Source organism: Copadichromis virginalis, linkage group LG22 (genome assembly GCF_057382275.1).
Source record: "Copadichromis virginalis isolate Kocher_CV1m ecotype Utaka linkage group LG22, C_Virginalis_male_GT1.1, whole genome shotgun sequence".
In the NCBI taxonomy this organism is placed as follows: domain Eukaryota; kingdom Metazoa; phylum Chordata; class Actinopteri; order Cichliformes; family Cichlidae; genus Copadichromis; species Copadichromis virginalis.
In genome coordinates this window covers 17,629,534-17,770,590 of record NC_140638.1, presented here as the reverse complement: position 1 = coordinate 17,770,590, position 141,057 = coordinate 17,629,534, and the positions used below count along the sequence as shown (strand labels likewise).

General features: G+C 41.9%; 12 protein-coding genes across 17 annotated transcripts in view; 5 read left to right on the top strand and 7 right to left on the bottom strand.

Moving 5' to 3' along the window:
• Positions 1-1,016, bottom strand: part of ptdss1b (phosphatidylserine synthase 1b) — a 10,267-nt gene extending 9,251 nt beyond the window's left edge. Inside the window, exons 1-2 of the mRNA XM_085445795.1 lie at positions 729-1,016; positions 546-637 (exon numbers count right to left, since the gene is read on the bottom strand). Of these exons, the coding sequence (XP_085301921.1) occupies positions 546-637; positions 729-907 (271 nt within the window). The 5' untranslated portion in view covers positions 908-1,016. The remainder of the gene's footprint in view (positions 1-545; positions 638-728) is intronic.
• A 200-nt stretch (positions 1,017-1,216) lies between these two features.
• Positions 1,217-6,130, top strand: mterf3 (mitochondrial transcription termination factor 3). The gene is made up of 8 exons (XM_085445796.1): positions 1,217-1,334; positions 2,176-2,549; positions 2,645-2,797; positions 2,901-3,090; positions 4,398-4,545; positions 4,647-4,718; positions 4,804-4,965; positions 5,072-6,130. Exons 2-8 carry the CDS (start codon positions 2,183-2,185, stop codon positions 5,264-5,266), a joined length of 1,287 nt encoding a protein of 428 aa, XP_085301922.1. The 5' UTR covers positions 1,217-1,334; positions 2,176-2,182; the 3' UTR covers positions 5,267-6,130.
• A 715-nt stretch (positions 6,131-6,845) lies between these two features.
• Positions 6,846-9,324, top strand: uqcrb (ubiquinol-cytochrome c reductase binding protein). Its single transcript, XM_085446275.1, has 4 exons — positions 6,846-6,929; positions 7,912-7,980; positions 8,099-8,265; positions 9,117-9,324. Exons 1-4 carry the CDS (start codon positions 6,911-6,913, stop codon positions 9,192-9,194), a joined length of 333 nt encoding a protein of 110 aa, XP_085302401.1. The 5' UTR covers positions 6,846-6,910; the 3' UTR covers positions 9,195-9,324.
• lrrc14b (leucine rich repeat containing 14B) lies at positions 9,313-12,102 on the bottom strand. The gene is made up of 3 exons (XM_085446273.1): positions 11,827-12,102; positions 11,075-11,703; positions 9,313-10,378 (listed from the first exon to the last, which is right to left on the bottom strand). Exons 1-3 carry the CDS (start codon positions 12,100-12,102, stop codon positions 9,700-9,702), a joined length of 1,584 nt encoding a protein of 527 aa, XP_085302399.1. The 3' UTR covers positions 9,313-9,699.
• Positions 12,103-12,150: 48 nt separating this feature from the next.
• Positions 12,151-19,608, bottom strand: LOC146683139 (protein naked cuticle homolog 2). Its single transcript, XM_085446274.1, has 10 exons — positions 19,379-19,608; positions 19,245-19,271; positions 19,041-19,111; positions 15,219-15,273; positions 14,869-14,975; positions 13,776-13,871; positions 13,554-13,689; positions 13,289-13,432; positions 12,728-13,178; positions 12,151-12,213 (listed from the first exon to the last, which is right to left on the bottom strand). Exons 1-9 carry the CDS (start codon positions 19,401-19,403, stop codon positions 12,757-12,759), a joined length of 1,083 nt encoding a protein of 360 aa, XP_085302400.1. The 5' UTR covers positions 19,404-19,608; the 3' UTR covers positions 12,151-12,213; positions 12,728-12,756.
• Positions 19,609-19,965: 357 nt separating this feature from the next.
• gatad1 (GATA zinc finger domain containing 1) lies at positions 19,966-22,757 on the bottom strand. The gene is made up of 5 exons (XM_085446336.1): positions 22,306-22,757; positions 21,330-21,452; positions 21,188-21,247; positions 20,882-21,065; positions 19,966-20,795 (listed from the first exon to the last, which is right to left on the bottom strand). The coding sequence occupies exons 1-5, from the start codon at positions 22,483-22,485 to the stop codon at positions 20,605-20,607; spliced, it is 738 nt and encodes a 245-aa protein (XP_085302462.1). The 5' UTR covers positions 22,486-22,757; the 3' UTR covers positions 19,966-20,604.
• A 672-nt stretch (positions 22,758-23,429) lies between these two features.
• Positions 23,430-27,175, top strand: chrac1 (chromatin accessibility complex subunit 1). Its single transcript, XM_085446337.1, has 3 exons — positions 23,430-23,713; positions 23,834-23,960; positions 26,242-27,175. The coding sequence occupies exons 1-3, from the start codon at positions 23,555-23,557 to the stop codon at positions 26,322-26,324; spliced, it is 369 nt and encodes a 122-aa protein (XP_085302463.1). The 5' UTR covers positions 23,430-23,554; the 3' UTR covers positions 26,325-27,175.
• A 1,164-nt stretch (positions 27,176-28,339) lies between these two features.
• On the bottom strand, positions 28,340-31,253 carry LOC146683136 (uncharacterized). 2 transcript variants are annotated; one of them, XM_085446005.1, is made up of 3 exons: positions 31,190-31,253; positions 30,118-30,676; positions 28,340-28,791 (listed from the first exon to the last, which is right to left on the bottom strand). In XM_085446005.1, exons 2-3 carry the CDS (start codon positions 30,663-30,665, stop codon positions 28,650-28,652), a joined length of 690 nt encoding a protein of 229 aa, XP_085302131.1. In that variant the 5' UTR covers positions 30,666-30,676; positions 31,190-31,253; the 3' UTR covers positions 28,340-28,649. The 2 variants fall into 2 exon arrangements, with proteins under 2 accessions (XP_085302131.1, XP_085302132.1); XM_085446006.1 differs by having other exon boundaries at positions 30,118-30,672; positions 31,190-31,247.
• A 2,291-nt stretch (positions 31,254-33,544) lies between these two features.
• On the top strand, positions 33,545-50,703 carry pip4p2 (phosphatidylinositol-4,5-bisphosphate 4-phosphatase 2). Of its 3 annotated transcripts, none has more exons than XM_085445701.1 (8): positions 33,545-33,816; positions 38,707-38,831; positions 39,824-39,930; positions 40,517-40,640; positions 41,260-41,334; positions 41,909-41,961; positions 46,878-46,968; positions 49,801-50,703. In XM_085445701.1, the coding sequence occupies exons 1-8, from the start codon at positions 33,711-33,713 to the stop codon at positions 49,942-49,944; spliced, it is 825 nt and encodes a 274-aa protein (XP_085301827.1). In that variant the 5' UTR covers positions 33,545-33,710; the 3' UTR covers positions 49,945-50,703. The 3 variants fall into 3 exon arrangements, with proteins under 3 accessions (XP_085301827.1, XP_085301825.1, XP_085301828.1); XM_085445699.1 differs by having other exon boundaries at positions 33,546-33,816; positions 38,683-38,831; XM_085445702.1 differs by lacking the exon at positions 41,260-41,334 and having other exon boundaries at positions 33,548-33,816; positions 38,683-38,831.
• An 8,291-nt stretch (positions 50,704-58,994) lies between these two features.
• Positions 58,995-62,292, bottom strand: LOC146683134 (uncharacterized). Its single transcript, XM_085446988.1, has 2 exons — positions 59,979-62,292; positions 58,995-59,575 (listed from the first exon to the last, which is right to left on the bottom strand). The coding sequence occupies exon 1, from the start codon at positions 62,290-62,292 to the stop codon at positions 60,196-60,198; it is 2,097 nt and encodes a 698-aa protein (XP_085303114.1). The 3' UTR covers positions 58,995-59,575; positions 59,979-60,195.
• A 2,819-nt stretch (positions 62,293-65,111) lies between these two features.
• Positions 65,112-120,722, bottom strand: necab1 (N-terminal EF-hand calcium binding protein 1). Of its 2 annotated transcripts, XM_085445770.1 has the most exons (14): positions 120,431-120,722; positions 117,375-117,399; positions 114,364-114,472; positions 109,686-109,711; positions 109,386-109,483; positions 100,452-100,588; positions 90,496-90,617; positions 89,171-89,247; positions 79,032-79,079; positions 75,917-75,934; positions 70,294-70,406; positions 68,326-68,403; positions 66,359-66,450; positions 65,112-65,867 (listed from the first exon to the last, which is right to left on the bottom strand). In XM_085445770.1, exons 1-14 carry the CDS (start codon positions 120,518-120,520, stop codon positions 65,839-65,841), a joined length of 1,062 nt encoding a protein of 353 aa, XP_085301896.1. In that variant the 5' UTR covers positions 120,521-120,722; the 3' UTR covers positions 65,112-65,838. The 2 variants fall into 2 exon arrangements, with proteins under 2 accessions (XP_085301896.1, XP_085301897.1); XM_085445771.1 differs by lacking the exon at positions 75,917-75,934 and having other exon boundaries at positions 120,431-120,719.
• A 2,461-nt stretch (positions 120,723-123,183) lies between these two features.
• Positions 123,184-138,980, top strand: tmem64 (transmembrane protein 64). 2 transcript variants are annotated; one of them, XM_085447062.1, is made up of 3 exons: positions 123,184-124,832; positions 133,028-133,183; positions 135,711-138,980. In XM_085447062.1, exons 1-3 carry the CDS (start codon positions 124,122-124,124, stop codon positions 135,900-135,902), a joined length of 1,059 nt encoding a protein of 352 aa, XP_085303188.1. In that variant the 5' UTR covers positions 123,184-124,121; the 3' UTR covers positions 135,903-138,980. The 2 variants fall into 2 exon arrangements, with proteins under 2 accessions (XP_085303188.1, XP_085303189.1); XM_085447063.1 differs by lacking the exon at positions 135,711-138,980 and adding an exon at positions 134,461-135,702.
• Positions 138,981-141,057: the final 2,077 nt, after the last annotated feature.

Here is a 141,057-nt window from a genome sequence, read left to right as displayed (position 1 = left end):
ATGCATACAACAATACAGGTATGACGATCTGATTAAACAGCTAACTGAGTTTTAACAGGTAATCCTGAGTCTCTAGCTTTAGTTAACAAACTATAAAGAGCTTACTACATTTATTTTAAAGCTACACTTTAATGGTAGTTTATAACATAAAGTATACATATACTAATAAATTAAGACATTCTTACAGTCATTAATCATATTTAGTTATTTCGTGGGTAAAATCTATTTTTTAATCAAGTCTATTCTGGTCTGGCTAAGATGACATATTTGACAGATTTGAATACAGGCAGATCGAGCCATATTTTTAAAATGACAAAAACTGACAGATTTGATTTCATATTTTCCAGTCACCTAATTCAATCAACCAAAAGTCAAAAACTGAAAATACTTGTAGCCAGAAAAGTAGTAACTCCGTAAAAGCGATTAAACTAGTAATTAATCATCAAAGCAGTACTAATGAATCCACTGTTTCAGATCCACACGGTGACTTTATCACACTCGACCATCCACTAAAGGAATGTTATTATGAGTAGTTATTAACTCACCATTAGGAAAGGCCAGGACACTGATGACCAAGAAGAAGAAGACGACTACCAACAAACCGACACGGAGGTTGTTATCTGTGTGCTCATCATCCCTGTCACGGCACAAATTCGGGTGTGAACTAAAACATGAAGCTTTTTAAAACAATTGTAAACAGCAACGTACAATTTCAGCTTGTTATCTACCTGGTGAAGGCAAAGTACATCAGGCTGAGCACAGTGACTGTCAGCAGAGTGATGGTGTGCGGCTTATAGAAGAAGTCAATGGAGATATCCTCCACTTGTTGCTCGTTTATCATTCGGAAATGTAAGTTATAGTTCGCATCGTCCTTCCTCGGTATTCGGGGTCCAATCGTAGCTGCCATGTCGCTGAGACAAATGCCTCCTCCTGAACTTTACCGATGCAAATTTATCCGTGAACACTAAAGTTGTGAAATTATGAGGGGTGATGTAAAAACAGACCAACAATCAGGAACCTTGAAGACGGACTGAACCAAGCCTGATCGTAGGGGCGTGGTATGCCAAAGAGTTTTGTAATACTCCCCAGAGCAAAAGTTATAAACTACAGCAGTGCATTTTTTTTAACTGTAGTAATGTTATGTTATGTTTTTAATTTTGTATGTATGACACTTTTTATCTGCTAAATATAAAAAAAGACATCAGGTATGCGTAAAAACACGGCGTTGTGGCACGTCCCATAAAGTGACGTTTACGTGAAGCACTTCCGTTAGCGCGCACGTGAAAATACTTGACATTGCAAGACGGTGAAGAAAATGCTTTGATTCATAAACAGTGAGTAATACAACACTCTATGAACTGACGCTGGATTTAAAGAATTATTATTCTGCTAGCATACAACGATGTAACCGTGTCCAGCTAGCCTCTCGTAGGCTAGCAAATCATTAACCGAGCTATCTGCATAGCTAGCTAATCCGGGGAAAGTATATATTAGTGACTTAAGGTTTTTGTAAATATGAATGACACGAGCATTTCATCTTTGTCTTTTTGAAAAACACACCATCGCGATGAGCAAGGCTGACCGTGACAGTGGTGAACTCCACTGTTGATCCTTTCCCAGTTCTGGCCCACTTGTCAACCAATCAACATTTAACCGATGCACAGTGCCAGTTGAGATTTTAGAGGACTGCACCCAAGCACTTTTGCAATTGGCAATTTTTTAGTGACACGACAGCTCCTTAAGGACCGTCACTTCTTCTTTTGTCCCCCACTTGTCCAGTTTCCTCAGATTTTTTTGTGAGGGCATACTGCAAACTATGCTGAGACATACCTAAAATGTGTAGACACAACACTGGTTCCCTTGAGTCTGCCTTTTTATGGTGGAAGGATTCGTTTGTCCGTGTTAAAATGAGGGAAATAAAAACATTTCTCTGAAGGCCAGATAAAAACAACTTGGCTTAAAATTGGTGAAAAAGCAGCCAATGTCCAAAGAAAACAAAGTGAAAGACCTTCAGAAAGCCTGGAGAACTGTTGCTCAAGACCACTTTAAAAATTACAAGAAAGTCTGGCTACTTGAAAGTAAAATATAAAGGAATGACAATTGACTGAAGACCTTTTCCCACTACTGTATGTTGCATGGTATGCCTCTAAAATATGTCATGTTCATTTCTTACAGAATAACCATGGCCTCTACTTGTGCACAGCTGTGTCTAAGAGGCACAGGTCCTCTTTACTCTAAGACGGTGAGCAGTACCTGGCAGTATTACACTCGGGTTCAGCAGCAGATTAAGGTGACAAGAGTACCAACAAAAGTTATTAGTGGATTATCGATCAGGGGGAATCACACAACAGCAACAACGCTGACAAGACTGAGGTGGAAACAACAGATTTGCTTCTACAGTGACTCAGCAGCTAAATATCTGACAAACGAGGCAAAGGAAGGCACGAATACACAAGAGCTGTCAAGAACTAAAGTTGGAGCACACAAGACCTCACTGTTACCAACCAGAGATGCTGCACTAACTACTGAAAATAGTCATATATCATTAGGTAGGTAGTAGTTTGCTGCTGTGATTGTTCATTAATTTAAAGGGTTTTTTGTATCACGTTGGAATCTTCTCATCTGTAATTTCTTTATCAAGCAGATTTGGATCCTGTGGCTCAGCCTTCAGCTTTAGAAGAGATCAGTGATGAAGAGGCCATCAGTATATCTGTTCCCTCTGCCATCCCTCCAGCCTCCACCACTCTTAGAGATTATGTCGATAAGTCTGAGACGCTTAGCAAGTTGGTACAACTAGGTAATCAAAATAACCACTTTGGAATCACAGTAAAACCTCATCTTCAAAATCTGAACTCAAATGTTATTATTTCTAATCATTCACCCACCCCTTCTCATTGCAGGGGTGAACTTGTGGAAGCTGGAAAAAAGGCCTAATGTAGGCTCCATGCTGCTGAGGCTCAACTTCAACACAGATGTGACCCCGCGGTTACTGTTTCTCAAAGACATCGGCGTGGAGGACTCTCGCTTCGGCTATATTATCTCACACAACCCCTTCATTCTCACTGAGAGTTTGGAAAACCTACAAGCCAGGTAGCTCAAAGGCATCTTAATGAAAAGCTTTACATGTCGAGGATCTTTATTGTAACATAAATGTGTCTGATGTGATTAAGTAAACCCATGAAATTTAAAAAATCTTATCTGATTTTGATTTTGCCTGATCTCCCTCTAAAAGTCATCTTCTCTTGTACATCTGGACCACTTTAAGGGCACTGGAGATGTTTTGTTGTTGTTGTTTTGGGTTTTTTTGCTCATGTAATGTCCCATTTTGAGCACCTGTTTTTTTTTTTTTTTTAACAATTTAACCTCAGACTTGAACAAAGAGCAGACAACAACCTCTGTGTCATACTGACCCATAATGAGGCTCATCACTTGTAATGAGACCTTGTCTGCATAGTATGAAAGCCCGAAGGTCAGGAGCATGATGATGAGGATGCTCGTTGTTGTTTTTAATGTTCAGGACATTGTCCACATGAATTTGTAAACCAGAAACAGGCTGTCAGTGTGAGGTTTAGCTGTGTTGTCTTAAGGTGGCTGATGGAGGACGTTCAGTGGAAACAGCTGGAACTATGGAGTTTTTTGGCCACACTAAAATTATTGGCCCTCACCATCTGCCTATTTGTTAGATTTGCCTCCCTGGAGCTTACTCAAAGTGAAATCCAAGATAATGTTTTGCCATTTTTACATAATGGAGGTGATACAGTGAGCTTTGGCAGTGCAGATTCAAGGGGTCAGAATAGGATGGAACCCGTGAAAGAGAATAGCAGGACCCCCCGGAGCCTAAATGCTGGTGATGGAGAGGAAGGTGGCTTGAATGGAGCTTGAATGATGACAGCTGGAGATGAGGAAGAGGTGGGTTGTGTTATGACATCTGGGAAGAAGAAAAACGGATGGGCAGTGAGGTTTAAACCAAGCAGCGTAAATGCTGATTGGCCTGGAGAAGGCCGGAAGAAGGTGATTGGACTAGACCAGTGATGACAGAAATGGCTCAACAGTGTGGGGAAAGTGGAAGTGATAAAGTTTAGATTTATCCGGCAGCACCTGGAAGTGGACAGATGTGAGGCCATAGATCTTCATTATTGAACTTACTCATATACTTTAGGACCTTCTTGGTCGGGGTTCCAAGCGATGTGAAGTGAAACGATATGTGATGTCAATGGCCTTTCAGCTGTGTCGCTGTAATGACCCCACGCACATTAGGTGGTACTTGATTGTAATAGAAAACTTCTGAAATTGAGTTGAGTTGAGTAGGTACTGCTGGAAAAGAGCTATTTGTGTTCATGTGTTGTGTTACTGTTATGACACTATGAGTGTTCTCTCTCTCTCTCTCATTTGTGAAGGGTGAACTACCTCAAGTCAAAGAACTTCAGTTCAGAGACGGTTGCGTCCATGGTGTCCAGAGCTCCTTATCTGCTCAACTTCAGCGTGAACAGGCTGGACAACAGATTGGGTTTTTATCAGCAGCAACTTAGCCTCAGTGCTAACAATGTATGCAGCTATGATTGGAGATATAATATATGAGCCGTGCTATTATGCTTTTGTTATAGTGTGTTATTACAGCTTATAGGTTGTTTTGCATTTCTCCCCAGACACGGAATATTGTAGCTCGTCTTCCCAGGTTACTGTGTGGCAGTTTGGAGCCCGTTAAAGAAAACTTAAAGGTACAGGAAAAACAGGAGACATTATTAGAAGTTGTCAGTTTTCAGATGTGTTGTTCTCAGTAGATTTTGTTGATTTACTCTACAGGTGTGTGAAATAGAGCTTGGCTTTAAGAGAAACGAGATCCAGCACATAGTTCTCGCTGTGCCCAAACTTCTGACTGCCAATAAAAGGAAGCTGACAGAGATATTTGACTTCATCCACAACACCATGAAAGTACCCCACCACCTTATCACCAAGTTCCCACAGGTAGGCCTCTCTTGCGCTCATATTTTCAAGTTTTAAAGTACTATGAACTGATTTTCTTTGGCTGTTTTGAGGAATTCTAACTCCAGTATCTGACATCTTTTTCCAGGTCCTCAATTCCAAGTATTTGCGCCTCAGAGAGCGCCACCTTTTCCTCGAGTATCTCGGAAAAGCTCAGTATGATCCAACCCTGCCCAGCTACATCTCTCTGGACCGCTTGGTGTCTTTGCCAGATGAGACGTTTTGCACTGAGTTGGCTTTGGCCACACTGGAAGATTTTTATTTATTCCAAAAGACACTTTGATTTTTCACCAACAGCCACATCAGTTATGTGCCAACATTAAAATATAAACATGGAGCATCAAAAGAGCTTGAAATGAACTGTTTTGTAAATATAATGATATATTAAATAGTAATGTTTAAAGTAAATGGACTGATTCTTACATAGTGCTTTTCTACTCTATTTGAGCACTCACAACACAACTTGCCTCATTCACCCATTCACACCCATTCATGCAAGCAGTTTTTGCTCTTTCAGCCGCAGCAATTGCATAATACAATCATGCAGCTATTTAAATTATCTAAGTTGCATCCAATATTTTTCTGGTCGGGTACCGAAAACCAACATGGGAAATCTGCAATTACCTAAATGGGTTTTCCTTTTCTCATTTGAAAAGCTTGATTGTGAAAGATTCAAATTGCTGATGTCCGCAGTTTTAACTTTGGATGAAATAATAAACTATTTCACACATGCTTTAGAATGAGCAACCATTACTGAATGAAACTTTGAAATTATAAGGACATTTTTAATCTAAATAGGTATTTTTGTCATCCATTCATTTATAAAATCATAATAGTTATTTGGGTTGTGTGTGTGTGTTGTTTTTTTGTTTTGTTTTTAAATGTTGGATAAGTACAACTATTCCTTAATTGACCTCTGTGGATTTGAGCACCTGGCAAACATCATGCAAACTTCCTTTTAATTTTAAAATTTTAATTTTTGGTTCTGATCAGCTCCATTTATTAATATTTTTAATTCCTCAGGAATACTCATAAACACTGAGGTCCTGGTATATGCAAACTTCTGTCTGGATCCTTACAAAACAAAGATGTGGAGCAATGTTAATAATTTTTGGGAACACTTTAAAAAAAAAAAAAATTACCAGTTTCCGATACCATTGTTGTAAACAGTATTCTCTTAAAAATAACAATACGTTAACAACACTTACTGGACTTGTGGAGTTATTTTAAAATCCTAAGAGACTTGTAAACATCTGAAGAAAAATATTCTTTAATCATAGATGCAGACTCATGCAGAAATATTGAAATTTATTTTAAATTTCATTTTGTAGAGTGAGAACAGACAGATGGGATTCTCAAAGTCAGTCAGTTTCTCTGGGTCTGACACAGAAACAGCACACAGTTTTGGGAAGAAGCCATTTTCTTTCTTCTTCGTAATTTTAAGGTCCTCGGACTTTTATGTATTATTGTAAACAGATACAGCTGGCTCAGACATTAATGGAGTTTCAGATGGAGGTTCCTCACAGGGAACATCAGGCATTATTTATACAGTAGTTACACTGATTTACGCTTTATCTTCCTGAGACCCAGCCTGTTCATTATGTCCTCTGTAGTGGACAAAAAACTGTAAGATACTTTTTTTTCCTTGTTTCCCAGGAGGATATTTATACTGCATTGATAACTATTTATACTGTATTATATTGTTTTATATTATGTATACTGTATTATCCCGATTTATAATTTATTTATACTATATTTTTACTGTATTTATTCAGTGTTTACGCTGATTTAAAATGTATTTACACATTTTTAAACAAAATTTCCGCTGTCCGTGAACGTCGGACCTTACGACAGCGTGACGTCTGATAAAGTTACTTTTGAACGCATCTTTACCCACAACCCACCGCGTTCCTTCTCAGCGAGAAACATGGCGACGAGGGCACCAGGTAAATTAACCCCTATCCTTTTTCATATTTCCAGGTTATGCTCGTTAATCCTCTCGTTTTTAACCTGTGGTCAGATCTGTTTTATTCTCTTGCTCACAGCAGGTCGTTATGTTTACTTTGTCAGTATAATTAGGCCTTCCGGTGCCTTTGACTAGTCTGTGTCCTCTAGTGTCCCCGTGCTAGCTGATGCTAACGGGTGCTGGTCAGCTAGCGTTAGCGCTCTCCAGTGCTGGTAAAATAAGATAAATGGTATTAAACAAAGACCTCCATCCTGTTGCGCAATAATAAAAACTGTGTTTTACTAAATGACTGATGTAGAGCTCAGCCGTCGTTTGGAGTTAAATGTAAGAAATCAACCAAACTGCTGTTAGCTCATTGCTTATGGAGGTTAAAGTTTGTTTTCTTCAGTGAATAGTTACGTGTGTCTCACAATGACATCTGAGTGGTCGTAGTTGAATGGTTGTCTGATATTCATACACCACATTTGACTAATTGCCTCTTATAAGATGACATATACTTTATGTTGGGAAATCACTGTTACAGCAGCTCATACTAAAATAGCTCAGTAAGATAAATAAAATATGACAAGATAGATTTCTCCCTGTATTTGTTAACTAAGACATCCATGTTTAACTACTAGGTCTCTGATCAGGTGATCAGTGATTGTTGGTGGTACTTTGGTCCAGGTTAGAGAAAGGAGACTGCTTTTGAGATTGAGGTTCCCTAGATCTGTGACACTACTGATACCATTAAAAAGAAGATTAAGGGCCACCTGTACAGGCTTAATTTTATTTAAACCTATCTATTTATACAGTTATAATTTTCTTATTTTGTATTGTAATGTGCTTCATAACTAAAGTTGACTGACTTAAATATGTATACTAAGTGGCTAGAACACTGTTCTCCTTCTTTCCTTCCATCCTCACTGATCCTGTCTGTTTCTGTCTCTTTCTCATGATTTTTTTTTTCTATTTCTTTACAGCTGCAACAGGAAGGCTCCTGGTTGGCTTCCGTAAATGGTATTACAACATGTGTGGCTTCAACAAACTTGGTAAGGCCAGAATATAATAATTTAAGATGATCAGAGTTCATTAGCTAAAAATGTTGCCAGTTTCGAAGCTTGCTAATGAAAACAGGATTGTCTTGAGCTTGTGGGTTTTCTGTTGCAGGTTTAATGCGTGATGACACGATCCATGAGGACCTGGATGTGAAAGAGGCCCTCAGGAGGCTTCCAGAGAATGTGTACAACGACAGGATGTTCAGGATCAAGAGGGCCCTGGATCTCTCTATGAAGCAGCAGATTCTTCCTAAAAACCAGTGGACAAAATTCGATGAGGTGCTTTCACACAAACAGACTAAATTAGCATTTTCAGTGCAGTGTAAAATGTAGTGTTAATGTTAACATGGATAGATGTAGTATTTTTCTGTTGGTCATTTCATTGGATGTGATTATTTGTTAAGTTTTCCACTGAGGCTTGAGTCATGCAGTCCTAAAGATTTGTCAGCACAGGTCTGGCAGCCACTGTTTGTTTGGGGAAAGTCTGATCCCCTGATTGGTTGTGAGTGGTCTTGGCACTTGGTTTGAAACTGGTAGCCACTGGTTGCTAGGGGCAAGTATGTATTCTGTAACTGGTTGGCGACTGGTTTCTGGAGGGTGTTGGGAGTCCATAGCCTGAAGGTGGTTGCAAAGTGGTGTGCAGTGCTGCTTTGTTGCTAGTAGTTTGCACTTAGGATGCTAACTTGTCTGCAAACTTATAACTAGATAAAAGTTGTGCAACCAATACATTTCAAAAGCCACAGCCTTCATTCTCCTTTCCTGGTATGTATCACACTTTCCTCACTACCAATTGAATAGTTTGCAAATGTTCACAGACAAGTTGTCTTCCCTGCAAACTACTGGCACCAGTTTGCTAGTGACTACTGTAATCATAAGGATGTTGTTGGTGCAGAACCCTCTCTATGATTGATTTCACCTCTTATCAGTCAGCTGGAATATAGCTGCTGATGAGTCCTAAGTGAATTCTCAGTGTAAGATATGAAATTTTAGTCAAAGTGTGGAAAAGAAAGATAAGTAAACAGAACTATCACAGAGGTTTTTGGAAAAAAAAATTATCTTAGTTTAGTGTGGGATTTTTAGCCTTTGCTGATTACTGATGTCATGTATTGTGCCTTGTGTTTTTCCTGCAGGATGTCCACTATCTGACTCCATACCTGGAGGAGGTGATCCGTGAGAGGAAAGAAAAAGAGGAATGGATGAAGAAATAGACCATTCCAGTTCGCAGCTGTTAATCTTAGTCTTCGGTTGGTTCGTGGTCGTCCCCTGGTGTAATATTTAACATGAAATGTAATCTACATATATAACACAGTGCTCATTAAAGAAATGTACATTTTGAAACATGTCTGTCATTTATTTGATATATTGATATGACAAATTACAGTTTCAGAATTACTATAGAAGGATCTGTCACATGTTTCAGTGTTGGGCTGCTTATAAATATAGTTACAGCATTTAAACAAGAATATATAAATTAAAACAACATGCACTGTATATATAGCTAATAAAACATCTTAGCAATAACCACTATAGTTGCTATCTGCATTGCACATCTGTTTAGTTTTATATAATTAAGTCCTGGAAGAAAACAGTTAGCATTTGTTGACACTAACATAATCCCTGTCTTAACTATAGTTAAATCTGGTTTACTGGATCCATTTTCACAGGTTTGAATGAAGCAGCAGACTTTGAGCTCAGGACTAGTCACAGTAAAAATCAATCGTCTTTCCAAGTCTGGGATCTCCTGTTGTTCACATCGGTTATCGTACCTATAAAAGTGCCGATGACGGCGTTAAAAGATTTCAACATGGACACCCCTAGCTCATTACTAGTTTCATTGATGTCTGGATCGTAGGCCCCCATGATGGGGGTGCACACTTCCACCCCATCTCTATCTGCTCTTTCCAGGATGGCCATCAGCTGGATCCTGATCTCCTGAAACAGCTCCGTGTTGTAACGCAGCAAGACCGAATCGTCCAGAGGATACGTGACATCATCTGCGTAACATTCACGGGGCACAGGTGCCTCTATGTACCTTAACTTGGGAAACCCTACAGATAGAGTGGAGAATAACCTAAGCAGGGCAACAGATGTCAGAGGGTTTCCCATAAGTCTGAGCTCCTCCAGTTGCTGACAGCAAGCCAGAGCATTAGTGAAAGCGTCCATGTGCTCGTCCTTTATGTTGCACTCCTCGAGAGCCAATCTCGCCAGAGTTCCCGAACTCCTGCTAAGCAATTTGTGTACAGGGGTGGAGAAAGAGTCAAAGAGGTTGTGTCCACTGATGTCAAGGTGAACCAGGGTCTCACTGTGGAGACTGTTGGCCAGGTAGGTCATGTCTACACGGTTCAGGCAGCAGTTGGCCAACTCCAAGCATAGTAGAGGTGTGTTGAGAGGACTGTGAGAAGGAAACAAGGGAGAATAAAAATGACTCTGGTATGAAATGCTAATAGAGGTAGACATTTGTAGTCAAACAGGAGCGGTACAGGAAATGCTTAAAAAGGTACAGCTAACAGGTGACAAAGGATAAAAGAGAACACTCATGGCTCTTATACACTACAGGCTGGCACGTTTTCCTTAGACGGAAGTGTTACGTTAAATCAGTGAAGGACGTAGAGATCCACTTCATCAGTATGAAAATGTTTTTCATTATGTTGGTTGGTCACCCATCTGTACATCTTTGTAAACGCAAATTCAATCTTTTGTCAAAGTCTTTTGCTCACTTATTTGTTAATTTTATGAACAATGTGCTGCAAGCTTTTGCTCATCTACACCTTGTTTATTGAGCATCAAAACATTTTACATTACAAAATCTATACTGTGCATACTCGCTCCTGTTCTATTTCCATTTGAAGGTGAAGAATACCCAGCGGGTCTTTGTCCTGCAGCCACCTGTCCTCGCACTGGCACCACATCAGCAATTTTAACAACAGAATACCTTCCACTGTTGACAAAGGTTAAAGGTGGGTATTTTGAGCTGTGTTAAAGCTCTTGGTGTTGTTGCTGATCAGGTCTACAATCAGCATGCATTACATGAATAGACAAACTTAGGGCACCTTGTTGTCTGTCTCTTTATTGCTGTGCTTGTACTCACTTTAGCAGTCTCCGCAGGTGTCCAGTGAGAGTAGAAAAACCAACATAGAGCTCAGTGAGGCTGCTCAGTCGTGCCAGCAGGTTGCCAATGGTGGCCAGCAGATCCTCGTCGTCAGAGCCGAGCCTCCTGACATCCAGGGCGCTGGCTGGCAGGGTCAGAGACTGTAATTTGGGGAATTCCACCCTGGACAGCAGCACCTCCAGGTGTGAGGCCTCTAGAGGAATATTGTGCACCACCTCCAGCTTTGTGATGGACTCTGGCTCTGCTAGGCGAAGAACATAGAACAGCTGCTTGAGAGTGAGAGAATCCGCCCTAAAACTAACAAAGCGAAGCTTCAGGGGACAGTAACGGAGGAGCAGGAAGGCCTGAGCTACCAGCTCGTAGTTGCGGCCTGTGACGAAGCCGTTCAGACGGACATCAACAGATGTTTCAAAGGCAGATTGGGACACGTCCGTATCTTGCATGGCCACCATGGTCTCGTAGCACAGTTTTGTCAGGAGCTGGGTTCTTGCCCATCGACCCAGGGTGGATTTACAAGGGCAGGCCTGATGCTCAGTGTCCTTAAGGGCAGTCAGGTCCACCGTGTGAAGGCTCTTGGCATATGTTCTCGGGGGAGACAGCACATAATCCTTAGAAAACAAGAGAATATTACATTAAAGGTGACTATTCATGAGTGTTTTAAGGCAATGACAACAGAAATGCAACTGAAATGAAAATGATTAGGGGTACATTCAAGGTGGGTGGTTTGGTACCTTTAGGCCGTTGAGAATTGCTTCCAGACAAAGCCGGCAGGTGCGAGATGTGAGGTCTAACTGACAGTCGGCTGTCTTTCCCAGAAGTCTTTGTAGGTTGAGTTCAGGAAGAGGCCACATCTGGACCAAAGCATGCAGCACCTCAGCCTGCTCGTGGAGGTAGCAGGCCTTGAAGAGAAGTGGGTAGAGGTTAAAAGACACACAGGTGAGGTTTTCCAGAGTTCTCGCACCAGCCTGAATGAAGCCCTCAGCAGCAAGGAATCGCAGGGACTTCATGTCTTTAGTTTTTTTTGTGTGTGTTGGTATGTATTTGATTCAGCGTCTTGTCTCTTTTGTAGCTGCTGCTCCGTTGGTATCTTCTGTTGCTGTCTCTCTGGGTGTTTTGCTCTGGTGAGGCAGGAGAGAGGCACAGAGGGTAAGTAAGAGGGTTGAGGTTATAAATAGCAACAGCTGTCTCACGTCCTTCGCTGGACGTGGTTTCTATTTGCAACTTTTGCCAGACAGATTAGCAGGAACAACATCTGAATCCTCACGAGAAGCTTCACTTTCCTCCTCACAGCACACCAAATGTTTGGCGTTTAAACACAGGTTTAACTATTTTGCCATCATGTACTTCATTTTATGTATCTGCTATTCTTTTCCAACCAAACTACTTTGTACAACATAGAGGTGCATGCTTGCAGGGCATTGTTGTGCAACTGAGGATTTTTGTCAGGGGAGATACTGTGGTCACTGCCCCTGTACTAACAGAGCCATCCTCATATAAATAATAACAGTCTAAACAACTTTATTGCATGTGTCTCACATTTGACATTATAATATCTGTATTGGGGCACTGATGAGAAAAGAAAATCCAGAATAAGGTGAAGACTAAGCTAAAATATTACTAAGCTGCTCTTACCTGTCTTATATGATGTGTATTACATGAGGTTATGATGGGTGGTAGTGGTGATGATGGTGATGATGCTCATGGAAGTGATGGTGCTCATGTCTCTGGGCCAGCGGGACACCAAAGGAAGGCTGAAGGCTGTAAAACGTCTCCCTGTCTTGTCCTGGCTGTGCCTGGAAGCCAGCGTGTGTATGGGGCGAGGCAGAATATTGTACCGTGGAATGAAGCTTCCTGCTGTGGGAGCGACGCGGGAGGCTCTGGGAGGCTCGAAGGAGAGTCTGGGTAGGATGGCACCACGAAGCAGGATGCCGGCCATGCAACCTGCAGGACTTTCTCTCAGCTCTGGTCCTATCACACATGGATCTGCTTCTCATGGAGTAAACAACACGGAGGTCTTGAGGTGACTCAGAATGCACAGTGTTCTCACAGTGCACCACTAGATGGTGCTGAAGAGGAGGTGAGTCTAAAAAAAAAAAAAAACAGAAGAAAAAAACCCTTAAGTGTATTTTCCAGAAGACGGACGGACGGACGGACGGACACACACACACAGAATTAATGGAGCTTTTATGATACCTGCATTGTCAAACTTGGAGGCATAATTTTCAATGCCAGCTAGATCCTGGTAGTGCTTTCTGCGCTCTTTGTTTTCATCCACACAGAAGAGCCTTCTCATTGGACGTCCAGCTTCCTGAGATCCACTCTGCTCCTGCTCTGCATCTGTTTTCAGTGAGTGCAGGATGTTGGCATTGCTGACAGTTTAGAAGCTTATTAAAATCTTGACGGTCATGAACTGTTTAGTTTTGGGTCCTTAAATCCTAAAAATCACAATAACACGTACCTGTGTTTGAGCTCTTGTTTGGATAATGTGAGGAAGTTACAGCTAGCTTGATCCTGAGGGGCCTTGTACCACTGCAAGGTTGCTTCACCGATGTCTCTAAAACCTCAAACACGGAGTGCATCAGGCTGGACATGTCCTGCAGAACACAGATATACACACTGCATACAGAGACATTTTACATCTGAAATATGTCAGCAGCAAAAACAAAAACCCCTCTCTTACCTCTTTCTTGACCTCATCTGTGTTGTCAAAATTGTACAATGTGAAGGTCCATTCCTGCTGAGAGTCGTCTCCAGGCTGCACGTTACCCTCCATGCCCTGTGTTCACATGCGAACATGCTGTCAGAATAATACTGATGCCATAGTTTGTCATTTACAGTAATATGTGTATTTGCTTATTATATGTATATGTACTGTAACTTTACACTCATGAGACATTTTATTATTATTATTAGTATTATTATTATTATTAGGTACACCTTACTATTACACTCCCTTTTGCTTTCAGAGATGCTTTAATTCTTCATGGCACAGATTCAACAAGTGCTGAAAACATTCTTCAGAGGTTTTGGCCATATTGACAAAATATCCCCACACTATTACACCACAAGCAGCCTGAACTACTGACAAAAGGCAGGATGGAGCTACGCTTTCACAGTTTCCTGTTCTCAGCTGATAGGAGTGGCACCCGGTGTGGTCTTCTGCTGCTGTGGCCCTTCACAGTTCAGAGATGCTCAGAGATGCTCTTCTGCATATGACTGGTTATTTGAACTACTGTTGCCTTCCTATCAGCTCAAAGCAAACTGGCCATTCTCCTCTGACCCCAAAATCAAAAACTTCTACAAGGCCTAGAGATGAGCATGTGGGAAAATCCCAGCAGATCAGCAGTTTCTGAAATACCCATCTCTCTCTAACAATCACATGAGTTGCTCCCATGTGATTGTCTCAATAAATATAAGCACTTAAATGGCTAAAAAAAACAAATTGGCCACTGAGAACATTACAGCCCCTTTATAATAGCAAAATCCTCCATAACAGCCTGCAACCAACCTGATAAGATAACATGTTTTATCAGGTTTGTTTAGTCCATTTCAAGAATACATATTTAAAAATGGGTGTTTATGCAGCTTTTTCTGCGAGACTTCTTCACAGTCAGGAGTCGTCGTCTCATCATGTTTTACTAGAAAACTCCACGAAGTCCCGGCACCCAACCCCACCAGTCTTGGAAAAACCAAAATCTGAGTACACACCAGTTGCTACAATTATACTATATTATAACGTTATTTGAATATCAAATAACGAGGTTACCAGTTACCTCACTCACAGCAGCACGGCTGCTGCTCCTCTTTGTTTCCTTCTTGCACTTGAAGTGAAAATTGGTCCCTTTATCGGACGTCTTCTCTTCTTCTGGTGGCTGAACCACTAAACAGCACAAAAATGCATCATAATTCTCTTTTTTAACAGACTCACAGTTTATGGGTACTTAAAATTATTGCGGTCTATCTTGTATCTTTCTGATTACTCATGTAAGGCTCTTATCTTAGTCTTATATGAACTATTTCCATTGTTTCGTTTAAGTGGATAAAACCCGATGACATTCACTAAACAATTAAACCTTTAAAGACCTTAGACGGGAAACAGGATGACGTGTGATCGCCCACTCACCCTTCATGTCGCAGTTATGATCAGAAGTGCTTTTCCTCAATTCCACATACAAGTTCTGTGAAAAGAGTCAAGAGTGTAAATTATCAGAGGACACATTTAAGAGCGGGAGGAAGCAATTAAGTGATTTTCTTGTCCCGTGAGTGTGAAGATGGATCTCCAGATGTGAGCAATGTTGAATAATCTGTGCATTTTTCCTTTTTATGAACCCCAAAACACAAAGCAGTGGTATGAATACTTTTGGCTTACTTTGCACACGTTTAAACACACAAACATACGGCACTGCAAAGAAGAAGAAAGCCGGTTTACCCGCATGTTTTTGAATGGTTGACATCTTTTCGCATGCTTTCTTGCATAAATACACGAAGATGAAAACGCTCACTTAAATCCTGAGTCTTGGCTGGACCTCTTTGCACTTCAGGTTTAGCTTTAGACACACTGTATATGTGTTGACTGTTATAAGTCAGCTTACTTTAAATCCTCTAAATCCATTATATACTTATATGCATTTACACATATTTTCAAATCCTACAGCAGACAGGGTTGATGAAAGGACTTGGATCAATTTCTGTTACTTGAAAAATATCGAATAAATAATACTTCAAGAAAATTAATCTTTTTCTGCTTTAGTCTTCCAGTGCAAAACAAAAGAAGACAGGAACAAAAAGCCTCTTATCTGCCAACATGTCCCTCACCCGTGTCACACTGATGCTTCAGCAGATGCAGTTGAGCAACACAGGGAGTGATAATTTGTGGGCATGTCTGCACACCCGCATTCGTGTTCAGATGCAGGCAACACACCCAGCGTATCCTGCCACGCTCTGCCTGCAGTGAAGCTTTGATGAGAGAAGGCGGCATCACCCATCAGTCCATGGACCCATCCTGATTTCAGTGAGCAGCTTGAGTTCATTTCACTAATGTGTAGCTGATGCACATCTATGCAACTAGGTCCACACCTAATAGCCTGTAGAACCACTTCAGTGGTCTCTCACATTGTTATGGAGGAATTTTGGCCAACTCTTCTTTACAGCATTGCTTCAGTTCATTGAGGGTCCTATGCATGACCTCGATTTTTTTTTTTTCAGCCTTTCTGTTTGCTGATGTTTTGGGGATCGTTGTAGTTTTGGCCAAGCTTTACCTCTCAGACATGTGGCCACACATTTGAATCTAGAATACTTTGGTATTCAGAGGAATTCAGGGTTAACTCGATGACTGCAAAGTGGTGAGTCCTGTGGCTGCAAAACAAGCCCAAACCATCCCCCCTCCACCACCGTGCTTGAAAGTTGGTGTGAGGTGTTTGTGCTGATATGCTGAGTTTGGTTTTCTCCAAATGTGATGCTGTGCTTTATGGTCAAACATTTCCACTTTGGTCTCATCCGTCCAAAGGACATTTTTCCAGAAGTCTTGCAGTTTTTTGAGGTCCAACTTTGCAAACCTAAGTTGTGCAACCTTTTTACAAAGAAGAGCATTTCTCCTGGAAACACTTCCAGACAAGCCAGTCTTTTTCAGTCTTTTTCTAATTGTACTGTCATGAGCTGTAACATTTAACATGTTAACTAAGTTTTTGGGCTTTTCTCTGAGCACTGAACAGTCTGACTTTGGGGTGAATATGCTGAGGCATCCACTCCTGGGAAGATTGACAGCTAGCTTAAATGTTTTCCATTAGCTGTAGAATGATGAACTTAAACTGTTTGGAAATGGCCTTTTAACTCCTCCCAGATGGATGGACATCAACAATTAAGTTTCTTTAAGATCACTGATGACATTTTTCCTCCTTGGCATTGTGTTAAAACACACCTGAATGCTCCAGACCAGCAAACCGGCCAAACATCTGTTTTTAGAGGTGCTCAAACTCTCTTGATCAGTTAATCAAATGCATTTAATTGGCAGCTCCCGGCTGCTGCATAATTCCTACGGAAGCGGTAAGTGTGGACTTAGTTTTCCTGCACAACTGTGTAAACCCTCTTTATCACATGACTGTATACTAATGCATATTTACATGTTTACCGATAGTTCACATTGAGCTGCTTCTATCAATCTGGTATTTTGAACATTTAGCTAAGTAACTAAAACAACTTCACATTTGGTAGAATTCAATTTGAGGAATGTAAGTGAACAAACTCAGATTGTTTGGTCTATAATTGGCTTGCGGGATGGACTATAACCCAAATATAATCACAAAATCCACATTTTGAACACATTATTTTTGAAAAGAAGTTTGGATTCTCTGTCTAAACCAAAAACTAGACAGGATTGTTTTCTTTGAACTTCAAGTTAAACTCGCCACGCCTTTTCTGGTCAGTATGCCAACATTTACTTAAAACTGTAATTATTCAGCCTCTTTTCTGCACACATACTTGACGGAAGATCATAGGAAAGGAAACAGGTTTGTCCGTTCTTTAGACAGTCAACCTGTCAACACCTGAGCCTGCCTCAGTGGTACTTGACAGGTATGTAAACATTCACCTATGAGTCGGCGTGTTTAAAATTTTTACCCACGGCGCTCCCCTCCTCCCCCCTCACTGGATACATCGAACGTTGCACATAAAAGACTTCATTGTTTAGTTATCTCTACAAAATCTTTTTTAAACTGTTCCAGCTTCTAAAAACCGTCTTTAATCTGTCACCTCTGCGAAAACTGTGACAAGGAAATGTTTTAAATGCGATTTTAAGGGGAAGACTTTCTAACAAAGATGCAAAGAACGGAGTCATCTTTTGGAAAAAGAGATGTTTTTGACATTACCACTTCACAGCAGTGGTGTCATGGGGGATAAAACTACATTGGGTTGGAAAATGTAATCGCAGGAAGTGCTCCAAGCGCAGAACCTCCACCACAGCCCTTTAAACATCTTGGCAGAGTCAACATCTTTTTCCAAACTGCAGAACTTTCCAGAACTTTTTTTTTTCTTACAGCAGCCCTGTGCAAATATTGTCCTGAGCTTCAGACTTTATTGGCCTTAAAATAACAAGTTATGCCCAAAGATATTAAGAGATCAAACACTTGAAAAGCTGGATCAGTGAATTTTCTGTCCTTAAAGTGTGTAAGACAAATGCAATCAGTGTTTTTAATCAGGTGGTCTCAGAAGCAAACAAATTTAAAAAAAAAAAACATTATTACACTTGATGCCATTTATGAAATGAAACAAGCCACACTTCACCCACTCCAGCCCCAAACACCCCACCTCACACCCTCACCCGTCTGGCTGGGGCAGGAAAGCAGTCCCAGATGTGGATTTTTTTTTTCCTTTTTTCTCTTTTTCCCCCTCAGTGAAGTTGGGCATAAAGACCTCGCTGTCTGGAGGGGGGTGGGTGTGCTGAACTTCACAGACTTGGAAGTCTCTTTATAGAGATGGAGGAGGAAGGGTGGAGAAATAAATAAACGACCACCTTCCAAACATCTTTTATGTCTCCTGGATAGATGTGAGCAGTTTGTCCCCAAGCTGGCACGACTGAAATGAAGCCCTGGATGCTGTGTTAAAGGCGTTTAAAGAGCCAGTGCGGTTTTTTCTGCACTATAAGAACACGTGTACTTGGCTTTAATGTTGCCTCATGTGCATTTATTTATTTGTTGAAAGAAGCTTACACAAAATATGATTTTGCTTTTTGGGCCCTTAGATCCTACATTATTACCGAAATCACTAGTAAAACCTGGCTGGTTTCCGGAGCTGAATAGTACCCGGGCAGTACTGCACCAGTTTCAGGTCTAACCTCTTTTCTGTCAGCACCAGATCAGCGCAGTGATACGGGAAACGTAGGTGAGCGAGTTATAGGTTTAGCTTCTCTCGAATTAGTTATTAATATAAGAACAAAGATAAAACTCATTACCTCTGTCAGCTTTCTTCTGCATATGTGGCTACTCTGCGACTCTCTCAGCACACTGGAAGCCAAACTTCGTCCTGCAGAGGATAAAAACAACCACATATTTAAAAAAAAAAAAAAAAAAAAAAAAAAAAAAAAAAAAGAAAGAAAAAAAATATTATAAATTCATGTACAAATTAGCTATGACAGCATGTGTCTTTTCTGTCTTACCTTCTGGACTCTGCCGGGGCTTCGAAGCTGCCCAAATAATGAGATGACAGTGAGCGGCAGTGATAAGACATTTCAAGTATTTCATTTCTAATAATAATAATAAAAAAAGAAGCTAACTAGATGTAACTTCTCACCGTGTTTGGACTGGAATTTGCCCATACTGTGATCAAGAAATGTTCACCATGTCCAGCTCAGAGAAAAAAAAATAACTCAAGACATGAGGAAGTTTTCGCGGACTGGGAATTTCACCGACGACTCCAAAGTTTCACCGAGACGTTTATCCAGGAGTGCACAGGCAGAGAGCGATGACTACCGCGCACTTCCTGCTTCGGTTAAACTCTGTTTGATTGGTTAGAGATCGGTGATGCACGTGACCCAACCTTACGTCTGTAAATCAAAGTAACAGTGTGTTTATTGTTTATTAAACGACTCTGAACAGCATCCGACTGAGAAACGGACACAAACCACCGACTTAAAGACTTTACAATGAGACGTTCACGGTCAAGAGCTTAACTGACACAAGTGGCTTCATTCCAGTCTTTAGACACCACCAGTCTAACATTTTGACATAAATCAAACGTGACATTTGTTCAATCAGGATGCTGGAACAAAAACCAATCAGATCTCTGTTTGTTTGTTTTTTTTTAAACATTTATTTATATCAGTTTAAAAAAAAAAAAAAAAAAAAAAGGAACAAAAGAAAAATCACAGGCAACAGTAGTGATGGAAAAGAGCTTTTTGTTTATTATCAAATACAAAAGTAACATTTTTTATGGAAACTTGTTTCTACCACTGGAAAAGAAAAAAAAAATGGTGTAAACAAGCTTCCATGTTTCAGCATCACAGCTTGTGAATAACACAAAGCAATAAGACACATCATTAACTTCAACTTACAACTCGCCTTCAAATGTGAAGTAATGATCAGAAAACCCCAAAATCATTATCTCCTTAATAAATGAAGGAATCTCTGTATGCATTGGTCATCTGTTCTCCTTCAAACTTGGCGGGTGTATGGACTGGAGGCAGTGCCAAGTTTGAAGTAATTCGGGGGGTGTCTCATTTGTGACGCTTCTTCCTGTTACTAGTCACTGAAAGACCCCGTCGCTCCTGTTGCTAGGCGTCACTAAAAACAAATGTCACATTTCAGACCGTCCTGCGTCCTCACAGATGACACAGTCCTCACAGATATCAGTATTTATTACATTTAAACCTTATTTACATTTAAACCTCCACTGACTGCAACATCTACCTCTGCAGATGCTCTGCTGATGTGCTGGCGACTGCTGACCCTGCACTAGCATCATGTGAATGTACATTTATTTCTTTAAGAACAGAGTCCATGTCTTTAATCACAGTCCCACTAACTGCTGGCACTGACAGACTCTTTGACAGTGTGGGCTGGTGTGGGTCCTATGTGGGTCCAAATATAGCCTTTTTCTGGTCGTATTGGGATAGTAGGGAACGGGGTGCTCCGAGACTTGAAGTACTCAGAGGGGGCGTGGCACACAAACTCCAAATACTCCATCTTTCTGGGCAGATCCTCCTCTGGACCTATTGCAAAACATTTTTGTTTGTTTTTTAAAGCTTAAATGAACAAATTCCACTAGAGCACTGCATGATCCAGAATAACTGCTCACCAACAATATAGGTGCCAGGATCGAACTGGTCCTTAGGGCTGGCTTGAGTGGGGATGAGCCATGTCAGTGCTGCACTTTTTTCACAGTACTGATCCTGTACAAAGCCTCGAATCTGAGCATAGTAAGGCTTCCCATCTTCTTCATCTGTTACCTTAATCACGTCTCCCATCTGGTAGTATACACCCTGTGATATATTGACAATGATAAAGGATTAAGGTTAATTGATATAATTAATGCTTTAAAAAGATCAGACCAGTTTCAAGTGAAAGTATTGTTTCTCATGCTTTGCAACAATAAACACCGTACCTTATAAAATATGGATTCTGACGTGATGATAGTCGCTACAGATTCTGGTGCTTTGATTGGCTAAAAGGTTGGCACACACAAGGGTCAAATGCATGAACTCAACAAGAAAGAAGAAAAATCAAATTTACATTATCAAACTTACATTTTTGAGTTTAAATATGTGTCGTCTTCCTTTTCCTTTGGTTGAGACTTTTTTCTCTGATGCAGGAGCTTTGTACTTGGTACTTCTCAGACGTGCAGACCTCCTGTGGATCTCCTGCTTGGACTATAGACAAACACAAGAAGGGATTGGACAATTGACTGCAGCTTGTCAGTTGAAGAAGATGATGAAAAATAAACAATGAGACAATACTAAGACCAGTACTAACAACTATCAGTTTGTTTGTTAACTGATTAATCACTTAATGTGAAAAATATCTCAGTAAAATGTGAAGCTATGTAATGTTTAAGGCATATAGGTTTACCCTTCAAGTTTGATCTCACTTGACAACAGACTGCTATATTACCAATTTTAATTAAAAATAAGGGTTTAAATGATCTTGGGGGTTTGTTGAGATGTTTCGCCTCTCATTTAAAGATTTAAATACTTTCACTTTGTACAACACAAATGACTTTCATTTGAAGCATCATTTTTTTTTATGTTCTGCCATCTGTATTTCGCACAGGCTGCTGCACAAGAGCCTGAAAGTTGTGCCCAGTGCTTTCTCAGGCAGTTATTATGATCAAATCTGCGACACCACATGTAAAAACTCCTGGAGTCACACCGGCTTGTTTCTGTTAAACTGTTTTACACATGAACAGTGAAGACTACAGTCTTGAAATGAGACCTGTGCTCTTCTAATAACTTCAAACAAAAACAAAAAACAAACAAACAAAAAAACCCCCCACAGTGATCGTCAGTATTTAAACTGAAATGGAAAACCTTCCTAATTCAGCCCAGCGTGGGCTCCGGGAGCGCTATTATATTTTCCCTGTAGGATTATCTGTGAATGATGCAGCTGCAATGTCTGCACACAGCCCCACCAGTCTAAAAAAAAGAGCCCGAAGACAAACTCGTGAGGCTTTACACCATCACAAACAGGCCTGGCTCTAATCTAGAAACACTGGGTTTCACTGACCTGTTTCCCTCCGCCATTGCTGGGCTGAGTGATGGAGGACAGGGAGGGTCCTGACGCCCCGCCGCTGGCGCTCTTTCCCGTGCAGCTGTTACATAGGATCTCTCCCTGGTTTCCTTTCTTCCACATCGAAGAAGAATTAGTCTTGCAAACGGCGCAACATGGTTTCAAACCCAGCGGCATCGTGGCCGCTTCTTAAAACGACGCCGGTGGGCGAAGAAACAACACAGAACTCAGTGATAGGATGAAGATGCTCCGTTTGTGTGGCTGTGACTCTGGTAGAGAGGCTGAAATCTTCCTTCTGGGGCAGTTCGACTTAAAACAAACAGGTATGGCTCTGAGTTACTTACGAGAACAGCCAAATTGATCAGAAACTTGGGTTGTTTATATCTGTAGCCCATTTATAGCCACTACTAGCGGCACAATTCTTCTTCTGCGCTGGCGCCTGCCATCAGTTCTTCTTCTTTGGTTTAGATTTAGGTACATGACTAAATTATGCGACGCCACTGGACTGGAGGACACAACGCTAATAGACGCAGGCGAGCTTGTGAGAGTGTGAAGATGTTGATTAATTTTAACCAATCGTGTTGTGGTAGTGATAAATTACGATTGGTTAAAACGACACAATGAGTAGGTAATATGTTTAGCTGTTTTTCTTAGATGTATAATGTATAAATTATTAATTAATTTGCCCGCTTGCACAAAATGAGTCTTACCTTTCCGCTTTTTACTAACGTAATTTTTCTTTTACTTTTTCCGCTTTTTTGAAATCATTGTTGTATATGTAAATTTTGATGTATAATGCCCTCACTATGCACCTGTGGCACTGCTGTTTATTTACTGTAAGTTGTACTATTTTTATTCATTATCCTGCTGTAACAAAGTAATTTCCATCCATCTATCCGTGTATAAAGATTCAAGATAAATGATCTATCTATCTATCTATCTATCTATCTATCTATCTATCTATCTATCTATCTATCTATCTATCTATCTATCTATCTATCTATCTATCTATCTATCTATCTATCTATCTATCTATCTATCTATCTATCTATCTATCTATCTATCTATCTATCTATCTAAAACCAGCTAAACCATTTTTAACCAAAGTGCCTCCTCTTCAGCAGGGGGAGATGTTACAGCGTCGAGTCCGCCAGACGGTTTTAATCTGGTCAGACGAAGAAGAAACAAACCGCGTCACAGTTCAAAACAATACTTGGAAGTTCCGCTTGTCTCGCGCCCTGTCCTTATGAAGATGTCTCATAACAGCTCAGCCAAAGACGACCAAGCGTCGGGCAGCAAAAAGCCGATCTCTCTACCGATATCCAGGGTGAGGCTGATCATGAAGAGCTCCCCTGATGTCTCCAGCATCAACCAGGACGCTCTTTTCCTCACCACCAAAGCTACAGTAAGCTAAACATCATCCGCAGCTCATTCATTTGCTAACACTTTTAGCACCGTTAGCTTGTCTAGGGCATGTGAGCTGAAGCAGCGCGTTTGTGTGTGTCTCCTGTTGTTACTGTTTTAGGAGCTGTTTGTACAACACCTGGCTCTATCCTCCTTCAACAACGGCTCAGGGAAGGAAACAAACACCCTGTCGTACAGCGACCTGGCCAACACCGCTCAGGAGGCGGAGACTTTCCACTTTCTCACAGGTGAGAGGCACCTGCAGGCACCTCGGCGGTCCTATGATGCACCAGCTGGTTACAGATTATATCTCAGACTGCACAGAGTCCAGATTGTTAGAAACAGTGAATTAATACCTCCCCCGTTGCTCTACGCACTGACTCACACAACGCCCGAATAAAAGTCAGCACAAAATCGATTAATTTCCTATTTCACACGATGTCTGAACCTACCTGCAGTGGCCTCACCCACAGTCTAAGAACTACTGTAATGATAACTGATCAGACTTTGGATTATTAAAGTGTTTAAGGTAGTTAAATAACCCAGCATCAGCAAGTGTAGATAAATGGGAAACTGTGGTTCCGTTGTGGTTGTGTGTTTCCAGTTTCACAGGATTTATGCTTCTGTTTCAAATCTACACCATAGAAACGCCACCCTGAACATGTAACAGCTGTTCCATCACGTTATTGTCTCCCCTAAATAATTGTATTTTGTGCACCTCTCAGGGCCATTGTAAGGGACAAATATGTATGTCTCCAAAAAGAAAAAGAAAAACAGAAAATAACTGACCGCAACAAAAAGGAAGAAAAATATTTCTGTCATAGATGGTACTGCATATAAAACACTGGGACATCACCCTCAAGTAATAAACACATAAAATACCACAAAAGCATCAAGACTGGTAACAGCGTCAGCCACTTAAGTACATTACCCTGTAGGCTCTACAAAAATTCATCACAGAAGTCTAAAGGGCAAACTGTGGTTGAGCTGAGGTAGTATATTTGCAGTCCACTGGCAGCTTCAAACTACCTGCCTACCTGCAGAGAGCATCTGCTGTCAGATGCATCAAAAACATGTCATGTAACTGTTCTGTGGGTCTTTCTTGTGCTGCTGATGGTCCGTCACCTGGCTGTGGAAAAGAGCAAAGTTATAACATACAAAAACCCAAAGAGAAACTGGGTGTTAAAAGCAATCAAAAGCGTCAATTTCAGACATTGTCTGTGCTTTTTATTCTGTATTTTTGATGTTTTTTTTCCCCCCTCATGCTTCTCCCGCTCCTGGCCGGCCTGTTAGCATGTGACCCTTGCAAAGCGAGCATTGGTTGACAGCCCTTGTCTGTAGGATCTCTATGGTCAAATACCACAACAAACGGACACAATTCCATAAATTAAGCACAAGCAGGAGGAGTACATCAGGAACGGCATCTGATAAAACATTTGTGCCAAATCAAACACGCAGATCAATCCACTATGGTTATCCCTTAGGAAATAAGGGAGCAGCTCACAGTACCTCCACCAGCTGAACACAAGAAGACCAGATTAATCGATGAATTTAAAAAAATAATTAAATTAACTGATTAAGAAAAGAATAAGTATTAGAAACACTGCTTGGTATAATGTAGTATAAACAAAAAGGCTCTAAAATCGCCATAAAACAAAAACTAATTTTAACAGTTTTAACAAAAATCTAAAGTTGTAACCTTCATGAAAGGATGAGTTAGTTTAGCCAGCTTTACTTTAAGGATTATTTGAAGTAGCACTGTTTTTAAGTCTCTCAGGCACTGCTTTAACCCTTAAACACCATCAATAAGACTTTTATCTCTCTCATAACTTCATTTTATCTCCTGTGGTGTTTTTGGGTCTGTATCCAAACAGCTCACACTCACTCCTTTGTTACTTTTGAACGTCGGGCTGTCTGAATCCAGCGATTCAGGGGGTTTAAGGTGGAAATGCTCGGGCATGTTGCTGCTCGTTTTGCCTGTGATATCTGCGGTACTTCTGGCTGCTCGATTGTTTTGGGAGAGGTCACCAGAGCGTGCATGTTTGGTTTGGCACAGAATTACACTGGCTGCCCTTCCTGATGGTTTCCTTCTAGCCATTTATCCAGGCTGGGGGCGGAGACTAGGTATACACCGGATTGTGTCCCATTCTGTCGAGGCTTTGTAAGGCGAACATGTTAACCACTACATCGTGGAGCCACTTGTGCTCAGCATGCGTCTTCTGGACATATGATTATGTCAAGGTTTTAAAAATGGCTTTTCTGTAAAAACATTTTGTAAACAGTTTGTTATAATCTATATAAAGTGAAATATCAGATGAATTTTAAATATACAGAAGCTTAAACGTTAATCTGAAAGTAGATTTTAGTGCAGCTGTGCAGTGTGTCAACTTTTTGACAGCCAAGTTTAAAACCATTTGAGTCTTCCTAATACTCTTGAGTTAATATCACTCACTGACCTGCAACAAAAAATGAGATCTTTTCCTTCAACTATGCATTTTTACAAATTTTTTGCTTTGTTTTCCTGGACAGATATTCTGCCTAAGAAGATCTTGGCTCAAGATTACCTCAACTCTTTGGAGCAAATGCAAGAAGAAGAAGGAGCTGATTACTGAAACAGGAGGATGGTCCACATTTCCCATCTGGACAGATGTTATCGCATCTACTCTTCCAGCCTGTCGCCGAAAGCAAAGTGACCGTCAGTAAAAGACACTTGAACTCTCGAGTTCATCTTCAGGGCTTTTGTAAAAAGTTAGAGGACGTGGAGCTAAACGCAAACTCACACGGGATCAATGTGAAATCAAGTGAAGACTCAAATTTCAAACTCCCCCCCCAACAGTAAATGAAGTTCAGCGACCCTTTTCTGCAAACTGACAGATATATTTTGTGTGAGCTAAAGTACTGTCATTACTAATATATGATGCAAACAGGAGTTCAGAACAAGTTTGCATTTAAGCTTGTGTACTTAGACTGTTTATGGAGGTTCCCGGGTAGCACTGACTTAATTGGGCTGCTTGATTTGCGTGCACCATTATCGGAAATGTTTCTGCATAACTGGCCAGTACGGACTTGTTCCACGTGAGCCAAGACATTGGAATCCAGCCCACGCAGCTGGAGCGCAGACGTCTTAGCTTCTGTGTTACTGTTGGCTTAAAAAAAAACAAGTGGGTGAAAACATTATTTTAAAGGTGCTGTGAAACATTGATCTCAAACTCAGATGTGCTGTTGCTACTGTTAACCATATATTCGTGTTGTGATTTGACTGTCAAGAACTTGAAATTTACTAGAAGTGGAAAAACTACAAAACAACTGAACATGCTCTGAAGTTCAAAATAAAATCTCAGACTCTAACAGATGTAAATATTTAAAGTGTTTCAGCTTAGTCGGCATATCGCCCTCTGTGTATTTACAAATGTGTGGTTTAGATTTGATATTAAAATAAAAATTCATGCTGTCTTGTTTTGCACTGAACGTTTTTATTTTTTTTAAAAATACCAGTTTATGAATTTGGTGTGTTAAACCACTCGCGTACTCTCCTCTGAGCTCCTCGTGTTTCCTGCAGTTTAGAGGTTTAATGTGACCATGAAATCTTCATACCTTTGCAAACAGGTAATATAGAGCCATGGTAAGATTTACGATTTTTATTTGACCTATTGTACTGTGTCATAATTTCTTTAACAAAAACTAAACCAGAATACATAAGCAGCATGTTTTAAAGAAAAAGAAGTCCATAAAACTAAAGTGCACCCCATGATTTAGCAGCTTGTCGAACCACCTTTAGCAGGAACTAATCGTTTTCTGTATGACTGTCAATCTCTCATATCGGTATGGAGGAATTATGACCCACTCTTCTTTATAACATTGCGTTAGTTCATTGATGTTTGCAAAGACTCATTTATGCACAGCTCTCACAGCATTTCACTAATGCTGAGGTCCAAACTTTGTGCCTCTGCAGCACCTTGATTCTTGATTCTACTCAACCCCCAAAGTGTTCCAGAGTCCAAATTCCCAAATAGCTCCACTTTGGTCTTGTCTGTCCAAAGATATCCTTTCAGACGTTATGCAAACCTAAGGCATGCTGCCATTTTCTTTTTAGAGAGAAAGGGTTTTTTCCTGGCAAACCTTCCAATAAACACCACACATGTTCAGACTTTGTCTAATTGTACTGTCGTGAACTTAAACATTTAACATGCTGAGTGAGGCCTGTAGAGTGTGAGATGAAGCTCTTGGGTTTTTTGCAGTTTCTCTGAGAACTGACTTTGGAGTGAATTCACTGGGACGTCCACGCCTGGAACGACTGGCAACTGTCTTGAACGTTTTCCATTTGTGAATAATCTTTCTTACTGAAGAGTGATGGTATTCAGATTTTTTGAAAATGACCTCATAACCCTTCCCAGAATAATTGGCAGCAGCAGTCGCTTCTGTTGCTGATGTATTACCTCCTTGGCATTGTGTAAACACGCACTTGAACACTTCAGACCACCATAAACGTCTTCTTTTATAGAGGTTCTCACACATGCTGTTACTATTCCTATTAATTCCTATGGAAGCAATAAGAGTGTCCTTAGTTATTTTTATGCAATGTTTTTGCAGTATAGGTTAATTTCTATTAAATAAACAGTAATGTGGTGTAATGTGTTTATTTTAAGAAATGCTACAATGTTCATTTTGTTCTGTTGTGTCAAACGTTGACTGTAAAACTAGACTTTACAACTCTGTTCATCAGAACTCCAAGAAAATGTGACATTTATTCATTTCTGCTGATTCTTGGTTACACGTTTTATTTTGGCAGGTGAGCTGGTGACATAATAAGGTGCAAATCAAGTGTGTTTTGTTCTCATTACAAACCACACTCATCCTGAGCATGCATGCATGGACTACATCGTTATGAGACATTCATATCATATAAATACAGTTCAAATAAGGGGTTTCCAGCATCATCAGTGATGGATGAGTTTTCTAAGTCGAAGCTGTACATTGAGAAGCGTCGCCTCCAAAGTGGAAAACTTCTCCTCCAGGTGGTTAGCCATGTGGTCTCTGCCTTCGAGAGCATCCCTCGTATTTGCGAGATGCTCCTTCATGCTGCATGGGATGAAAAATCACAAGCAAACACGACAAGAAGTCAAATTTGAACAATTCCCTCAAATGTTCACATCTAATAGAGCCGAATGTCCAAACTTTCAATTTATATTTGTGCCAGAGCCTCGTCTCAACCAGATGTCCAGACAGATGTGTGCAGGGAAATACTGGAAATGACTCAGATTGGCTGGAAGCTGTTTTCACTCAGCATGTTAAGCAGTTAAACACTGGTCCAGGGTTCCCCAGAACCTCACTAATAATAATTTAGGACAAACCCCCAACAACTGGCCTTGGATCACTTTTTGGATCCAAGCCCAGCTGGAAATGTAGCTGCTATACTTCTTTACTATGTGGCTCAAAGTTGCATCTAATCTGTAGTAAGTACAGTAGAGGAAGTCTGTCTATAAATATGCCAAAACCCTGATTAAAGCACCAGATTTTTGCATCATTAAAGAAGAAATCAGGGGATAAGCATTAATTTTCTCTGCATGAAACCAAGTACTGCACTGCATTTTAAAATGAGCAATGGAAGACATCATGGCGTGGTTTCACAAGAGCAAGAAAAAGGGGAAAAAAGAAAGAAAACTGCGGATAACAAAGACAGATGGATACCAATATTTGGACCAGACCGGACAGTCTCCCACAGAAGCTATGATTCTTTCCGGCAGATTTTTTTCTTAAGTATTTTTATTCATTTTTAGCCCTGATTGAGGTTGTCATAATTCATGCATGACACGGTTAAATAACAATAATTAATTAATAATTATTAATGGAGTGACACATCAGTGTCCGATGTAGTGGTTTATGCGCAAGTACTGACACAAATACAAGAAAACAGCCTTTGAATAGCTGTCCAATGTAGTGACCACCTTGCCTGAAAGGGTTAAAACTCTGTTTCTTGATGCCACTGTTTATTTTGTTTATTGATGCCATATTATTTCTATGTAGCATTAATATCACTTTGACTTTCAGATCAATCCATAGACCTTGAGGGAAAGGTCGGAGGCCAACTATGATGTGTTTTAAATCATTATACAGTACTTTCTATATATTGACAACACACTGCCCACTTAGAATCATAGCTTCTAAATTATAAGGCTTTTTGTCAGTTTTTGACCAATAAATCATTAAATTGACATTGAAGACCTCAGTAGATGTAAATTTTAATTCATGGGGTGTGACATGACCCCACTCTAAACCTACAGAGTATTCATTTAAAACTTTAATAACATATAATAATATATAGCCTATTTTATAGTATTCACCTCTCCACCCACCCGCTGATCTCAGGTTATTCCTCCTGAATTCTCCACTGTTATTGTTTCTTACCTTGTAAAGACACCCCGCTCCTTGCCCTCTTTCCTCTTCTCTGCCAGAGAGACAAACACGGTCTCCACGCTTTGTATAGTTTCGGTCACTTTCTGGTGGTCTGATCGGATCCCCTGGACCTCCTCTCTAGCTTGGTGGTCGTAGGACAGCCCTCCCTCTTCCACCCCGCTGGAGGTGGACACCGCCTGCAGGGCGGCCCTGTTCTGCAAAACAAGCAGACGAGACCTGGCAAACTCTTTGGGTCCTGCTATGTTTTCCCAGCAGATTGGAGATGATGGAGGGAGCCAGAAGCGCTGCGTGCAGTTGACTGGCTTTTCTGAGGACTCTGTTGTGAAGGGGCTGTCAGCAGGGAAGCTGTGGAGCAGGTGCAGAAGAGACGATCCAGAGCCCCACTCCCAGTCCTCGAAATCCGACTCCCCTGACCCTTGCTCAGGGGGGAAACTAGGAGGAGGACTTGCTGGTCCTCCATCCTCTGCTGGAGAACAGATCCCCAACAGGAGACAGAAGGACAGGAAGAGCCAAGCCCTGCTAACTGTCCCCTGGAGCATCTCCAAACTGGCTGCATCAACAAGAAAAAGACTTAGACACACAGGAATCACCAAAGAAAATCCATTCACCGTGTTTATTATCAAGTATTCTCATACTTAAGCTTCCTGTACAAGAGAAAACTACTGTGTGAAGGGCAAGAAATTTCTACTGATCAATAGAAACATGAAAAATAACACTTAGACCTCTTGATTGCATGCATTCAATGACATAACATTCAAAATAAAAGCATGACGTTTATTATGTTAAGTTCAATAACAAATAAGCTTAAATAAATTTCTTAATAAATTACACAAAATAAATCCAGTACAAAACCAGAGAACATACATTTGTGTTTTTTCTCCTGCAGTTTAACCGGAAATTTGCCTCAGTTTGGTAGCGTCATAGTTGGCAACAAATCAAAACTGCAAACGCATCACTGAAGGAAATCCTGAACTCCAGATCACCGCGATGTTTTTTTTTTGTTTTGTTTTACGGATGTGATGCGAATTTTCATTCTAAGATGACTTTTGTTCAGCGGTCTTACCTTACAGAGAGAGCACAGAGCAGTCTCTGTTTGTGCGTAGCGGCGCTCCTCTGGTGCCTGCAGCCGTCGGAAAAAATGAGTCGTTCACTGCAGACTGTTACATGCAATCTGAATCACTTTTACTGGCCCGGTAACAGGAGCTTGGATTTTCCCTCAGTGGAAGGGGATGGGATGGGAGATTGTAAAATGCATGTGAGGTGTGGGTTACAGTAAAAGCTCCCTGCTGGAGGGAGAGAGCGCCATTCTCTGGATCGTATCCCTGATTTGAAGTGTATTTATTTCTTTGTGAGCTTCATTTTCTGTGCTCATTTGTGCTTTTTTTTTGGTTTTTAGAAGTGAAGACTTTTTAATTTGAGTGGCAGGAGGAGAAGGAGGTGCGATGCTCTGGGTATTTATGAGCCATTTACAACATCCAAAACAGCTACAGCAAAACGCTCGAATTAAAACACCAAATCTGCTTCTTAAACTTGCTGGTCTGAAACCATCCCTGAGTTACATTTGAACACGATGGTGTCCTGCAGTTACTGGGGAGAAAAGAGTTTCAAAAAGTACCCAGACTGTCCATGAGCTCAAAACTCATGCAGAGCATCTGTAGTTATTTAGCGAGTTTTTTGAATGACCAGAGAGTGGATCCACACAGCCGGAGGCTTTCACCCTGACATAAGCTGCAAGGAATGGGACACATTTTGGCACAAACAAGCCAGGGTTTTGCAATTTAAGGGGAATGACGAGCAGTTTTCTGAAAACAAACACTAAATTTAAGGATGAATTGTAAAACATAAAAAGGGTGGGACTTAAAAACATTACACCACCACGAGATTCTGTTTATGCAATAAATCACTGGTTTGGCTTAAGTGTGCCTCCTGCCTCGCAAAGTAACGTTTTAAAGGTATTCACTGGTTATTTTAGAAAATAACATGACAATAATAAGAAGTCGAATAAAATTAAAATATGAATTCCAGTTTATTTACATGGTTCAATAACACTTCATTTATTTGATCTGTTTGTAAGAGTTGACTACTTTTATAGTAATTTTGTATCTTTATGCCGTTGTTGTCACCAGAAAGTGACCTAATGTGACTTTGACCTTATTTTAAAAAACAACACTAATATTCTCTTGATGCAGCAAAGCACACAGGTGTGGAAAGAGTTCACTTTATGAGCATGTGTGCTGGAAAATATTGTGATTCACTTTTAATTTTTCTTTTTAGTGAGAGAAAAGCTTAAATTTTACAACTGCAATTCTGAAAAAAATTGGGATGCTGGAAAACATGTCGTCAGATGTTTAAACTTAGAAAGTGTATCTTTTTCAGTCAAACTGAAAAAGGAGTGCTGTTTATAGTATGAACAATCGGCTCTATGAAGGCCATCTGTGTGGTTCACAGATTTGTATAATTGTGTCCAAATGTTGTAAATACAGTGAAAAGCGAAGTCCAAAACTGACTCTGAAATAAAGAGAAATCTGACTCACAATACTTTGAAAATCCTGGCAAAAGCCCTGATCACTTGTATGTTTACCCCCTATTTTGGGTGGTTGTTATATCTGAGGCTATTACATGCCCAGAGTTTTTTTCTTTTGTCATTCATACTACACTAAAGTAATAGATACACAAAAATACAGACATTTCTAAAAAAAAAAAAATTAATTATGATTTATTGGTTATGACTTACTCTCCTGTAGTTGCAATTGCAGGACAGTCTGAGCAGTGAGCTATCAGAACCTTTTCCTGCAGTTTTGTAGTTTTCTGTAATGATTTCTTTCATTGACTACAGCAGCATTCCTTTATCATGTACAATCCTGTACTGAGACTTACCATTATAACTGCACTTCTTATTCTTATATTAAATGGGATTAAAAGTGCAGTTAACCATATTTACACTGGGAGAAAACGGGAGGTATGCTTAACAGTTACTTAGTTTTGGTACTCGTGGTCCTCCATATTGTAAAATGAGTTTGCCACCCCTGGTCTACATAAAAAACACAACACAGCGGGACTTTGCTGAGTGAACCTGACACCACAGCCGTGTATAAATAGTAAAATATGGGGCGAGCGTGCTCTGACTGCACTGCCCCGGACCTCAGTAATCCCACAGTGACATCTAGTGGCAACAGCCGTGAGTTGCTGCTTTTTCTTGTCCCACCATTTAAATTCCCAAACTTTATCGTCGCGTTTGGATTTCAGTCATGTCGTTATTATTCTTAGGCTTAAATATGAATAAATATGTATTTGGGGTATTAAATGGAAAACGCTTTTTAAATCAATGCAGTTTATCAGGAAAAAATAAAAAAAATTCCTTCAGTGTGCACCAGCATGAACTCTGCCCATGCCCGGGGCCATATCTGAGAGGGGCGTGGACCACCGCGGAGCTCCTCCCCTCTCCAGGCTTCCGTCAGCGGGGCTGCTGCTGCTGCTGGACCGGAGCGAGTCGGCACCAACAACCAGCCGCTGGCTGCTCCTCCGTGCTGAGGGAAAACTCGGTGCAGCCAGGAGCCACCCCGTCATTTCTCACGGTCAACGACATGGCCTCCGACGGCATGGACGAGCGATCTCCGCTGCTGTCGGGCCCCAACTCCGAGAATGTGACCCCAACAGCTCCCCCGTACCTGCAGGATTCAAGTCCCCGAGGTAAACACGCCACACGCAGCACCCCGCCGCTTGCATGCTGAATCATTTTCAGGGCGTATCGAGTTTGTGTGAGTGCGTAAATAAAGCTGCAGCAAGGCGAGGCAAGGGCATCGCTGGGAAATCAGTCGGCAGCTGACTGAAAGGTGGAGCTTGCACTGTGAGAACTGGAGCAGTGGGTTATAGAGGAGAGGGGCCTGCGATAATACCAGCAGTACCATCAAACAGTGTTTTCAGTGCAGAGATTTCTACATCACGATTCACTGGGGCCTGCCGTGATTTTGTCCAGCAAAAAAAAGAAAAAAAAGAAAGAAAGAAGGTATGAGCTGAAGCTCTGCAAAGCCTCAGTAGATTTTGGGTTGAGTGTTGACGTGGGAGCACTGAGGCATTGCAGATGGAGGCAGGCGAAGCATCCTTTTGTCCAGCTGCAGATCAACAAAAGCACCCACAGGTGTGCCCTTTATGGGAGAAATAATGCAGCACGAGTTAAATGTCGTGTTCTCCTGTTTTTAATGATGGTGAGTTTTGCTCGTTTGCATGGTGAATGCACTGTAAGCGACGAGCTTGAGCCTTCTTGCATGATTTGCAGCTTTCATACAGCAGAAAACATAAACATGTAGGTTACAGCCCACAGTGCTTATTCTCAGGACTGGCAGCAGCTGTCTGCACTGACCTTTGCTCTGAATATAATCTCCTCAAATTCTCAATATATTCTTCTCCACAAGAAGAAAGACGAAGCAAAGTGCCTGTGGGAGCTGCAGAAATGCATGATCTCACATAGAGCCCTCCTTGTGTTTTGCTGGCATTAAATATTGATTCAGGCTGTACTTTGACTTCAGTTCACATTCTCTTGTTTGAGGATTAGATTTTGAGTGCTACTTTCAGTAGTATTTGACCTTTTTTCCTGTTTCTGCTTCTACGTTTTTGTCAGCAGCCTGACAGAAACAACGTTTCTTTGCTTTGCAGCAGCTCGGGATGGTCGGCAGCAAATGAATGGACTCATTGACCGTGTAAATCAGTTTAAGGAGCATTTCAGGCCAATTTCAAACAAACAGAGGAGAGAGAGAAGTGCTTGTTGTTCTCGAGAAGTCTAATCCCACAGAATTCATATTTCACCACGGGATTAAACTCTTAATGCTGGACTGTAATAATCTAAGAAGCAAGAGCCTGGCTGGATGCTAACACAGTGACACAGTTCCTCCCCCCTCCCTCTCTGCAGACTGGATTATTGGCTAATTCCAGTTTGGGTTTGTAAAATCAATTACTTTGATCCTAAAATGCCAAAACTGTGACATTTCCCAGAAACACAATGACTGTGATGCTGCTTTGACTAATGAGCAGCTGCATTAAGGCACTAAAGTGAGCTGTGGCTTGAATTTAAATTTTAGGATATCCATGTAATACTTGTTGTGTTCACTGGAATTATTCTGTAGTAGCAGGTAGAAATTCAGTGGTTCCTGCTTGTTGTTTTTGTTTTTTTTTGCCCTAAAATAATCAAAGAAAAACAAGCATGTCTGCCTCGTTTAAAATGAAGCTTTACCAGCTTCACATTATCAGGACTAATTAGTCTAAGGTGAAGTCATGAAACGTCAATATTTTAACAGGTTTCTTTATATGAAGAGATCCAGTTACCCTGCTATTACAATACCGAAATAGAAAGGTCTGATTCTTCTTGTTAGCAACTCATGGTCACTTTAACAGGTACACCTGTTCAACCGTTCATTAATGCAAATATCTAATCAGCCAGTTGCATGGCACTAACTCGGTGCATTGATGCATGAAGACGACTAACTGAGAATCAAACTGGAGAAGAAAGGTGCTTTAAGTGACTTTGAATGTGGCGTTGTTGTTGGAGTCAGACGAGCTGGTTTGAGTATTTCAGAAACTGCTCATCTACTGAGATTTTCCCCACACAACCGTCTATACAGTTTACAGAGATTTGTCAGAAAGTGAGAACAAATCCTGATCTGATAGAACGTCAATAGCAACTGAAAAAAGCAAACGACCAAGATATGGAGAACAGGATCTCTGAGTGCAGAACATTTTGAACCTTGAAGCAGATGAGCTACAGCAGCAGAAGATCACCCCAAGTGAGACTCCTGTCAGCTAATAACAGGAAACTGAGACTACAGTTCACACAAGCTCACCAAACCTGGACAACAGAAGACTGGAAGACTTGTGTGATGAGACTTGATGTTAGATGGTAAGGTTACTGACCACATCCATCGCTTTATGACCGCAGTGTACCCAGCCTCAGATTGTTGCTTCCAGCAGCCATAAACAGGTTTTTTTGAACATGACAGTGAGTTCACTGTGCAGGCGACAGATTTGCAGCAACTGTGTGATGCCATCATGTCAATATGGGCATTACACCATGGAGAAAGCACCTTGTTGAAGCCATGAAGAGTTAAGGAAGCTCTGAAGGCAAAAAAAAGGGGTCCCATAAAATCCCGGAAAGGTGTACCTAATAAAATGTCTGGCAAGTGTATATAAATTCAGTTACATTACTTTGAAAAATCAGTTAATTTACTTTCTCACTAAAAAAACATTGTTATCTTGTTTTGTTTTGTTAGTAGTAGAAACTTTCAGTGTTTTATTTATCATGAAAACACAAAGTTAAAAATATTAACTTGCTGACTCCACCATTAAAGAGCTGCCTCCAAAGAGAGAGCAGCTACCGTGTGGAAGCGGGTGGGTTACAAGAACATGTGACCAATGACGAGTCTTTATCACAGGTCAGTGGAAGAGAAAAGTAATTCAGTCTAGTTAAAATAAATCAGTTATCAGTCACGGATTTGCAAACAGAGCCGACCGAACCCAATGCCCTGTCTGACTGATTAACACTAATCAGACGAGTGGAGGAGCTTTATTGATATCTGGCTGAACTGTTCATAGGTGGAAGCTGAGATGACTGAGGCAAAGAACTGCCCAGCCTGGAAAGACTCCTCCATGAATAAAGAGATCAGCTGTCGAGACATGCTGTCCTTTAGTAAATGAACACAACAGGAGACACGGTACAATAACATTGATCTTAACATGATAAAAGCTGACTTATCATCTGAATCAGAGCAGCACTTTATTAGAAGACAACCCAAACCAGTGTGCTTATACACAACCAAGATGTTTAGATTAATAATGTATTGTAATAGTGTAAAACATAGATGTAATTAAGGCACATTGTTTGCAATTTTTATACTGTGTCTTACACACATGCACTAAATGTCTACTAACGTAGCTGCTTTGGGAGAGAACTAGATTTTCTTTCAAATTAACTCTCAAATTTGTGGCTAGATCTTAAAGACTTCAGATTAAATCTAAAATGTTGGCTGTAGTGAGGGATGGGCAGACGCATTGTTGTGTCGGTAAAAGGAAAACTGTAGTATTATTTTAAGATTAAAGAGATCATTTTTTTCTTGCCACACAGAAAGGTCTCCAGAGCTGCTGGTGTCTGAATACCAGATGTTCAGCTTGGCATTCTATCCCACAAACCACAAGTGAAGTCATCGAGTCAATACCCTTAAAGCAGGACTGTATGTTGTGGTGTTGGTGGTGGTTGCAGCAGAGTCTTCTCGTCTTTCCTCTGGCTCCTTGTGAAAACCTATAGCTGCTGTCTTCAGTGTCAGACGTGCATTAAAACACACAAAGCAGCAAGAGGAGGAGAAACAGACCTGAGACTAAGTCGGGGTGGATACTAACACGGCAGAAATTTAGATTTAATCCTAAGGTGTTGTGGAATAATAAAAAATATTCTCCATCTGGTCGCACTGTGTTACATTTTAGATTAACAAAGCGTAGTAGAGGAGGATTCACTTAGCTTTGTTGTGTAATAAGAGCCACTCTGCTGCCTGAAACTCAGTGGGAGTGTCCAGTCTTGGCATGCTCGCGTCGTAGTCGTAGCCAGGTTCGCCCAAATGTAGACGGGTGTCCCATCTGTCCCTGTGGTGTCAACCGGTTCAGAGTCTCTAAATGTCGGAGCCAAGCACGTTTACCCACCGACCCATGCCATTATCTCATTCAGGGCGAGATTAGATTCTAATAATTAGTCGATTGTTAGATTGGATGGCTTCTTCGTGTCACTGAGCCGTCAGTCGGGTAAATGAAGCCAAACAAAGAGACTGTATATTCTGATATAGCTGGTTAATATTTTTTTGGAAAGAAGCTTGTCATGAATCCAGAAAGCATGTTTGCGTCCTCACTTTTTCTCCGGTGCCTAAACATATTTAGCTTCCTGTCATGGAGGGGGAAGAGCAGCAGCTCTACATACCACATCTGGATTTAGGAAATGTATTTTGGCATTTTAGTTTAGAAAAATGTGAGACTGACATCTGAATGAGTATTTAAGTGTTGATCGATATAAATATGATTTCAGCTTGCCAGAGCTTAAGAATATAGATGGCGTAATTACTGTATACTCACATGTTATTTAAACCTCTGCTCCTGTTAATTAAAATTAAACTGATAGAGGTATTATGGTTAATTGTGTAACTACAGATTTTATTGGCTTTAGCTACGTTACAGACAAGCAGAATTTTAAATATGCCACAAAGCCATTGTAGTAAAGGCAGTGGCTGGTGCAAGCCTGTAGATTAAATGTTAAAACTCTGAAATACAGACTAAATACACGAGGTTAATGTGGGATTAAACAGTACAGAGGTCATTATGGTGGCCACTGTAGTCAGTTCACAGTAGGCCTTGCAGACATAAAGAGAAAATCTTGTCTGTAAATGGAATTATTCAGGTACTATAAATTATTCTGTTTCCAAAGTACAAACTGGACACACAAAGCCAATTTTTTGTTCATGAAGCTGCTTTTCTCCAGATGCATGCCATTAACATCTGGCTGTGTGCTTTGCCTTCCTCTTCTCAAAGCCGAACTACCTCCTCCTTACACAGCCATCGCCAGCCCCGATGCCGGCGGTGTGCCTGTCATCAACTGCCGCGTTTGCCAGTCGCTCATCAACCTGGACGGAAAGCTGCATCAGCACGTGGTCAAGTGCACTGTCTGCAATGAAGCTACAGTAAGTGGAGGCTACATCATCACAGGTGTCGACAAACTAAAACCGTAACAGTTCAACATTCGACTTTCCTCTGTATCTGTTACAGCCTAAATTCCCTGTTGAATTTTATTGTCAGGCACATTTTTGCATGAAAGAATGTTTGATTGACTTTCAGTGCTCACATTTGGACTGCTTTTTCCCCACCTTTGCTTCTTTGCCTGCCTTTATCGCTTAAACTGATGTTGACATTCGACCAAATTAATCAGGGCCTAAGGCTGCCAGTGTGACAAGGAGTGCAGGGAGAATGAATGACTGTCATCACCAGCGCTCGGGTGGGAAATGCCATTAGCACAGCTGATATTTTTGGTCGTTATGCATCCACACGGACATCTTATATTATGCTACTCTGCACCAAAACGATGCACGGTTTAGCATCTGGCCTCGAGCTGTTGTATCTTACTGTAAATATAAAGTTAGAGAGTCACATGACCAGAACTTGATTTTAACCAGGAGTTTCTCCAAGTTTTGTTTGATTTACACAGGCAGCGCAAAAAAAGTACACTTGAAATATTTGTTTTTAAGTGTGTTTGTAATGGTTTCATTCAGAGGATGGTGGTTTATGTTGGTAATTGACTGTTACAGTTGTTGACACCAGCTCCAATGTCGTTTTTAAGAGGGTTTAGTCTGCTGTGATGGCTGGATACAGAAAATCTGAAATAGAGGATAAATTCTCCCCCGAGCTCATTCTGCTCATTCTGTGTTGAAGTATAACGTGAACTGTGGATGAGCTAAATTTAAAGCAGTGCATTCTTTACTCTCAACTTTCAGATCATAGTGGTGTCAGTGGGCCCAATAACCCTAATGTGGTCACAGCTTTGTGGCTCCATGCAAACGTGCTCAACAGGTGCAACCAATCAGAAGAAACTTGCTTAAAGGAGTTGTACTTTACTACTGAAACCAAAACTTTTCTAAGCATAGCAGTTTTAACTCATAGTTTTTTATGTTTCTTTTAGCCCATTAAGAATCCCCCTACAGGGAAGAAGTATGTGCGGTGTCCCTGCAACTGCCTGCTCATCTGTAAAGACACATCCAGAAGGATAGGATGTCCTCGACCAAACTGGTACGGAACAAGAAGAAACATTCAGACAGTTTACCCCACTGATGCAATAAGCCACACAGTGCTTCAAAACTGAATCTGGGGCTGTGGCAACATGTTGGCTCTGTAACAAGTCAAACAGTCGCGTAAGGTAAGGTAAGGTAAAGACCAAGGAGCTTGGAAAGAAAAGCGTGTGGACTTCTCTAAGTTTCTTGAGGATGTAAGAAGCTTTTCGGATGAGAGGTGAAATATCTCTTTAAAAAAACCATTAGAACATTACATTAAAACATTAGAGGTTATCTAGGTCTTTATGCCTTTAAGAAATTCCTGCAGTTTAACTAGTTGGTGTGTGTCTTCTAGCTTCATACATGGATAAAGCTGCATATCATCTGCTAAGCACTGAAAATTTATGCTGTGCTTTCGAATGACAGTGTCCAAGGGAAGGATGTATAATGTAAAAAGAATTGATCCCAGCATGAAACTCTGTGGAACTCCATAATGAACCTTAGTATGTAAACAAGACTCGCTGATCACATGAACCAGTTGGAGTTTTAGTTTTATCTATATCAGTTATTATTAATCATAAATGTCTTCTTGGTTCCTCTGACAGCAGACGCATCATCAACCTGAGCCCAGTGATGGTGATCCCCGAGGAGCAACCCGCCCAGCCAGCGCTGCCCATCCAACCCGAGGGAATGAGAGTGGTCTGTGGCCACTGTGGCAACACCTTCCTAGTATGTAAACCTGCAAATACAACCATCCTCAGTCAGGCACAGGCTTGTTAATGCAGAATCTCATTGCTGTGCTGTTGTTGGTACGTGCATATATACGTAATTTTGAGAGCCTCGCCATATGTTCATGTTTACAGAAAACTACTGCAGTAAATAGATAAATTGCTGAAGGATTGTCTGCTAGCTAGTTGTACTTTATGTGGGGTCAGCTATTCATTAAAAGCACAGAATTACATCTGCGCGTGGCTGGCATGCATTTTCTGCATGTTTTCTTTCATTGCGTGTCTCACCAAACATCCTGAGTACCTCTTGACTGAGCATGGCCGCACCTTTCCACACAAGTTTCCCTCTCTAACATGCTCTCAACCTGCTTTTTGCAGAGTTTTCTAATCTCGGATAAAAATGGCTTCCTGCCACTCTTTGTTGATGTTACTATCAGTGCATTTGACATGTTTGGGTTGAGTGTAACATGTCACACATGCATTTAATATTTCACATAAGCAAGGTTATGTACACAACCTGAGCCATTGAGTCAGTGTGACACAGACTCGAATGTAAGAAAAATAAAGTCAGTGCTGTTTTCCTCTTAACATCTGCACATTGCTGCTTGCGGCATCTGCAGGGCAGTGAGGACGCCAGGACATCACAGCCTATGTCTGGTCTCCCCAGTGATGGCTCTCCACCAGCACAACAACAGGTTGAGAAAGCTGGTCTTACTGGTGGACTTATTAACAACAGCCTAACCCGCTCCAGCTCAATTTGTGGCCTTATTTACTCTGACTTTGTGAACATCTGGCTTTGAGCAGAGCTTTGATCAATTAAAAAAATAAAATGTAAATTTTTTTTAATGCATTAGGCTCTAGAAGTCTGCGCTAAATTGTTTCTTTTTTATTGCCGCTTGCTTACCTTTAGGTATTTAATTTATTGTTATTTCTAACCTGAAGCCAGATGTTGTCACATGTTTAACTTCACCGTGACCCTTGAATTAATATGATTTGGAGTGATTTAACACTAGATGAAATATCAACTAACGAATTATGACTCTGTGTGCTAACTTAGCAAGAGTGCAGGATAGATTTAGACGGTTCATTAAAACTGTTTCAGATCATTTCCAGTAAGCCTTTTGCTGATTTGTTGTTTCTAAAAAGAGTAAGATTGTAGTGTTTCGTTTCATTTCTGTGAGCCTGTGCATGCGTGTGTGTCTCCGTGCGTGTATACGTTTTCTTTGTGCCTTAAAATGAAAATGCTGATTTCTTTTTATTCCCTCACAGTGGATGGAGCTTCGATTTAACACGCTAGCCAAGTGTCCCCACTGCAAAAAAATGTGAGTCCATCAAACTTTCACACAGAGTTCCCCTTCACACAGTCGCTTTAAGTGGATATCTGCATGTTTATATTCTGAATCAGTAGGCACAAACCAAATTTTGATGAATGGGAGTTTTCTGGTTTCTGCATGCTTTAGTAGCATAAAGCTGAACTTTGGAGTAGGCTGTTCATGCAGAGAGCAAAAGAACAGTGGCATTTGCCAAAATGCAATCTTTAATCTTTAATGAGATCTGTGCTCACAGCCCAGCACTGTGCAGCTTGACAGGACCTCTCCAGAAAACACCAGAACTAACAGGTTCACCACTGGAGCCCCATTTTCTTCACAGAGGAGAGCAGATTCACACTGAGCACACATGACAGATACCACGCCATCTCCAGACTCTTTCACATGTGTATATTTATCTTCATAATGAATGACTGAATTAGTCTTTGTTGCGGGGTGGGGAGGAACACCATGACATTCCCATACATCTCACCAGCATGTACTGGGCTGATCCTGATGGGATATACCTGGAACACCTCACCTTGGAGCCACCCAGGAGGCATCCTGGTTAGACAGGAGTAAAAAACAAAAAATTAAACAAAAAAGCTAAAAAAAAACCAAACAAACAAGCATAAAAAATAAAAGTAAAATTCAGGAAGGAAAAAACATTAAGTTCACTTTCCTTCAAATAGACAGCTGTACCAGTGTCTTCACAGCTGGCATCGGTAACAGTTCTAAATCTTGTGTTTGATAAACCCAAAGTTTGATAGTTTCTTGTGGTTTTCTTTCTACACTGAACAAAAATATAAACGCAACACTTTTGTTTTTGCTCCCATTCCCCATGGGATGGACGTAGAGACCTAAAATTCATTCCAGATACACAATATAACCATCCCTCCCAAACAGTGGTCACAAATCAGTCCAAATGTGTGGTAGTGGGCACATCTGCTATATTGAGATAATCCATCCCACCTCACAGGTGTGCCACATCAGGATGCTGATCTGACATCATGAGTAGTGCACAGGTGTACCTCAGACTGCCCACAACAAAAGGCCACCCTGGAATGTGCAGTTTTGTCTCACAGCAAAATGCCACAGATGCCACAAGCAATGAGGGAGCGTGCAATTGGCATGCTGACAGCAGGAATGTCAACCAGATCTGTCGCCCGTGCATTGAATGTTCATTTCTCAACCATAAGCCGTCTCCACAGGCGTTTCAGAGAATATGGCAGCACATCCAACCGGCCTCACAACCGCAGACCTCGTGTAACCACACCAGCCCAGGACCTCCACATCCAGCAGGTTCACCTCCAAGATCGTCTGAGACCAGCCACCCAGACAGCTGTTGGAACAATTGGTTTGCACAACCAAACAATTTCTGCACAAACTGTCAGAAACCGTCTCAGGGACGCTCAACTGCATGCCCGTCGTCCTCATCGGGGTCTTGACCTGACTCCAGCTCGTCGCCGTAACAGACTTCTGTGGGCAAATGCTCACATTCGATGGCGTCTGGCACGTTGGAGAGGTGTGCGCTTCACGGATGAATCATGGTTCACATTGTTCAGGGCAGATGGCAGCTGAGAATGTCCCAGTTCTTGCATGGCCGGCATACTCACCGGACATGTCACGCATTGAGCATGTTCGGGATGTGCTTGACACGCCGGACAGTACCAGTTCCCACGAATATCCAACAACCTCGCACAGCCATTGAAGTGGAGTGGACCAACATTCCACAGGCCACAATTGACAATCTGATAGACTCCATGCAACGATGTGTTGCACTGCATGAGGCAAATGGTGGTCACACCAGATACTGACCGGTTCTGGGTCCCCAGACCCCCAATAGCGCAAAAAACTGCACATTCCAGGGTGGCCTTTTGTTGTGGGCAGTCTGAGGTACACCTGTGCACTACTCATGATGTCAGATCAGCATCCTGATGTGGCACACCTGTGAGGTGGGATGGATTATCTCAATATGGCAGATGTGCCCACTACCACACATTTGGACTGATTTGTGACCAATGTTTGGGAGGGATGGTTATATTGTGTATCTGGAATGAATTTTAGGTCTCTACGTCCATCCCATGGGGAATGGGAGCAAAGACAAAAGTGTTGCGTTTATATTTTTGTTCAGTGTATTATCGCAACTGTTGTTGGCATTTGGTGCCATACAAATAAAATTAAATTGAATGAACTCATTCATGCTGTACGTGAACATCAGCTGTGCTTCAGAGCTCTTCTGCTGAGAAAGTAAACTTCCCATGTGTTTCTCCTCATTTCTGCTGTGTGCTGCACAATGCAGTTCTGCTTTAAAAACTACAGTAAGTAAAAAAAAAAGTGTTAACTACATTTTATTTTCAGATGTCAGTTTCCAATTTAATCTGGGAAAATTGTCAGGTTAGCCCGTTAACTATGAAAATGTCTGGTTTGTTTTTTCCAACTTCATGATTTTGCAGTTACAGAAAGGAAGCCACTAATTTTACTTCATGTCTCATAGAAAGAAGTACTGCAGTCTGCTTTTTGTTAAAATGCATTTCATTATATTACAATTGCATTGTCTAATGCAGCTCCTGGGATGCAGTTTTAGTGCTTATGATAAAGCCAGAGGAGGTTTACAGCTCTGCAGTTAGTCAGCAGAGCAATGGTGACTTTTACCACCGTGCCCTGTTATGTTTGTTGACATCCTTCTGTAACTGAGTTCCTGTGGCTCTTAAACACTTCCACTCTGCAATAGCATCACTTACAGCTAATTGTGAAATGTCTGGAAAGGAAGAAATTTCACAAACTGACTTGTTGCAACTGTGACATCCTATTACAGCACCACACTCCGAATTTAGAGCAACTCATTCTATCACAAATGTTTGTAAAGGCAGACTTTTGTCCACATAATGTACACAGAAACATTGAAAACAACATGCAAGCTGAAAGTAACAACTTTCAGGAGCCTACACTGTTACATTTGATTGTAAAATAAAAATAAAAAGAACCCATTAATTAGCTGCCCCAAACAGGAGATTATAGAAAATAACTTTGAATTGCAGGATGCCCTTCCTGATGCAACCCCAGACACATTCATGTCTCGTCCCAGCATTGAACCAGACATCCTATGCTTCTTAAGCAAATGTGTAAACCACTACACTATAGAGCCAACTAGTGAACACATGCAAATCGGTATGATTCATTATATCCACTGAGCTTTGTGAAATCTAAATTTGGTCAGCAGAGTGAAGCTGAGGCTGTGTGAAACACTGTACAGTGTTGTTACACTAAAATCCCCACACAGCTTACTTTAAAGTTATTTATCTTTATTTATTGGAGAAGTAATTCACCATGAAGGCATACTGCACATGAGAAAAAGCAGAATAGAAAAAAACATAGACATTTCACTTCTGTATAGGCATTAACACTTCGCCATGTAGAGCTGTGGTCTAGTATGACTCAACTATGAAACCAAACACTTGAATACCAGGAGAAAAAAAGAGGGTGTGGGGCGATCGTGGCTCAAGAGTTGGGAGTTCGCCTTGTAATTAGAAGGTTGCCGGTTCGAGCCCTGGCTTGGACAGTCTCGGTCGTTGTGTCCTTGGGCAAGACACTTCACCCGTTGCCTACTGGTGGTGGTCAGAGGGCCCGGTGGCGCCAGTGTCCGGCAGGCTCGCCTCTGTCAGTGCGCCCCAGGGTGGCTGTGGCTGCAATGTAGCTTGCCATCACCAGTGTGTGAATGTGTGTGTGAATGGGTGGATGACTGGATGTTTAAAGCGCTTTGGGGTCCTTAGGGACTAGTAAAGCGCTATACAAATACAGGCCATTTACCATTACCTATTGAATTTATGTTTAAATTCACTGAGATGCAAAGGTTTAGAGGGCTGGATTTGCAGTTCTTGGAAGGAGGAGGGGAGGTAAGCAAGGCTAATCTAGACGTGTGACACGTATTAAAGTTTGGCCTCACATGTAATGTTAGTGGTATGAGGGTCACAGGTCTGAGGAGAGGAGGAGGGGTCACCTCAGAGAGGTTTTTGTCCTAATGAGATGATGCAGACAGTGATGGTGAGATAAGCAGCAACTATAACATGACACTACTTCTACCCTTGTTTTCTGTGTAGTTGGCTGATGTACTTCTTTAAGTCAGTGAACTTCATTTATTATCTCTGTGCAATACTTTTACCACTCATAGCTTTTCCAAAAATTCCTATCATCGTCTCTCTCATCCTAAAACCCCCTTTCCTTCTTTATTACAGACATAAAGGCTGAGCTAAATATTTTCCCTTAATTCTCATTGAGGAACTGAAACTTCTGTTCTAGTAACACCTTTCCAAAGAGAAGTCCTCTTAATTTAAGCAGATAAAACGGTAGTAATTTCCCTCTTCTGTCTACATTACTAAAATGAAGAGATGGTTCTAGTTCACTGAATAAACAGCTAGTAAAAGAAACAGGGGATGTGAATGCAGTAGAAAAAAAGTAGAAGGCAGTAAATCAGGTGACCAGGCACCCCTAAGCCATCTGAATGCCAGTGATCCCTGAAGAATGCTTCAGTCCTGTCACATGAGAGGCATGTGAGAGCTGAGTGGGGGAAGGAAAGTGAAATTATAGTAAAGTTATGCCAGTCTGCTGCTTCAAGGCAGTTGAACTGTGTTTGTTTAGAGGCTGGATGGAGTGGAGGTTGTTTGAAGCTGGACATGTGACCGTCCTGGAGCGCTTACAAGTGTAACTTAAAAAAGGAAGTGAGACTTTTGGCAAACAGATTTATCATCAGAGCATGGTGAAGTAAGATCACTGGGACAATGTGTGGGGACTTCCACTGGATTACAAAATAAAAAAAATAAATAAGACAGTGTAACATCTACATGTAGTTTGTATGTTTCAGTCTGTATCCGTGTGGAAACCCTCTAAATGTTTCTCCCCAATTTCTTTCTTTTCTCAATCTCTCTCTGCAGATCCTCCGTCGGCAGTGCGCTCCCTAGGAGGCGCTGTTGTGCTTATATAACTATAGGAATGATCTGCATTTTCATTGGAGTGGGTTTAACAGTAAGTACGCTTTGATCAGTTTGTGCAGATACTATCCAAGTAAGTAAGTCACTCTTTTGACAATGAAAATGGACAAAAGCCACCAAGTTAGCTCAGTACAAGCAAGATGTACAGTGGGGCAAAAAAGTATTTAGTCAGCCACCGATTGTGCAAGTTCCCCCACTTAAAATGATGACAGAGGTCAGTAATTTGCACCAGAGGTACACTTCAACTGTGAGAGACAGAATGTGAAAAAAAAATCCATGAATCCACATGGTAGGATTTGTAAAGAATTTATTCGTAAATTAGGGTGGAAAATAAGTATTTGGTCACCTCAAACAAGGAAAATCTCTGGCTCTCACAGACCTGTAACGTCTTCTGTAAGAAGCTTTTCTGTCCCCCACTCGTTACCTGTATGAATGGCACCTGTTTGAACTGATCATCTGTATAAAAGACACCTGTCCACAGCCTCAAACAGTCAGACTCCAAACTCCGCCATGGCCAAGACCAAAGAGCTTTTGAAGGACACCAGGAAAAGTATTGTAGACCTGCACCAGACTGGGAAGAGTGAATCTACAATAGGCAAGCAGCTTGGTGTGAAAAAATCAACTGTGGGAGCAATCATCAGAAAATGGAAGACATACAAGACCACTGATAATCTCCCTCGATCTGGGGCTCCACGCAAGATCTCATCCCATGGGGTCAAAATGATCATGAGAACGGTGAGCAAAGATCCCAGAACCACACGGGGGGACCTGGTGAATGATCTGCAGAGAGCTGGGACCAAAGTAACAAAGGTCACCATCAGTAACACACTACAACGGCAGGGAATCAAATCCCGCAGTGCCAGACGTGTTCCGCTGCTGAAGCCAGTGCATGTCCAGGCCCGTCTGAAGTTTGCCAGAGAGCACATGGATGATACAGCAGAGGATTGGGAGAAAGTCATGTGGTCAGATGAAACCAAAGTAGAACTTTTTGGTATAAACTCAACTCGTCGTGTTTGGAGGAAGAAGAATACTGAGTTGCATCCCAAGAACACCATACCTACTGTGAAGCATGGGGGTGGAAACATCATGCTATGGGGCTGTTTTTCTGCCAAGGGGACAGGACGACTGATCCGTGTTAAGGACAGAATGAATGGGGCCATGTATCGTGAGATTTTGAGCCAAAACCTCCTTCCATCAGTGAGAACTTTGAAGATGAAACGAGGCTGGGTCTTCCAACATGACAATGATCCAAAACACACCGCCCGGGCAACAAAGGAGTGGCTCCGTAAGAAGCATTTGAAAGTCCTGGAGTGGCCTAGCCAGTCTCCAGACCTCAACCCCATAGAAAATCTGTGGCGGGAGTTGAAAGTCTGTGTTGCTCGGCGACAGCCCCAAAACATCACTGCTCTCGAGAAGATCTGCATGGAGGAATGGGCCAAAATACCAGCTACTGTGTGTGCAAACCTGGTAAAGACCTATAGTAAACGTTTGACCTCTGTTATTGCCAACAAAGGTTATGTTACAAAGTATTGAGTTGTATTTTTGTTATTGACCAAATACTTATTTTCCACCCTGATTTACGAATAAATTCTTTACAAATCCTACCATGTGGATTCATGGATTTTTTTTTCACATTCTGTCTCTCACAGTTGAAGTGTACCTCTGGTGCAAATTACTGACCTCTGTCATCATTTTAGGTGGGGGAACTTGCACAATCGGTGGCTGACTAAATACTTTTTTGCCCCACTGTAACTGTAACTGAGCTAAAGTGAAATAAGGTAAAACAACAAAACGTCACAAAAAGAGAATCTGATCTGCATCATATTTCATGACACAGCAGTAGAGACTTTAAACTCTAAACCACAATTCACTCCCTCCATGTGGAGGTGCTAGAGGACGAGTCTTCAGCAGCATCACCCAGTGGGGTTCACAAATTGTCAATGAAAAACTTCAGTGTAGAGCATTTGTATTTATCTGTACTTTATGAATAGGAGTAAAGATCTGGAAATTTCCATCAGACACTGGTGTTGTGACCTGAGAAAATGAAAACTGTATATATGTTTTAGAGATGACGAGAAAGATAAAAGTGACAAATCTACAAAACATCCAATGCATTTCCAACCACGCCTTGTTCAGTGTTTCACAGAAACATATTTAATATAATGAGCTTATACTTTTGCATTTCAGCTGAGGCATGGTCTCACAGGCTGGCCAAAAAAAAAGTGATTGTCCGGTTGGCTGCAGTAGTTTTTTGTCTTTGGCTGGGTGATATTAGTTGCAGAAGGTGCAGCACCAAAACTATCCTTTTCACTGCTTTGGTTGCTAACAGATTGCAGCAGTTTCCTATAGTTTGTTTGGAAGATGCCAACTTATCTGTCGCTAACCAACCACTGAGTGGTAGTGAAATTCGCAAAGGTGCTGTACAAATCATAAATGGACATCATTCCCCTTGAAAGTAAAAGTTGTGCCTTATCAGAAGGCACCATGTTTCAAAACATGCAGCTTTTACTGTGAGGGTAACTGTGTCTGTTTTCAGGTTTCCCAGTTTCACTCCTGCTTAGAAAGCAATTAGCAAGGATTTGCAAATAACTTGATAAACTACGAGCAGCCACGGCAAAATACAAGTGACCAAAGCAAACACAAGGAGGATTTCTGTGCAGGGAATACACTTTTCCCCCTAGCGCCTGCTTGCTGCCAGGCAGTCGCCCACTGATCTCTAGCCTTTTATGACTGGAGCCTAATCTGACAAAATGCATATAAGGGGATCTTTTTAAATACAAATCGATGATCTGTATTTCTATAGGTGTAACTATGATTTCCTCCATGCTGTCTTCTTCCTCCCTCCCCCCATTATGTGTAATTATAGGTTGGCACTCGGGACTTCGCCAGACGTTACAACGCCACCTACGTGTCCTGGGCATTTGCCTATCTGCTGGGCCTCATCTGTCTGATACGTGCCTGCTACTGGGGGGCTATCAAAGTGAGCTACCCAGAGAATAGCTTCGCCTAGAGTGATCAGAACATGTGCACGGCTGGAAGAACAAAACTTCACTTTTAGTTTTTTCATCTTGCTCAGATTTCAGTCATGTTCGGCGAAGTGGAACATCTGTAGAGTGAATGGACAGGAGTTTGTTCAAGAAAGAGTATGCTGGTGATTTTTCTTCATGTTCCGTTTGTGTCTGGAATATTTTTGACTTACTGAACAAACCTACTGCCTGTCAGTCAGTCCTGTATCGGTCCACTGAGACTCAAATCCAGTCCAAGTCTCCTAAAATTGTTCAAAGTACAGAATTAAGAAATTGAAATGATTTTTCTTGATGAATGCCTGAATTAATTGGTTCACATGCTGATTTTAGAAATGATAGTGCAAGAGACTGGCTGGGTTTAGGATTTTTTTTTTAAAATCAGTTTTCTTTCCTTCAGCAGCCTGAATGACGTGACTGCACTCACTTGATTTTTCTCGTTACCGACCAGACCAAATTGAAACAACCTAAGAACAGTTTTCCCATTGCACTACAATTATATGCAATTGTGTTGTTTTGCTGCTAGTTAATGTCCAGCTGCAGAAAGCTGCATATTCATACTGCATTGTAACCATTTCTCATGCCTGTGTACACTGACATAGTATTGCTATATGATTTTAACTCCTGAAAATGTTGATTTTTGAGGAGAAATTATCCTTAAATACCCATGTGTGCCAACTTTGCTTCCAAGTGTTTAGTCAGGAAGAGTGTCAGATCAAGAGGAGCTTGTGTTTTTTTTTTTTTTTTTTTTTTTAAAAAAATCATTTCTTTGTGCCATGCAGCTTTTAACTCACTACAGCAATAACCAGTTTGAGTTGTTATGAAGCTTCCTGGTCCTCTGTCCCCAAGCTTTTCACCGTTACCTTCTCAAAATTATCCACAAAAACAAAACAAAACATGGTGACTCACGTTTGCATGCCAACTTTTTTTTCTCTTCCAGTTTTAGAGGTAGTTGAAGCCTATGATGTTCCTGTCTTTGCTCCTTCTGCCTGTGAGTTAGAATGTAAACCCTCCTCCCTTTGCTTATATCGCTGCTCTTTGACCTTCAGTGAACTCTGTCTAGCTAGCATTGCTATATGCTAACTCAGCATCCTATCTCTTGACCTTGACCGGTGGGCACAGTTCAAACTCCTAACCTTGTTTTGAATGTGATTATGACGATGAAGCAGAAAATACTAAGAAATACTTTGTACATAGTTCAAATTCAGTACTTGGGTAAGTGAGTATGTATGTAGCGTGAGCTAGAAGGTAAAGTTGGCTTTTTAAAAATGATAATTTATCAATAAAAAAAAAAAAAAAAATCTGCCTGTGCTGATTTGTTTGTTTGTTGAGTGAGATCAGAGTTTAAGGATAAAATATTGGCCGCTCGTTGTGTGATGAAGCAAATAGAACCAAATCAACAGCAAAAAGCAGTCTGCAAAGGTTTCTGTAGGATTACCACACAGCTATGCTGGTCCCTTTTTTCTAATGCTAAACTAGTTTTGTTTTTCTGGCAAGTCTGCAGCTGTTTTATTTATTGTTCAGTCTTTCAACAGTACTACCAAGAGATCTTACTAAAAATAGTCTTTGGCTCACCAGAAGTAATTCATGTTTCACTGGACTGAATTCTGATGCGTTTTTGCTAATCTAACAAATGCCCAGTTCAATAATGCAAGAAAGACAAGGAAAGCTGGAAAGAAAACATACAATGATTTTGCACCCTAATTTATGAGGTAGTCCGGCGTTGTGATTTTATTGTCATCAGAAGAAGATTTCAGAAAACGAGAAGAAATAAGCGGTAGTTAATTGTTTTAAGTCTAGCTGTATTTTCCAGGTGAGTCTTCAGCCAGTTAACTGTTCAGTTTTTTTTTTGCAGTAGCCGACCTACTATAGTGATGTGTAATACCAATTTTTTTTCTTTTCTGATCTGATACCAAGTAAACGCAAACAAGCAAACTTTATTACAACAAGCAATAAGGTTAAACACTACACAAGCTGTACAAGTACATTGTAAGAACACAGATCTGTTAATTAATGGCAAGTAACAGAGTAATAAAATATAATTTCACTTGATAATGGTGACAAACTGCTTGGACAATTTGGTTCTCCTTTTAAATCAGAATAGTACAGTGGCCCTGAGAGGCCAAACAGACTGCAGCTTCAGAAAACACCAGCAATAAGAAAAACACTGAAAAAGCACACAAAACAAAACGGAAATAGGAAAAACGAAGACACAAATAGGATAAACAGAAATAGGAAAAAACAAGGGAAGTGTTTCCAGGGAGACAATAACCCGACGGACCAGTTGCAGGAACCCAAAACATGGTAGGCGTGTTTCATCATGATTCATATAATACTGATGACGGATTTTTAGGCTAATAGTTAGTCTAACACACTTACCTCTCCTCTTTTCTTTCTTCGCAAAACCAATAGGTCCTCCACTTTTAAGCGTCTCCCAGCGCAATGCTTAGCATATTTTGGTTCCTGCAACTGGTCTGTCGGGTTATATTCTCCCCCGAAACACATCCCTTGTGCTTTTGGAAATCAGATTTTTTCCTATTTCTGTTGTGTTTTGTGTGCTTTTGCAACGTTTTTCTTAATGCTGGTGTTTTCTTAAGTTGCAGTCCATTTGGCCTGTCAGGGCCACCGTAGAATAGCATCAAATCAGTGAAACATCTGGGATATTGATCTGCTCACTGAAGTAGCTGGTGGACTTTACAGGTGCAACAATGAGACAACCTCCAAATCAGAACCAAAATGAAAACTACAGAGGAAATTCCAAGAGACAATTACACAAGAAAAAGCTGGACAGGGCCATAGAAGGTCTTTTGAGCCCAACTGGCATTTCCCATAGAATACTAGGAATTGGCAAGTCCACCACTGATGAGAGCAGGTTCACCCTGAGAACATGTGACAGATGTGAAAGGGTCTGGAGAAGCTGTGGTAAACATTATGCTGCCTGTAATATCATTTAGTATGACCGGTTTGGCGGTGGTTCAGTGATGGTGCGGGAAGGCTGTGTGCACATGTGTCTTTGTCTTTCTGTGTGTCACTAGTGGGACTGTCACCCTTTGGCTCTTGGCACCCCATCTAGGGCCTCCTTACTTCTCATGCTGGGGTAGATGCACAGATGTCACCAAGATGTGTGGCCTCAGGTGTTCGGTACCCCCGGGGCCTGCAGATGGCGCTGTTGTCCTGGTTCCATCTCTGTCTGCCCCCAGGCCTCACCCCCTCTCTCTCTCTCATTCACTCACCAGCGGTGGATAGCGGTGGTAGAGAAACTTTCTTAGGGTGGCAAAATCAAAGCTTCTTTTGGTTAAAATACATCAAATGCAGTCAGAACACATGTTTTATATAAATATATTCCATAACTTTATTTTCTTTGGCCCAGATAATTAAAGATTTCTGTTACATAAAACATGAATTTTCATTTTATATACACTGTACAGTCTACATGATAACTGTGTAGCCCAATAAGTATAAAATCAATAAAAGCAACACAACATGGAGTGGTTCATTTGGTTCAAACCCAAGTCTAACTTAAGTTTCACACTCTTTTGTTTTATTATTAGAAATAATCAAATTGTTACATGCTTAAATTTACACAAAATGCAAGAAATCCGTTCTGTCATGAAATGATAAAGTTATATACAACTATTTACCTAAAATGCAGCCACTGCATCTTTAGGTTTTTTGTACAACCATTTAAGAATACTACTAAAACTAAAATATGAGATCAATCAGGTGTCACATTAAGATGCCACACAAATTATTTGTGCCAGTGCAAAAAACACTTTGACAGAGAGAACACCAAAGAGATAAAACCAGGTCTGACAGCAGGAGGTGTATCTCTCCTCCTGTTTTTCACCTGGAGCCAGTGTTTACATTGCAGTCTGCCTTTGTGGGTTTTTGGCCAGCAACTGTGACATTCAGAAGTCGCCTCACAGAACAACACAACACACTCCAAACATGCTAAATGCCACCGTCACTCCCAAAACTTTATCCTCTTCCTAAATAACCAAATCCCAAGTGTTGCCAAATAATTTTTATCAGTCAACATGGTACACCTTTACAACAGTAGGAAAGGAGTGGCATTTTTTTCCTTTTTTTTTTGCACTGTCCATCACGCATTTTTTTTTTTATCACAACTGTGATTGGATTATCAATAAAATGAAAAAACTGGTATATAGTTTTAAGTCTGAGCTTTCAACACAAGTTGAAACACACTCGCGGCTGCATCTAGTTGCTTTGATATCTTAAATCTGTCGTGTGATTTGGAGGTGTCGGCGTTTCTGTCGACCCCAGAGGGTCAATAACACCCACCTTCATTCCATTTTCAAAGTGTAACAATTAACCACCTGCATGAAAGCCTAAAAATGCCCATGGTGTTGATGCAAAATGTGTTCTGGCACAATCATGAGCATTGGTTGCTATGGACAACAAGAAATAAAGTCAGTCTGCACTATGGGCTGAACCATTTTTTAGTGGTGGTGGTGTTGGTAACTATAATATATTCAGTTTCAGAATTTATATTTAATGTTAATTGTAGCTAGGCTCAATGTGTTAATGCTAGTCATATGCAAAACTAAGATGGCACTAGGGGTAGCAAGAGTGGCCAGATTTCTAGAAATGAGAGCTGCTCCGTGCAAAGGGGGATGGATGCCGTCTCTCCTAAAAACAGTTTACAACATCTTAAAAGCATTTCCACTTACTTAACTGTCCTCTAGTCAGTTATGCCTATTGGGGAAACCCAAGCAATTACTCACATTAGCTCTGAAAAAACAACCTCATTCTTTACGTCAGGGGTGGCAAATCCCAGTCCTCGACAGCTACCTTCCTGCAGCTTTTAGATGCATCCTTGTTCCGACACGCCTCAATCAAATGAATGGCTTGTAATCAGTCCTTTTCCAAACTTGCTGGCATGCTGAAGTACCTCTTCAGCATGCCATCAAACCATTTGATTCAGCTGTGTTGGAGTAGGGATGCAACTAAAAGCTGCAGGACAGTAGCTCTCGAGGACTGGGATTGGGCACCCCTGCTTTAGGTGCTCCCAGCATGTTTGAGGTCTAGTAAAATCCCTCAGTGAAATGTGATGAACCCAAAATCCTATTCAGGGTGTTAAACAATGTGTCAGAATTCAGTACACATGTCAAAAGAACTCACAACTTTTGTTGCTCTGTATACTCAGACACTCAGGACCTAATGCATTTATGCATCGGGAACTAACATGCTTGAAAAGCAGTCTAGCTACCCTACAAAGTGTGCATAAACAATTGCTAGTCAAGTAGCTGTAAAGGTTGTATGCTATAATTACTCCAGTTGGTTTTACTCAGGCTGAGGACTCTTTCACCCCTCACTCTCTTGTTCCAACTCAGCTGTAGGTTGAAAGGGCAAAGCACGTCATACACCGTTTTGTCTTCCTCAGCATCTAACACAGGTCTTTCTTAACCTTTATGGTTATTGCTGTAGTTCTGAAATCTTTTCATGAGGACTAGCAGGACCCTAAATGGCACGACCTTTGACCTCAAGCACTGCCTGGGCTGTCAGCTGTGCGTGGAATGGTCCTGACTTCTCGCTGTGTCTCTGAAGATTTCTGATCAACACCCAGTTTCAGTCTGGAGATTCCACCCTTGGGATGATTCCTTTCAGCAAAACTTTGGCTACTGCACCTGTATCTCCTTACTAGAAGGAAAAGCTTCTAACCATTTAGAAAACATATCAACCATCATCAAACCATATTTTCATTTCCTTTCAGTGAACTTTACTTATGCGTCATGAAAACCTTATCTGAACATGGATGTAAAATACCTGTACATGAACTGTTAATCACACAAATCACAGTGAAGTCCTAGAAAAATCATCATGGAAAACATTGTTTAATGTTAAACCTGGACTCCCCCTTTTGACACATGGTCCCTCCCATGTGTCAACTCATCAGAAATAAGAGAATAAAAATGTTAGTGACATTATTTTTCAGACAACATCAGAAATTCTTCTCTGGAGTAGCTCCGCTTTAGCCTGTAAACCTGTGTTAGGAAATGAAATCAGTGTGGTTGTCATATTAAGTCTGTTTAAGTCCTGGCTCCACCACCACATCCACATTATTATTTCCTAGAAAACAAAACCTGTGGGTTAATATGAACTTCAGATTTGCACAATGATGAAGACGAGGTTTCTTGCCCTTACATCCTTACATTCAAGGACTGGAGGTGCACCACGCCTTTGTAATACATGTAAGTCATTAGAATACATTGTCATTGTTTTTTGAATTATTATAATGACATAATGGGAATGTCACAGTCTGGCGGAGGCAGACTGTATGTATTGTGAAGAGTGGACCCAAAATGCAGACTCCAAGGAACAGGGAACAAAACTTGAATGTTAACAAAAAGCGAGCCGTTTAATATGGCTGGTAAAAAAAAAAGGTACAAACAAAGGGCAAGGCAAACTGAAGTAAAACTAACATTAACTTAAACTGGGAGAACTAAACAAACAACAAGAAAAACCTAGACATGAAACTTGGAAACATGGCGTGGACAACAGACGACCTGAAAAGGAATGAACAGAAACACACAGGCTGTATCCCAATTCAGGGTCTGCAGCCTTAAAGTACGCAGCCTCAACGGTCCTCAAGGGCCACGTACTCAAAGACCGCTAAGGCCGGAAGTGCGAGGCTTGTGAAATGGGACGGTCTAGCCTCTGTTGCGCTGCCCAGGTTGCCTAGCAGCCATGATACTAACAGCTGGAAACGTTTCATACAGCTTTGTTTGACAGAAATGAAGGAGAAAATCTTTTGTTCATTTGTTTGTTTGTTTCCACATGAGCTTTGATCATTCTCTGTAAGATTAAGCTCAGCTATTGAACGGCGTGTATTTTAAAGTAAAGGCTTTAAAACCAAGTTAGTACAAACGTCACTAACGTCACATAACTTTGCCGACATGTGGCCAACAGTAATGTTTTAATGTTCTTCGTTATTAAACATTTGCACATAAATAAGTGACATAATATTCAGTACTTAAAGTTTACTCTTCGGGCGCCCCTCATCCGCCGTTTTTTTCGGCAAAATTATCCACACCCACCGCTGCGCTATGCATTCTGGGATATATTGGGCCATGAAGTCTACACCACCACGTCCTTAAAATTCAGGGAAATGAAGGACGCATTTGAGGGCCGCATTTCGAGCAGCCTTCGAATTGGGACAGCCTTTGTCGCGTTGAGTCGCTGTGACGTAATCGGCCTTAAAATGCGGCCTTTAAGGCTGCAGACCCTGAATTGGGATACAGCCAGACTAAATACACACAAGGGTGATTAGGGGAAGTGGAAACACATGGGAAACAGCTGACACTAATCTGACATAATGAGACACAGGAAGCAAAGCTGACTATGCTGAACTAGGACACAGACTTTCATAATAAAACAGGAAACATGAGACACAGACATAAACTTGATAATATAAACTTGACAACATAAGACATGCAGCTTTAACACATAAAGGGCAAAGGGAGACTAAAACACAGGGGTAGAAGACGCAAGGGGAATCGAAATAGACAAATGAGCTTAGATAATCGAATGAACTTAAAAATAAACCATAAACATCAAACATAAACTAAAACCTAAAATGCTGGGTTAAAAGACCCAGGATCGTGACAGGGAACTTTAGTGTTTGTTGATATATAAACACTTTATTTAAAAACAAACATCTGTTTCAGGTCATAACAGCATGTGCTGTTTTGCACAACATCTGCCTCGGTGCTGGTGACATTGTGGCCCCGTAGGATGATGTTCAAGATGAGGGGGAGACTGGTTCAGAGGCAGTCAGTGGTGCTCTTTGGTGGGACCGCCTATCTGCTGAGGTGTCTGCCCTGGACCAAAATGATTGTCAACAGGCAGGTATTCATTCATTAGTACATTTTTAAAGTTGTAGATTATTACTTGTTATATCCATATTAACAGGATTGTTTGCCCAACTTTGTTCTTGCATCTTCCTGAAAACATTTTAGTGACATGGCAGCAGTCAGTTACATCAACCCTAGAGTTAGATGATGTGGTGAACTGTGGAAACAAGCATCCCTAAACAACTTGTGGAGACCACCCTTTATGATGCTCAACTTAGAAGGTAGAAAGGCAAATTGTTTCACTTATGGCGTCTCCTTCATCTCTTTGGTCCTGGTCCAGCAGATTCAGCAGTTCTGCCCGAGACTTCCTGCTCAGCTAAATATCAGGCCTGGTTAAAAGTGTGCATACGGAGACACTCAGCCTAATCCTGGACTTTAATAATAACTCTTAATAACTAATACTCCTGTTGTGTTTTTTTCACTGTTGTTATTTTCTCAATTTAGACAATTTAATAAATCAGTTGCAAATAAACAGTTATGTTGTACATAGTTTGAGAAAATGATTCAAATACAGTTAAAGTGTTTACAATGATTTTTATTTATAGAACTTTATACATTTTATGTTGGACATAGTTTTAAAAAATAATTCAAATAAAATTCAACAAACAGCAAGTTCAACTATGTACAGTGATTAATATTTAAAGAATGTTATTTGTTCCCCCCCCTTCTCTTGGCCAAGCTGGCCGTCATCCTCCTGCTCACTTTGGTGGACCACTGAATAACTGGGCCCTGGAGTGTCCTCTTGGATGGTGGCAATTAGGACTGGAGGGCCTCTCTGGCAAACCCGGGTGATGTCGCTGCAGTGGGCTTCTCACTCACTCCTTAACTGAGAGCCATGCTAGGCTCAGGGAGACTCTGCTGACCATCTGTCCCGCAGTCATGCAGGGACTTCATCAAGCTTGGTTTTCTGTTCTTTGTGTGTTTGATTAAAGAATGTTAGCTACCGCTCACCGCTCGTCTGCAGGCTTTATTTAAATGGAAAATTTCCACAACAGGCAAAAAAAAGCTTTTTGCTAAAAAAAAAGATTTAGAGCAGAAGTTTTTTGCACTGCATTTTAAAATGAAGACATATTGCATTTATTTACAGTTAAAGACACAGAGCAGAAAGTGTGTTACTGTTTTACATCCACAGACACACAAGAAAAGAAGCAGGCAACATGAGGTCAAGTTATGGCAATTTTATTTGTGTGTTTCAGTACATGTATTTAGATTAGAGTTTTTAAAAAACAAACAAACGTCCCAAGAAGAAGGATGGGGTGAAAGAAAGGTGGAGAGAGGAGGAAGAAACTATTGATGTCCTCAAACTCGATGCTGCTGGGTCAGTTCTTTCTCAGCAGTCTGCTCCAGAATCCCCTCCTGTCCTCGGCTTTCTTCTCTTTTGCCTTCAGTTCTTTTAAGGTTTTGTTGAGCTGCTCCTCGGCATCTTTAAATTGTTCTTTCAGCTGCTGTTTGGCCAGTTTCACTTTCTGTTTGAGGAGCTCTTTAGCTTCCTTTTTGTGCTTTCGTATTTCTTTAAGTGCGTCTTTGCAGTCTTTCTTGGTCACCGCAGAGCCGCTCATTTCTTTCTTGAATGCCTTCTGTTATGATGATTTCTGATATGAGGTTCAGTTCTACGGTGGTGATCGCAGGGTGTGCACAGGTCAAGTGCCACTATGACCCTCCAGAAATTAACGAGGACAGGGGATGATCGTTCAGCTCTTTAATGGCAGATTTAGCGTGGGTGTGGGTGTGTGTGTGTGTGGTTCTACAAACAGAATGGAAAATAGAACACAAATTACAATCAAATTATAGACAACAATAATCACCATATAACATATTACAGCCACATACTTGTCTTATAGGCCCTAATACTAAGCTGGCGGCTTTTACTTATAGTCTGAACCATATTTGACAACAAAGAAAATAAACATCTTCCCATCACTTAACTCTTGTGCCCCACTCACTTATGATGCCAACTAAAGAAGGCAAATACACATAACAAATCCCCAACTCAAACTGAACTCAGTTTGGCCTAGGCGAACTTAGCTTAGCTTAGCCCGCTTAGCTTAGCGATAACTTAGCTTATAGAAAATGTACAAACAGAGGACGTCCAGAGCAAGAAAACATACAGGCTATCCTTCTTACACAAGAAATATCCTGTAACTCACCAGTCTTATGGACGCACACTCTCATTGAACCCACATAAACTGCTCCCGAGCATAACTTGTGATTCACACTGCCTTCATGAACACCATTTTCCATCCCAGTCAAACATTACTCACAAAACGGCCGCGCCCTCTAGTGGCGAGGCAGAAAACTGCATCACAGTCCTGCCTTCAGAACAGCCGCCCCCAAACTTGCCCTCGCAAGTTTGCAGAATGTCATTTACTGTCCATTTTGTTCTGGTACTGCAGGTAGTCGAATAAGGCGGCTCACTGGGCGTACGTAGGTACGGTCCTTTACGTCCACTTCTGCAGATCGGATCAAACCATCAGCTCCGGGGAATACCCTGTTGATCTTCCCAACAGGCCATGATGCTCTGGGAAGATGGGGATCCACTATCATCACCACAGTGCCCAGCTGGATCGGAGCAGTGTCTTTCTGCCACTTTGACCGTGTCTGCAGTGTAGGCAGGTAGTGGCGTATGAACTGTGTCCAGAAGCGATCGGATAACACCTGACAGGTCCTCCATGATCGTCGTCCAATGAGCTCTGAGTCGTGGTATATCACTTGGGGTAGGGAAGGGTCTAGCCGCCCCATCAGCAACAAATTTGGGGTAATGGGGTCTGGGTCAGCCACGTCTGATGACACGTACCCCAAAGGTTTCGAGTTGAGTATTCCCTCGATCTCGATCAACACTGTTTGGAGTATTTCCTCTTTTACAACCTGTGAGCCCAATGTGGAGGCCAGAGCTGCCTTTATGGACCTGATCTCTCGCTCCCAGGATCCTCCAAAGTGGGGAGAACTGGGAGGGTTAAATCGAAACTTGATCTGCTGCTCTGCTAACTTGCCTTGTAAAGAGGGATGCAGGGCTTTGAAAGTTTCCTGGAGCTCCCGATCCCCACCTCGGAAATTTGTTCCCTGGTCACACAGTATCTCAGCTGGTTTCCCACGACGAGAGACAAATCTTCTTAATGCCACTAGAAATGAGTCGGTGTTGATACTAGACAACACCTCAATATGAATGGCACGAGTCGTCAAGCATTTGAAGAGCAGGCCCCAGCGTTTTTCATTTCTCCGACCAACTTTCACCTGCATTGGCCCAAAGCAGTCGATGCCTGTTGAGAAGAAGGCTGGCTGATGTAATCGTAGGTGTGCAAGGGGAAGGTCAGCCATCTTTGGGTTGGCAGGTTGGGCTCTCCATTTTTGGCACTCAGGGCAGGAGCGCTGTTCGCTTCTTACGGCTTCACGGCCGCGAAGAATCCAGTATTTCCTTCTCAACTCTGCAAACAATCTCTCTGCTCCTGGGTGTTTCAAATCACTGTCAGCCTGTCGGATGAGTAGTCTGGTGACTGGATGTTTAGGGTCCAATACTACTGGATGTATCACAGCAGCTTCCAAATCATGGCATCGTCTGAGACGACCACCTACTCTTATGAGTTGAAGCGACTTATCAAATTCCGGGTCTAGGCAAAACAGACGGCTGGATGAGAGAACTGGTTTCCCAGTGGTCAGGCACTGGATCTCATCAGGGAAACTGTCTTTCTGAGCAGCTCTCAGCAGAATAAGCTCAGCCTCCTTGTAGTTCTCTGATGTGAGATTGTCACCAGCCGCCCCGTGAAGGCACCTGGCTGTTTCTTCCAAAAGCTTGCTAAAACTGGTAAACTGCTGTGCATCAGGCAGGGAGATAGAGTCAGTAGACACAGCTAAGCAAGTTATTGGTTTACGCTGCTCCTCAGCAAAGTCTGTACATGGTGTGGCTGGGTGCTCTGGCCACTGGTCTCGATGTAGCTGCAGAAACGGGGGCCCACATGCCCACTGGGACTGGACTGTGAGGTCTTGTAGCCTTTTACCCCTAGTTAGATCATCTGCCGGATTGTCATATGTTGTCACATAACGCCAAGACTGGCTGTCTGTCAGTTCCTGGATTTCAGCTATCCGAGTTCCCACGAACACCTTGAAATGACAGGACTCTGACTGGATCCATGTTAGGACAGTGGTGGAGTCTGTCCATAACACCACTCTGCATAGTGGTAGGGTGAGCTCTTTGGTCAGCAGGCTAGCAAGTTGAGCTCCAGTCAAGGCTGCACATAGTTCCAGACGTGGCATGGACATCTGCCGTTTAGGGGCCACCCTAGAGCGGGCAGTCAGGAAAGCAACTTCCACCTTTCCAGCAGCATCTTCCGTCCGTAGGTAGGCAACGCTTCCATATGCTTGTTGAGATGCATCGCAGAAGATGTGCAACTCACGCCTACTGTCAGATTTGTCCAGCTCTGGGCTTACATAACAACGTTGTAGACTAATGGCGTCCAGATGTTGCATTTTAACCCAACTCACGTTCAGATGTGCTGTCTAAGAAACATAATTCTGAATGTTTTTCATTATATAATTATTCACCCCTGGCTGCAAATGGGACACCTAAGTTACCTGAGTAGAGAAAAAATGCATATGTAACCCAGATTATTTTCTGAAATATGAGATTTCTGATAATTTGGCAGTCATTGAATGCAGCACAGTGCCATGACCATAGCAGCCGCCTGTCCAGCAGCTGTAGAATTTCATTTTCCTCCTGTCGATCCGATGAGGAGCATGCTGTTTTCGTGTGCCCTGCCAGCTGGAAACTTGGGTACATTTAACATGAGTCGCCATGGATACGTTTACGAGATATTTGTACTTGAAACTGATGGTTTAATGTGTTATTAGAGAGAGAAGTCATGTAGTGGTACACACTTGAAGCTGAGCCGAATCTGACAGGCATTGGCTATTACATCTGGCGAGTTATCTTGCAGCGCATGGTCAAATTGAATGTTCTCGTTTGGCTCTTGGCGAAGGCGGTCGCACTTTTCTCCTCTCTTCCTTCCCCTTATCTTCCCTGCTTAGCCTCTTGTGTCCTTGTCTTGTTTCGTGTGTATTACTTTCCCTCGAACAGTCGACTCACAACGAACGCAGCATGGTTAACACCTTGGAGACGCTTACAGCTGCCGTGAAGACTCAAAATAACACCATTGAGCATATGATGGGATACATCAAAGAGAGGCCAGCTCAAAATGAGACCCTTGAGCGAAAGTTGGATCACATCACAGAACGGCTCACTGCAGTTGTGAGGTCTCAGAATCAAAAGAATGACAACACCACGGACCAGAAGTTTGATACCATCATGGGGAGGCTCGCGGCTCTACAACGGGAAATTGAGAGACCAGTGTCGGAGTGTTAAAGATCAGCTTTGAAATTCTACTGAGCTGCTTGCATAAAAGAAAAATCAACGACATCAACATGCGAACACCACGGCGCCAGCTGCACGGCCCAAGGCTGGAGCCGAACAAAAACTCCCTGATAACGACTGTGTGATGACTATTCTTCCCATCCCATGCAAGGCCACCTGGGTTGGCTGGAAGACTGTTTACTTAGCCTGATAGGGCGAAGGACATTGTCTCAGCTGAACTATGGACACGCACACACACATACTTACACTGATAAGCACTCACACATCCCCCCTCCCCTTCCAACGCCTTCGATGCTTGTTGCCTCCTGGGAACACGAGGCGGGTCTGAGCCCGCGCTGGTGAGTCGGCGCAGTGGCAGGATGGCTGTTGTGTTGCCTGGGATTACTCCTTTTCCCTACCCAACCCTGTTGCTGGTCACGTGCTCCATAATGTTGTGCTGTGGACATTTATGTGCTTTTTTGTGCAGAGGAGTTTTTTTGTTTCCTGTTCTCATGCTGTCCTCCTGTAGCCCAGCATGAGTAGAGGTCTCTTTTTTTTCCTCTTGTACTTTTCCCATTGTAGTGTACATTTCAGTGTTTTTCTGTAATGCAACCGTTCTCTGACTTGTATCCCCATGTGATGTCTGTGTTGTGTGTGTAAGGTTGGAGGGCGGGTTCATTTCACTGCAGTTTACTGCATGTGGCGAATAAAAGTTGATGATGATGATGATGTACCTTATTATGCTGCAGCAAGATGTCAAATCCACCACTGTGATATTTTGTTAAGGAAGAAAGCTAAATGTTGTAGAATCTGTGAATGAGGTTATTAGCAGGCTGGATAGCTGACTGTTACAAGCTAGTGGATAAGCAAGGCTGGCTACCATCTTAATATGGCGGCCAATACAAGGACAATTATCGAGTTTATTTGTTCATGCCTAAGAAAATTTGTTGAATAGCATTTATTTTTTCTGTTTATATTTTTACATGAACAAGCCTGTATTTTTATGATGGTAAGACTGCTGGATGAGCCGTTAGGGACATTGACACTGACTTAGTGGTACTGGAAGTCATGAATATGCTTTGGTTAATTTCCCTGCACACTTGTGTGTAGGCTGTTTTTTCTTTCCTGTGGTAGTCTGTTCCTGCTGGATGAACCACTTTAGGAAAATCCTCATCTGATGACTCCACTGAACCATCCTTCCTGGTAGATGGCCGTTGCTGCTAGCTGGATGCTTCTGCTAGCTGGATGCTATTACTGGATACTACACTGTTCCAACAGCTTGGTAGGAACAAATTGATGGGCTCAGAAGATGCACTTTACCTTTCCTTGAGCTTTTTTGGACTCAGTGTTTTTTTTTGGAAACACTGAGTGGAAAGACACTAAAAGAAAAGGGTTGTTGTTTAATTAAAATTGTTTTAATAAATTTATTTTTTAAGTGAGTGTGGTGTTCATTATGTGCTGAAGGTCATACTGTTCCTATAGTGGAGCAGCTCAGTCAGAGTTGCTTTTCCTGTTTGGGTGTGAAAGAAAAAGAATTAGTAGCAGTGGCTCCTAGCTTCAGTACTGCTATCTGTCCACACAGTGGTGCAGTTTGCTTAGCTAAGTATATATATGGAAATAAAATGCAAAGCTTAAGTCAGAATGTGTTAGGCTTTAAATGTGTTTGCTTTGGTCTTATTCACATGACCCTGTTTTATTTTTAAGTAAATTAATGTAGATATTAAATAAGGCTAATAAATAACGCTTGTGCATGAAATATCACTTTTACGTAATCATAAAAATAATTATATTTTTATAATCATAATCATAAAAATATAAACAAAGAAAAAGGCTGATTTGTCATATTTAAGATATTGTGACGAGAGACAAATGTGAAAAAAACACCAAGAGAGAGATGAAATCATTTCCACTCACAGAATGAGAAAAAGAAGCCCACAAATACACAATAATATCATCTTTATTTATGCTTTTATCTCATTTTAACTCAATAAATGCTGAAACAACAGTATTATGGTTTAATGAGTTCTCCAGAGCTGCTACAGTTGATACAATTTCATCAACTAGTCACTCTCAGTCACTCACACAGATGCATACACACACGTCACACACTCGTCTCACGCACACACACGCACACACACACACACACACACACACACACACACACACACACACACACACACACCTATATACTTGTATGGCTATCTGTGAGGACATTCTTTAACAGACTTCCCAGCCCCAAATCAACTGAACCCTAAAACCAACAATGGGGACAAAAACTTTACACGCTGGTCTTCACGAATTAACCTATACAAACACACACACCTGTCTCATGAACTACTCTGGACTATAGATGATGTCATGTCAAACACTGCGATGAGATAATCAGATTGATCACTGTCTACTGAGATTGTTGCTTTTAGGATGGCCGAGGAACGTAAACAAACACGCGTGAGCTATTTGAGCTACCACCAAACTATGAAGGAACATGGAGGTCATAAAATAGATACTAATCACCATGACTTCACAAAATGTGTTCATCGTGTGTGTGTGTGTGTGTGTGTGCGTGTGTGTGCGCGTGTGTGTGTGCTCTTGCTGTGGACTTCCAGATGTGTTGGCCAGTTGCTGTTTGTTTGCACCCATCAGTAAAGAGAAGTGTGTGTCCACGTTCAGTTGTTGTTGAGGACCCACCAGGAGGCTGCAGTGGAAACACAAAACAAAAATAACTGGCCCAATGCTGAAAGTGACACTTTTAAAGGTAGAAATAGAAAAGAGAAGAGAAAACCCCCACAAAATAACCATAAAAAACACATGCTAAAATATTAAAAATTAAATTATTCCAGGAGAGCAAATTGTGCCACGTTTAACCGAAAAGTCACTGTTAACTGTGCAGACAAGTAGACTGAGTCGTTGTTGATTTCCCAGTGTCAAGCTCTTAACCAATCTCATTTCTCTGATGCTTAATCACATTTGTCGGGTGAAATCTCAAAGCAGAGATCTCTCAGCATGACCTTTGAATAACTTCAAACACTGCAGAGCCCTGATTTGAATCTTAAAAAATCGATTGTTTGTCTGGAGAGGATTCTTTTTATGATTAACGGCAGCCCCAGCAAAAGCTGCCTGAATCAGTCTTAATCTTTTTCCTGTTGATGTCACACAGTTCACTGTTGATGCTATGGATGTTCTTACCAGGAACCAACATGGTGGTAATGGTCTCAGGAGTTTCCAGGAAGTCCACGTTCCCCCTCTGGAAGGTTTTACTGTAGTTGGTCTGTAGGTGACTGAAGAGCAGAAAAGAGAAAACTCAAAGATGGTTTCAGGTCAGAGCAGCCGCGATCGTATAGTGGTTAGTACTCTGCGTTGTGGCCGCAGCAACCCCGGTTCAAATCGGGGTCATGGCAGGTTTTCTACATAATTTCTTTCTAGTAAATAAATGAATAATTCTCATATTGATTTTGAGTTCAGCTGTTTGCGTAACACTAGTTTTCCAAATTATTTGCTATTAAAAGTCAATAAATTAAAATTCTTTAAACAAAAACAGAAATATGTAAACATGTACACAAAAGCAACTAAAAAACTGCCATACCAACAATTCCTTAAAATGTGCTCAACCTGATTTACTTCCTGAAAGTTTATGATCTTTAGGGGCAGGACTTGCAGAGCTGAACACTTCTCATTGGCTAAGTGTTCATGGCAGTACATCCATAGACAACATGTGAACAATAGCATAAAAAACCATTAAAAAAAATATATTTATATATAACAAACATGGTAAAATAAAATTTGGACATAAACAGTCATAAAGGTTTATTCATAAAATCCATAAAAGTGGATTGTTTTTCCAGCAATGGAAATGTGTCTATAAGTTATAAGTTAGCTGAACAATCTGCAATAAAAAAAACCCGAGAAACTAACAACTGAGATCAGAAACTAGGAAAGTGTTTACTGAGGTAATCAAGTGAGCAGTGGGCTCATTTTCTTACAGACATCTATTGAAGTTTTGTGGATACATAACCACAAACTACATGATTGGGTCAAGTGAATAAGGCATCAGTCACGCTCGCCTAGAGACCTGGCAACCACTGGTTGCTAGGGAGAAATGTGTATTCCTTCACCCGTTGGTTTATGATTGTTTTGGTCACTATCAAGTTGCTGCAATCACCGGTTGCTGCAATCATACCAGCTTGTCTGGAAACAGTTTCCAGGTGGTAGTGAAACTGTGAAAAGTGCAACACAAACTGGAAATGGACTGTTGCCTAAAAAGTAAAAGTTGTCCTTTCAAAATATGACACAAAACTTTTAGTTTGAAGGACAACAATCTGTTTCTGGTTTGTGTTTTACTATCTGGTTGTATAATGTCCAATAATGTGAACAACTATGTGCACATGTAAGAAACCTCTATATAATCAGACCGCTATAGACGAAGCCCCCTGGTGGTCATTAGAAATAAATCAAGTTGATGCAGGCATTTCTGCTCTGGCCTCACTTCCTAAGGCAGAATTCTATGCCCAACTTTCATGATATATGATTTTATCAAGTTAACCACTCGGTCGAGCTCATAAATATCAAGTCCCTAGAAGCTCCACTTCAGATCCAGTGTTTTAGGTGTTTTGATTTTACTTTATTTAAATCTCCTCCATGCTTGTTGTTGCTACAGCCAGTGGCTTTCCTTCGCTTATCTGGTTTAATCTTTCTTATACAGTCTTTTGCATTTGTGACAACAGCTGGACTTCAGTGGAGCAGTTAAGGAAAAACAGCTGTCGCCTCAATATTTGCCTTCACGGTTCTTCAGACTGTGGCAGAAATGCAGCCTGAAGTCCTGAAATGCTGGCAGGTCTGCATTATTCACAACGGTTTTGTCTTTGATTTGTGATTTTAACCAAACAAAATGATCTTGTTATACATTTGCTTTCCCACGCTGTGCTTTTATATTACATTTAGCTATGTGATTTGACACTGGGAATGCTTGATTGCAAGCTGTTTGTTTGGGAAGGGATGGGTCAATGACTGTCTTTTTTTATATATAGAACTGGGAAAATTAAGTAGGATCATTCATTTTGATAAATATACATGATGTGACACAACAATATGTATAAAAATTCCATGTTAAAACATACATTCAAGTAACAACTACATTCTGACAGGCGAACACTTACTTCTTCCACACATTGTTGTGCTCCCAGAATTCATAGAGAATGAAGCGTGATTCATTTGCCAGCCGCTGAACTGCGATGCTGCCAAATACAAAACACGAGAGCGCACAAGTCATGCAGTTACTAATTAGTGTGCCGCATCATGTCGCCCAACACAGCTTCTCTGCCCGAATTGTGTCCTACACTCTGACAGCATGCGGGTATTGTGGGTCTGTCAAAAACACTGTGTGGTTTCGTCCTGATGTTGAGGCTTCATGCAGCAGGCTAGTGTTTTATTAATCACAGTTTAACTTAAAAGTGAGCCTGAAACATGACTGAGTATTTAGAGAAGCAATCATGACAAAGCATATAAATGTCAAGCTGTCCTTTAGGCTGCTGGGATTAATCTAAAACCAGAGTGACAGTATGTGAGAGCAATTTGTTTTGTCCTGCTGAATTTACTCACGGAGCGACTCGGGTGACAGAGCTTCAGATTTTTGGGAGGTTTTGGCAGGCAGAAATGCAAATGTTATTTTATCTGCTTTGTTGTGATCGCACACAACAGTAGAACTCACAAAATGTCCTGAGCTATAACAGAAGACTGATTCTTTACTCCTATTAGGAGGACAATGGCTCAAACCAGCCATATGTATTTAATTTGATATAGATTTAAGTCACTAGTCAAGCTTAAATTTCACTACTACACTGTAATACACATATGATATAGGCCACAAAGGATGCTGTGTAGTATTGGGGAGTGGTGAACTAGTAGCTTATTAATAGTTTAGCAATGTTCATATTTCTCTAGTGATTTAATAAATTACTTTTTTAAATTAAAGGTTCAAATCATACAGTTCGACATATAAAGAATATGTTTCGGCCTTCTTCATAACTCTAACTAATCTTCCTTTAAACAAACATCTGACCTTTCTGTTTTTCATTTGTGCAAGTAAGCATTAATTTTTACTGTTTAGAAGAAGTTGCCGCAAGTTATTCTTGCTTGTTGCAGTAAGCCTGCTCAGGCTTTTGTGGAGGACAGGTGTCATTCCTGTCCTCCACAAAAGGATTAACAGTGGTGTAAAATGAAATAATATAAATAATAGTATCTCCCTCTGCAGTTCCATCAGAGGGACATAATACATTTAAGGCCAATAAGTCATTAAGTGACTGAGGCAGGTATGAGGCAGTATATTCCAGGGTCTTTTTATGCTAGAAAGATTTTACGCTAGGTGGCTAATACGTATTTACATATCAGTGTCTGTTTGAACACTTTCCTGTGATTATTTTCATGTTGGGTTGAAATAATTTATCTCCCTCTGCTGGTACTGCAGCTTATTGCAACTTCTTCATGCATGTGCATTTCACACTTTGAAGCAAAGGGGGAAATGGACACGCTGTCTATTACATGCTTTGCCATGATAGTGGGTTGGAATGTGTGTGTGAATGGGTGAATGGGACATGTTGTAGAAAACGCCTTATTTGCTTGAGTAGAGAAGCGCTACATGAAAACCAGTCCAGAAGTGCATTAAGGACCGGTTGAACATGTGTCCCTAATAAAGTGGGCATTTAATGTATATTGGAATTGAAGATCACCTTCATTCTTCTAATTGGTCCACGAGTTGACATAATTATCAAAAGGTCAAAGGTGAGGCTCTTGTCTTTATATCAGAGTGTGACTTTGTTTCCTTCACTGCTAGAAGATGTTTAGTTTTGCTTATTCAGCATTTCAGTGGAATCTTATTAAAACACATGCGTTATGATTTCTGTTCCTTAAGCTGCATAATTCATTAGAAATGCAAGCAATATGTTAAAAATAGTTTCTAATGCCAGAAAAGCAGCTGAAATATTTTTAGTCTCAGGTTAGGGCAGCTTCACAAGACCTGTCTGTCTGCCCGTCTTAATCAAGCCTTTACAAAAATGTGAAAAATAGAAAGGATAAAAATAAAAGCAGTAAATCCCTGACACAAATGAACAAAGAGAATATAAACTGACTGCAAACATCCAGTCTGGGCACAGGCGCACTCCATGTACTGTCTGAGAGCCAAGCGAAACTCCTCCAGCTCTTCTTCCAGCACCGAGAGCTGCCTCTGAACTATTAGGATGTGCTGCAGAGACAAGACGCAAACACAACATTTAAAGGCGCACAGACGTCAGACAGACAGAGGCTGCTTCTCGTATGTTGAGAGGCCGTTTGAGCTGAGGTGTTTGGAAATCTGGCAGGATTTTGAATTTGCTCAGTGCATTGTGACTCACGCAGAGGTGTAAAATGAAAAATGATCATGTCTCATAATGTCTTGGCATCAGCTTCTGAATAAATGTGCCAACACATTTGCTCAGAGACCAGAATATGACCCCGAATACACATTTAGAGGAAGCATGTACAGACATCTTGTTCAAAGGTGTGAACAGCAGGGGGGGGGGGGGAAGCTGGTGTACCCATGACTGTAGAAAACCTGCTAATCATTTCCTGTGGCTGATGAGTGTAGAATGACCACTCGGTAGCTTCTTGTAACGCTGCTTTATTGAACGTGTATCCAGCATGGGTTATAACAGCACAACAACGTGTGTGACAGCTAAGACATAGAACTGGATATAGACAGCCCCCTGCCGCAAAGCAGGTCCTAGTGGCGTAAAGCCGTAAAGCCCAGTACATGACATCTCCCCCCTTTTCATGTTATGTCCAATAACAAACCCCAAATAGAACAGCAATGACACAATGATAACATGCGACACTATAATAGCCTCTGGGCGGTTCTCTTAGGGTCGAGCACAAATGGCGTACTGTCAGCCTGAAGGGCAGTGTCCACAAAACAGGACTCATGAAACATGGCAAACCTTTAAGGTAATTAACTCAACCAGGTAACAGCAGTATTGGTTGCAGCTGAAAACATAAGTGCAAAACAGCAACAATACAACATTCCCACTCCCCAGTCCTTCCTTCTGTCCCATCACCCCAATGTCTATAGATCCAGCCTGCTGACTGGCTTGCGTACCCGGCCGCACCTCGTGCGTAGCAGAGTCGGTACGTCAGCGTGAGTGGGTGCGAGCGTTGGGGCAAGACTGGGGGCCAAATGTGGGGTCTCTGGAGTGGACGCACCAGCGCACTGAGGTGGCGGCTCCTCAGCGTCCACAGTGGGTGTTGGAAGGGGTTGTGGCATAGCCCGTGGAGACGGTTCGAGGCAGAGATGGCGGCGGTTCCGTCGCAGCAACGCACCTTGGGGTGTGGCAACGAGATAGGACCTCGGAGTGACGCTCTCCTTGGAGATGATGGCCGGTGTTGCCCAAGCCTTCTCCTGGTCCAGCTTAGTTAGGACAGCATCCCCTGGATGAAGTGGAGGTAGGGGCTTAGCACCATGGCGGCGGTCGAAGTAGAACGCCTGCTCGGCCTTCTGACCAGTATCCCTTCGTTTAACTTCTCTTTTGTTTGGCCATTTAGGTTGAAGATTCTTCTCCAAGGTAGGCAGGGTTGTCCTGATCCTCCTCCCCATAAGAAGTTCCGCTGGGCTGAAGCCTGTAGTGGCACAGGGAGTAGACCTAAAGCACATTAGCGCTATCAGTGGGTCGTCGTGCCGGAGGATTTTCTTTGCAGTCTGTACTGCCCTCTCCGCGTGACCATTTCCCTGTGGGTGGTGGGGACTAGACGTTATGTGGGCGAAATCCATCTCTCTCGCGAAGGCCTGGAACTCAGAGCTGGAAAACTGAGGGCCATTGTCACTCACCACCACGTCAGGGATCCCAAACCTAGCAAAGGTCGACTTCAGTTTCTGAACAACTTGGCCGCTGGTCGTGGATGATAGGTGAAGTATTTCCAGAAAACGTGAGTAGTAATCCGACACAACGAGATAATTATTCCGGTTGTGTTCACAGAGATCCAGGGCTATCCTTTGCCATGGACGATCTGGCAAAGGTGTGGAGATGAGCGGCTCCTTTGTCTGCGTTGGCCTCTGGGCCAGACATGTGTGGCACTGCAGCACTACATTCTTTAACTCAGTGGAGAGCCCCGGCCACCACACAGATGAATTAGCCCTATCCCTGCACTTGGTGAGGCCTTGGTGCCCTTCATGTAGTTTGTGTAGAATGGCTGTTCTCTGCGACTTTGGAATGACGATTCTGCAGCCTCGTATAACCAGGCCGTCAGTCTCTGATAGCTCGTTTTTCACTTTCATGTACGCTTTAATGTTCAATGGCACACTAGCTCCGTGTGCAGGCCAACCCCTGCGAATGTACGTAATGACGGTCTGTAGTTCAACGTCCGTTGCAGTGGCTGCTTTAATGCTTTCCATTCGGCTTGGGGACGCTGGAATGCCCTGTAACACGGTGGCTATGTAGCAGTCCACTTCACTGTGAGTGCTAGTGTCATCCTCAGCCCGAGTCTGTGGACTCCGTGACAACGTGTCGGCGATGACAAGCGTTTTGCCAGGGACATAGACGGCCTCCGGCTTGTACCTCATGAGCCTCATCAGGAGGCGTTGACACCTCAATGGAACATTGTCAAGGTCCCGGCTATTGAACAGGGGTACCAAAGGTCTATGGTCGGTCTCAAGCCTGAAGCGATCTAAGCCACATAGATACTTATCAAACTTCTCGCAGGCCCAAACACTTGCCAAACACTCCTTTTCGATTTGTGCGTAGCGTGTTTCAGCCTCTGTGAGGCGTCTAGAGCAGTAGGCAACAGGTTTCCACTCTGTGCCATGACGCTGAAGCAGCACAGCCCCAAGCCCGTAGCTACTGGCGTCGGCAGATACGGCTGTGAGTCTGTTGACATCATAGAAGGCGAGAACAGGTGCTGATGTAAGCGCTCTCTTTATGTTCTCGAAGGCTGCCTGCTGTGGGTGATCCCAGGTCCAACTGTTTTTGCTTTTAAGCAACTCGTACAGTGGCTGGCATATTGTGGCAAGAGCAGGAATATATCTGCCCAGGTAATTAACCATTCCTAGGATCCGTTTAAGCTCTTGCACATTTTCTGGTGACGGCAGCTGAAGAATGGCGCTCGCTTTCTCAGGGTCTGGCCTGACCCCAGAATGGTCGATCAGGTGCCCTAGGAAGCGAAGCTGGCTCTGTCTGAAGGAGCACTTCTCTCGGTTGAGCTTCAATCCTGCTAGCTCAATGCGCTGCAGCACCTTCTCAAGTCGGGTGTCGTGTTGTTCCATGGTGGCTCCATAGACCAGGATGTCATCCATAAAGACCTCCACACCTTCGAGCCCCTCTAAGGTCTCCAACATCTTTCGCTGAAAGATCTCTGGTGCACTCGTTATCCCAAAGGGCAGCCTCTTAAAGCAATACCTGCCAAATGGCGTGATGAATGTCGTTAGTTTGCAACTCTCGTGATGCAATGGGATCTGCCAAAATCCACTGGCTGCATCCAGTGAGGAGAAGACCGTTGCCCCACTCAACCTGGACATCGTTTCCTCAGGGGTAGGCAAGATATAGCGCTCTCTTTTGACAGACTTATTCAGTTTTGTCAGATCAACGCAGATCCTGGCCTTTGCTGTGGTCTTCTTCAAGACAGGCACCATTGGGGCACACCATTCGGTAGGTTGGGTCACCCTCTCAATGACACCATGGTTCTCCATTCTTTGTAGTTCCTCCTTCACTTTCTGCAGCATGGGGAAAGGCACACGGCGTGCCGTATGCACCGCGTATGGCACAGCATCATCCCTTAACTGAATTTTGACTGGCTCAGTTTTTAGTGTTCCGTGTTCACCGTAAAGTGGTTGGTTCCTGGTGGGTGTGATCGTTGCTTCATCAATTCTTCTCACCAGGTTCATCTGCACTGACAAGGAGCGGCTGAGAAGGTTGCTGACTCTGTGTCCACGAACCACATACACCTTGGACAGGTAGTCTTTGCCTTTATAACTTATTGTGGCTTTTAAGTAGCCGAGACATAACAGCTCTCCTCCGGGGCTATCTAGAGGGCGATCTGAAGGCTCTAGCGTTCTCTTATGAGCAAGAGTGTGCAACGTGTCCTCATTTATGATAGTGACATCTGCTCCTGTGTCAATCTTAAATTCTATTGGGGCAGAGTCTAGCAGTAGCTGCACAGTCCATGCTTCATTATTTCCGTTTGCATTACACACTGAGCCTAGAAAATATGAGGCCTGCTCTCTTTTCTCTGTCTCTGTAACCTCATTCACTGATCTGGTGTTACGGCACACCCTGGCCCAGTGTCCAATTTTTTGGCATCCATGGCAAACAGATTTTGCTGCCGGGCACCTTTCATCCCTGGCATGCTGTGTCTTCCCACATTTACCACATTTTTTGTCACGCCCCGCCCATTTTGTTTTCGCGGGTATCCTACCTCGCTGTTGTTGTGATTTCCAGTCCATGCTTTTCCGTTTATCCCGTACCTCCTGTACTGAGCCTCCCGCATCTCCCTGCAAGCTGACCTGCGCTGCGACCTCCTCTGACTGTCTGACGATCTGGGTCGTTTGTGCCAATGTGAGGTCCTTCATCAGCTGTAGCCTGCGGGAGAGGTCCTTGTCGCGTATCCCGACCACAATACGATCGCGGATATTTTCCTCTTTACATGCACCAAACTCACAGTGCTCTGAGAGGTCATACAGGGCTCAGATAAAACTCTCCGCCGTTTCGCCTGGCCGCTGGACTCGCTGGTGAAAACATGCTCTTTCATGTATAGTGTTCCGCTGCGGGAAAAAAATACTCGTCGAACTTCCTCATTACGACGGCGAAGTCGTCACGACTCTCATCGGCGGCGAAGGTGAGTGACTTGTAAATGTTCTCTGCTTCATTTCCCATTGCGTAGATTAGGCAGCTCACCTGTACCTGTCCTTCGTCTTTGTGGAGTTTCGTTGCGATCCGGTAGCGCTCGAAACGCTGTTTCCAATCGGGCCATTCCGTCGGCTTATCGAAGGGGAAGCCCGTCGGGGGATTAAACTTAGCCATTCTGCTGTTTTCTCCCCTATGGCGTTATTCGGCGATGGTCCGGGCCACTTCTGACACCATGTAGAATGACCACTCGGTAGCTTCTTGTAACGCTGCTTTATTGAACGTGTATCCAGCATGGGTTATAACAGCACAACAACGTGTGTGACAGCTAAGACATAGAACTGGATATAGACAGCCCCCTGCCGCAAAGCAGGTCCTAGTGGCGTAAAGCCGTAAAGCCCAGTACATGACAATGAGGAATTGTTAACAGCAGCAGAGCAGATGATTAGAACAGGAAGTGAATGGTCTCCCTGTTGGCTATAAAGCAGGCAGTGTGTGTTAATGAGGGTGAGACTCTAGGAAATGAAGGTAAGTCAATATAATGTCTTTTGAAATGACTGAAACACGACTGCGGGTGTGTGTATATATGTGTATGGGTGTGTCTGATGAAATGCGCACACTTTCGCTCTCTCAGTGGCTAATTTGGGAGAAAGTCACCCTCGCACGCATGCACACACTCAGGGACGCATCCACTCAGGCATGTTAACGCACACAAACACACATCAGTCTTGTGTTGTGGGTCATTATTGGATTACTCAGCAACCCATTTATTCCCAGTGACACACAGCAAATTAAACAAAATTACATATTGATTAATTCACACACAAAGAGATGTCTGCATCAAATTAGTAATGAGAATGACAGTAGCATGAAACATTCATATGCATACCTTCATTTGGAGCTGCCTCTGCAGTAGGATACAAACACAAATCATTCCATAAACATAACGCACACATATTGTGTTATAAAATAGCCTCACTGATGCTCCTTAGGCGTCTTCTCTCTGAAACAAACTATTTAAATCCCACTTTCTTCTTGTTTGGGCACATATAGTACTGTACAAAAATCTCAAACAACCTCTTATTTTTTATATTTATCTTCAAATGAGCCAGACTTTTTGTAAATTTCCAAAAGTGGTCTTAACAAACAATGATCCAGACTTTCAGAAGGTCTTTAAAAGCGTTTTTTTGTGTGAGAGCCTTTTCAATAACTTTAATCAGTTCATTCCTTGTGCCTGACCATTATCAGAAGGGGCCATTCTAAAAGAACAGAAACAGGGAGAAAAGTTGATACACAAAAACATACTATAACACTATTAGCGATGGATTGAGCCTGGACCTCGTTATTATTGAAGCAGTGTGGGATCATCCTGACAGAGAACAGAACTAAAAGCAGTCAGAGAGGGGTAGCTAAAGACGTTTGCACAGTGCTGTATAAAAACAGCTTGCAAGAACTATTAGAAGTGTAAGAAGCATCTAAGGTACAGAAACTTTAGTTGAGCTATCCACTGAAATTATCAATATGACACAAAGATTTTAGTGGTTTCATGTCACTTACAGTTTTGAGTTCTCACTCATTAACACTGTCCTTTGCAGATAGCTCAGGATAGCAAATAATTTAGCTGCAGGACTTGATTTGGCCCTTATCTGTCAGAAACCTTCATCTTAACTAACGTGAGATTGTTGTTTTTTTTTTCCCACAATTTCATATTTGACATACGTGAATGTGTCACATCACGGACCTCCAGAGATGTCTAAAAAACCCTACATGCAATGAGGGGTTCTCATGTTAAACATGTTTCATGTGCTTCTCTCAGCCATTAGACAAGATAAATGTATCTGTTTTATATTTACAAGGGTTAAGTGGCAGTAAGGTGTTAAAATATAAAATAGCTATTTCCCAAAATAATGATTGAAATTGCTTTTGCATTAAAACTTTGAAACTAATGCATGAAAAATATAAAATATTAGATGTTGGCTATGCTGCTGAGATTTTCATGATGGAAGAAACTAAAGAGAAATCCTGTTAGTGCTGGTGTTGATGTGATAGTCAGTGAGTCATCATTTCAGCCATGAAATGAGTGCCAGGCAGCTCAGACTGCAAGAGCAGTTACTGTTTCCTTTGGCATGTGGACACACACACACACACACACACACACACACACACACACACACACACACACACACACACACACACACACACACACACACACACACACACACACACACACACACAAACCGGCACATTCAGCGACACAAATACAAACCTGGAAAACATTTTGTTTGTCAGTAGAAGTTTTACACTTTGGGTAAAAAGAAATGCATGTCCTCCTGCAATGGTGGGAATCAAAAAGTAATCACAGTACAGTGGGTATGTGATGCGATGAAGACAATCATCTATGATACATCAAAATATCTGTGAAGGAGGAAGTGTGTGTATATCACTTTTAATCAACCTAAATGACATTGTTGTGCCTGACTGCCATTTTCCTTCTGGGACTTTTTTCTACTTTAGTCCAAGATTTTTAAGTTTTACTCACCCTCGTTTATCTGCAAGCACGAGGAGTAATGACCCTAATGCAGTCACGTGAAGAAGAAAGTACACCTTCAACCAGCTCAAAGCTTTAACGAATCAAGACATAATACAAAATGGTTCTAAAATTATGTAATATAACGTCAGGTGAACAACAGCACGTGACATTAAGACATATTGCAGCATGACATTATTTATTTAGCAAAAGCTAATCCAAGCCTCACTTCTTAACGATGCTGGTTCAGTTTATTGAGGTTTCTACCCATTTGTTTATGCATGGCTCTCCTCAAGTTCCACCACAGGATTTTAACCAGGTTGAGGTCTGGACTTTGACTGGATCATTGCAACACCTTGATTCTTTCCTTTTTCAGTCTTTCTGTTGTCAATTTGCTGCTGCTCATATTTGTCTCTAGGATACTTTGGTATACAGAGGAGTTCATGGTTGATTCAGTGACTGCAAGGTGCCCAGGTCCTGTGGCTGTCATCAAAGTTATCACCTCTCTACCACCATGCTTGACAGGATGAGGTGTTGTGCTAATATGGTGTGTTTGGTTTTATCCAAAGTTTGGTCTCGCCAGTCCAAAGGCCATTGTTACAGGAGGTTTGTGGTTTGTTCAGGAGAAACTCTGCAAATCTAATCTGTACTGCCATGTTCTTTTTAGAGAGAAGAACCTTTCTCCAGGAAAATATCCGAATCCTTGTTCAGTCTTTTTCTAATCGTACTGTCATGAACTTTTACATATAACATGCTAACTGAGGCTTGCAGGTCTGAGCCGTAGCACTTGGGTTTTGGTAGTTTCTCTGAGGATTCAGTGGTTTGGACCTTGGGCTGAATTTGTTGGGACTTCCACTCCCAGGAAGAGCTGTCTTTGAATGATTTTCTCTTCTTTCTTACTGTAAAATAAATAGTTTGGAAATGTCTTTTTCCAGATTGATGGGAAGCAACAGTTGCTTCTCTACGATCATTGCTGATGTCTTTGCTCCTTGACATTGTGTCATCACACCTGCATACAGCAAAATGCCAAAACTTCTGTTTTTAGAGATTTTTAGACCTGGTTAAGAGAAAGAGGATACACTTTTCCACATCTAGACTGCGCTTTTTGATGCAGGCAAAACATCAGAGTTTGGCTCCAGCATAAAAATAAGTGATGATGTATTGTTCATATTTTTTCCTACTGCTGGTCCTGTATTATTCACATGGCCAGTATTCTAAGCTATGGGTTTTTGCAGAAACAGTACAAGAACACAGAGGCACTGTCGACTCCCTAGCTCACACGTCCTCGCACCTTAATGTCTGCTCCCTACTCTAACTGAATATTGAGCCCTAAACAAACAGATGGAGGATAAAGACAGACAGAGCAACTTTAAACTCTGCTGTTGCTATGACAACACTGACTGGCCTCCATGTGAGAGCAGTGAAGTGGTCACTGTGGAAAAACAGGTGAACAGTAGATAAGTAAGGAAAAACAAACCGATTTGCTCTCCAAGACCTCTTCTTCAACGGGCTCCAGACGGATCTCCTGTGGAACAAAAGGAAGTGATGAGTCCTTTACCAGTGACTCATTTTCATTTATCTCAGTGTATAACCCGTCATTCACAGTCTTTATTTACAAGTATTACACGGCCCATTGGTATGCTTTTACAGATTTATTGTCACATATATGAGCTGTTACTACCATGAGCCATAAACTGCAAACAGCTCTAAATGCTCAGTTCCAGGAAGCCTTCTCTGCTCCTTGTTTCTGTACGAGTCTATGAAGGCAAATATCTTTCTATGACCATCTAAGGCCATATAATTACATGTCTAGTGTGAGCATAGAAGCCAACCCAATCACAAGAAAGCTGTCTTGAGAAGGAGAAGATAAAATGGGTTGGTGCAGACAGAAGATGAGAAATATGAATAATGAATTATATTATATATAAACTCTGAATTATACTAAGCCACTCAAAGATACTCCAGCAGCTGAAAAAGAGAAAATCAAGTCACCATAAAACCTGCAGTGACTGATTTTTCCAGCTGTTGGCAACACAAACAAGTTGCAGAACAGAACAAAGAAAGAAATATCCAGACAAACCAGTTGTTTTTTTTGTTTTTGTTTTGTTTTAGTAGAGCTCTTTTTTTGGTAATGATCTCATGAGCTCTAAGATTTATCTTCTGAGTCCTTGTGGTTACCATGTATGAGTATAACTACATAATAAATAAATTAATAAATGCATTCAATTAAAACAACATTACTGTATCGATACATTTTTAAAAATTAAAATATATAAACCAAAAATGAAAATAAAAAATTGAAATCTTCATAAAATAATTCAAAATGTATAAAAGGATGATTAAAAATACAAAGAGAGACATTAAATAATGAAATAAGGATATTCTATTAGATTCCTAAAAGCATTACAGTTTTTTACAGACGCTAGGACACATTTCTCAATACTTAGGTCACTTTTGCAAAACTCTTCACACAATCCTCCTAACTGACCGTCAGCTTGGCAAAGCAGTTCATTTCACATTCAAAATGCACTACAACTACCAAAACACTTCATTCAGGTCTCAAATAACCTCATTCTTCCAGAACACTAGCAAAGGTTGACAGCCGACAAACACACTTTGTCACCCACAAAACAATGACCTAAAAAACACTAACAACATGTAGCATTACACAGTGTTTTCTTGTGTAAAACAAGGACACATCTCTGTTTATAATTTCAATATATGTTACTGGAATGAATCAGACATCATGCAGAATTCGTTAATATTTGTTTATGTATTTTTTTATTTTTTTGCACTAAGTAATCCCAAAATACAAGAATTTGTATACACACCATCCACTGATACACATACAATAGTAATGCTAATCTACTCGGTCTTCTCCATTTGGCCACAGGTTCTCATCCACATCACATCTTATGTCATCTGTCATGAACCGAAGTTCCGAGCGCAGGCAGGACCCAGTAGCAGAACACACACACTAGGGTAGGAGCGAATAAAGAAAGTAATATTTATTGCAACTAAAGGTGTCCCGTGAGGGTAGCCTGAAAAACAACGTATGGAACCAGAAGAAACCGAGGGACCGCGCAGGGAACGCCGAGAGCGGGGCTGTGAGAGGGGTGATAGCCGGGCCGAGTGAACCAGAGGGGGGTGGAGCTCCAAAAGGGGTCGAGACGGCGAAGCTGATGGTGAACCAAGTCTCAGGCGGACAGGTGGACAGGCAGGTGGCTCGTAAACAAAAACACGCCGAGTTGTGATCGCTGAGAGGCGACTACGGACTGGCGTGAAGCAGCAGGTAGGGCAGGATTAAATAGTCCACCTGATGATCGCCTGGGATGGGATGCAGGTGTGGGGTTAGCAGCCACGCTCGTGGGCGTGGACATCCCAGCAGCACCCCGGACGCCGGGCCGCGGACCATGACAGTACCCCCCCCTCAAGGGTCGCCCCCAGGCGACCGGCCGGGACCCCGCCTGCGGAGAGAAGCACGGAAAGCAGAGATGAGACGAGGGTCCAGAATGAAGGAGCGCGGGACCCAGAGGCGGTCCTCGGGGCCGTACCCCTCCCAATCCACAAGATATTGCCAGCCGCGCCCGCGCCGGCGCGCATCCAGGATCCGCCAGACCACATAGGCCGGATGGCCGCCGACGAGCCGGGCGGGAGGAGGGGGCTCGGAAGGAGGGCACAGGGGGCTGAGGCGGACCGGCTTAAGTTGAGATACATGGAACGTGGGATGCACACGCCGAGAGGCCGGAAGCCGGAGCCTGACCGCCACCGGGTTGATGACTCGGTCCACTTCGTACGGCCCGATGAAACGGGGAGCCAGTTTGCGGGACGTGCCCCGGAGCGGGATGTTCCCAGCAGCCAACCAAACCTTCTGTCCCGGCTGGTAGTCAGGGGCTGGGGCGCGGCTACGATCGGCGTAGTGCGCCTGTCGTTCCTTTGCGCACAGGAGGGCGCGGCGAGCGCAGTGCCACACATGTTGGCAGCGCCGGAGGTGATGAGGGGCCGACGGGACGGAGAGGGACAGGTCCTCTTCCGGGAAGAGCGGAGGCTGATACCCGAGGGACGCTTCGAAAGGAGACAAGCCGGTGGAGGACGAGGTGTGAGTATTGTGGGCGTACTCCACCCAGGGCAGGTAAGTAACCCAGGAGGAGGGGTTTTGACTGGCTACGCACCTCAGCATAGTCTCCAGCTCCTGATTAAGGCGTTCAGTTTGCCCATTGGATTGCGGGTGGAAACCGGAACTCAAACTGACCTTGGCGCCGAGAACGGAGCAGAAGGTCCTCCACACTTGTGAGGTGAACTGGGGACCGCGATCGGAGACAATGTCCAGGGGAATTCCGTGGAGCCTGAAGACTTCCGTGACTAACGCTTGGGCAGTCTCAGCAGCCGAGGGCAGCTTGGCTAGCGGGACGAAGTGGGCGGCCTTAGAAAACCGATCCACAACGGTGAGGATGACACATTTTCCAGAAGAGGTGGGGAGACCGGTAACAAAGTCGAGCGAGATGTGAGACCAGGGCCAGTGGGGAGTAGTGAGTGGGTGGAGCTGGCCCATGGGATGTTTCGTGGATGATTTTTTACGAGCGCAGATGGCACAGGCAGACACGTAGTCCCTCACGTCCCGTAGTAGCGATTTCCACCAGAAGTGTCTGCTGAGGAGGCGCGCCGTTCTGCTCACGCCCGGGTGGCACGCGAATCGTGCTGTGTGGATCCAGTGGATGACTGCTCCCCGGGCGGCGGCGGGAACGAAGCGCCGTCCTGGCGGTCCAGTCCCTGGGTCAGGGTCCCCCGGGAGCGCTTGGCGAATGGTCTCCTCAATCTCCCAGGTGAGAGCACCCACCACGCAGGAGGCAGGCAGGATGGTGGCGGGGGGGGGGGCGCCTCGCTGTCGGGGGAATACAGACGGGAGAGCGCATCGGGTTTGATGTTTCGTGACCCGGGACGATAGGAGAGTGTGAAGTTGAAGCGGGCGAAGAATAGGGACCAGCGAGCTTGACGGGGATTTAACCTCTTGGCGGTTCTAAGGTACAGTAGATTTTTATGATCCGTCCATATAACGAAGGGCTGTTCGGTCCCCTCCAGCCAGTGACGCCATTCCTCCAATGCGAGTTTTACCGCTAGGAGTTCCCTGTCGCCGATGTCGTAATTCCTCTCCGCGGGGGTGAGTCGGCGTGAGAAAAAGGCGCACGGCCGGAGTTTGTTCAGGGGCCCAGACCGCTGGGAAAGAACCGCCCCGACTCCCGCATCAGATGCGTCGACCTCAACAACAAACTGTTTAGAAGAGTCAGGATGGGTCAGAATGGGTGTGGACGTGAATAATCGCTTCAATTTAGCGAAGGCTGCGTGGGCCTCAGGGGACCATGTGAAAGACACCTTGGGTGAGGTGAGTTGGGTGAGAGGCGCGGCCCCCTGGCTGTAGTTTCGAATGAAACGGCGATAAAAATTCGCAAACCCCAAGAAGCTCTGAAGCTTCTTTCGTGTCTCCGGAACCGGCCATTCCAATATTGCTTTGATCTTCACCGGGTCGGTCTTCACCTGCCCACCAGCGAGGATGTAGCCCAAGAAGGAAATGGATGAGGCGTGGAACTCACACTTTTCCGCTTTTACGTACAGTCTATTTTCGAGCAGCCGTTGTAGCACGCTCCTCACATGGATGCGATGGTCCTCGAGCGTCTTGGAGAAAATCAAAATATCATCCAGGTAAACAAAAACAAACACGTTCAGGAAATCCCGTAACACGTCGTTGACTAGGGCTTGAAAAACCGCCGGGGCGTTCGTTAACCCGAACGGCATCACCAGATATTCAAAATGCCCTAGTGGGGTATTGAAGGCGGTCTTCCACTCGTCGCCTTCACGTATCCGTACCAGGTGGTAGGCGTTCCGCAGATCTAGTTTGGTGAAGACCGTAGCTCCCTGGAGTGAGTTAAAAATAGAACTAATGAGTGGGAGGGGATATTTGTTTTTGACGGTGACGTCATTCAGCCCCCTGTAATTGATGCACGGGCGGAGCGTCCCGTCTTTCTTTCCCACGAAGAAAAAACCCGCAGCCACGGGAGAGGATGACGGCCTAATACGTCCTGCAGTTAGCGACTCCTGGATGTAATTCTCCATGGTTTCTCTTTCGGGGCGAGACAGGTTGTATAATCTGCTAGAGGGCAGCGATGCACCCGGGAGCAGATCGATAGCACAGTCATATGGACGGTGAGGCGGGAGTGAGAGCGCCTCATCTTTACTGAACACCTGCTGGAGATCGTGATAGTCGGGGGGCACGGAAGAGAGGTCCGGCGCGGGTGGCGGGGCGGGCCTCCGTTCCGTTGAGGCGGAGGGAACGGCTGACCTCAGGCAGTTCGCCAGACAAAACACACTCCAGCTCGCGATACTTTTTCCGGCCCAATCTATGTGTGGGTTATGTCTCTGTAACCAGGGGTAGCCTAGGATAAGCGGGGTGTCAGGAGCAGGAAAAGTGAAAAAGGACAGCTGCTCTTGGTGGTTACCTGATGTGATTAACCGTACAGGCGCGGTTTGGTGAGTTATGTATGCAAACACTTGGTTGTTTAATGTAGACGCAGGGATGGGCGGTTCGAGTGGAGTAAGAGACACAGCTAGCCTCTTAGCCAGCTTCTCATCCATAAGGTTCTGTTCCGCCCCGGAGTCCACTAACGCGGGGCATGTAAAAGTCTGATTAGAAGTCACGATAGTAACGGACAGTAACAATCGGGGTCTAGTAGTGCTTAGAGTGCTGCCCACCCGTATCCCCGGACTCACCGGTGGGCCGGGTCGTTTGGGCGGACCGGGCAAACAGCGATGCGGTGACCGGGCCTCCCACAGTACAGACATTCTCCAGCCCGAAATCGGCGCTCCCTCTCCTCCGGAGAAAGCCGAGAGCGTCCGATCTGCATGGGTTCGGGCGGGGGCGGCGACGGAGAGCGCGCACACGCAGCTGGGGGCGGGGGCGGAGAAACGCGAATCCCGGGGCGCAATACGGAGCCCATAGGCTTAGACCGCCGCTCGGCATCCCTCTCCCGCAAGCGCCTGTCAATCCTACGGGAGAGGGAGGCCAATTCATCAAAGGATCTGGTCTCCTCGTGAAAAGCTAGTTGGTCCTTGATCTGGTCATTTAATGACCGTAAAAAAAACCCACGAAGAGCCGAATCGGGCCAACCCACGGCGACCGCTTGAGTACGGAATTCAACTAGGTACTCCGCAATACTGCGCCGCCCCTGACGGAGCCCCAGCAACTTCTGCGCGGCATCGTCCTCCGATACCGGAGGGGAAAACGTAGCCTGGAACTCCTCCAGGAATTCATCGTAATCGCAATCACGAATGGGGTGAGAATTTAAGTAGGCTTCAGCCCATGCTAGAGCACGCCCCCGTAACAATCCCACGAAGTGGGAGATCTTAGCAGCATCCGTGGGGAACGCGTGAGGCGTGCGACTGAAAAACAAGGAGCACTGAAAAAGGAACCCCCCACACAGGTCCAGCTCCCCGTGGAAGGGTTCCAGCGGCGGAGGTGACACGCCGCGGTGCACGGGGTCGGACGGCCTAGTTTGTAATTTATTCTGAGTGTCACTGAGCTCTTGACAACGGTCTTGGAGAGACTGGAGCTGCTGATCGTGGCGACCGAGAATAGCGCCCTGTTTATTACAGTTTTTGCCCGTTGCTTGAACACTATAAACCCATGCTCAGACTAAAGTAACACAACGTGAAGCTTTTGTTACCATACCTCAAACACATGTACCCATACCTTAAACAAAAGCGCTGCTTTGCACCCCAGTACCAATTATGCAACACTCCTACTCCTTTATGCAACACACCTACCCCTTTATGCAACACACATGGTCCTGCATGCTACACTCTATTTCATACATAAGACACTTCGCTCACAAAATGAAATTTCAGGGTGCCATTCGGAAAACACATGTATCCAAAATACAAAACACATCGGATAATTGCAACCACTCAAATACACACCTGAAGGCACGTACTTGCAAAACCGAACACCAATTAGCCAACTACAAAAAGCCCTCAGCGTAGCCATTTCAAGAACTTTGCAAGCATGGATGGAGGGAGAGCAAGAGGAAGAGGAAGAGGTAGAGGAGGAGGAGGAAGAGGAGGAGAAGGCCGAAGAGGCCATGAACGGACCCATATTTCTGATGAAATAAGAGCAACTTTGGTGGACCATGTCATCAACCATGGCCTGACTATGAGGGAAGCTGGGCAGAGAGTCCACCCACATCTAAGCCGCTTCACAGTGGCATCTGTAATACGAACATTCCGACTAGAAAACAGGTATGTCTTCACCTCCATACCTTCTGCTCTACTCAGATGGTTTTATAACACTGTTCTACAGTATATCACATTACCATATCAAGTGTACGGGGTGCTAATGCTCCTTTTGCAGCCAAAGTGGCTGATTCCTTATATTGAAGTACAGTGTTGTACAGTGGATGACACAGTACATACAGTAAAGTACTGTAAGAAAAATAAGCAAACCGATGACAATATGTGGTTGTATTCCTCCAGAATGACCCGAAGACCTTCTGGGGGAGGACGGCAACGCCTGTTCACACAACAGCAGGAACTTGCCGTTGTGGACCTAGTGAGGGCAGACAATGCCATCTGTCTCCACCAGCTACGACGGAAAATACTTGCAGACAGGCGAGTGTTCAGCAACATAAACCATGTGAGCATCACCACCATCAGACGCATCTTGGGTAAACTCAGCATCACCATGAAGCAGCTCTACAGAGTCCCATTCGAGAGGAACAGTGACAGGGTCAAAGGACTTCGAGCTGAATATGTACGGGTACGTGTAACTGTCCCTTACATTTACAATAGAGTATTGGTGAAGTCCAGTAGCAGCTGAATATGTACCATATCAGTACCACATGGATCTATTCTGAGAGCTACACAGGTACCTGTGTGATGGGGTGAGGGTGCCGTATGTGTAGCACTGTAGTACAGTGATATGTTCCCCTTTTTTTCAGAGAATCTCGGCCATGGATGGAGCTGCACAGCCTCATGAATACATTTTCATTGATGAAGCTGGATTCGACCTGAGCAAAACAAGACGACGGGGTCGTAATGTAATTGGCCAAAGGGCAATTGTGCACGTCCCAGGGCAGCGCGGGGGAAACATCACATTATGTGCCGCCATATGCCTTCGAGGGCTTCTGCACCATCATGCAATACTAGGTCCATACAATAGCCAACACATACTCACATTTCTAGATGCTCTCCATGATATAGTTGTACAGAACAGACCAGATCAGCCCAGGTTTGTGGTGATATGGGATCATGTCAGTTTCCATCGGGCTGCTCTGGTCCAGGCCTGGTTCTCCAACCACAATCAATTTGAAGTGGTATACTTGCCCCCTTACTCACCATTTTTAAACCCTATTGAGGGTTTTTTTAGGCTTGGAGATGACGTGTATATGACCGCCAACCACATGCCCGCATGCCTCTTCTGCAGGCAATGGAACAGGCCTGCGGCGACATTCAGGTGACAGCAATCCATGGATGGTTTCGACATGAAAGAGGATATTTTCCCCGGTGCCCAGCGGGAGAGGACATTGCTTGCGATGTTGATGAGGTCCTGTGGCCAGACCCCAACAGACGGCGGGATCCATGAGCCCACTTATGCACAATTGTCATGGTTTTTTGTGTTTACAGTATAGTGTTTTTTCTATTGCAGTATTATTGTGTTGTGGTTTTTTTTTTTTTTGCTTTATCTGAATTCATGGTACTGCGATGTACAATATTGAGTAGGTCTATTTGCGTTTTTGGTTGTTTGGAAATGTGTCTCCTGTAAATGTGCCTTCTGAATAAACAATGGAAATCAAGGACTGCAGTGTTTTATATAAAGAAGACTAGTGTGTTCCCCCTGATCTGTAAGTGTTTGCATATGATGCAAGTATGTGTCATTTTGTCAACAGAGTTACATTTTGACAAAGGAATGTCAGGTTTTGACAGCAGAGTTTAGGTTTTGGGAGTAGAGTTTCAATTTGGTGCAGATGTGAATGGTATATTTCCCAGTGTTGTGTCGTGTTTACTTGTGTTTAGAGTTTTGGCACAATGAGCGACGTTTTGCCAAATGTGTTCAAGCAACGGGCAAAAACTGTAATAGCGGAGCGGAGTGGATCTGCTGGGTCCATACTGGCCAGTCCGTACTGTCATGAACCGAAGTTCCGAGCGCAGGCAGGACCCAGTAGCAGAACACACACACTAGGGTAGGAGCGAATAAAGAAAGTAATATTTATTGCAACTAAAGGTGTCCCGTGAGGGTAGCCTGAAAAACAACGTATGGAACCAGAAGAAACCGAGGGACCGCGCAGGGAACGCCGAGAGCGGGGCTGTGAGAGGGGTGATAGCCGGGCCGAGTGAACCAGAGGGGGGTGGAGCTCCAAAAGGGGTCGAGACGGCGAAGCTGATGGTGAACCAAATCTCAGGCGGACAGGTGGACAGGCAGGTGGCTCGTAAACAAAAACACGCCGAGTTGTGATCGCTGAGAGGCGACTACGGACTGGCGTGGAGCAGCAGGTAGGGCAGGATTAAATAGTCCACCTGATGATCGCCTGGGATGGGATGCAGGTGTGGGGTTAGCAGCCACGCTCGTGGGCGTGGACATCCCAGCAGCACCCGGACGCCGGGCCGCGGACCATGACATCATCTAGGGCAATACACCTAGGAAAGAATCTTCTGGCATGCCAGAATTGAAGGAGTTGAAAAATTGAAGGAGTAACACCTGTGTAGATGTTCATCTACAATGAGAATAAGCTGTGGCTGGTTAAACTGCATTTTTAGATTTAAAATATGTTTCAATAAAATATTGTTGTTGAATTTTGCTGTCTTTTCAAGTTTTGCATTGTGTTATTGTTTTGGCCATAAGTTTAACAGTTTTGAAAACAGTATGTAAGCACATGCAAAATGTCCTGTACGTACAAAGATTTTTGGCAGGTGTTGTGTCTGAGTGAGAAGATAATTCATGAAATTTGAGAGATGTAGTCATTGAATGCATTTTGTGCCAAAACAATGATAACTGATCCTCAGTTTAGCCCACATAGACTTCTGTTGTGCTCACTGTGTTAGGAGTTTTGCAAACGTGACCTAAGTATTGAGAAATGTGTCCTAGCGTCTGTAAAAAACTGTAATCATAATAATGCTTTGAAAAAAATGAGCATTTAGAGTCAACTGGGGTTTAAATTTCAGATTTTTATATTATTCATATTCATGCTTGCAGTTGTTCACAGTCTTACACTTGTAATGTAAACAGATCACAGCTTTTCTGGGTTTGCATGTCAATTTATTTTATCTACTTTTTACACCACATTTCATGCAGAGAGCAGCCATGATGGTTTGTGTGCAGCTGGTGCTGCCTCTATACGTACATATGTGCATGTGTCTGCATGTGGGTGGGTGTTGTTGGACGAGTGAATATGTTGACACAGTTTTAAATCCACTTTCCATAATCTCAGGTTAGTTTCAGAAAATGATGCAAAGCTCAGATGGTTGAAACAGAGACAGGAGAAAGATGCGAAACAGGAAATGTCAGAAAGAGACCCACAAGAAGAAGGTAGGAAGGAGAGGAGACTGGAAAGGCTGAGCGAAAGGTCAAGTAACCTTTTGTTCTAGGCGGTCGATAAGTTTCTGCAGTCTGTTGACCTGGATTATCCACTGGCTGTCTTCATCATAAACACCTGGAGGGGAGAGAGAAGCAGAGAGAAGGATGGATTTCAGTCAGAAAGGTGGGGATGAAAGGTGCTGCATACATCGACTGTATTTTAAACACTTTCCATTGACTGCCTCAACAGTCACTGTTGTAAGGGGTGGCGGTGTGCCAGGAGGCATTTTAAGGATCCCTTTCATGTCATGCGACAAGAAACCAGGCCAATCAATGAGAAAAGCTTTGACCACTGTAATCGAAGTTCCTAGATGCTCTGTCGTTTTTTTGCAGATCTCCTAGCAACCACATCTGGCGCTATAATCCAGGTCGACGGTTAAAAACGTATAACAATGAAAATAAAAACCACTGGAAACATGTAACTGTCGTAGATAAATGAATATTTATCAGGATTCTAAGCAGAAATATTATAAAAATCATACCTAGATTTCATATTTATTTAATTTGAATCAGGTTTTATGACAGTTAAGTAAAATCTAGATGCAAACTAAAAAAATGAAGAAATTGCAGGTGATGGCAAAACAACTCCAGGAACAGCTAAACAAGCTGAAAACTAAAGCAGGTTGATTGATTGTATAGTAACTACAGTCCTGTACAATGTCAGAGCTTGTGGTAAACAGCACATACTGTGTAGTAGTATCTGGAGTTGGTTAGTAATAGATTATAGAACAAAAGAAGTAACTCAGATTATAGAAATAAGCAGCCATTAAGAAGCCATTTTTTCTCACTATAATTGACAGTGACTACGTAAACATAAAAAAAGCTTTGTAGATGTAATCAAAGTCAATAGCTGACCCCTAATTTGACCCTGCACCCCTGCTAAACTGATATTAGCAGGGGTGCTAATGTTAGTATGCTTTAGCTGCAGAGCCAACAACAGGACAGCCAATTACAGTGCGCTCTGCAGGTACTGCATTGAGACTTGCCACTGACCTCCAAATATGTGCAACCTCAAACCTCCACCTGTGCACCAGATAAGTGGCTTTGAAACTAAACATAGAAACACATGTGGTCACAGCCTTCCTCCACCTCAAGCTCCCTCTGTGTGTCTCACTGCACTGTTTCTCTCACACCTACATGACCTTCCTTCCCCTCCTGTGCTCTGCTCTCCCTCGGTGTGACTCTGGTCCAGCAGCTTTTTTTTGCTTCTGGCAGAAACAACGCAGGATAACCCAAGGAATGAATCACAGTCAAACATAACGCAACACAACATGGTGATGGAGAGTTATTTAAACATAAAAAACATTAAAAAAAAAAAACCCACCTGAACTGACGAGGCTAAAGAGAGGGTTGTTGGGGGAGAGGCTGTTGTTTCTCTGAAGCCGCCGATTAGAGCGACGACCCGACCACTGGATGGACAACACCTCTGGCTTCACAGGACCCTGTCTTGAATCAAAACAGGCCAGTAAATATCCTAAGCCTCACATATTTCAGCATACATTTTTACTTTCTTTATGTTTTTCTTAAAAAATGTCAAATCACTGAAGGACACACTGCATCACAGCCCTCTGTAAAGTACACATGCTCTTTCAGCACATGTCGTATGTGGTGATCACAAAATTACAGTTAAATTATTTGTTTTTTTCTTCTATTTCTTACAATCTGTGATGAGAATCAGGTGTCTGGAGCCACAGTTGTCTTGACTTGCTTTAAATTTCTATGTAATGCTGGTCTGACAGTGATACTAATGGCAGTGACAAGGTATGTGCACCTACAGGGTGTCTTCACCTAAGATTTATCTTACTGCTGTCAAGTTGTTGGTTCCCATACTTTGAAGGGACCTCAGGGTGTCTGTGAGCAGGCTGCGTGTGAACATGCATGATTGTGTGCATGTGTGTGTTTGCGCCCGCGTGCATGCATGTGCGTGTGTACATAGCATGTCATAATTCTATTTTGAACTCGTTCTACATTTTAAATACCCTACATGCTCACTTCTTTTTCAGTTCCAGGACTATTACCAGATACAGTCACATGGAAAAAAAGGTCCTGTGTAATCAGAGCATGCAATTATCAGAGTAACTACAAACCCAGCCAAACAAGAAATGATTGCTTACAGTACGTTATTGCTTCTGTATTCTGGTTTACTTTTGTTAAACAAATGATGGCATGCTGTAATCACGTGTTTTTCTTCATCTGCAGTTGTGTTTAATAGCAAGAAAACCAACAAAGCCTTTGAAACTGAAGTTTTATAAGGGAGAATGAACAAAAATTTCAGGAAGCTGATGTTGGAGACTGATGGCAGATGAACAGCAAAACACAGTAAAACATTATTACTGCTAAAATGGAAGCAGTTTGAGGTATAAGACCAACTTATACTCTAGATGTAAACTTTACAAACCCTTCACTTACTACAGCAGCAGGAAGGAAAAAGTGAATTAAGGAAATAATAGAAAAATAAAAAAGGAAAAATAAACAGTGAGAGTGGTATACACAGACATACATGTATATTTTAGCGCCATCCTACACAGTGGCCGTAACAGCTTATTGCTGAAGGAGCTGCTCAGGGCCTCCAGTCTCATGCAGGGGTGAGAGGTGTTACCTATAATGGGTATGAGCTTGGCTAACATCCTCCTCTCACCTACCTCCTTTATAGAGTCTACGGGGCTGGCCTGGACACATCTGGCCCTCTTCACCAGTCTATTAAGCTATTTTCTTCCTTATTCTTCTTTAATTCAAAAGAAGACTGAATCTGTTCTTTCAAACATGTTTAAACGTTTACTTTGATTCACACAGAAAACATTTTACATGGGATACACTTGTTTTTCAAGACTGTGTGATCGAAACTTTGTTTTTCAACTGTAACTGTGCAGTATTCAGGAGTGCACTCATTTCAGTCTTAATGTAATGACTTTTGAAACAACCAGGTTTTCTTCAGCTTGATCTGCTCTTGTTGGGAAGAGAGTGGTGGGACATAGCACAGTTTTTAATTCACAAGCTGTTGTCTAATACATCTATACCACTGAGACTTGATGAGGACAAACTGGGAGGGGCAGATCCCTTTTGATCTGCCAGTGAGTCACAATCTCACCTACATCGCTGCTTTAATTGCTAAAACTTTCAGAGATATCTAACAGATCAAAGCACAACAGCTTCCCCATCCACATGTTCCTCCTACAGTTTTTATGCCAAGTGAGGAGGAAGGAAAAGAGGTTTCGAAGCTGGAGAGCAAAGTGCGATCTCAATGCTCATCTTTTTCCAGAGAGAATGATGAAAAAGATAATGCTAACCCAATAGGAAACATAAAGCTCTTGAGCCATTGTTATGGCCCAAGCTCAGTTCTGAGTAATACCATCATAGCCTATTCACATATACCTACAACTGAATACAAAAACCTATTTTAAACCACCAGAGAGAACCACATCTCCGAATGTTTGGAAGGACGGAGCAATTCAAACGCACAAGGCAATTTCTCCAGTGAGACGGCTGCAGGAAGAGGAGAAGCTGCTTGGGGAGCGAGCGACAGTCACACTTTGAAATGACGTGAGAGTGAAAGAACGATGCATTTGGAGGGAAGACAGTCTGTGAAGGTCTCCTTAATTTAAAGGTTGTTTATCCCAGCGCATTATTTTCTGCCAATGAGAATAAATGTCAACATAATTATTGTGTGAAACAAAATATTATGGAAAGCAAAACTGTATCAACCCAAAAATATAACTGGAAGTAAAATGATTTGATGGTGATTTGGATCTTTGGTTGCGATTTCGATAGCTGCAGATGTAACGTGGGAAAACATAAGAGACATAATGTGGCTAAAGTAGTAGACTGAAGCCACCCCTCATTTCTCTACTGTTTCCTATTTTTATTTCTGAGATGAAAAATGAGAAAACTGGTTTAGTGAGCTCTTGAAACATGTACAAACATACGTGGAAATGCAGTATATAAGGCAAAAGCAGAGACTGTGCAGTTCTAATGAGCTTGGAAGTCAATAATTGGAGCTTGGAAAGAAAAGTGACTGGACTTTGAAGTTTTTTGTTTTTTTTTTAAATGTTCAACCTCTCATCAGTTCAAAGTCACTATTGGGTATTAGGCCACCTTCATTTTCCAACACAGCATAAACTCTTTGGGAGGTTTCTGGTAATTTGTAGTCCTTATGAATAGTTATCCAGGCTTATTGAAGGACATTCAAAGCTCTTCTTTGGATGCTTGCTGCCTTTAGATGATCCCACACTGCTTCAGTAATGTTGAGCTCCAGACTCTGTGGAGGACAATCCATGAGTGATAAAGTTCCATTGTTTTTCTATCAAGGTTTCCTTTGGCTGCATTGGTAGTCTGTTTGGGATCGTTGCCATACAGAAAAATAACCTGTTGCAAATCAGATCTTTTCCAGATGCTGTAGGATTTTTGTTTAAAATCTGGTTGCACTTCTGTGCACCACCACCACCAGCTGAAATGCAACCCTGAACAATGACAGAGCCTCCATCATGCTTTACAGATGGCTGTAGACGTGCACTGCTGTGCCTCTTGCCTGACCTCCTCCGTACAAGCTGATGAGAACTTGAACGAAAAATTCCAAATTTAGATTCATCACTCCATCAGACTGGTTGTGTCACGGTCCGGGGCAGCGGCCGTGTGGAAAGTGGAAGGAGGACTCAAAACGCAGCACTTATTCAGGTGTGAGGGTGATTTATTGACAATATCAAATATAAAGTGGGGATGGTAAAACAGAACTAAGGATGAACTAACTGGGAGAAACTACACAAAGAAATAGCAAACCTGAGCATGAGGGGAGAACAGCAGGGAGAGCACGCAGGGGATTACACCAGGTATGAACACAGACGACGCGACGAGGAGCAGAGGAAATCACACACTATAAGTACACAAAGAGACACTGGGAAATCACACACAGGTGGGGGAAACAGCTGGACCTGATTAACCTGACGAGACAGGGGAACACTAACACCAGGGACCAACAGAGGGAGCACAAACCCAGAACCCAGTATCTAAAATCCCAAAACACAAACCATCCCAAAACAGCCCATGAATAATAAAGAGAATAATAACAATAAGGGACACAAACACAAAGTCACTCAGTCATGGCCGCAGGACCATGACAGTACCCCCCCCCCCTCAAGGGCTGGCCCCTGACAGCCACAAAAACACACCACCAGACCCGGGCGGGCGGCAGGGGTCCCAGGACGGAGGGACCGGGCCACGACCAAACGGAGGCCCCAGAGTCCCAAACAAACGTTCACAAAAAAAAAAAAAACCTCACAGGGGAGCAGAGTCCAAAACACAGTTCAGGTGGCCGGCCAGGGGCCCGATAACACAGGAGGCCAGGATGGGACAGTTCAGGAGGCCGGCCACGAAGAAGGCCGTGGAGGCGCACAAAAGGTTCAGGAGGCCGGCCGTGCGGAAGGCAACGGCGGCCACTCAGGCGAAGAGGGTCCGGGGGCCGGCCGTGCGGAAGGCAACGGCGGCCGCTCAGGCAATGGCGGTCCGGGGGCCGGCCGTGCGGAAGGCAACGGCGGCCAGTCAGGCAACGGCGCCCGGCCAGTAGCCCAGCCAGCGGTCCAGAAAACGGCCGTTTAGCTCCAGACCCAAACGAGGCTGGGCCAGGCGAGGCTGAGGGCACGGAAGCCGTGACCGCAGCAGGCGGAGACGATGATGCAGACACGAAGGCTGGACCAGACGATGATGCAGACACGAAGGCTGGACCAGATGAGGATGCAGACACGAAGGCTGGACCAGACGAGGACGCTGAAGCTGAAGCTGGACCAGGCGAGGCTGATGAGGATACTGAAGCTGGACCAGGCGAAGCTGATGAAGACGCTGAAGCGGAGGCTGGACCAGGCGCAGTGGGTGAAGATGAGGATGCTGTGGCCGAGGATGCGGGCACGAAGGCTGGACCAGACGAGGATGCACACACGAAGGCTGGACCAGGCGTGGATGAAGCAGAAGCCGAAGCCGGACCAGGCGATGAAGAAGCTGTAGCTGAAGCCGGGCCAGGCGAAGCTGACGCTGTAGCTGAAGCTGGGCCAGGTGAGGATGAAGCTGGACCAGAATCAGGCGAGGATGAAGCCGGGCCAGGCGATGATGAAGCTGTAGCTGAAGCTGGGCCAGGCGAAGCTGACGCTGTAGCTGAAGCTGGGCCAGGTGAGGATGAAGCTGGACCAGAACCAGGCGAGGCTGAAGCTTCAGGCTGAGGCGTGGCAGTAGCAGGTGGTAGCGCTGCAGGTGATGGTACTGCAGGAGGCGGCGCTGCAGCCACAGGTGGAGAAGCAGCCACAGGTGGCCGGACAGGATCCTCGGGCCCCCCAGCTGACGTGGCAGCCGGTGTGGCATGAGGCTGGACGGGCTCCTCGGGCCCTTCAGCCGAAGAAGCAGGAGGCCGGACGGGCTCCTCGGGCCCCCCAGCCGACGTGGCAGTCAGTGTGGCATGAGGCTGGACGGGCTCCTCGGGCCCCCCAGCTAGCGAAGCAGGAGGCTGGACGGGCTCCTCGGGCCCCCCAGCCGACGTGGCAGTCAGTGTGGCATGAGGCTGGACGGGCTCCTCGGGCCCCCCAGCAGGCGAAGCAGGAGGCCGGACGGGCTCCTCGGGCCCCCCAGCGAAAACAGCCGCAGAACCAGTGGACACCGTGGCCCCCGGCACACATGAAACAAAACCAGTAGGCACGTGGGCCTCTGGCACACACGAAACAAAACCAGTAGGCACGTGGGCCCCCGGCACACATGAAACAAAACCAGTAGGCACGTGGGCCTCTGGCACACATGAAACAAAACCAGTAGGCACGTGGGCCTCTGGCACATATGAAACAAAACCAGTAGGCACGTGGGCCTCTGGCACACATAAGGAGGGCTGCAGCTGCGCAGAGCACTGACCCTGCTCAGGCAGTGACAGCCCGGTGCAGTTCACAGCTGGCATCTTGGCCTCCAGGGGTCCAGAGTAAGCCGAGGGCAGTAACCCAGCCTCTGGGGAAGCCCCGGAGTGAGCAATAGTCTCTATTGTTGCCAGCTTTTGAGGAACAGGTCCGTAATGAAACAGTTTGTCTCCCTGCTCAGAAACAGCGGTGGAAAAACAGTGCGAAAATTGTGGCTCAGCCATCACCGGAACTGTGGGCTGTAGCGATGCTAGCGGTGGTGGTGGCTGAGTGGCTAACTGGAGCGGCGGTAGAACGGGTAATTGAGCCCTTAGGGAGGCTAATGGTTGAGCCACAGACCTGGGAGCTTGTGGCTGGACACAGAACTGAGCCGGAGAATGGTGATAAAGTCCTGGCTCAGAAGGAGCGGCAGAGAAACAGTCTCTCGGTTTTACAGAGGGTTTGTAGACGCCCACTTGCGAAGGATCTGTTACCACGAAGGTAGGTAAGCTATCTACACTGTCTCTCATCCCGCTCTGAATAGCCCCAGAAAACAGAGTCCCGGAAACTGGGGAAGCCAGAACATGTCGCTCGCTCACCGCCTCGGGCTGCTCGAAAGTAAAAGCAGACGGGGGGTGAAGTCCGAGGTCCAAAAGGAGGAACTCCCGCTCCCACGAACAAAGGGAGCCCAGAAGCCATGGGAGACCGGTCACCAGACGCTGTAGCCGCCTCTCTATAGCGCGCTGGGACGTGCCACCCGGGTTTTCCAGCCACAGGTCGATCAGCTCCTGTGTGGCATCGATGAGCGTCTCCCGTAGCTCCCTGGACGGATTAAGCGCTGCTGGGTCCATCTTGTGGTCGCGTCGTACTGTCACGGTCCGGGGCAGCGGCCGTGTGGAAAGTGGAAGGAGGACTCAAAACGCAGCACTTATTCAGGTGTGAGGGTGATTTATTGACAATATCAAATATAAAGTGGGGATGGTAAAACAGAACTAAGGATGAACTAACTGGGAGAAACTACACAAAGAAATAGCAAACCTGAGCATGAGGGGAGAACAGCAAGGAGAGCACGCAGGGGATTACACCAGGTATGAACACAGACGACGCGACGAGGAGCAGAGGAAATCACACACTATAAGTACACAAAGAGACACTGGGAAATCACACACAGGTGGGGGAAACAGCTGGACCTGATTAACCTGACGAGACAGGGGAACACTAACACCAGGGACCAACAGAGGGAGCACAAACCCAGAACCCAGTATCTAAAATCCCAAAACACAAACCATCCCAAAACAGCCCATGAATAATAAAGAGAATAATAACAATAAGGGACACAAACACAAAGTCACTCAGTCATGGCCGCAGGACCATGACAGGTTGCTTCTGATTTTCTGTTTAGTTTCTGTGTAATTTGGCATACCTCTGCCTTTTCTCCTTGTTTTGTTCCTTAAGCATATTCTAGTCAGCCACCCTTCCACTGAGATCGTTTCTGATGAGGCTTCAGTGAACAGTGGATGGATCTACAGATGCATTTCTCAGGTCCTGTGTTGGGGTTTTTGCATCAGAGATTCTTAGTAGCTGCATCCATGGTATGAACTTTAAAACCCTACTTCGCCTCACTTTTGAGTTACTGTACTGGGTGTCCATGTTTTCTGCCCTGAGGGTCAAAAATGAGCATAAATAAAAATTTTGATTTTGGAATCACTTGTGTCATTCTTTCTGAATCTGATCACAAATGTCAAGGAAAATTCTGTATGATTTCCAGCAGAAGGCATAACAATAATTAACATTGTTCCTGTACTGCACTCCAAAAGCCTCTCAGTGCTGGAGTGTCACATGTTTGTCAAAGATACCAGCTGCTCTCCACTGAGCTTCAACCTTTGCTGCATAAAGATTAAGGTGGCAAGAAAAAAACCCAAAAGGACTTAAGGACTGTGATTAATGTGTTTGGAATACCAAAATCCAGCATCCAATAAGCACTTAATTAGAAACACAGCAAGAGTTTGCAATGGAGTGTTTTCAGCAATATGTTTCCTCCGCAGAGACCGAAGAGCAATTAGAGAAACACAAAACAAGGACAGCCTGGAATAAAAAGACAAAACAAAACAAATGTATTATTTAGTAACAGTTCAATTTCAGAATCTGTTGAATGCAGGTTTGGTTGCAAATGGCAGCAAATTGTTGCTCAATTGTTGATCTGAGATCGGTGACAGGTGCATCATTACCTGTGCTTTAAACACACCAGGATTATAATGAACACAGACATGACCTGCAGGGGACACCCATCTACATCCACACTCACACCATATATAATATGTTGCACGCTGGTGAGTCATCCTCACTAATGAGGCATGTCTGATTCCTGAACGCAGATCCAGACTGATCAAATACTTTGAGCACATGCGGGAAACAGAGTCCACTAAGAACATGAGCCTCGGGTTGAATCATCACTCCTTCACTTTTCACGCTCAGAGGCGAGTATTCATTAGCAGTCAGTGCATTTAGAAAAATTATAATAAGATCATGACCACATTAAGGTCATATTTTTAACATTCTAGTATTCATAAACATGGCTTGCAGTAGTAAAAACAAACTGCCATTTTTGCACATTGCACAACAGTTGTGACAACACAGCAGCAGAAATCCAACAACCCTGATTCTGAAAAACAATGCTGTATAGACTGTTAATAAAAGCAGTGATTCCCAAACCACATAAACCCATATTTCATTCACAACAGAAAACATATCAAATGTTTAAACTCAGAAAGTCTACCAGTTTAAGAAAAATACTAGCTCACTTTTAAATTAAAGGCAGGAATATGTCTCAAAAATGTTTTTTCAGGGCCATGTTTACCACTATGTAGCATCCCTCCTACTTTCTTCAGCAGCCTGTAAACAGGGAACTGAGGAGAGCAGCTGCTGGATATTTGGGAGAGGTTGTCCCATTCTTGCCTGATAGAAGAGTCTAGCTGCTTAACATATGTTTTGTTTTATGATGTTCCAAATGTTTCAGTTGGTGAGAGGTCTGGACTGCAGGCAGGCCAGTTCATCACTCTTGTACTTCAAAGCCATGCTATTGCAATAAATGCAGTATGCAGTTTAGAATCTTCCTGCTGAAATATGCAAGGCCCTCCCTGAAAAATCATCTGGATGTTATATGCTGCATATGTTGCTTTAAAGCCAAATCCAGATGTGTAAGCTTCCAATTTCACAGGCACTGTAATGTACCTTGAGACTATCAGAGATGCAGGCTTTTGAGCTGAGCGTTGATGCTGGATAGTGCCTCTCTACTTTAGTCCAAGGGATGTAGTGTCCAACATTTTTCAAGAAGAATTTTAACTTTTCCTCAGAAACGGATCATTCTGTTCCCATGCAGTGGGAACAGAATGATCCTTTAATACAATTTCTTTAATACAATACTACCCAAAGACCTGAAGATCGCAGGCATCAAATATTCATCCCTGGCCTTGTTCCCTGTGCACAGGGAGCAAGGCTTTACTTTTCCAGCCTTTTGTTGCTCTTGTCTCAGTTTTCTTAGATGTTAGTTGTTAGCATGAAATTCAAAATGAGCAAATATTCTTCATGAATCAGTAAAATATCTGAACTTAAACATTTGATATATGTTCGGTATATTAAATCATATCAAATTAGATTTCACTCAGTGTTTTTTTATGCCATTCTACATTTAATCATTAGTCATTATTAATCTCTGGTTATATTTCACAACTTGCTTTTTGTTCTGCATTCCTGCCCTTACCGCTGGCGGTTTCTTCCTGTTAAGAGGGAGTTTTTCTTTTCCACTGTTACCAAGTGCTCGCTCAAAGGGGTTTGTTTGATTTTTGGGGTTTCTCTGTACTATTGTAGGATCTTTACCTTAAAATATTAACCACCTTGAGGTGTTGTTGTGATTTGGCACTATATAAATAAAATTGAATTGAATTGAACTGAACCGAACTGAAATATTTATAAATATTTTTATATATATTGTATTGTATTTTACACTGCACTGACTGATCTGGCACCATTTGTTAACGCAACATTTGGCACCTTGTCTGTGCAAAAAGAAAGAGAAAGAGCTGAAAGATTCTAAAATGCAAAAGAGAACTACAATAGATGTTTTAGCTCAAACCAGCACTGTGCTTCAGTTCTCTCAGATATTCCTTCATGGAGAACGAGTTAATCAGATAAATTAGGACAAATAACTGCTGGATTGCAACAGAAAGCAGGTGTGTTTCACAAACACTTAAGAAGAACCTATGCTGGCATCAAGTCTAAAATGTGGGAGGCAAACTGGTGTGTGTGGTTTAAAAAAAAGTGAGAGCTGTAATTATTGGTGCTATTGTACAATATATTCTGCCCAAGTTTGAAAGACTAATTGTGTGTGTGCGTGTGTGAATGACCAGGGGAGGTTTGTTCTTACTTCTCCTGGCGAGTCTGCTCAGCTGTGGTTTCCATGGCACACTCGAGTGAGCTTTGAAGTGAATGAAGCTGATTGGTAGTCTCCTTCAGCAAGAAGCGGGTCACAAACTGCTCCAAGTGGGTGGACTCCTGATAATCCTGTCAATCAAGGCGATTAGAGGAGGACAAGTTAGAGTAGGAGGCATGGTGAAGGAGGGCCGAACGAGGAGAGCTGTGACACGTTTCACATGCCAGCCGGGAGTCACTCGACGCCCAGACCTCCTCTGCTAATTAAAAGATGCCCACGAGATCATTCATTTAGAAAAGATTACATAACAGTGCTGCTGGAAAGAGAGGAGAAGAAAGAAGCAGATGTCAAACCTTTGGTCTTCTTATTAACTTATTTAATAAAAGAATCCCTGTTAGCTGTGTTTGATCCACCACACTAGACTGATGTCAGCAATGTGTCAGTCGACGTCGAGTTAAATGTAGGATGGAGAGCTTAACCCGAGTCGAGTTTAACGACAGAATGTTTCTACAAAGTGAAAAGTGAATTCTTCCACTTAACATTTAACAACGTTACAACTCATTCTTTGTTTATGTCATGATTTAAATGGAGAATTATGTCCATGAACAAAAGCTTTCAGCTAATATTTTATTAATGTTGTTGACATACTTGTGGTATGGGCAAATGCTTTGATGTGGTAACTGTAAATGCAGGTGGATGATATACTGTAAGATAAACCCAACTTGACTCAGTTGAGAAAGCTGCAAATGTGGGTAGTTCATATATTTGCTTCTATCTGAGATCAGTCATTTTTATTTGAATAAATCTTTTTTTGGCTCTTTGGATCCAGGATCCGTGTTCACAAAGAAGCAAAAATCTAAACAGGAGGTGACGGCACAGAAAATGACAGGAGGTGATTTAATAGGAACTGAACTGCTGGTATGTGTGTGTCAACACTGATATACAGTTAGATCCATCATTTGTTGGACAAAAACTCTTTTGTTGTTGTTTTGCCTCTGTACACTGACATTCTGATTGTGCGCTTTAATTCAAGAGGTTTTGCAAAAAAGAATTACCAGTTTTATAACCGGACTTCATTTTCAGAGGTTCAAAAATAACTAGAGAAACTAATATATTTGTGTTCTAAATATAAAGATTTTAATCCTTGGATGAAAATTGTTTGCAGTCAATGGCTGCTCTGCTGGCCCTTTAATGCAGCCACCTTTAGTTTAGATGCGTGGGTCTCTCTTTCAGTTTTGTCTTCAGTCACTGAAAGCTTCTCTGTTGGGTTGATATCAGGTGACTATCTTGGTCATTGAAGAATATCCCTTGAAAAACTGTTGGATTGCTTTTGCACCACACTTTGGGTCATTATTGATGTTTGATTGATATTTATTTATTCATCCAGTCATCACATATTACACAGACTGTGTACTGTCCATATTTGGTTAAATCTGAGCAGAGAGATTAGCGCTGTACACTTCATCGTGCTTCTGCAAGCAGTCACATCATCAATGAACACCAGGGACCCAGTTCCACTGGCAGCAATACATCCAAATACTATAATATCATGTAGATCAGACATCATGTTTGACAGATGATGTGATATGCTTCATATCATAAGCCGTTTCTCTCCTTCTGCATAATTTCTCTTCCCATTATTTTGGTACAAGTTCATCTTGGTTTAATTGGTCCAAATAATTTTTACAGAACTGTGAAGACACTTTTATTCAGGTGAAGTCTAATCTAGCCATGCTGTTCTTTGGTGTAAACAGCGGTTTGTACCGTTTTGTTAACCTGCTGTAGTTTCCTCTATTATGAAGGTATCAGTTGATTGACCCTGACAATGTTACATTTACCTCTTTGAGATTGTTTTTTACTTGGTTAGATGTTGTGCAGTTGTTTTTCTTCACAACGATTCTGTCTGTTTGTGAAGGTTCTCAGTCATCCAGGTCATCGTAGCCTAGAGCGCTTGGAAAGAAATGCATCTGGAAATTTCTTGCAGATGTTTCACCTCTCATCCAAGAAGCTTCTTCAGTTCTAAGAGCAATTGGTGGACAGTCCCAGATTTTAAGCCCAATGGGAGTGTCTAATCACACATGCAAAAGTCACAATCAGGGTGTGGGTCACAATCAGCCAAGGTTTCAGGTAAACCCATTGTGAAACCCTAACCTGTCATGTGATTTACTGAGGTCAAATGGCGCAGGATGTGAGTGGGCGTTAAGGTGTCTGGGAGGGGATCTCAAAACTGGATTATAGACGGCAGACAGTTGGTGTCGTAAACCAGCCCTCTGTTCAAAGATGGTCATTCACAGTGGACACAGATGGCTTCTTTCACTCCTCTTTCAAACCACTTGTCTTCTCTGTCCAAACTGTGAACACTGGCGTCCATAAATGATTGACCATTGTCTTTACGATGCAGATGAACAGCTGAGTCTTGTCCCGTTGAAGTGGCTCTGATTCTTTAAGGCCTTTTGGTGTTGCTGAGCTGATAATCAGAATGGACCAGACTTTTGATTTTTACTTCTCCTTGTTGCTATCTGATAAACTCTCTTGCTTGAATCAACACGTCTTTGATCTTATAGTGAAAGCTCTAGTGAAAAGTTGTCAAAGACAAACCAATTCCAGAGCTTTTCTCTGCTTATTTGCAATAAAACACCAAGGACTCAGCTCTGATCTGTTTCCCAACTGTACATTTCCTTTTTGGCCTCTGAAAATGGGGGCTGTGTATAAAAGTGGCTGCAATTTTTAAACATATAAAACAAAATATATGTGAAACCCTGTAAGTTAAAGCTGGAAGTCTGTAAGTACACCTTTAAATACTTTGAACTCTACTTTTAAATGTGTTATGGGTAAGAGGTTAGCAAACATTTTCCAATTTACATATTCCGAAGCTCTATTTATCCACATGGTCACTATTTGCTGCCCCTTTGGTTTGTTTTGATCTCTACTGACTCCCCCAAAACATGTCAGGCTGCTAACAGCCTGAACACATTCATTAGTCTTCGCTCCGTAGGGTATTTATTTATCAGAGAGAGAGTGAAAGGGTCTAAATGATGATAAAACAGTGTTCTCAGTCATGTGATACCATGTGCATAGTCGTGATACTATAAACATACACATGCAGTATTGAGAAGTATGACTTTAAAGAATTAAATGTGTTATTTTTGCGGCTTTATAGCTGTAAACAAACAGCATCAATCACCACCTCTTAATGATGCATCCTTTCTTCGGATTGGTGTAACAGGTGTTTGCCTGCAGTTATTTATGAGAAATAACATGTTTACATTTCTGTTGTGTTGGCAACAATCAGCTTCTTGTCATTTTGTGAGTCAGAGTTGGATATTTTTTCATGGCAGGTTGGAAAATTAGACTCAATGAGGTTTTGGAGAGATGTCATTTGTTATGTGTGGAACAGCACAGCAGGGCTAAGTGCTGTTTTGAATCTAATCAAAGGAGAGTGAGGGATGGTCAGCACAGCAGTTTGCTGTTTGCATGGCAGACCTGCTCCTACAGTTCTGAGGACCATGAGCATTCGTACACTCCACTTACAATGAGGCATTTGAAGGCAAACGCTAATGCAACTTGGATTAGAGAGTGCGTAATGCATGCATCGAAGCAAAACAAAAGATAGTGTTTCTTTATTTGGGTAACTGCTGTGTTTTTCAGTAGTACGATGAAAATGGCTGAATTTTAAAAGCTGGATTTGTTTATATGTTGTGTACATGTGTGCGCAGACACACTCACTAATTACAGTTTGTTGAGTGGGTGCCTACTGGGAGAGAGATAAACTCTTAGCAGCTCCTCTAGCATTCAGATCATTAAGACTCTTCCCCATCAGTCCTTTTAACAACATACATACACAAAACCATATGTAAGCAGACTAGATTAGGAGTACAGATAACACAAAATCTCTGCAGTGTTTGCAGTATTACTTTTTTTTAAAGTCTCATTATCTCTCATGCACAGATATTGTTTGATCCCCTGGCAAACACGCACACATGTACACACCTGCACACATGCCTGCGCGCTCGCTCAGCCAGAGTGAGTCACGACAAAACTGGTAAAGGTCAGTCTCCTGTGATCTCCACCTTTGTGCAAGTGTGTGTTAGCGTGTGTGTGTCCATCTCAACAATGAAGAACCATTTTAAACAGCTTCATGTTTCTTTTTTTGGCCTCTTCTTTGATCTTTTATTTTCAGTTGTACAAAAGGTCAAAGGAGAGCTTTGTTGAAGGCAAAACCGTGTGGTTTTCTATAATTTTCTACCTCATTCTCTGACCCAGAACTGCTGCTAAAATCATAGCATTTAAGTCCGCACTGAATAAATGCAATCCCAGCCCTGCAATCATACCTCAGCTTCAGCATCAGTTGTTTTACCCTTGGTAATTATAAAAATCCTGATTAACAATTATAATTAAATAACATCAAAAGCAAGCTGATTGAGCACAACAACTATGCTAAGTAAAACTCAGTTTGCATGTTTTAATCTGTTTCTGGGGAGTGTGTAAATTTCCACTAATTTTAAACTTACCAAACAGCAAACAACGCGGCTACATTTTACCAGGCAGCAGCACTGCATATTATTTTTTATTAATTAAAACTTTAGATTACAGGTTTGGCATCAGTATTTGTATAAAATAAAAGACGGACTGACTATGATCACATAGATTTGGCTTCAATGCTTCTTCCAGCACCCCCGCACGTGTACATAAAGACATGAGGCATGGACACAAATAAATTAGCTTGTGTGCACACACTTATTGTATTCCAGTGCAAAATTAAAATATATATAAAAAAAAAAACACCTTGCAGCCCCCTCACGTACATCCCCAGCCAGAGACTACCCACTGAAATACATACTCAGCCCAACAGAGACGATTGAGCTTTATTCCTGTGACTAAAGGAGCATCTGTTCTCCTTCTTGCTCAGCCAATACCCAGAGACAATCAGAGAAACACGGGGATTTTTTTTTTTCTGTGACTCATTTCTAAGGTCAAAGAAATCTTATAAAAAGCGCAAGCAGAAAGACTTCATCGTGGTGAAAACCTGTGTGTCTTTCACAGTCCAGTGTTGGAATTTCATTTGGAAGTTATTGCACATTCTGTCCAATTTGTGCAGAATAATTTGTCTTCATTTAGGCTCAAATATCCAGTGTGAGTGTTTTCTAGGGGGAGCACTAGAGATTTTCTGAGAGATTTGCAAGGTGAATAGCATCAGTAGAAAATGATAAATCCTTAGCATACACACTGCCTGGTTCTCCCCTCCGCCACCGCCCCGCCGATGTCTCATTTCCGGCTCTCAGTTATCCTCTTGGAGAACAGAAAAATGATTTGAGGTGCGATTTGATTTTCACACCTCAGCTTAAACGTGTTGAGACCCTTGAATGATTGCAAAAGGGGTTGCAGAGCTATGTGTATTTTTCTCTGCAGAAATGGTGAAATTTCAAGCAGGTGTACTTCACAGCTATGCTACTTCATGTCTAACCTTTTTTCCACAACGCCTTTTTGTCTTATGAGCTTCTACTACTTTTTTGCACCTCACATTTTCTTAATAAATCTGTTTTGATCCAATTTTTTCTATAAAATCTACCTTTACTGCTGTTTTTTCCCCAACACACGCTATAAACCAATGCCTTATCTGAGATTGGCCATCATTTATCTTTGACACTACAACTTTTACATGTATAAGTTGGATGTCATCATTTGTTACCTCGTTCTGTGCTAGTAAAAAAAAAATACAACTGACAAATTAATGGTTTGACTCCCACACAATGGCCACGATGAGATGTGTCTGCTTCACTGAAGATCTGAGGGGCGATTTGAGCTTCACAGCATGTGTTGTGTGCACCAGCTGAGATACTACAAAGAAGACGAGAGAGTGCGACAAAGAAATAGAAGCTCTCCCTCCAGATCTAAAAAGCCACCTCTCTTCCTTCTGCTCACATCCTTTTCCCATTTCTCTTTGTCATTTCTCCTTTCACCCTGCCATTTTTCTTCGTGTCTGATCATTCCTGTCTTTTTGACTTTATGTCTCATGCCACTCTCATCTTCCTTCCTCTCGTCTCTGATAATGCAAAGGGCATTCTGCTTCAGACAGTAAGATCAAGAGGACGTAATACATAAAGATCAAAAGCCATATTTGTTTGGTAACGCAGCCACAATCCATTCAATTTGTCATCTGTGCTGGCTGCAAGTCCAAAAAGAATTATAACATGTTTTGTTCTGGGGGGTTCATTAGTAGTATGCATGAGCCGTGGCTTGTCCTTTTTGGCTCTGTAATGGAAATGTGACTAATGGGAGATCTGAGAACGCCAGCTGGGCGTCCTCCCAGGAGCATGCTGATTTTCAGCATGTAGCTTTGGACACATTCTGGGAAAATCAAACATGCCTTCCTATTGTCTGTACATCTTCTAAATTTAATCAAAAGTTTCCTGTGTTACTCCAATTGACACAACTTATCTCAAATGTCACATCCACTGAGTCTTAACTCACTCACTGTGAAAAAAAACACACACATATTATTGTCAAAGGAATATGGATCCTTTTATTACGATGACCTGGATGACTGAGAACCTTCACAGACACACACATATTATTGTGATGTCTGATATCTAGCAAAAAAAAAAATGTATAAAGGAAATTATCATTAGATACATTTATTTTATTGTGAAATAAAATTAAAAATTAGTGGCCTTTGCCAGTACTGTGAATGCAGCTTACAGCCATTTGCCAAGATAAAGCTCTATTTTAACATGCAGGTATAAATAGTTCTAATTTATTATATCTAATTTTTGTTGTTGCCACCATGTCTGCATGCCTAAGCGCACAGAGTTGGACTGACTGATTCTCATATAGTGCTTTCCTCCTCTCCCAGAGCACTCAGTGCCACACTCACCCATTCACACACTTTCTTCTATGATTTTCAGTGTTTCCAAGCTAACGTTCACACACATTGATATTCTAATGGATGCATCGGGTTAGTATCTTGCTCAAGGATACTTGGCATGCAGACTGTGATTGAACCACTAACCCTCCAATCTAATCTGCCAATCAGTAGACCACCTGCTCTAATTCCTGGGCTACAGCCACTTGTCAGGGTCCTTGGTTTTTTCGACCCAGTGTTTTGAGTTTCCTGTGTTTTTGTCATTTTGAATTATGTATTAAGTCCTCAGTGTCAGTCTTTAGTTATTCTATAGGGTAATGTTCCTTGTATACCTTATTTAGAAATTTTCCCTCTGTGTAGCGGACCCATGCGTCTCCCTCTGTGTGTCTAAGGCTACGTTCACACTGCAGGTGCATCCAATCCGACTTTTTTGATCCTATGCGACCCATATCCGATCATGGTATGACGGTGTGAACGGCACAAATCCGATATTTTCAAATCTGATCTGGGTCACTTTCTTATGTGGTACTGAATCTGATACATATCTGATGTTTTAGAAAGCGACTGCTGTTTGAATGGTCATGTCGCATTAAATCCGTCTTTTACGTCACTGACACAAGACAGACGCCAATTATCAGCGCTGGAGAAGACATCGCAAACGCTTCCTGGCCATCCAGTGAAACTATTGGGAAGACAACGTTGGAGGAACATGAACATTTTATTTGTACTGTATAATCTGCAGATTCTGACAGAAATCCGCAACTATCCTTTGAAGCACCGCTCCTCTAAAACAGCAATAAGGATAATTATTAGGCCATATGTAAAAAACAAAATAACTTCATAACTTAAAGCAAAATTTGGAAACGTAAAGTCCAAAACAAGTCTTCATATTAACGGCCATCAGTCAAACAATACTGTTTGGTCTGGGTCTAAACAGAGCGCGTTGTGTGTGACGTCTTCTTTTGTGCATGCGGGCCGCTTTGAGGGTTCACACTAGAGCATGTTTGCGGTCACATTTTATTTGTAGTGTGAACAAGCAGACAAAATTTTTTTTTTAAAAATCGATCAAAAAATGGAATTGAGCATTAAGACCTGCAGTGTGAACGTAGCCTAAGTGGATATAGTGATGTGAGTGTTGTGCTTTGTTCCCACTCCTTGTGTTCTGTGTTTCCTCACCCGTCATGTGCTCCTCCATGTTCTTTCTCCCTCCAGGCTATTTCTGTATACTTCCTGTTTTACTTTGAAGGTCTGTGTCTCATGTTGCTTCCTTGTCTTGTCGGTTCTGATTTCTCCCAGCTGTGTTTCCCTCCTGTCTCCTGTTTCCTGATTGTCCCTGTGAATATACAAGCCCTGTGTTTTCTCCTGCTGGTTGCTGGTTCGTCTGTGATGTCTCCCTGTGTTCATCTGCATGTTATCCTGTGAGTTTTAGATTCAGCGCCGTGCGTTTAGGTTTTCCCTGTTTAATTATTTCTTAGTTCCTGTCCTCACCGTCTCCATTTAAATAAACTCACTCCTCATACCAACCTCTGACTGCACTGGGGTCCTCACTTTACCTCCACACGACCTGCCTCGTCAGCCGTGACGCCACCCATGTGATTGGCTGATTAGATATTGAGTTGGACACGTGTAATAAAATTGCTGATGACTATACAGACACACACACACACACACACACACACACACATGCATATTTGGCAAGATTGTTACACCAAAGAAACAGTTGACAAACACAAATTTTCTTACTTTTTTATGCTACGTTTATAATAATAAAGGTGCATTTAAAATATCTGTTATGTCAGTAGCTTCATCAAGACGACCTCCCTGATAGAAAGAACCCAAAAAACAGTCTAATGCCTTAACTTATTTTGTTTTAATAAGAACTGGAATTTGCATAAAATCTGAAATGCAGAAATCATTGTGAAAAAGAAAAACACACTTTCAAGAGAATTTCAAAAACATCAATGCCCAAAAGATATGTGAATATTCACACAGGAAACATCATTACTATTCACATCTAGTGTTCCTGTGTATGTTCCCCCTGATTACATTCATTTATAGCATCTTACCTTCTTTGTTTTGTCCATCGCCTTCAGGATGGACATGTTCAGGTCTTCTAAGGCAGCAAGAACGTTCTCGTATTCACCGAGGTGCTGGGAGAAGTACTCTTCGAAGCAGAAAAACCAAAGCAAAAAACATTTTGTGAGTCAGACAACTGGGACAGGGCTGTAGGTGTTTTGTTGAAGAAGCACTGGTGTGACACCTCACTCGCACTGCCTTAGGGGTTTGGTCTTTGAGCATGTGACCATGTCTAACATCTTACTTTCCTATCTTTACTTTTCTGTCTGCATTTAAAAGACTCAACTTACCACAGAGTTCATCCGTGTCCAAGTTGCTGTAAAAGAAGAAAATGACAGGTATTTTAAATTAAAAACAGACGTCTCCAGGGACAGAGGTACATTTTTCCTGCAAAGATCTCTTTGACACAGTCTTCGCTTTGATGAATCAATGTGATGACAGATAGAACTGAGTAAAATATGCGATGAGTAACAGAATAATTTTGGTGTTTTGGCCTCCAGAGGCATGAGTGAGAGACAAATTGGCCAAATGGGGAGTTTCAGAAATGTTGGCCGTTTCTAATAAATGTTCATGCATGGATGCTTTTCTGGGTGGTCTGAGTATTTTTGTTCCTGAAAGAGAGAGCCCAAAAGAGAAAAGAAGTGGAACAAAGGAGAGGTGACGAAGTGAAGAGAATATTAGGCACTGTATCAGCACTACAACTATCTTCAGACGACACAAAAAACACATTTCTTGCTCTAGTCATTGATACCAGGGGATTTCACTCGTTTAAACCGCATTTCATGCAAGCCGTGGCTGCTGTTTGCAAGAGGAGAGTGCTGCAATCAATGATCCAAACAGGAGAAAACGGAGAGAGGAGCCAGAAGTCAGACAACTAAGTAACGCACCATTAGCCTCTCTCCTGTTTTGCTTGAAGCCTGGTTGCTCTGACACTGAAGGTACATTACCATTGCTCTGAAGATTTGTTACCTTTATAAATAAATAAAACAGCCTTGAAATACTGTAAATACAGTTAATTCCATATCAATAATCTGTCATCCATACATGCAGCATGCTGTGTGTGCCTGTTTAAATCCGCTGTATTGAATAATGTCAGTGTTCGACATGGACCTGAGCAGGTTTAACAGCCTGTCAGGGAGACCTTACAATCTGGTTACTCGTTCTTTAATCAATATAGGATTCAACCAGAGACTTCCAATTGACTTCCTTACAACTTTGTCATCTGCCTCCTCCTGTGTTCATTTCACAGGTGGAGGCACACATTAACACGGAGTCTGGTAAAGATAATAGGAAACTGGACTCCACTGTATGTCAACAGTATGCATTTTTCTTTTTTTGTTGTTGATATTTTCTTGAATACATATCTGATACAATCTATATAATAAAATTAAATATCATTAATTGAGTTCTGCTGAGCTCTGCTTAGGAATAAAGGGACATTTTAGGTCTCTATTCTCATTACAAATATCACATCAAATCTACACATACACACTGAAAGGTTGTTGGTTGGTTCAATTCCAGCTATAGCCACAAATCATCTTTAATACTGAGTCAGGAAGAGATCTGGTGTAAAAATGTGTTTGTGAAATAATTATTATCACTTTAAAATATTAAGGAAGTAGACAGACGTTTAGATGGTGATGACTGTAGGAGCAAGTGGTGACAAAGCCAGATAATTTCTTCTTGCTTTTCAAATGGCCAAATAATTTCTTTTCTTTTTGTTAAGTCACCCCTATCATTGGCTTATCTTGTTGAGGCCATGTAAAAGTATACGATGAGGACTTAGGCACTAATGACCTCTTAACTAATTACACCTTGCTGTTGCTGCAGATCAGAAGATGCATACACTTTGGGTATAAAGGGATGAACATGGTCAGCAACAATAATCAGGTAGGCTGTGGTGGTTAAATGATGCTCAGCTGGTGCTTAGGAGGCTGAAATGTACCAAGAAAATATCCCTAACAACATTAAACCACTACCTTCTGCTTGAACTGCTGATACAAGGCAGGACTGATATATGCTTTCATGTTTTTTATCAACATGCCTATAAAGTTGCTGTCATGTGATTGGTTGTGTGTATATAATAAATTTAGTTAGTAACTATATTCTGATTTTAAGAAATCTGGTTTTGTTTCTGAAGTTTTCCTTTTAAAAATGTTTATAAAAATCAATTAAACTTCAGTTTTGATGCCTCTGTGCTCAGTCTGCAAAAAACTTTTCTGAAAAAACTGAAATTCAGTTGTTAGTAAGTTTAACTTTAGCTCTGTGAGTGGATGCACAACCCTTCAAAAGGCTCTATAACTGGTTAGGTGAGGAGGCCAGACTTACTGATCGCTGTGGCCTCCCCAGAGCTTGTTTTTTCTTTTGTCCACTTGCAGTTTATGTGAGTTTGGACACCAAAACATTGAAACTGTTTAACATATTGATTTAAATGTAAATTTTCCAAGGTGATCGTTGTGTGATGTAATGCCGAGTGCAAATCCTGCATTCTTATAATTGTTGTGATGATGTGATGAGCTGCAGCAGCTATTTATTTAGAGAGAGAATCAACCTGTATCAAACCACTTGAGTCAGAGTGTTTAATTTTCTGGTTGTTTAATTACACCAATGAAGTACGTAACATGATTGAACAGAGTGAACAGAGATATTTTAATAAGCTTCCTGATAAGTGTACTCATTAAGCAGTGTTAATAGAATTAGCACTGTTTGCTTCGGGTGATATAGACAACAACAACCATCCTGTGACTATTACTCTATCAACAGACACTATAGGGCCCAGTGTGTAAACTACAAGCCCAACAACATACAGAACAAGTTCCTTTACATCCTTGTGTAGTTTTAAGCCAGCTCTTTGTTTATAACAGCTGGCTGAATGCTCAACAGCTGCTTGCTTTAAAGCTTACAAAAGTCTCTTTCTAGTGTTTTTAGACCACTGATGCAGAACCTGCATCTGATTAATGTGAGGCACACCAAAGAAAACTTAACTAATAGCTTACACAGAATGAAGTTTCTCCAAGCACTTTTTGAAGAACTATTTTCAACCTGATTCAGACTGCAGATCTTTATTAGTACACATAATCATCATTATTTTTCAATGTCTAACGTCAAACTGAGGGCCAGGTGAGGTGGTTTATTCAAAGTGGTAATTCATCATAAAAAATACTGAGTGCTCTCGAGTCTTTGACATCTCTATTAGAAAATGTATTTCTATTGAAATAAATCACTATCATCACTTCTTCTGTTGTGAATAGCTTTAGTTTAGTTTCATAAAACCAAATGTCCAGCAGTGTTGATTCAATGCACAACAGAGTCAGTGGCTAAAGTGCTAAAAGTGGCGCTCTGTGTGAAACCGCTAACGCTAACCATAAATTCTCCATTTCTTTGGCAGGTAATGAAGGGTAAACCAAATAATAATGTGTGATTACATACTGGTTGTACACGGTGATAGATGATACAGTTACTCTATATTATACTTTGTATATTTATGACAGCACTTGTTAGCTTGTTTGTGCACATGCTAATTGAAGCGTGGCACAGAAGCTAGCATGGCTTTACACTTTTATTTCTCTTCTGTTATGACTATCTAAACATTAGATCAATAACAGATGCTTTTACTAACCTAACCATGTTCTACATCACTCTACAATAACACACATATATTTAGTTCTACTTGTTTCCTTTATATAAAACTTTGATCGGGGACTTTAGGGTTAAGGATGCCAGTGTTATATAGCTGGAAGACAGAGATTAGAAATACTTACATACTAATCTAAGCTTTGTCAAAATGGCACTAAAAGGTTTATTCACCTGCTAAATGCCTCTCAGACAGAAACAGTGCTTCAGTGCTGCACTGCTATTATATAACTGAAACTAGCAGCTATTTCTAAATATCTTGTGGCTCAGCGGGTCATTTGCTCACAAATGCCTTCAGTGTAATCACAGAGGAGTGACTGTATAAGTATTATCTGTATCCTGATTGATGCAGGAGCTGGTTCACATTATAATGTCTGCAGGGAGCATAAGTAATGTGGTTTCTCATGTGTGTGATTTAAAAGAATTGGTGTGAACTAAAAAGCAGAAAAATCAGTGCAAATCGGTCGACAGTGAAGTGTCAGTGTGTCTTTGGCTTCCTCTCACCGTTAGGTGTTTGGGACATTGTGAATATAAAGGGAACATTGCACATCAGTGCCTGATTTTTAAAAGTAGATGATCTGTATTTACTGTGCTTCCACCTCCAGCTGAGTCTTGCAGAACAAAGCTGCAGGTCAGGAGGAAAAGAGGAAGACCACAGAGAAAGTTCACAGGTGTAGTGAGGGAGGACTTTGGGATCATCATTAACGATGATTTAGGCCTCATTGTGATGCGTTGACGGTTTCCCTGATTGAAAGGTGACTTATAATACACAAGAATTTGGAAACCACGTTAGACAAGCCTGATATTTGAGAGTAATAATAATAATAATAATAATAATAATAATAATAATGGATTGCATTTATAAAGCACTTTTCGAGACCCTCAAAGCACTTTACAATTCCACTATTCATTCACTCTCACATTCACACACTGGTACACACTGACATGGTGTACAAGAAAAGCATGCAGAAGCTCACTTTATTTCTCTACTTGTGGCAGTCTCTCAGGGTGAAACAAAAATCTGTACAGGTATTACAATAAAAAAAACAAAACTCTTTTTGAAAGCAGTAACTAAATTCAAAATGACCTCTCAAAGCCTCAGTGGGAAAGCTCCAAACAAATTTTACCAGCCATTTCATTTATATTGTTGTATTATTTTAGTTACTTCACAAAATAATTTGAGCAAGTAAATCTCTTCTTACTTTTAAAAAGATGAATGTTATTAAAAGGGAAAACACAACGATATCGTTCAGAATTTTGAAACCGATTACTCTCGCCCCTTACCTCTCCTCATCTGAATGGAATAAACTGGTAAGAAGGTAAAGCGAGTCTTACTCTGTGTTATGGGTATCGATCGTGTGAAAGAGCTCCTTCAGTTCCTCAGCTGTCAGGACTCCGTCAGAGAAGTAGGATTTGAATTCATCAAAGGACAGCTTTCCATCATCTGGGGGTAAAGAACAAATCTTCTCAGGATGGCTTCTTTCTCAACACTTTAAAACATCGTGGATTTGGTTTGTGTTTGCAAGACATCAGACTATAAGAAAATGTGTCCAAACAAATGTAAAAGTGAAACTGGCGGATCATTTTGTTATAAAACTGATAAGATGACATTGATAAAGAATATTTGTCTTGAGCTGGTTTGACCTGAGGTGTCTTTAGATGTTAAAAATTATATCAGTAAAATATGGCATCAAGTTTAAACATCAGATTCTATTTCACATCAAACGAGGAGTAATATAACATAACAAAATAAACCAGCAAAGGTACATTGATCTTGTTTTTATTATCCCTCTCTCCATATATAAAGCAGGTCATCACCATTTGTTCCACTAGACTAACATTATATCAAACAGTCAGTCATTTTTTATGATTTGAGGCGCTGCAATTATGAACAGAATAAAAGTAGTATGAAATATTCATGAGCTGAAAATAAACAGAATTTCAAAACAGAGCGCTCCAAACTGAACGCCCTCCAGCGAAAACAAAGACCAACGACATCTCGTTTTTCACGCAGCTCTGGCTCCAGTGGTGTCTTCCTGTTTTTGTGACACAGTGTGGCCGATCTTCAAATTGTCACTGCTGACCTGATCTGGAGGAAATGTGTAGCATGTTTCTATAGCTGCTGTAAGGGAACACAATCACATGCCCAAAAATAGAGCCTACAGTGAGTCACTGTCAGTGCATTCAGAAATACGCTCGGAGCAGGTTCGGCATGTGCTGCTCCTTGTGCAACAATAAAAACAAACATGTGGGATGACTTCTATTGCTGCATGACAAGGCTTCAAATCATACACGGCGTGGGATGGATATTTAGTAGATGATGGAGCATGTCATGCCATGTGAAAAATACTGATTTGCTATTTTTGGTCATTTCTGCTAAATTCAACTGGACTGCATTTATGTTGTTTACACAACAAGCCGCAGTCACACATTCATGCAGACTTTTAATGGGTAGATATAACAAATATACTAATGACATGAGGGGCAAATGGGTCAGCAACTTGTCCAAGAACACTTCTACATGCTGCCTGGACGAGTTGGGGATCAAACCCTCAACCTCCTGCTACAAACTGATGCCCCAAATTAAAAATATATGCAGGTCAAAGAAAGACAACTAAATATAGAGGTCTGTTAATTTGTCGGTATGTTATATGACTTATAGGAAAATTGATTCTACTATTTTCCTTTTTAACATTTTAAAACAAACAGCTGTTTCCAGAAATGGGTGCTGATGTTTACTTGTTTACAGCAAAGTACACCCGCCAGGTTATCGCTGATGGACGTTATAGGATGGACATAGCGGCAGTTTTTCGTAACGTCCCCTTCTGAACCCTCGACATGAACATTTTGGTCATTTCCAGCTTGTTTCTATGAAACTGTCAAACAGGGTGAATCTCAGACATCGTGGCTACTGCACGCATGAGTCCACAGTCACACAGACCAGTCGGGAAATCCCTGGGAAACATCAGTTGCTAGAAAAAATGTGTATTGCCCGACCAACTGGCAATTGGCTGCAGGTAGTCACTGGGTGAAAGTGGTTACAAAGAGGTATACAGTATTGTATCAAAAACAGTGGGATTTGTTTGGGCGCTTGCAGGTTGTCATGGTTATGTGCAGTCTGCAATGCAACTCGCCGAGCAGTCGTGAAACTTGAAAAAGAGTGACCCAAACCAGAAACAGAGACTACTCGCCTTCAACATAAAAGCTGCACCTTTTGAAACGTGTTGGTTGCATCAATTAAGAGCAGCTTTTAATTTGAAAAGCAAACGTAATAATTTGCACAAAGTATCACGACTGCTTTCTAACTCCTGACAGATTTCAGCAGGGGTCATGACTTTTTGTGCTTTTTTGCACCTTCCTTTCTTCGTATGATCAACACATTTTCTCTCTATCATTTCTTCTATTTACACATAACTTAATTCATGGACATTTATGGTGTGATTTCTTTGCATGTATGGATTGGATGGGTTGTTACCAACATCTGGTAAGAATTTCCTTATAAACTGATCTATTTTTTTCTTATATTTATTGTTTTGTGGAAATTAATGAATGGTTTGGTCACACTTTTCACAGTATTTTCACAACAAATAGTTTGCAAGTGTTTTCAGACAAGTCAGGATCTTCCATGAGTGACTGAGGTCTAAGGTTGGCGCTTGTCAGTCACAAGATAACCACAACTTAAAGCATCATCTAACCAAATTGCTAATTTTATTTCATTTAATTCTTTCCAGAATTAAATGAAAGAAATTTAGATCTTGTTTTATTTATTTCAAAGCATATTTATTATCTCAGCAAACAAAGACTTGCTTGAATTGTGTGGGGTCAAAACAGTTTTTAAATGAAAAGTAAACAGTGAAGCAGCTTAAAGAAGCTAAGATGGAGGATTTATGTGCATCCTATATTACACTTGCATGTGTAACAGAAAGAGATTTATTTATTATTTTATTTTAGTGCTTTTTGGATTCCCTTTGTTGTCTGCACTTCTCTGATCAATAAGAACATAAAAGATGTATTTTTGTATGTTTATCCTGCATTAGAGAGTGGAGGTGAAACAACAACATAATTTGCCACCTGATAGGGCACCTCTGAGTCATTTTGTGTGGACCACTATCATAAAAGTGTTCACAAATGTCAGTGTTTTTCTTTGTAAATGCTCTGAAACTGAACCTCAGTGGGCATGGTCAGTTTCCTGTTTCCATGGAAACTGACAGAGTATCAGCAGAGAGTCATGATCGGAATTTCATTGAGAAAGTAATCTGTGAAAGAAAGGTTGAAGTGACGCTCAACACAGAAGAGAGTGGTGTTGGTGTGTGAATCTGAAATGAGCCAGATGGTGAAATACTCACCGTTTTTATCGGCCCTCCGTAAGATCTGTAATTAGGAAATGAAGAAAAAAACAACAGGATATTAAAGCAGGTTCCACACCACCAGAGTTAAAGTAAGCAAGTGTGTGAGTGCGAGGATCATCGATCACTCTGCCGAAAGCAGTGCGTCATTAAATTATTGATAGTGCTGTCCCAGAGTCCAAAGGAGATGAAAGGCGGAGTGGCAATGACCACATCAGCTGTAAAAGGCTTGAGCCACCATCCTCAAAATAGCACATCCTACTTTTACTTACCATGAAGAAGACTCTGCACAGGCGGCTTTGGAGGATAAATCTATATCTAAATGATGTCTGTTTTAAATTCATTCATTTATTTGTGGGATTTCCAGACTAAGAGGATTCTAGCCCAAAGCTGCACACAGGTTAAAAAAAGAAAGAAAAAGAAAACTACTATAAAATATCCACCCACCATCTTCAAGCTCCTGGCAGTCGATTCTGTGCTCTGATTTACTTTTTTTTTCCAGTTTTTTTTTTAATCTGCTGTACAAATACTGCTTCTCTGTCTTCATCTCTTAGTTAAATTCAGTTCCTCTACAAAGCGACAAAGCAGAAAAAATTGTTTTGTTTCATTATTATTTCAAATATGTAATCAACCATTCACTTGGCAGGAACCATCACAACCATGTTAGAAAGTGGTCCAAAAAAGAGAAAGAAAATATCCAGTGAGTGGCTGTTCTCTGGATGAAAATTCCAGAATGAACAGACTGCTTTGAGCTGATAGGAAGGCAAGAGTAACAAGAGTAACCACTCGTTGGAACAAAGATATCCATAAGAGCATCTCTAAATGCCCTACATGTTGAATTCTGAAGTAGATGTGCTACAGGAGCAGAAGACCACACTAGCTGCTACTTTTGTCAGCTAAGAACAGGAAACTGAGGCTACATGTCACACTGACTCACCAAAACTGGACAACAGAAGACTAGAAAAAAACAAAACATTATCTGGTCTAATTAGTTTCAATTTCTGCTGCTACACTCAGAATTTGTCATAAACAACATGGAAGCATGGATCCATCCTTGTATCAGTGATTCAGGCTGCTGGTGATGTAATGCGTTGGAAAATATATTCTTGGCACAGTTTGGATCCATTAGTACTGACTGAGCATCATTCTAAGGCCACAGCTTACCTGAGTTGCTCATCTTTATAACCACAGTGTCCTCATGTTCTCACAGCTGCTTCCAGCAGGATCACATATCATCTCACTAAGTTTAAAATCATCTCAAAATGCTTTCTTGAGCATAACGATGAGCTCCCTGTACTCAAACTAGTACTAAGCTTCATGGTGTACCTAAATAAAGTGTCTGGTGAGTGTACATAAATTAGAAAAGACTACCAAAAAAGACATCACTTTGTATTATATGAAACTAGAATAGGATATTTTTAAGTCATGGTATTTTAATTACATATAATTAAGTTTTTATCAATTAAGTATAAAAATAATATAGATATTAATAAATGCTCAAAATAAGCACCTGCTCCTGATGTAATTGTGTCTGCTCTCTAAAGCTGTTGTGTCTGTTCTTTATCACCCCGTGAACGCATTGTCACAATCTTAATAGTACAGGCTTAAATAATATTTAGAGTAATCTTGATGACTACTCCTGCCGTTTCTGCTTTTACCCCTGTAATTAAACTCAAGTCCGGGTCTCATCTCATTTCATACCTCAGCTCACCCAAATGAATCTTTCATATGCTATTAATAAAATAAATCTCACACCGCAACAACGGCAGCAGAATAAAAATGCAAACATCTGAGATAATGTCAGTGATTGGGTTGAAGATATGTGTATTAATGAAGCACACTGAGGTTGAAGCTCAGAAGAAACAAAATATACCCAAGAAGCAACAATTTGTGACCAGCTCTCCCCTAAAAACAAGAAATGGTTTGATTCCCTGTAATCCAGTTGGAGAAGACAGATAATGAGTTTGCCATTGGCTGGATAGATAGAGGTCTCTGCCTTTAATAACTCTGGTTAAATGCTAAATGTACTACAAAGCACTTTTCTCCTCTTACCGAGCACTCAAAACACTTCTCTTGGTTCATTTGCTTTCCTTCTATGCCTTCCCGAAAATACTGATGGCAGCCAACAGGTTTATGATTAAGATATCACAAATGAATGAAAGCATGGAGGGAAATTGAATCAGTAGGTGGATAAGAGGCAGAAGGCAGTCTGATTAAGAGCAGGGGTAAAGCTGCTAAGACACAAACACTTGGAGAAGGGTCATTAGATCAGGATGAGAGTTTAAGATGTGTGAGGAATCAATCCTAGGCTTATTTTATTGTCCACACTTACACCCTCTGCACTTGCCTCCATCCCTAACAAAAACAGGACCCAAACAGAAGACCCGCTTAAGGAAAAATCACCAGCATGTCTACAACTACCACCTATGGCTTGGTTTGTTTGTTTTTCTTTGCACAGATTCGCAGTGAAAATTAGGAAATTAAGTGAATGATGTTCATAATTTAATTGAATATGTACCCCCACCCCCTGCACAATACTCAAACAAAACCTACATCCATGTTTGCATGATCATTTCCCCCACAAAAAAATACAGGTTTCTCTTTTCAAATTAGAAATATGTTAATGTTAATTAGATTTTTCATATTTAAGCTGGATTTGTGAACAAACATATCAACAAAACGGGGCAGATTTCTACTAATTAATTATTTTACTGTGTTTGATTTTAAGGCTGAGGAGAAGCGAAAGGAGTAAGCTTTGAAATCCTTCTACCAAATAGATAAAGTACATGTGAGTTGTATGAAATAATTACTAGAAAGAAAGCCCTCTGTACACGTCATACATTAGAGGAATCCATATTAAATCAAGTGAGCCACAATCAACACTAATAGGTCTTCTTTATTTCTAATAAATTGAAATCTGGAAACTGTAATGCATTTTGTAAGGATCACATACCGGTAATCCTGGTATATATATTTTTCTACAGTTATGTTTTAACAGTGTTGATTTTTAAGTGTAATTTTGGTCTTAATAAGGATAAAAAACACATGATACTTACATCAATGAAAATGGACATTCCCTTTTTGAGCTCTATTTGAGCGCTGGGCTCCTCGGACACCGGCTGAACCTCTTCTGAACAATCCATCATCCACAGTGTAGCTTCACTTGTGATCTGCAGAGGAATGTGTGTCCGCTTGAACCTCTTATTCTCTGACTCCGACAAGACACGCGAAGTAACGCACAGGTTCCGGGCTGGAGTGCCACAATTAAACGTTTACTTTTAAAAGCCGAAAATAAGAGTTAATGCGATCCTTACAGTGCACGTAACGAAGCCCAAATATAACTGCCCTGCAGTCAGCTTTGAGACTGCTTTTTCCTCCCCGTTAGGCAGCGATGTGCAGCTATATGCTTTTATTTTGACAGCTAAATCAACAGACTGTCTGTGTTGATCCCGCCTCAGTTGATGCGAAGTGTTCGTGTTTTTCACACTGTGATGCACAGGCTTTAAAATATATAATTAAATACATAGAAACTTCACCTGAGACACTCTGACAACATCGCTGCATTCAGCCAAATGAGCAGCACTAATAGCTTACTCCAACAGAGGGGCTGTTACATAAATGTGAACTTTTTGTAAAAGCTACAAAGGCCACATAAAAGGTCGGCTTATGATGTCCTCTCTAGACAGATCCCCCTCCCCCCAGGTAGTTGAATGCTTGAAAACGGTGGTCTCACTTCAACACACAAAAATGGCCAGTCTCTCAAGGACTGACATTTCTGTGTTTTCGCTGCAGTATATGCTCTCTTTTAATCTGACCATAATGAAAATGTATACAACTAAAAAACAAACAAATTAAAAAACAACAACTCATTAAGAATGCTTTCTATTGTAGCTTTGCATTAGCAGAAGAAGAAGAAGAGGAATATTGAACTATAACAAGGATATGTATGTTATAATCTGCCACATGTATCGCTCATGCTAAACTTGTATTGGGTTGAAATGGCTGTAAAACTGTGTAACACTTCCATCTAGTGGGGTGCTGTGATAGCACAAAAATACAGATCAACAAAACCAAAAATTACATTGATGAAAAAAAAAAAGAAAAAACATATAATTTAATTAATAGTCCAGGGTTTATGTGAGACAATGCTCAGATAGGAGGGGTTAGTCTGTTTTTAAAGGACTACCACCTCAAGGCTTACAGCTCCACAGCCGAGAAAGCGGTGTTAGATGCACCAATGAACTTATTGTCTGCTTCACTCCCCTCGTTATGAATTTATGCTGAGCACACCAAGCAGGGTGATTCCCCTCAGGCTATAATATTATACTGCATGCTCTCAGAAATACAGGAGAATAAGTGAAAGTGCTCTTACTCTGCCACATTTCACAGTAGTGTGCCGCCTGAAATTATGAACCAGATTTTTATAAACGTGAAATTATGTCCATAAAAATAATCTGCAGTGTATTTTTATGCTAACTATATTTACTGCAGTACTATTGTTCAGTTACAGATTTGTGGTACATGTACTGCATTTAGGTCTGCTTCTTCATCACCTCATTGCATGATGGATATTTATTTTTGATTCCTTCTTTGAAAGCTATTTTGAATGAACATGGTAAGAAAATTAAGCTTAATTCATCTTGTTGTGAATGAAGACTGATTGGAGACAATCTATACTTTTGCCAGCTGAATTTAAGAGCATGTTATTTTAGGTGATCAAGAGGAAACATATAATTTTTATAGTAGAATAAAACTGAATTGAGAACCTTTTTTGTAGGATTATATGCCAATGAGCAAACATATGTGTAGATCAGGGGTGTCAAACATAAAGCCCAGGGTCCAGAATTGGCCTGGCAAAGACTCCAATCTGACCCACTGAAAGGTTGTAGAAAGTGTGAAGGAATGCATAGATTTAAACTTTAATCTGTATTTTGATAAGCTTTTCACAAGTTCATAAAAACCTCTCCTATTGCCATTCACACTATACCAAAGTAAAGTAATAGATAATTAAAGGACATAAAAGTTCCTGTTTTTAGTGCCTACTTACTTATACTACTAATAATGATATCAGTACTGGAATGTTTATGTAGGCAATGAGGTACCAAAAACCTTTCTGTCATTTTCTACATTAATAATGTAGAAAAACTGAGAAATACTGTTGAAATTGCACTTCCCCCCTATATTAACGCTTCTCGGGGATTAAATGTGCAGTTACATGCATTTACACTGACAGAAAGGGACGTTACACTGGTCTGGCCCACTGAAGGCCACGATATTAAATGAGTTTGACATCCCTGGTATAGGTAATATCTGTTCTGCACATTGAGACACACACACACACACACACACACACACACTAAAATAAGTGTCAGAAAGCATGTAACTACAACAACAATAAATTGCTCTCATGAATTTATATGAATCTCATGCGTGTGTGTGTATGTGTTTGTGTGTTTTAATTTGCTTCAGTTGTTTATCAGTTACATTTATTTAAATTTCATAAACCATCAAAATGACGTGTGTTCAAAATGAAATCCAGGCCATCTTTAAACGACTTTTAATTCCTATGTTTATTTTCCTCTTGTTGCGTAATTTGTAATTTTCTAATGAAATCACTGTGTGTTTGCTCCTGTTTATTTTTAGAAAGGAGAGCTTTCCACGTAGCTACGTCCCGGCCACACTGACGGTAAGGAGTAACAACACGGGGACATTTCACGGTGATATCTGTTACGTATATCTTGCCTTAAAAACACAGAGAGACTCCGAATGATTGAAGTAAAAGAAACGTTACAGGGATCGCGTTAAGCTTGGCTGACAGAAACAAAATCATTCAAGCAATCGCTCAAAAACAACTTATTTAAAAAAAAATCTCGCGGTGACATCGAGAGCTTTCTGATTGGTTGAAACAGTTAAACGGTGGGTCACGTGGGCTGAGGTTACTTGGCATTCTGGGACACAAACAGTGGTCTGTATGAATAGCTTCGACATCGACAGCATCCACTCAGGAGAGAGGACGACGAGTGAAACAGCAACAGCAGCTAGCCTGGAGACAAAGAGCAAACTGGGCTTTCACATCCGGCTTGTGAGTCCTGTTTGTCGCTCTGGTGTCCGGGAGAGGCGGCTCTGAAAGGCCGGTGGCGGTGGTTTTAGTCTCGAGATTGCACTGTTGGACTTTATCCTCGCAGAGAGCTAGTTAGCTAACGGCGGAGAGTAAGTTAGCCACGCAGTGATTTGTGCTGGTGAGTTATCGCTAAAACTGGATGTGAATGCTGGGGGAGTCCTGAAAGTTGATGTGGATAGCACAGGCTCTCCCCTTGTCATGCAGACCCATCTTTGTCGTGTCCCTCCGGCCACTGACTCAACCTTGTCCTGAGCGAAGTGATAACAACTCTGAAGATGGCGAGTGCTTTAGACAGCGACTACAAAACTGACAACATCAAGTCACTGCGCTGGCACGCTACACAGCTGGTGTACCCGAGATAAACCGCTAACACGGGTTAAGTTGGGCAGTTAATGTAATGGCAAAAGGTTACCTGTATGCCTTACTATGCCAGTGCAGTAACAGCACCAGAGTAATGGACTACTACTTATGCTGAAGCCATCGTCTGCGAAGTTTGTGATTACTTGTCTCTGTTGAGATGGACTTTGACTGTGTTTAGACGCTTTCTATGAGCCTGTAACATAACAGCTGCTTCCAGGTCAATCTGAGCTCCACTGCTGGTCCCCAGAGGCTGTTTGAGGACCGACATGTCAATGTCAGGGGCTACGACCGTGCAGCTTTTCACCAAGCTTGTAAAGCACGCAGTGGGCAAGACGCAGATCCAGCTGAACCGCTGGCTGCAGAAGACCTCCACGGACGAGTGTGACAAAATCGACATCCTAATATGCAACGCTTTTGATGAGAGGGGGACTGGCTTGGGGAAGTCGGATGGTGTTCCCGAGGCCAGCGTTGACGCAGGGGGGACGACCTTCACCGGTGGTGCAGAGTTCAGACACCCGTGTTGTATCACCACCTTCTGTTTTAAAAGCGCCCTGCTGGCGTGCATCCTCACTGCTGTGTGCTTCTCCTCGGTGGCTCTGGTACGCCAATACCTCAAGGACCTCCTGCTCTGGGTGGAGAGTTTGGACAGCTTTGTTGGAGCCATGCTCTTTATAGTTGGTTTGATTATCGTGTCCTTTCCATGTGGATGGGGATATATTGTTCTTAACGTGGCTGCTGGCTACCTCTACGGCTTTGTGCTGGGCATGGGACTAGTTATGGTGGGGGTTCTAATAGGGACCTTTGTGGCACACGTGGTGTGCAAACGACTGTTGACTGACTGGGTGCTGAACAAAGTTGGAAACAACGAACAGCTCAGTGCCGTCATACGCGTGGTGGAAGGAGGAAGTGGACTCAAAATTGTGGCCTTAGCAAGACTCACCCCCATACCTTTTGGACTCCAAAATGCAGTTTTCTCGGTGAGTATGTTTCCAGGTTTTTTTAGGTCATCGTGTAAACTCACAAATTGCAGTAGATGTGTCACAGCACTTGTTCGGCTCTGGGAAGAATTCATTACTGTGCCAGATGATCGCTGAACAAATCAAACAGAGTCCTGACAGTTAATTCTGTGGTCTTTTTGTGTGTGTTTTAGAGGGGATGCATTTTTCTTATTTCTAGGCCAGCTGAATCTCAGGGGAAATCAGAACTATCTAGATACAAGTCAGGAACTGCCAGTTTCATTTCAGTTTAGGACACTGAAAAGAGTAGTTGGCCTGTTACTTCAATATTCAAGGCAGACCGGAGTCTAAATGTGGAAATGAAAATAGGAAGCCGGTCCACAGAGAATGGAAACTCATTCTTCCTGCAGATAAACGGAGTGCTCCTAGGATGTGGCTCCCAGTGGTCAGTAGCCATATTTCAGGTTTTATATTTAGGAGCAATTTTTTGTTTTTGTTTGTTTTTTTTTCCCTCTTGAACATCTGGTGACATAAACACAATTTAGTTTAAGGTGCCACCTTTTTTGTTTTTTTGAGATGACTCATGTCAGGTCAGTGTTGTGATATTGCTTTCAACTGCTCTCCTACATTTAACCGAGGCCCGAGACCTTCATACATTGCATGAATAGTTTATACCCCTTCATTATCTTCCTCACTCAACTCATTGATACATCCAAAAAGGTAAAAGGCTTAAGTGATCATCCTCTGTTTTATAGAATATCAGGATGGGTCACTTGATATGAAAACAATAGGACTATTTAAAATAAATAAATAAATAAAACAAGGTATTACAAGTTGAAGCCATGCAAAAAACATAGGTTCACTTACCCAGTATATCCACAGTTGTCTTTCTAGATACATTTAACCTCCTAGGACCTGTAGTCCACATATGTGGACATCACATTTTGGGTTGTTTAGACCAAAATACTCAATTTTGCTCTACAAGGGCCTGATGTCCACTTACGAGGACACTTTACTGCTCCTGTTCTATCAAAATTTTAAATGAATATCCTCATATGTGGCTCTCATTTTTCTTAGAAACAAAAATCAGATTTTAAAAAAAAGGTAATTCTTTGATTTTTACATTCATCAGCCCCAATATGCCCAAATATCAAAGAGAAATCAAAAATGCGTGCCGTGGAAGAGTTCGGGTCTTAGGAGGTTAAGGATCACACTCCTTGTGTAGGCAGTAATGTAATTTATAATACTCGTAAAATTGCCACTGAGAGGATTTATTCCTGCTAGTTAGAGCAGGGTGATATGGCCAAAAATATTTATCACGATATATATTTGAAAATTTGCGATAACGATATAACTGACGATATAATTGATGCGAGACAAAATACAACTCCACAACATTACTAGCGCAAAAAGACAACCTATCATTTATTTTCACTTAAACAAGAAGATGGTTTTTATGTACATTAAAGCTTTATAAAAATGTAACAGTGCAAATGCAAATTCCTTGCTGAAAGTTTAACCAAAAGGCATTTCCAGTAGAAATGGGCTGACATATCCTGAGCATAACCATGTATAATATCCACTGAAGTTAAAAAGAGGTGCTTTGCAACATTAAACTGCAGTGTGCAGTACGTATTTTTCGGACCGTAAGGTGCACGGGATTATAAGGCACATTAAGCGAAACAAAGCAGTCAGATAAATCAAACTTTATTAAACTCATTCTTCTTGCTTCCTCCACTTCTGTACCATTGATTCATTAATGTTGAATTCTCTGGCAGCTGCTCTATTCCCATGTTGTTGCAGTATATTAATGACTAACCTCGTATTGTGGATGGATTATCTCAGTTGTTCTCCTGACTGAAGATTGGTCCTTTTACAGCATCCTGCCATGCGATTGCATTTGTCTCTAACCATGAGGAACCTTAACGTTAACTTTTATAAGTGGGAAAGTGTTAGTGTTTGTCCTCCAGCTTCACTGTTTATGTTATGCTAACATAGCTGTGTCGCTAGCGATCACGTAGCACATAATTATATACCAGCTAGCCCAACTTCAGTAACCCTACAAACGTCACTGCTGTTTAGTTTCCTGTCTTCATTTATGTTGGAAGTGATAGCAGAGCTGTACGTTTGATTTTTTTCAGAAATCTCTCAGTCAGAACATGCAATATCATGCTTAGGTAACTAGCGAAACTAGCGAGCTAACTTCCGCTAGCTTCCTGCTAGCTTCTAACTCCGTTAAATGTAATACATTTTGTTTTCATGGATGCCTGGAAGTTAAACTTCATAGTTACACCTGGTAAAGCAGCAATGCTGATCGTTTTATTAAAGATGAAAGAATTTAGACAGTTTTTAACTCTTAGTGATGCTGCAGTGTTCGTTTGATCTGAAGCATACGGAGTTTAGGACCCAGATTACTCCCAGATTTAAGGGCATCTTAGTCCGACGGCCGCTTGCATGTTCTGCAAAAAAAATGTACTTTGTCGTGTATCTGACGGACAAACACCAAACCAGTTCCACATCACTGAAGTTGCACCATTTTTACAAACCAATTCTGGTTCATCTGTTTCACTCAACAATCGGCCATGTGCGTATGAAAACAAAGGCACTGCGCATGCGCGTTTTACTCATATTCTATCGTGATATTTCATTTTCCTATCGTAGCCTAACATTATACCGGTATTACCGTGAACGGTATAATATGGCCCAGCCCTACTGCTAGTTATAATAAAATTTAGCCAGGACATCCTTTCCACACACAAAAAATATATATATTTATATCTCAAAACAAAAACTACATTTAATCCACTGCATCTAACATGCTCAAAGAGCTTGATTAACGGTAAACATGCTAAAAGTATTGTCTGATGAGAAATCCCCCTTAAATACTGGAAAACGCAGAAGCACAAACATGCAAAATTGAATGCAAAGTGTTGGGCTTGAAAGACATTAATCGCTTACAGCAAGAAGGAGTTGATGCACAGGCCCAAGGAGGGGAAAAATCTGATGATGTAAGTGTGTTTCACAAGGACAGAGGTTGTATGGTGCTAAACCAGTGGGGTTTTCCGGGGTGACTGATTTGGTTAGACATTTGTCAACTTTATAGAGTTGAGTGCTTTGCGTTGATTATGATTTCTCACAGTTTAATGTCACCACACTGACTTAAAAAATCTGCTTTATAACCCTCATGCAAATATTGAGGTGTTCGACCGCTATACTGGTTGATCTGAATAACTATCTAAATGTGTCCCCAGTGTGATGTTTATTACTGAACATAGAGAGAAGTCCTGTAAAGGGGTATGAAATCTTAATCTACCCTGTAGCGTGTGAGAGCAACATGTTGAAGTTATTTATTGCACTGCATTACGTGAACACTAGACTTTGGTTTAACATATCAATATTGCATTAACATATCTACAGTTACTGTTCAAAACGTCCCTTACAACTTCAGACGGTAATTTGATAATGGTGAGATGAGAGCATGGTAATAATGAGAAGCCTTGTGGGTACAAGAATCACGGGACGCAATAAGCATTTGTGCTGCTGTTGTACGCTGACTGATAGGCTGCTATTTGAGAAGCATCTCAAAGTCAGATGTATGGATATCAAGGTTAGGCAGGGAGCTGACGTAGATAAGGGTTTAGAGTCGGTGGTGATCTGTTTGGACAATGATTCCTTTGATAATGGCACCAAATGTGAGCCTGTTTTGGGTTTTTTTTAGTTGTTAGGATGTTCGTTTAAAATATGCTCACAATGTGTTTTAAAATGAAGGTTTTTCAGACTGTGTTGGTGATAATTCCCAGACATACAGTGTCATCAAGTATGAGAATCTGTAATTCTGAATATGGGCATTATTAGTCTTTATTTCTACACTAAGTCAGCAGTTTACCTGATCATGGACTTTGAGTATGACATAGCTTAAGCCTAGCAGATGGCTTTCTTTTGCCTGACTGACTTCAGTAGCTTCATTTTTCCCCCTTGCTGTATACTTCATAGTTTGGACTTGTCTGTGCTTCATGGGAGGATAACTGGAGACGCTATGACAATAGTTGCAACATTGAACTTGCTGCTCCACGCTGCAGAAGTGAAAATGAGGTGTCAAAGTCAAAGGGACAGATTTTAACACTCTGTTGCTCAGCTGCTGACTCTGTGACTGGCGCTGTTAGTACCCTCAGTCAGCTCATGAGAGTCAAAGTACAAGGTGAGCTCACTGACAGTCATGTACGATGGTGATCTTCAGCTTGCTCTGGGTTATTACATACATGGTCAAAGCAAACAAAAAAAGGCTGCAATTCTAAAATGGCTAAACAACAAATGCTACAGATGTAGGTCATATTTTTTTGGATGCCAGTTTGCATTTGTTACTTTTCTGCTGGTTTGTTCCAGCTTATGACAGCTGTTTGTCTTTGGAAAATGTGTCTGTGCTTGACTCATTGTCAGGCTTTTTAAGGAGTTTTTTGTTTCTTTTGATATATTTTAGATTTACAAGCAGCTTGTTGAGTTCTTGGTGGATGTTGCTCCGAAAAGCTTGGAAAAACTCTCACCTGTTTTATTGAGATATCATTATGTCTATCATCTGCGTCTTTCTTCGATAATGAATAATATGGTGTCAAATGATAACTTGAAAGAAATCACAAAGACCGCATTGAAAGTAGTCCATTAATCATTATTTCCACACTTTTATCAGCGGTTTCCTCCTGGATCTGCACCTGTCTCGTATGCAACTTGTTCTGACTGCTCACATAGCGCCATGCAGCTGTTTTATGAAAAGTGCTGTTAAAGCACACTGTATGCTAGCTGCTTGGCACCAAGTGGCAAGCAGACACACTTAGCATAGCAAAGAATTTACCAACCACAGTGTACTGGAGTTAGTGGACTCCTAATCTTTCTAAACGGGTATCTACATATACATATGCAGAATGTGGAGGCCCGGGCCAACTTTGGGATCTGAATTTGTACTCATCAGTCACAAGCATGGTTACCGGTACCTGACAAGGACAGGAGGCAAAAGAATGATTTTATTTTTGCAATAAACTATCGCCTGCAATGGATTGGTGCTTTTGAATTTACCTGCATTTGTTAATGCATTTGCCTAACATGCAAAATACTGCTGGTTTGAGATAAGGGGGAGAGACAAATCTCCGTGTCAGGAGGGGCATCCGGTATAAGAATCAAAATAAGGTTGTAATCGAACAGATGGAGCAGGAAGCCTCAGATATCTGCTGGCTGCATCTGAGGAGAAAATTGGCCTTTGTCCTCAGATGCTAATGCTTGATTTACAGGACTGCATTGCCTATGCTGTAGACTGACATGCACCTTCCAGACACAGACTTCAGCATCTCTGAGTAGTCTATTTGGTAGTAGTGTCTGATATATATGTATTTGGTTTATTAAGAAAAGCATTATTAAAATAAGAAGAGACCTGATTAACACAGTGAGGTGGCTGTTTCCTTCTAAGTACCGTAAAGAAGGTGGTGGAGAAGTGATAGCATTTGCTGTTAAATGACTAGGATGGAGAACTGATATATTCATCACATCACCCAGCGATGCGTGTCGCAGTCGCTTCCATGTGAAATTCTTTGGTTTCTGTTGGAGAAATGACTGTCAGAGTGGAGCTTTTCAGTCTCACCACCTGTTTTCCCTGCAACATTTTCACTTTCAACCCCAACTCAGGCTCTTGCTGGATACTTAATCTCATCTGGAGGTTCATTGTAAAGCCGAGCTGCTGTTGTATCTGTACGATCTTATTCTCCACAATAAAAAGAGAAACGAGCCAATTCTAAGCATAGGCCCGTAACGGCTCACAGTAGAGTTATGTCTTGTCTGCCCTGCCCTTGGTAAGCACTTTCTGCGGTGAGGCTACATTTCACTGTGCCCCTCACTTCTTTCTGCTGAAGTTGGTGGTGCTACATTATCACGGGTAACCTAAAACGACACAGAGACTGCAGCAGTTAGCAAAACAATAGGACAGCTCAGGAAAAATGCTTGTGAATCCGTTGAGCTTCAGGTGCGTGCTTTCATCTCCGCACATCTATTTTATTGCACTTTTATACCTGCTCGCTATCCTGGCTCCAACACTCATCATAATGAGCTGATGAAGCAATCTGGGAAGTCTTTGTGTGTGATTTATGGACCTTCGGTACAAGCAGGCATGTTTTAAGTGTTCTTCACACTCCATTAGTATGAATAAAAAAGAGAAACGGCATCACAGTTGCAATCCTAATTTTACTGCGTAGTCAAAGCACCTAGTGTTTTGTTTACAAGCACAAAGTCAGGCCTGCATTGCTGCTGCTCTAAATAAATCAGGCCAGTCATAAGACGGGGCGATATTTTTTTTTCACTTGAATTTGCAGATTATCGTGATACAGGCTTGCAGAAGCAAGTAGGAGGTTCAGTGGGAATTCTCTGCACAGTCTTAAAAATACCACAGACTGGCCCTTCCCTGGTCGCATACAAGACAGCTGTGTGTGCCCGATGCCTGGGTGGGACTTCAGAGGCCCTGTGCTTCAGAGACTGCATTCATTTTCTTCTATAGCTCTCACAGATGTCTCAGAAATCAGCTGAAGGCGTTTTGATTGTGTTGGCACGTGGCGTGGACACATCAAGGCTAATCTTGCGAGGAGAAAAAGCCTGTCACATGACCGTGCAGAGGGAAAAGTGCCTGGCGAAAAAACAGCATGGACTACAATGTTAGCTTGATTAACCACGATTCGATAATGTCAGTGTTTTGTGAAGTGTAACCTAAGTTCTTATCAGTGTCTAGTGTGATAACGGGAAAGGATTTTATCCCAGCAAAGAGACACTTTGGCCGCATCGAGCGCAAATGTTTTCAAGCCCTGATAACATTTTGGCACAGACAGTCTTGCAGCAACATACCAAAACCCCTGACACACTGCTATCAGCTGCAGCGTAGTCACTGAGCACACGGTGCCAAGGTCACATCCTCCCACAGCCAGCACGGGTGCACAGAGGCTTATGTCATCACTTAATCAAGAGATCAAGGGTGACAGCGAGCCAGCAGTTATTTATATTTACCGGTATATTTATATTAAGGTGGTTGTTTGGAGATACCGACATATCAAAGTTCAGGATACTTGCACCAAAATTTATTTAACAGCTTTTAGATTTAAAAAAAAAAAAAATAGAAGAAGAAGGGGTCTGTAGCAACATTTTTTCTTTCTTTCTTTCTTTCTTTCTTTCTTCTTTTTTTTTTTTTTTTTTTTTTTTAAAGACAGCATCCTGCCTTTGAGTAGTTTTTCTAGTAACTGAGGTGAAGGGACTCAGTTGTGATGTAGCCTGTGAGCACAACACTAAGCCACATCATTGACACCACTGGCAGTGCTCTGCAGAGACTCTGGTCCTGGCGTTCATGCGGATGTTACATTTACTCGTATACCACTAACCGGAACAAACCCCGAAGGCAGCGACACTACCCAACTGCAGCCGTCTCCTGTAGCAGAGCACCCAGCCTATGCACAGAAACCGCCCAGGAGTAGCTCAAAGACCATACTCACCCTCCAGCTTTATCAGATCCCAGTCTGATTGAGCATCTCTGGAACGCGCTAGAACAAGCCTGATTCGTGGAAGGCAGCCCGTGGGGACCAGACTGCTCTCCTGGTGCCAAACGCCACGAGCTGTTTTTGCATGATGGGTGCAGGTTCAGCACTCAAATTTGTTAGAAACTATTTAGTTAACCCAATTTACTGTGGTTAGTATCATATTTATTTATCCTGCGAGGAAGCCAATCCTCATAAGAATTTATTCGGTGTACATATATAAAAGCGTGTAAATAAACAATAAAAAAAATCAGTACTTTTTTCTTTTTTTTTTTCAAATTGTAAAAGTCGTAAAACAAGTTATTCAATTACTGGAGTTGTTCATATGTTCTTTTTTTAGGAAAGGACAATGCCACCTTGTCATGTAGCTTCTTTTTTTAAATTCTTTAAAAGCTTTACAACGTTTCAACAGGTTTTGGAAACTACACAAAGTTCAGGGCACAACAAAATCAGACAAGTCAGACAAGTTTGACTTTCACAGACTGACAGAGTTCAACATTGTTGAAATAACTGGAAGACAAAAAACTGAAAGAGTCTTTTAGTTATAGATGTTTAAATATGATTAAATCTGATCTTTTTCTCGTGTGTTTTACTGTTATTTTATTAATGTTTGAAACCTATTTTGTTTTTTGGGGTTTTTTAATCACTGCTCTCCTTTCACAGATCACAGATGTGTCCTTGCCAAACTACCTGGTGGCCTCCTCTGTGGGCCTGTTGCCCACACAGCTTCTAAACTCCTACCTGGGCACCACACTTCGTACTATGGAGGATGTCATCGCTGAGCAAAGCGTCAGCGGCTACTTCGTTTTCAGCCTGCAGGTGAGCTGAAGGTGATAATATATTGAGTACGAAGGTAACAATTTTCAAATATCCGAGATTTGAAATGATATGTTGCTTTCCCATTTTGCTCAACGTTGTGCTGACGTTTAAAGAACAAAAGCCCAGCGGAGCTCGTTATCAGCACACCCCTATTTGTGACCATACTGAATATTTATTCTTAAATATTGGTGATTATTGACGGAATAATAATAGCTGTGGATATAAAATAAAATAAAATAAAAATGTGTGTAAATGTATTGTGGAAAATGCTTTAAAATGGAGAATGGTAACTACTGTGACGAAAACAAGCTTACATACAGGAAGTGTAAGATGTTCTTTTCTTGAAATGACTTCAGCAGGTCTGTGGGATGGTAATGGTTTCTCTCATTGTTCTGGTTTGAGCTTGTTCCACTCTTCCACAGTTTAACTCTAGTTATTTTCATTAATTTACCTTCAGGGATTTTCTAGAGATTCTTGTTTGCGAAGGACTGAGCTGTTTGTATTTCACTGTTATCAGATTCTCAGAACTTATGAAACCGGTTTTGCAATTCAACAGTGGTTTGGTTTGTTTTTGTTTTGTTTTTTTAAAGAAGGAAACAGTGATACATGAATGAATGTCTGATGCGGTTGTTTACCTTTTTGCTTTACAGTAAGGAAGGAATTCCTGCTATAGAAAACATTTTTTAGACTATGACCTTCTTTCCAATCTTCACTGACATCTTCCTCTATTCATGCACTATATGTCCTTCAGCAGGTTTCAGTTTAGCCTTTCTGTTAATGATCTGTCAATGAGCTTTCAGTCCAAATTCTCTCAGGCGATGAGACACTTTATGCCAAGAAAAAAACATCAATGTTCAACAGCGAACTGACGAGCAATGTGGTCAATGAGCAATGAACCAGTTTCCCACTCAAAAGTTTCTCTCTGGTGAATTTGTCCAAAATGGACAACTATGGATGGATTTTTTTTTTTTTTTTTTTTTTTTTTTTTTTTTTTTTTTTTTTTAAACCTCCTGAGACCTGAAGATTTTTAATTTCATTTTAATTTAATAGAACGTTCAGTATCAGGTGCAAAAAAGTTCCCTTATGAAGGATGTTATCCACATTGGATCACATTTCCTTTTAAAACATCTCATTTAAGATTTTTATTTAGGATAGAGTATTTTTAAAGTACAAAATAAACTTTAACTACATCCTGTTCACTTATATTAGGCGCTTTAAATAGATTAAGGGGTAGCTTTGGTATTCCCTGACTTTTATCTCTTCTGTATCTCCACCAGATGCCCTGCTTGGATGTTATTCAGCCCTTTTAGGCAGGTCTTTGCTTTGGAGCACTCCTTGTTGTAGGTTTTTGTGAGTCAGAAAACACAACAAAACCACGTAATCTACTAAAACATCAAACCCACAACAAGAAGAATGTGCTCTCCACCGACCAAGCCTGCGTGTACGCCAGTCTGACCATGCAAAATGCAGGTTGAACACTTTTCTTTAGAGTTACAATAGTAACAGAGAAAATAAATATGACCTACACACACAAGCAACAGGTGACAGATCTCGTCCTTGCTTCTAAGAAGAACTTTCTATTACTTTTCTGTGAAGTATTATTCCAGGCATTGCTCTTGTTTGTGCCAGAAAAGTCAGCTCAGCTCACCTCAAGTTCATTTCAGTTTTACAGCATCACCAACACCTGTTTAGTTTTATGTAATTCTCACAGGTGCTCAGGGAGAGTTAATAAAGGTCAGGAGTCCAGTGTCTGGTGAGTAGAACAAGGTATTAGTGTTTCATGTTATCTCATTGACAGCTGGCCATATTCACATGGAAGCCAGTCATGATGGGAAACTATGGGAGGTGCCGATGTAGCCCAGCTTCCCTGACACCAGCATGAGGAATGGACAGTCGGATTTTCTGGATTTGCCCTGTGATAGATGGCTCTCGCTCAATAGCAGTACAGATAGGCTCCTCTTCCCTGCTACCTTAAAGTGAACTGGAGAAAATGAATGAATTGGAGTTAAAACCAACCTTTAAATAACTAATTACGTGTGATTTATATAATAAACATATTGGTGGTTGTCCTTCAGTATAATTAACGCAGTGTTTCAGAGGCTACTGAGTTTTTGCTTCTGAAGTCATATTATTTGTTTGGGCTTGTTCTGAAAAACTCATACTCCAAAGTGACTAAATGCCAAACTCCAGCTGGCTTCGAGATTTAGTTTTCATAGGTATGTGAGTTGTCTAGAAGGTGAAATGTCTTTAAATACAGAAGAACGCAGCAATGTCTTTAGTTTTTGAACTAAAGTTCCATCGATATTTGTTCTGGTTTATAACTACTAACTTAATTGTTACAGTTTTCATTTCTAAATGTTAGAATGTAGCTAAAATTTGCCTTCATCCCTTTTTGCTTTTAGGAGACAAAACGATGTGCCTGTAAATGTAGTGCTTTACTTTATTATCGTCATCATTACACAAACAGAACGCTCATTACCACAATCGTTAGTTAACACAAAGCTTCTTGCTCTGCTCCGCTCTACAGATCATCATCAGCATCGGCCTGATGTTCTACGTCGTGCATCGGGCTCAGGTAGAGCTCAACGCAGCCATCGCCGCCTGCCAGATGGAGCTGAAGTCGTCGCACATGAACGGCTCCTCCACCAATCACAGCAGCTTCACCTACTGCAGCAAGAGGGTGACAGCTGGAAGCGGAAACTGCATCAACATCGTGTGATCTCGAATCGCCGCACGTGGCTGTAGCAGCCACGACCTGGTCACTCAATTGTAACGCACGTATCCTTGAGGGAACCAGCACAGTTCAGCTGGTGTCCCAAACACGCCGGCGGCACGGTAACGTACTGCAGCGATCGTCCCGGCATCAGTGTACGCCTGTAGTCGGTGTGGAAGTGCGGGACCACGCGCCTGATAATGGTGCTGATGAACGTGGTACGTCATAATGGTAGTTTATTTGTTTTCTGTTAATGGTACTTTTTCACATTTGTTACATGAGATGTCTGCGGAAATGTGACGATCTCATGGCAACCTGCGAAATAGTCACGATATTTAATCCTTTTTTTTGTGCTCATGTAGAACTTCAACTTACAAAGTCCACACTGGGAGGCGGGAGATGGTGGCAGTGGCATGAGTTAATCATACACTTATTGAGACTGTAGTTTGAATGCTGGGCAGGAGCAGAGCTTTCAGACTCTGTTTTATTACCTTTACACTTAAGATGTTTGCTTTCTTTTACTGCGGTTTGGCACCAAAAGCACTAACAAAATAATAGTTTGGGTTAAAATGCAAAGTTTGTTTTCTACATGATCTAACGTGACTGTTTCACTTTTGCCATGTGGGTGGGCAAAAATATGGCGGGTAGCACAGTGAGCGAGTTTTAAAGTACATGGCAGGAAATGAAATGCCTGCTTTTTTTTCTGAATGTGCAGGTCCTTTCAAAGGAACCGATTTTACTTTTGATTTCAGTGTCAAAAGAACACCAGCCTATGCACCTTTAAGTATACCTGTTTCTATTTTATTTCAGGTGATTGATTTTGCTTATTTGCAGTATGAGTAATAAAGGGCATTATTAATATTTTTGAATTATTTGGCATTTTAATTATGGTTCCCTTTTTTTAAGTGTCTTATTTTTGGACTATGGAGAAGGCGGGAACACTCCCAGTGCGCGTAGGCTTTCAGTTTGAGCACCTCCTGCAGGTTTGAGAGGAGAGCCGGGAACTTTATAATCCAATATGTTTAACTCAGAGCCGCACACCCTGCGAGCGATTCCCGCATCGTTGGTGATCCATTTTGATTTTTCGTTAATGTTCGTTTTACTTTTGTTTTTGTTTTTGCTGTGAGATTTTTCTTTTTCTGGAGAATTATAGTTGTTTTTTTTTTCTCTTTTCTTTAAAATGGTTGATTTGATAAATCAGTGCAATACATCTAAGAACGAAACTGCAAGAATGTCACATTTCAGTGCTGAAACCAAACTAATAAGAAATGCTGTCATGCATACGACATAACACAAACCCAAGTCTGTGTGTTATTTGGGGTTTATCTTACTTAGATTACAGAGATGTGAGCTCGATGAGATAAAGAAGCTTTTATTTTTTTAATGTGCCGTGAATTGAGGAAGATGTTATGACCCCGGCCTCGCCTGAGGTGAGGCTGAGTGCAACTTAAGACTTTTTACTTGTTGGTGGTGATGGACATGACCTGGTAACTTCTCATGCTGTAGGTTTGTTTGCACAGTCCACTACAGACAAACATTATTTTCATACAGATGAACTACAAATGGGTTTGGTTGGTCAAAAGGAAAACTGGATGTGTCATAGAAGCTGACAATCAAACACAACACTGACACCAAGGGATGAATGTGATACTACTTTTTATTTTTTACATTTATTGTGATGCTGCTCCTCAGACCAAGTCTGATAGAGGAATATTAAGGGCTCCTATTTAAAAGATTAAAAAAAATTACACATCTTAATGTTCCTGTAGTTGTTCACAAAAAGCCTGCTTTGTGATGCTGGTGCAACTTTTTGTTTTGTTTTTAATTTTAATTTTTGTACCTTTTTGTTCTTCTTAACGCCAGAAACTGTCTTCACCCGAACACATTCCATGCTGTCAGTCGACTGGCAAGCTGTAGAGTTACTTTCACACTAAATGTTGGTTTAAAGGGCCCCTTCCGGTTTGAATTTAGCAATAATTTTGACAGTTTAAAGCAAAAAAGCCCATACCAGTATGTACCAGTAAGCTCTTTAGCCAAGTGAGGGGAATCGCTTAGTCGGGTTATAACGTGAACAAAAAGCTGCATTTAAGTTATTTGATCTATATTCCAGAGTATCACCTTTCCCAGGTTTGTATTTCAGTGTTGAGCCTGCCTTTTACCTCCCGCTGCCTCTTTGACAGACATCTCTGAGTTGCCTATGATTTGAAAGAGACGTCACGAGACACGCTGGTATCTGTGATCAGAACAGCTTGTTTGGTATTGGGAGAGTCCCTGAAATGACTGACTGCTTGCACACAGATCACACGAACATCTTTATCGTCAGATTGAAACACTTTTACAGCTTCTTACTTGAATTGACCGTTTACGTATAGAGGGAGAGAGGGGAACGTGTCTTACAACTGATAGCTTGTGAAAAAAAAAATCACTTAACACTTAGTCATGTTTTAAAAGCACGGAAATGTGGTTTGTTTTAAAGTCTTAGATGTCCCCTAACAGAGACTCTCCTGAAACGTAGCATGATTAATGAAGTTGTTCTACTCGGAAGTGGTTTTTTTTTTTTTTTTTTTTGTTTGTTTTTTGGTTTGTTTGGGGTTTTTTTGTCTGTGTGTTAAATTTTGTTTTTGTCATGTTTAATGCAAAAATCAAACATATAAATGAAGCTCGATTGGCCACCGTGGGGACACGTCATTATGTTTAAGCGTCTCACCTGGGAACTCAGATTGTGCAAAAATTTAGTTTTACACTTAAAGGCTTTGGTTCTTCCTACGTGGGCTATACTTAACTTTAGATATAGTTATGCAACAACTGATTCCTAAGGGAAGTATGTTTCATAGACACCCATATAAGACCTGGGTTTGGGATGCAGGTGTTATACCGAGTGAGGGATCATTAACCTAAAGGGCCGTGAGGTCATGTGTGGTGCTATGAAATGTAATACTTCCCCATCTGTATCAAGTGCATTACACATATACTGTATTTTGTAATACAGAGAATTTTACAGTGTATAAATGTTATTTATCACTGTACAATGCTTGTTCAGTGTTATTTATGAAAGAGAAAATAAAACTAGACAGTTTGTTATAACCTTCTGCTTCTTTTTTTTTTTTCCATGAAACCTCACAACTAAAACACCTGAATTTATTTATTTTAAGTTGAGGTTTCTTCTGTGTTTTCTTGCAAGATGACCTCTTTTAATCCTCCAAGGTGAAGTTCATAATTACGTAGAGACACAAATATTTGGACAAAATATTTTTTTTCCACAGTGGATTTCATGTCAGCCAGTGTTTTAAGTGCCAAGTTTCAGTTTTAATTCAAGGGATTTAAAAAAAAAAAAAATGAAATTAATTTTAGGACTTAAAGCAATTTTGATGCATAGTCCTCCATTTGTAGAGGCTCTAAAGTAACTAGGCACATATTGATAAGCAGTACAGGTAAAAGATCTGTTCATGCAAAGTGTTTAAGTTGCGTTTTGCTGCTTTTCACTGGAATGAGGTCCAAAGTGATTTTGGTGCAAGTGTCATCATTAGTCTGAAAAAATAATGAATGCACTGGCCAGCTCGACAACAGCAAAACACCTGAAAGACCACAGAAAGTTAATTAAAGTGGGTGATCACACAATTATTTCCATGTTTTAAGGAAAACAACTTCACAGCTGCTACACAAGTCAAGAACAGACTTGCGAAAGTGGCCAGATCAGTGTGAAAGCCTGCAATTAAGAGATGCCTTGGTAATGGTTATACTCAAAAACAAAGATAGACTAAACTTTACCAGGAGACATGTAAAGGAGCTCACACAGGTCTCAGCTAAATTATTTGTACACATCAATCCAAATCTTTCTGCGAAAGCAACCCAAGAGTCTCAAGACAAAGAAATGTGATATTTATCAATAGCCAAGTCAGTCACCTGATATCACTCCAACAGAGCATGTTATTCCATTACTGAACACAAAACTGAAGCCAAGGAGACCCACAAACAAGTAAAGGTCTTGCAGAGCATCTTGAGGAAACGCAGAATGTGGTCAGGTCCATGTGTTCTGCACTTCTATCGGTGACTGCCTGACGGGATTTTTACCCAAGTATTGAAGACAATCATCGCTTTTCATACATTGTTAGCTGGTTCAGTTACTTCTCAGCCTCTGAAAATGGGGGACTGTTTAAAAAGGGCATTTATTCCTAAATAGTTGATTCTGTAGTTATGTTAAACTCCCAGAACATCTGCACTTCAACTGGATGCTGTTTGTTTGATTTTAAACTCATTTTAGTGTAGTGGGCAAAAAATATTTTATTCTATCATTCAGGTGATAAAAACTTACAAACTTACAAATGCAGTTTAATAAAAACACAACACAGAGTTTCATGATGGGAAATATATGATATAGTATTTTTGAAGTTCTCCCATAGAGACTGAAGCCTGGAATATTTCATCCACTGCTTTTGTCTTTTGTGTCGCTTATAGAAGAGTAACACTAAACCACTGAGACTATAAATACACAAACTTGTTGTCCTTGTCTGTTTTTATGGGTTACAGGTCAGGATGTGTTATGTAACACTGAGTAAATAACTGTCCTTATTTGTTTTCACTTTAAGGGAACTGGTTTGAGTGGAAAACTCTTGACTACATGGCAGGTGTTTTAACAGAAATGTGTCAGAAAGCTTCTGCTGCTGATTCATTTTTAAACTTGTCCCCGTCTTTGTTGAGCTACCACACTTTTTTTTTCTTAGTAAAATGCCTTTTCCATCCTAAATCCGAGCACGACTCTCCAAATATGACCCAGCTTCATCTCCTAACCCTTTGAGAGTCTTGGAAATGTTCTTACTCAGAAGATTTTCCCTTATCTTGCAATCCCCTAAAAAACCGTCAGTGCTCAAATATGCAGCAGCAGCAGCAGAAGCAGAACTGTACGGCCAGGCATAATACTGGCTTCTGGGGCAGTTTGTCACAGCAATTTTGAAGTGAAGTCGTGATGGATGTGGTGGTGGCGGTGGTGATATAGATTGGAGTACCACTTAGACGTGTCCTTGCCTTGCCTGTGACAATCTACTACCTCTCTCTGTGTGCACATGTGCACAGAGGTGGGTGTTTGTGCTTCAGTTAGATTGTGCTTGCAAACAGTGCTGTGCCCATGTAACCACATGCAACTTCATACAGTTGAAAAGCAGCC

Bases quoted from the DNA above. Each gene is read 5' to 3' on its own strand.
- mterf3 (XM_085445796.1), top strand. From the start codon at position 2,183: ATGGCCTCTACTTGTGCACAGCTGTGTCTAAGAGGCACAGGTCCTCTT. The intron at 2,798-2,900 runs GTAATCAAAATA...TTCTCATTGCAG, and splicing joins TAGCAAGTTGGTACAACTAG to GGGTGAACTTGTGGAAGCTG. The intron at 4,546-4,646 runs GTATGCAGCTAT...ATTTCTCCCCAG, and splicing joins TTAGCCTCAGTGCTAACAAT to ACACGGAATATTGTAGCTCG.
- uqcrb (XM_085446275.1), top strand. The intron at 7,981-8,098 runs GTAAGGCCAGAA...TTTCTGTTGCAG, and splicing joins GTGTGGCTTCAACAAACTTG to GTTTAATGCGTGATGACACG. The intron at 8,266-9,116 runs GTGCTTTCACAC...TTTTTCCTGCAG, and splicing joins AGTGGACAAAATTCGATGAG to GATGTCCACTATCTGACTCC.
- lrrc14b (XM_085446273.1), bottom strand. From the start codon at position 12,102: ATGAAGTCCCTGCGATTCCTTGCTGCTGAGGGCTTCATTCAGGCTGGT. The intron at 11,704-11,826 runs GTACCAAACCAC...TTGTTTTCTAAG, and splicing joins CAATTCTCAACGGCCTAAAG to GATTATGTGCTGTCTCCCCC. The intron at 10,379-11,074 runs GTGAGTACAAGC...TCCTTCTCACAG, and splicing joins CACCTGCGGAGACTGCTAAA to TCCTCTCAACACACCTCTAC.
- LOC146683139 (XM_085446274.1), bottom strand. From the start codon at position 19,403: ATGGGCAAATTCCAGTCCAAACACG. The intron at 19,272-19,378 runs GTGAGAAGTTAC...TTATTTGGGCAG, and splicing joins CAAATTCCAGTCCAAACACG to CTTCGAAGCCCCGGCAGAGT. The intron at 13,179-13,288 runs GTATCATAAAAG...TTTTTTTTTTAG, and splicing joins CTCCAAGTTTGACAATGCAG to ACTCACCTCCTCTTCAGCAC.
- gatad1 (XM_085446336.1), bottom strand. From the start codon at position 22,485: ATGCCGCTGGGTTTGAAACCATGTTGCGCCGTTTGCAAGACTAATTCT. The intron at 21,453-22,305 runs GTCAGTGAAACC...GTTTGTCTATAG, and splicing joins GCAATGGCGGAGGGAAACAG to TCCAAGCAGGAGATCCACAG. The intron at 20,796-20,881 runs GTGAGCAGTTAT...GTTTTGCAATAG, and splicing joins TCCTGGCACCTATATTGTTG to GTCCAGAGGAGGATCTGCCC.
- chrac1 (XM_085446337.1), top strand. From the start codon at position 23,555: ATGAAGATGTCTCATAACAGCTCAGCCAAAGACGACCAAGCGTCGGGC. The intron at 23,714-23,833 runs GTAAGCTAAACA...TTACTGTTTTAG, and splicing joins TCCTCACCACCAAAGCTACA to GAGCTGTTTGTACAACACCT. The intron at 23,961-26,241 runs GTGAGAGGCACC...TTTCCTGGACAG, and splicing joins GACTTTCCACTTTCTCACAG to ATATTCTGCCTAAGAAGATC.
- LOC146683136 (XM_085446005.1), bottom strand. From the start codon at position 30,665: ATGCTCCAGGGGACAGTTAGCAGGGCTTGGCTCTTCCTGTCCTTCTGT. The intron at 28,792-30,117 runs GTAAGAAACAAT...CATCCCATGCAG, and splicing joins GAGCGGGGTGTCTTTACAAG to CATGAAGGAGCATCTCGCAA.
- pip4p2 (XM_085445699.1), top strand. From the start codon at position 33,711: ATGGCCTCCGACGGCATGGACGAGCGATCTCCGCTGCTGTCGGGCCCC. The intron at 33,817-38,682 runs GTAAACACGCCA...CTCTTCTCAAAG, and splicing joins GCAGGATTCAAGTCCCCGAG to CCGAACTACCTCCTCCTTAC. The intron at 41,335-41,908 runs GTTGAGAAAGCT...ATTCCCTCACAG, and splicing joins CTCCACCAGCACAACAACAG to TGGATGGAGCTTCGATTTAA.
- LOC146683134 (XM_085446988.1), bottom strand. From the start codon at position 62,292: ATGCAACATCTGGACGCCATTAGTCTACAACGTTGTTATGTAAGCCCA.
- necab1 (XM_085445770.1), bottom strand. From the start codon at position 120,520: ATGATGGATTGTTCAGAAGAGGTTCAGCCGGTGTCCGAGGAGCCCAGC. The intron at 68,404-70,293 runs GTCAGTTTATAT...TGTATTTGGCAG, and splicing joins GCCCAGACTGGATGTTTGCA to CATCGCAGTTCAGCGGCTGG. The intron at 65,868-66,358 runs GTAAGAACATCC...TTTCCACTGCAG, and splicing joins TACCACCATGTTGGTTCCTG to CCTCCTGGTGGGTCCTCAAC.
- tmem64 (XM_085447062.1), top strand. From the start codon at position 124,122: ATGTCAATGTCAGGGGCTACGACCGTGCAGCTTTTCACCAAGCTTGTA. The intron at 124,833-133,027 runs GTGAGTATGTTT...CTCCTTTCACAG, and splicing joins TCCAAAATGCAGTTTTCTCG to ATCACAGATGTGTCCTTGCC. The intron at 133,184-135,710 runs GTGAGCTGAAGG...TCCGCTCTACAG, and splicing joins ACTTCGTTTTCAGCCTGCAG to ATCATCATCAGCATCGGCCT.